Source organism: Xyrauchen texanus, chromosome 31, assembly GCF_025860055.1.
Source record: "Xyrauchen texanus isolate HMW12.3.18 chromosome 31, RBS_HiC_50CHRs, whole genome shotgun sequence".
NCBI lineage: Eukaryota > Metazoa > Chordata > Actinopteri > Cypriniformes > Catostomidae > Xyrauchen > Xyrauchen texanus.
In genome coordinates this window covers 31,986,212-32,130,390 of record NC_068306.1, presented here as the reverse complement: position 1 = coordinate 32,130,390, position 144,179 = coordinate 31,986,212, and positions in this window count along the sequence as shown.

The following is a 144,179-nucleotide window of genomic DNA, read 5'->3' as shown; positions in this document are numbered from 1 at the left end:
TGTACAGTAAAAATATCTAAACATTTAGAAAAAAAATGTGATAAGTAAATACAGTATAAGCTTGTTTTTCATTTGAATTAAGATTATTTTTCTTACTCCACTGGCAAATTTGTTTTTCTAAGTAAATAAATAAAATATTGTTTAAGGAAAATTATTATTTATTGATTTTATAGATTTTTTTGCAGTGAAAGGTCTGCATATATGCCCCACCTTTTGTGACCTGACATCTTCTTGCTCTGGAGCCCCTCAGTCAGCTTACATGATGTGACAGACCCTCAAACGGGCTTCCTCTGTGCTGCTACAAACCTTATTGTGTGAGTGTACATGCAGTGTCAGTGTATGTTGTGTCACGGTCATCTCACTCGCAGTGTCTAATGAACCATGACCTCTGAACAAGTGCAAAGGACTTTCAGAGCACAACATAAAAGCCCATGAAGAACCACATCATTATATTTGATGATAAACACAATTGAATATTACTCTCAAAAGGGAGATTTACAGTGCACTCCGTTAATGATAGTCATTTACTTCTAAGGGAATATCCTATTAATCTCTAACAGCTAGAGATCCAGAACGCACAAAGGCAGAAATTGCAGTTGCATGTTATTCATATAATCTTTAGTTTTATAAAGCAATTATAAAAAAGAATGTGGCACCCATTGTTTAGTGACTTGTCAGGAAAATACATGAAACTGAAAAAGTCATGGAACTTTCTATAAAACTATACAGTTTTTGGCAACACTTTACATTGATGTTACCTTTGTTGATGGTTGAAAAAGTGGTTCATTAATGACTAATAAATCATTTAAAAATGAATTATAAATCATTGATATGCAGTTACTGTTTAACAATGTGAATAAGAAGGGAAATTTCCTGTAATACTTGCCAAATAGTAGCGTTTTATCGTGAGTGAGCGTTTTATCGTATTGTAGAGCGGAGGAGGGCGGGGCCGGGGTGGAACAATGCACAGGGATAAAGGCAGCCGGTGACGATGGTTCGAGAGAGAAAGAGAATTACAGGCAGCTGCTCTGTGTGTTTATGTTCATGTGTTTTTCGTTTATTTTTTTCATTAAACTATTTTTTATATTGCCAAGCTGGTTCTCACATCCTCCTTTCCATTGAACTGCTTTCCATTGGTGCCGAAACCCGGGAAAGAGGAGGGATGCCCGTCATGGAGTCCTCGACACTGCCGTCCATCCAGGGGAGCGCCGCTGCCATCCACCGGGGGATGGGGTAGCCCGACCGCCCGGACGTGGGGAATGGCCGCCAACTGTGACTTGTCCTCCACCTCCCAGACTGAGATGAGTAACTGCACCGCAACAAGGACCACAAAGTAGGGGGAATTGGGCATTCCAAATTGGGAAAAAAATTTATAATAAATAAATAAACGCTTAATAAATACACATTTATACTTATATTATTTAAACACATAAAGTCTGTTTATTTATGATTTATGTCACAATGCAACAAAAATAGATTATTATAGTTAGATTAAAAGGAGGGATTATGTCATTTTGCTACAGTCAGCATTGTGTTTATAAAGCATTGTGTTTCAAAATTACGGTTTTACCAAGTCTTATTATCTACAGTCCTCTGCAAAAAACACTGTTCAGGTCATCATGATCATGCGCACCATATTTCACATCATAAAGCTTGATGACTATTAAACCATACTAAACTTTATGTACATTTGGTTGAATAAGTGTTATGAAGCATTCATAACATATGTGAGGTAAAATGGCTAAAGTATTGCATAAAAGTTTACATTTTTATTCATGTTATTATAACCACTTATAAGTTATTAATATTGCATTTGTAAATGGCGTATTAGCCATTAATAAACACCTTTATAAACCCTCAACAAAGGGGATGCTTATATAAAGTGTTACCGTTTTTCTGGTTATGCTCAGCTTTGAAGTATTTTATTAGCTTTTTTCATGGGTTCTGATTTTTTTTTAGGTGGAAAGCCAGATTGTAAAGAAAAATAACAGAACACATCTCCTCAAAAAGCTGCACGATTTGAGGTATCATTTACACCCATAGTTTACACCCACGATGTGGGACAAAGTTTAATACCTCAGGTTAGAGGTTTATTAAATTGCCTAACCCAAATAATAGTGATGCTCTCCTTAGTAAACTCCACTAATTAAATGTTATTTGTTCTTCTAAAAGTGCCTACAGTTTAATAAATCAGTTTGTTTATTTGTGCAAAACCGATTTGATAGTCCACTTATGCACCATGTGCTATTAAAACCATGACTGTGGCAGTGGCCATGTGCAACATGTCTAACACAATATGACAAGCCACATTCCCTGCTTTTATTATACAAGCATGACTGCAAGATGAAATTGTGCATGCATGTGTCAACACATGCACACCATCATATAATGAATGCATCAAAGATATTGCAAACATCCACCGAGCCAAGCACCCTCTTTCTCTCATATGCAACACATACCTATTCCATCAGGCAATTGTCATAATTTGGCAGTTTCGGGGGCTTTGCAAATCAATGGCAGCTATATCCTAGTGGCCAAGGGCATCAAACATTTGCCTCGAATCTAATCATACAACACCCTGTCTCATTTGTGAAATGTCAATATGATATCTGGCACAATGGCAAATGACAGACAGGCATTGACTACAGTGTACATCCGACTTTATTTTTCAATTTGGCAAGAGTGATGGAAAGTGTGGCAACAGAGTCCACCTAAGGTGAGAGGTTAAAGTGGAAAATGTTATTCTGATCACAAAGTGTCAGCAGAGAAGCACTCACACACTGGTTTATTTTTAGAAGATGTCCTTGTTTGAATGCTATGATCGAAAAACACAGTCACCCTTAGGATATTACAGATGCATTTTCCCCTCTCTTTTGTTGTTGGTTTTGTTGAACTTTTGTCACCCCATCTGAAAAGCCAATGAATTAATTACAGGCAATGTTCCAAAACCTAGTGAGCTGCCTTGCTGTCTACTGCAAGACTGATTTATACTTCTGCTTCAAACCCACAGTGTAGCCTGATGTGCATCTCTCCAAAAAAGTAACTATGCATCAAGTCGATGCAGACCACAACTGCTATTATTTTTAAGATTTGTGACCAGATATGCTCCACTAGGATGAGTAAAATGATACCCTACACTTTCACCAAGATTATTTTAAGATCTATGCATCATATCACATTGTATTTGGACTCATTTTAATCTGGAACAACTGTTGTTTATATATTTTGTTTCATAAAGTTACAAGCGGAAATGCAACAAAAGCCAGATCTGTTTACAACTTATTAAAGTTGTAATCTGCCTGAGAGTGGACGAATGGCTGCCGGCCGCGAGGGTAGAAGGGGCTCCTAGCCGACCACCTGGAGCGGTCAGGGCTGCTGCCAGGGATGGGGGGCGACCCCTACCAGCCGCTAAATATGGCGGGGTCGTGATGACTATATATATATAAAAAACATTTAAATATTGATCTGTTTCTCACCCACACCTATCATATCGCTTCAGAAGTTATTGATTTAATCACCAGAGTATTTTTATGTTGCCTTTATTTTGGATTTTGGAGCTTCAAAATTCACTTGCATTGTATAGACAGAGCTGAGATATTCTTCTAAATACATTCATTTGTGTTCTGCAAAAGAAAGAAAGTCGTACAAATCTGGAATGGCATGGAGGGTGAGTATATGATGAGAGAGTTTTCATATTTGTGTGAACTATCCTGTAACTCTGTAACAATGTGATACTCTGATAAGCATTAAAAAAAAAACATTGCACACAGAGATTGGGAAGTAATTTTGTTTTCCTGACAAAACAATTTTATCCATAAATGTACAGTATTGAATGAATTATAAAATGTATTTCTTATTTGCATTTCACTTTGTCTTGCTGCCTTAGAAGTTCAGTACAGTCAAAATGGAAAAAATCGCAACACTTTTATTTATCCACAAAAAGAGGGATTGTCAGCCAAGATATCCAATGTTTTATTTTATTTGTTCATCAGTACAAAAATGTGCAAATAAGGTGCTTTGTGCATATTAAAAAAGATGCAAATGTTTCGGTCCCACAGGACATTCTACTGTGTTTGTCATTCTCAATCTACATACAATGTACACACTTATACACTCCAATTATCCAACACACGTGTAATCAGTTATATACTGCATATTAGGGATGTTAATGATTGATCGAAAGTTGCTTAATTGTTGTTAATAATTTGATCGATTAAGCTTAGCGATCCTCGATTATTTAATATCAGGATAAATGTGTTCTGAAATCAAGCCAGCAAACGTTGATAAGGATGTCTATACAGTCACCCACTGCTAGAGGGCGCTTGCGGGCTGCATGTCATTATTTTCCGGTTCACAAAAGAAGACACGCAGATGCAAAATGAAGCGGGATATGAAGTAGTTACAGGTCTTGACCGCATAATGGTTCCATATCACTTCGCCAGATTATTTCAGTTATTTCAAAGAGTCCTACAGGCTACCACAACATAAACAAAGACATTGGTTAAGTACTTCATATAAGAATTACAAACAATGTCTATAACATACTAAATGTATTTCAATAATGATTGAAAAGCATCCTTGGGCCCCCAAAATGGTGACACTTGCTGCTGCTGAGAAGTGCATAAATTTAGAGCTGCAACAAAAAGGTAATCCCAGAAGCGAACTCTCTCAGTTTCTAAGTCTCTTAATCACTCATAAACACACACACACATACACATACGCGCACTCACACGCCTGCACGCACAACCTGGTCACTCCAGTATGTGCTCCCGTAAAGCTGCGCAAGCCTTGCAATCCTCTGTTGCTGTTTTTTGATAATTCAACAGTCCATCGCCAGTTATTCCTCACTTAAAGTAAATGACAACAAGCACTGTTGATCTCCTTGTTTCATCCCAAACTACAATTACGTCAGCGATCACAGGGAAAGCACGAAGGTACATTCAGCTGACATCTCACCATCGTCACCTTAGAAACATTATGTTAAGTACTATGTTTACGCACAGTGTAATGGTTTGACTTAATTTAAAATCTAATTTAAATAAATCCACAGGTCCGAAATATCCTTCTATCCACAACTTGAAGTTTTAATGAACATGCATAAGTGATATATCTTGTTTACAAGTTATTTTTAACAGTAGACTAGTTCATTAACAGTAATTAAACAATTCACAAATTCATACTAAAAACAGCCAAAATGTATTAAAATACACTGAAAAATGGCAATACTTGCATTCCTTAAGTGTATTAATGTAAATTATAATTAAACAATAGGCTACATGCACATATTATTTGTTGATTATTTTAAACCATGCACATTTTGTTTGAATGCCATTTTTGCAATCAAGTGCTTAAGAGATTTGGTTGTCAGACTTTGGTGGAGTGTGGGTTGTAGAATAATGGTAAGTATTTGTAATTACATCAGATATGCTATACAATTGTGATCAGTATATTCTCTGAGTGGAACACAAACTGAAATGATTTGTGTACATGGGCAATTTGGGCAACCGCATTGGTAACAATAACCTCATGCCGTGAGTGTGGAATAGTTATCATTTCTCCATTGAGTTTATATATGTTTATATGTTAAACCATTTGAACTCAAATTGCATGTAAACTTATTACATTCACAGTATCATGTTACTGACATTGCTTTCAAAACAGACCATTTCAATTTATTTTCAGAAGGATAAATTGCCTCAAATTATCTACTGAGAACCATAAACTCCAGTCATTGGCAAAGAAGAAAAACATAACATGAATATATAAGAGGGGACCATTCTTTTATGCCCTGTCTGAGGTTGGTGGTGGCAGAGCCATATAAAGAGAGAGTTGCGACAACTCCATTGACTCCAATGGAACGTTTTTTTTACAGCAATGGCGGCTCGTGGAGCCTCTCAGTAGTTCCCGGAAGTAGCAGCAAACACCGTAGAGATGCATCAGAACAAACCGTTTGCGACGCACTTTTAAAAGGTGAGACGTTTAAAGAATAATATTATCTTATTCTGTATATTATCAGTACATCTAAATAAAAATAACTCAGTAAATTAAAACCTTATAGTTGAGTATTACTCATTAAATTAGGAGATAAGGGATGTTATCGGATAACTAACAGATTAAGCAAGGACTGGAGCTGGATAAAGTTAGTAACTGAACACCCTATTAATTGTAAAATCTTTGCAAATACCTCACACATTTTTTTGTTGTTGTAATTTTTATTTATATTTAGATTGCTCCTGCTGACTTGAGCCAACCATTTTTTTCTCCTCTCCATGTCAGTGGGGAAGCCATACATTCGCACACCTTTCTCTGAGCTGATTGGAGCATCCCCATGCAGCACAGCAAACCATGGTGAAGACTATGCAACGACAACATGAAAGAAAGGACACATACAAAATGCTTGGCATGCTATTTAATTTATTAGAAATGTATTCATGAATTGCTGTAAATAGTAATTGCATTTATTTGAATAAAAATACAAAAAAAGTAATATCGTAATATATTATTACAATTTAAAATAACTGTTTTCTATTTTAATGTATTTTAAAATGTAATTTACTCCTGTGATGCCAAGCTGAATTTTCAGCCTCATTACTTTGAACGGCAGTTTATATACGAGTATGCTTAAGTTGTTTTAAAGCTGAATATATTGTGTATATGAGTAAGTATTGTAAGAATTATACATTAGATATATAATATTTATAATACATAAATAATTATATTACTATATATAGAATTGTAAGAATTGTAAACAATAAGCTTCATTTCACAAAATTTTACATTTACGTAACTGCTGCTAATAGTTAATAGTTCATTGACCCATTGTGCGGTGCTGAGCTGGAAATCACCTGTCACCAGCCTGTCTCTGTACTATCTGAAAAGTCATAAATATGACATTAGTTACCATGAGATTAGTGAAAACAATGAACATGAGGTAACATAAAAAGGCAACAGAAACCCTAGCCTGAAATAAGTTGAGGCAAATAACGGTAAGCTGAACACTAATCCTCAAATATTAGCTGATTTGATCTTTAAAAAACAACATCGCTGTAACAACATACTCATGCTACATACATATGTCGGTGTGTTACATAAATATATAAAATAAATGCATTTATTGACTACTAATTACCAGAAATCGCAGTTCTGTCACTCTACTCTAACAGTTTGGAATGACCGCAAAAGCACTTCCTGGAACTATCTGAAGTCTACGTGAATGACGTGACGATCAAGCATTTAGAACTTCCGTTGTCGCAACTCTCTATTTATATGGCTCTGGGTGGAGGTAAAGCCTTGTGCAAATATTCCATTTGGCTTGGGAATTTACTGGAAGATTTCACAGAAGCCAGACCAAGGTTATTATCGTAAACTAAAATGAATACTAAATGTTAAACTGTAAATGTAAACTGAGATAAAAAAAAAAAAATCAACATAATTTGAAAAAATTATATTAAACTAAAATAAAATGTTATGACTAAACATATTTAGTTTTCATTTTTGTTGCTATAGGTTTTTAAAACTTGAAAGCCACTATCACCTTACCATGAAGATGCCATAGATGGCGATAGCACAAAGAGATAGAAAACCAGGGTGACCAGAAGAAGTCAGTTCCGGTTTTACGAGGTGTGTCCTGATGTCCCGTCATTTCTCTAAAAAAATATAATAATGTCCCGGTTTCAGCTGTTGGAAATGGCCCTTTTTCAGGACACAGTATTTTCAAGATCATTTTGTATAAATCCAAATAACTTTACAGATCTTTATTTTTAAGGGTTTAAGGAATGTTTTCCGTGCTTGTTCAATGAACCATAAACAATTAATGAACATGCACATGTGGAACGGCATTAAGAAACTAACAGCGTAGAGATGGTAGACAATTAAGGTCACAGTTATAAAAACTTAGGACACTAAAGAGACCTTTCCACTGACTCTGAAAAACAACAAAAGAAAGATGCCCTGCTCATTTAGGCATGCTGCATGTTGCCATGAGTACGGCAGATGTGGCCAGGGCAATAAATTACAATGTCCATACTGTGAGACGCCTAAGACAGTGTTACAGGGGGACAGGATGGACTGCTGATTGTCCTCGCAGTGGCAGACCATGTGTAACAACACCTGCACTGGATCGGTACATCCGAATATCACACCTGTGGGACAGGTACAGGATGGCATCAACAACTGCCCGAGTTACACCAGGAGAAAGGCCGGACTGAGGGCCTGTAGGCCTGTTGTAAGGCAGGTCCTTACCAAACATCACTGGCAACAACATCACCTATGTGCACAAACCCACCTTTGCTGGACCAGACAGGACTGGGAAAAAGTTATCTTCACTGACAAGTCACGGTTTTGTCTCACCAGGGGTGATGGTCGGACTTGTGTTTATTGTCGAAGGAATGAGCATTACACGAGGCCTGTACTCTGGAGCAGGATTGATTTGGAGGTGGAGGGTCCATCATGGTCTGGGGTGGTGTGTCACAGCATCATCGGGCTGAGCTTGTTGTCATTGCAGGCAATCTCAATGCTGTGCGTTACAAGGAAGACATCCTCCTCCCTCATGGGGTACCCTTCCTGCAGGCTCATCCTGACATGACCCTCCAGCACGACAATGCCACCAGCCATACTGCTCGTTCTGTGCGTGATTTCCTGCAGGACAGCGAAGAGCCCAGATCTCAATCCCATTGAGTACATCTGGGACCTGTTGGGTCAGAGGGTGAGGGCTAGGGCCATTCCTCCCAGAAATGTCTGGGAACTTGCAAGTGTCTTGGTGGAAGATTAGGGTAACATCTCACAGCAAGAACTGGCAAATCGGGTGTGGTCCATGAGGAGGAGATGCACTGCAGTACTTTTATTCTAAATAGTAATAAAGAAAATATTAAGAGTAGAGTCAAGCAACAGAATGGGAAAAATAATATGCCAAATACAAAACTGAACCCTGGTCATACAGACACTGGCACATCGATGTTACGCTCAACACCACTGGAGTGACACTCAGAATAGATTATTGGGGTTAGATCTGAAAGCAAATAGTCACTCTGAAAAATAACCAATGTCACCAAGCTTTGGGGCAACATTGGTTAATAGCAAATATTAACAACTAATAAAATACTATGACAGATAATTAGCCGCGTCTCTGCATTAGGGGCTAAGCCCTGCCAGAGGTGGCGCTGTTGCATGGTATCATCACTAATTTATTTTAAGAAATAATATAATTTCCACTTCTTAAACTTGTTTTATGTCCTTGTTTATTCAACAGAGATCTGGAAAATGTCATCCGCATGTGCAATGAGCCTTTAATGATGGCCTGAGTGGCTTGTTTGCCTTTGTCCCTGAGCCAATCAAAAGCTTTGATCATATACATGTCAAGCTGTTGACATGATCCTCGGAAGTTACCTCTCTTGAGTGCAGACCTGCATAGTGAACTTCATTAATAAGTTTTAAAATATAATTTTATTCTATTTTGTTGCTGGTTGAATTAGTTAAATAAGCACCACTTATAATTTCAATGAATTGCATGCCATTGCTTTCAGGAGTTATGTTGTTGATGCAATTATTTATATTACTTTCAGAGTCTGTTCATTTTGATTAGTTTTGTTATGATGTAAATGTGAGAAAATACTCACAGCCTTTGAAGATTTGCCCATTTATTGTTTTCTTTCACTGTCACTTGAGCTTTTTGACAAGGATGTGTATGTTTTAGTGGTGTTATTAGGGTTAAAGATTAAATGATTAGGGATGTTTGTGTGTGGTGTTATGTTCAGGTTGCGCTAGAATAAATTTTTTTATCTGTCACTCTCTGTCAAATTTCTGTCATGACCTGTTTTTATTCTTCATACTTGTTTTCATTTTAAAAGTACTAGAGGTTAATTCAGGGGTGTGGCATCCATTATATTGGAATATTTATGGGAGTAGGCTTATATGATCGATGTTTTAACTCAACATGCTTATGTGTGGTGAAACCAAGGAGTTCTAGAGAACGTTCTAGGGTGAAGGTGCTTCCTGTCAATCAACTGCTGCTCTAAAACTATGTTTTTAAATGTTGCCGGTGAAAGCGCATACATACATGCTTAAGTTTACAGACAATTTTCATAGTCCCTAATTTGAACATAAAATGTGCAGATGTCATCGTGAATGCTGAATGCTGCAGTAAAGTTTTTATCATGCGTCATCATTCCAACGTTTACCCAGAAAATTAATGTTGTTTGATATTCTTACTCCTCTTTCTCTTTATGGAGGTTGACAAAACAAGCTTAACTTGACCTTACCGCCTCCAACTTTATTGTCGTTATGATGAGAGCAATAGCTCTGGGGTATGTAACCTCAGTTCCCTCCCTCGGGGAACTGAGGTTACATACGTAACCAAACGTTCCCCTTCTGTCGCTCTCTCCACGTTGTGTCGGAGAAGCGACACTAGGGGACCCATTCCAATCTTACCATGTGCTGAACCGTGTACGTGAACTGCAGATACAGAGGCGGGCAGGGATTCATCCAGTGCCACGCATCGTCTGTACCCAGCTGCACGTACCCTTCCCCAATGCCCCATATGAACATCGGGATCCTTCTAGTTACCCTGAGAGGGGAACAAGGCGATGTTTGCCAACATGGGAATGGGCCAGCCTGGCTGGGCCTCTTTTCTCTCCATGTTTCTCACATAGAGCAATCACGGCCGGGGCCCTTACACGCATATAGGGAAGGGGGTCTTACCCAGACCCTGCAGAGACCACACCTGCCCTTTTTCTTGGGGAGGAAAAGTGGTAGACACGTCACACGGCCGTCTTAGGGCTCGTGTGGAAAGTATGGTGCGGTGGTAGATCCAGTCTCGAAAGGGGGGAGTTGCTGCAGCACGGCGACCGGGGCAGCTGTAACTGTCTAAGGGAGACACGGGGGTCCGCTCGTAAGGGGACAGAACCATGGAAATACACACAGGGGGAGTCCGAGCAGGAGGCCTTACCTGTGGAGCACCTATACCAGTACAGGGTTGCCATCAGGGTACCCGCGAGTGGCTTGGGTCGGCGAAGTTCCTCCGCTGAACCGCGGACCCGGAGGGCTGGGAGGAATCGACCAGGGTCCCGACTCGGAGTGGGGCGTCCTGGGAAAAAGGCGCACTACTTAACCTTGATGTCAGGAAAAGGGCGCTGGGTGCAAGCGATCCACCCGGCCGGTCAGTCTACGTGTTACCGAGTTCTACGGGCTCGGACCTAACAAAAAACGAGACGCAACTGACTCAACGCGGAGGTTGTAAAACCTCGCAAAGGTATTGGGTGTTGCCCAACCCGCGGCTCTACAGATGTCTGCTAGGGAGGTGCCCTTGGCCAGTGCCCACGAGGACGCAACACCTCTTGCTGAGTGAGCTTGGACCCGCAAGGGTAGGGGCACGGCCTTTCTGCCATCCCCCAAAGCAGACAAAGAGCTGCTCAGAGCGTCTGGTGCTCTGTGTGTGGTCCAGGTAAATGCGCAGGGTGCACACTGGACATAGCAACGAAAGGGCTGGGTCTGCCTCCTCCCGGGGCAGCGCTTGCAGGTTCACTACCTGATCTCGGAATGGTGTGGTAGGAACCTTGGGCACATAGCCCGGTCGCGGTCTTAGGATCACAGACGATCTGCCGGACCGAACTCCAGGCAAGTGTCGCTGACAGAGAACACTTGCAGGTCCCCGACCCTCTTGATAGAGGCGAAGCGATCAGCAGGGCCGTCTTCAGAGAGAGGGCCCTGAGTCCAATTGATTCAAGCTGCTCGAAGGGGGGTCTCTGGAGTCCTGCCAAGACTACCGAGAGATCCCAGGAGGGAACTAGGCCTGGCCGGGAGGGATTCAACCTCCGGCGCCTCTCAGGAACCTGAGGATCAGGTCGTGCTTACCCAAAGACTTGCCGCCTACAGGATCGTGGTGGGTGGCAATGGCGCAACATACACCTTGAGGGTGGATGGGGACAGCCTCCTGTCCAGCCTCTCCTGTAGGAACAGGAGCACTGACCTAATTAGCGATCTCTGGGGGTCTTCAGTTCGGGAAGAACACCAATCTGCGTAACAAGCGCCACTTTAGGGCGTAAAGGTGCCTGGTAGAGGGGCTCTGGCTTGGTTAATTGTATTCACAACGGTCGCCGGTAAGCCGGCTAGCTCTTCCGCGATCCCTCCAGGGACCAGACGTGGAGGTTCCAGAGGTCTGGGCGCGGGTGCCAGAGCATTCCCCGTCCCTGAGAGAGGAGGTCCTTTCTCAGGGGAATTCGCCAGGGAGGAGCTGTCATGAGAAGTCTGAGTTCCGAGAACCAAGTCCGAGTGGGCCAGTAGGGGGCCACTAACGTGACTCGCTCCTCGTCCTCCCTGACCTTGCACAGCACCGGTGCAAGAAGGCTCACTGGGGAAATGCGTACTTGCGCAGCCCCGAGGGCCAGCTGTGTGCCAGCCGCCTGTCCCAAGGGGAGCCTCTGTTAGGGCGTACCAGAGCGGGCAGTGGGAGGTTTCCTGGGAGGCAAACAGGTCTACCTGGGCCTTGCCAAACCGCTCCCAAATCAGCTGGACCGACTGGGGTGAAGCCTCCACTCCCGCCGGGCAGGCGTTGTCATGATAGCCCGTCCGCCACGACGCTGAGCTTGCCGGGATGTGAGTGGCACGCAGTGACCTGAGTCGCTGCTGGCTCCATAGGAGGAGACGGCGGGCGAAGTTGTGACATGTGGCGGAGCGTGCACGCCTTGGCGATTTATGTACGCCACCACCGTGGTGCTGTCCGATCTCACGAGGAAGTGTTTGTCCCGAACTAACGGGAGGAACTTCCTGAGAGCGAGAAGGACGGTCAGCAACTCCAGGCAGTTGATGTGCCAACGCAGCGGGGCCCCTTTCCAATGGCCTGCTGCTGCGTGCCCGCTGCACACGGCACCCACCCGGACCGGGAGGCGTCGGTTGTGACCAGAACGCGTCGGGACACCTGCTGCAGGGGCACTCCTGCCCGTAAAAAGCAGAGGTCTGTCCAGGGTCGGAGTGTTTTGAGGCAGGCGGGGGTGATCCTTACCCGATGCGTGTCGTGGTGCCATGCTTGTCTCGGGACTCGAGTCTGGAGCCAGTGCTGGAGTGGTCTCATATGCATCAACCCCAGCGGCGCGACCGCCGCGGAGGATGCCATATGCCCCAGGAGCCTCTGGAAATGTTTTAGAGGGACCACTGTGCCTGGCTTGAAGGAAGCGAGGCAATCCAGCACCGACTGAGCACGGGTTCAGCACTGAGCTCGGGTTGGAGTCTAACTCCAACCCGAGAAAAGAGATGTTCTGAACCGGAGTGAGCTTGCTCTTTTCCCAGTTGACCTGAAGCCCCAAGCAGCTGAGGTGCCGGAGCACCTGGTCTCTGTGTGTGCATAGTAACTCTCGGGAGTGTGCTAGGATAAGCCAGTCGACGAGGTAGTTGAGAATGCGGATGCTGGCTACTTGTAGCGGGGCAAGAGCCGCCTCTGCGACCTTCGTGAAGACGCGAGGGGACAGAGACAGGCCGTAGGGGAGGACTTTGTACTGAAACGCCTGGCCGTCGAACGCGAACCGTAAGAAGGGTTGGTGTCATGGCACAATTGAGACGTGGAAGTACGCGTCCTTCAGGTCTACCAATGCGAACCAATCTAGATGCTGAACGCCAGCCAGAATATTTCTCTGCGTGAGCATTTTGAACGGGAGTTTTAACAAGGCCCGATTGAAAACTCGCAGGTCCAGGATTGATCGTAAGCCGCCGCCTTTCTTGGGTACGATGAAGTAAGGGCTGTAGAAACCCTTCCTCATTTCGGTTGGAGGGACGGGCTCTACCGCGCCCTTGGCTAAGAGGGTCGCGATTTCCTTGCGCAGGGAACTGGCATGCTCGCCGTGTACTGCGGAAAGCGGACGCTCCTGAAGGGGGCGGAGCCGGGCAAACTGAATTGTGTAACCGAAGTCGAATGGTCCGTGCAGCCAGCGTGATGCGCTGGGAAGCTTAAAACCACGCTTCCCAGCTCTGCGCTTAGGGGCACCAAAGGGACGCAGTATTTTGGACGTACCGGGCGGGCCTCGCAGCGGGCGGAACAGGTAATGCAGCGTCGGGTGGCTTCTTTGTGGCCTGAGGCTGGGGTGCTGAGAATAGACTCAAAGCACTTACCTTGCTCACACGCACCCGCAGGGGCGGGTTCGTGACTGAGGAGGAGGTCTGCTGGCGCCCTCTGGACTCGCCTGAACCGACCGGCCGGGGGCAGTCGTAGGCAGGCGGAAGGCGGGATCGCCGCGTCCGGTGTACCGGGACTGTCGTAATCTGAAAGCAGATTGCCGTGAGAACGGCATTTGCGGGCCAGGTGACCCAGAGGCAAAGGAAATAGCTCTTTTATTGAGAATGTGGGTACCACAGCCTTCGTCGCTCTCAGGGCAAGGTCGGTCGCTGAGAGCAGTTCCTGCAGCACATCAGGATCAGGTCCACCCCCGTGCATGTTTCTGAGTGTTTTGGCCTGGTGGACTTTCAGGAGGGCCATCGCATGCAGGGCGGAGGCAGCGCGTCCAGCCGCACTGTAGGCCTCGCGTTGAGTGAGGATGTTGTCCTACAGGGCTTGGATGGGAGTACGGGGCGGCCACACCAGGAGGTATGGCTACCGGGGCATAGATGGTACGCAACTGCCCTATCGACCTGGGGAATCGCCCCGTATCCGTGGCGCTCTCCGCCGTCGAGGGTGGTGAGAGTGGAGCGGGTGGCACCTAGATGGGCGGAGAGCGGGGCTCTCCACGTAGATGTCAGCTCGTCATGCACCTCCGGGAAAAACGGGACCGGGGGGATGCGAGGCCGCAAACAGCGCGCTGCCCCCAGGAAGCAGTCATCCAACCGTGAAGGCTGTGGGGAGGATGGAGGTTTCCAATCCAACCCCACGCCACGGCGGCCCGGAAAGCATTTCAGACATTTGAGCTGCCGGCCTCAGCCTGGGCCTGCTGGCCCGGCGGCAGTCCAGGGGAGTCCTCGGCATCAGACATCACACTCTCCGATGCAGCGGCGAGCTCATCTGCTTCGGGCTCGGAGGATAGACAGCCGGGCCGTGAGGCGAGCCGTTATCGCCATGAAGCGTAGACGGGACCAGCGAGCGTGTCGGGAACGGGAGGTTCGCGGGGGCTACCCGGCGAAACCGCACCCGCTGCCGCCTCAAATCGCCTCCAGCGCCAACCGCATAGTCCTCAATCCCGTGGGAAGAAGGAGCAATGCGGGTTCAGCTGGGGTGGCTTGCTCTCTTTGAAAGCAAGCTGCGATCACTAACGTGGTCATGGTCATGTTCTCGCAGTGAGAACATGAGCCATCCGCAAACCGCCTCGGTGTGATCGCGGCCCAAACACACGAGACAGCGCCTGTGGCCGCCTGAAGCGGAGAGCACTCTACCGCATCCAGGAACAACACAGGGGCGGAAGGGCATCTTGAAAAGACGCGCCCTGAAAAGGACGTTCAACGCCGCTGTGTTTTGCTCTTTTAGAGAAATTCACTCTTTTAAGGGAAATAACTCTTTTAATACACAGTATGTGTGTGTGTCTGCACTGTCGAAGCGCTCAGGGGCAACAATGCACGCTGTGCAATGAGAAGAGAAAGCCGCTGTTGTGCGCCGTCAAAATCCAACAGCATGCAGATCGTCAGAGGAAACAGGAACGTTTTAATGGCGTGTAACTTGCAGCAAACGGCAGACGGACCATCGGCTCCGAAGAAATTTTCTGACTAAACTTCTGTATTTGCCCCGCTTAAATACCCGTATGCGGGGGCGGGGTATGCAAATACTGACTGCCAACTCTCATTGGCCCTTTTCAATAGGTCAGAGGTGAATATCGGCGCTCAAGAGAGACCCCTAGTGTCGCTTCTCCGACACAACGTGGAGAGAGCGACAGAAGGGGAAGTAATATTAATCATATCTTATTTAATTATTTGTAGCCCAAAGTATTTTCCAAATAAGTGTTATATGTGAAAATATGAGAATTCTATTGTTTTCAACTGTACAAGTCATAAAATGCTTTGATTTATATATGCATGTGTTAAATGCATAGAATGCATTAAGTGATTTAAGCCAGTAATTGAATTTATGAAATGATGTGAATGATATAGGTATGTATTAAGGTGATATATGCTGAAGCATATGGGTTGCTAAAGGCTCATTTATATTTGCTTTTGACATTAGCCTCTACCGTATTTCATTTCCATATTTCAGTTTTTGTATTTCACTACTCTATTTCATATATATACACTACCGGTCAAATGTTTTGAAACACTCATTCTTTATTCAATTTTTTTTCTTTTTTTCACATTTTAGAATAATAGTAAAGTCATCAAAACTATGGAATAACATAAATGGAACTATGAGAATTATGTTGTGACTAAACAAAATCCATAATAAATCAAAACTGTGTTATATTTTAGCATCATCAAAGCAGTCACCCTTTACCTAGAATTTGCAGTCATGTACTCTTGAAATTTTCTCAACCAACTTCTTGAGGTATCACCCTGGGATGCTTCTTAAACAGCATTGAAGGAGTTCCCATCTAAGTTGGGCACTTATTGGCTGCTTTCCTTTATTATTTGGACCATGTCATCATTTAAAAAAAAAAAAATGTTATTATTATATTTTAGTTTTGTAATGAAATAAATTAATATGGTGGCACAATTATATTTTTGTCTACAAAACTAATTTAAAACATTTAAGCATATGCCTTTAGATCAAAAGATTTTTAAGATCATGAGAAACATTTCAGTCAAGTGTTTCAAAACTTTTGACCGGTAATGGGTATGTGTGTATATATATATACATATACACACACATGGTTCATCAACCACTGTTTTTTTTCCTTCTCTTTTTTCAACCAGAGGTCAGAATAAATCCCCAAAAATATATTTTTGTATCCTATGTTGGTTGCAATAGCTACAATAGCTCATCTGCAAAACTGAGCAAATGTTAAACAAAGAAAGAATACATGAGGTGATTTGTTTCCCGATTACATGTCAAAGTACCTATCAGATTGCACCAAGGGAGCTATTGGCTTAACATGTCACATGCGAGTAAGCTGATTGGCTAACAGATAAAAAGTTTAAAGAACCTATCAGCATGCAGCATCTAGAGTTTCATGAATGATTTTTACTTCCGTTATTTGAAAAAATATCTGATTATTTATTGAACATTGGCTTTTCAATCAATGTACTTTTTTCCCATCTGGAAGCCTGCCTAAAGATGATTGGTTGAGCTCTCAGATTGGCTGGACTATATAATTGAAACAGTAATGCACATGATTGACAGTGTGAAAAGCAGCGTATGACTGCATACTGTATGAAATGCACAACTACTGAACAGAGTGTATACAAATGCAGTTATTTTCAATTTGCCATAACACATTTATTTTGGCTTTCAGAATCCTCTCCTTTTTTGATTGTTGCAAACAGGTCTGAGTTTGGACAATTATTTGTTTTTTCACTGCTTGAATAGTAGTTTGAGAAAAAGCTTTTCGGAGCCAAAATATAAAATTGTCTGTGCTTTCCCACTCTTGAACAGCACCAGTCACCACTGCCTTTCAAATATCATGACCCATCTCAACCATATGATCTTTGCCTTTTCTCATATTGGACCGCAAACCTGCTCATTGATGGGTTAAGAAATGACCTGTTGACAGCCTTTGTTGTGTTTTGAGTACTGCATGTTTACTTTGCTTGGGCAACCCATGGGTCTGATGACAGGACATTTACATCATGGTTGGCATGGTATTTACATCAATTCTTAGGACTAAATGAGGCAGGCAGCTACACTTGCACTCATTAAGTGCAATGCCAATTTCACTCAAGTCCTTTGAATCCAAACTAGGAAAGCTAGTGTGATCTCCACATTGGCTAATTTCTTTTTAAAGATTAATTGTCTTTATTGTACTGGACATTTTGAATTTAATTAATTTCAGAGTAAATGCATATACAAGCTTATTAACCTTATGACACAAACGTTTTATCAGGAAAATTGAGAGTGATTACAATCTGACTGAATGATCTCTTGTTCTATATAAAAAAGCCCAGCGCTTTATCACATATTTGCAATCAAGTTTCCATATAATAATGTGACAGGTTTCTGAATGCTGTGAAAATTCATGATCTCTGATTTAGTGCCATCTTTTTATAGGCTACAGAGAAATAAACATGTATATGAAAACTAGGTGGAAAAGAGCCTATTAAAAGGACTATATTAGTTCTGGATAAAAAATGGTGATTCTTTGTTAGCATGGATTTTATAGCATTTCTAAATAACATGGATGAGCTACATATAGTGCTTTGTGTGGTCAAGAGACAGACATGGAGGAAAATAAAATCACAAATGAGATATAGTTATCTCCAATAAAATGTATCAATGTATTATCCTAGACAGCAATTAGGTTAAATGGTAAATGGTCTGCACTTATATAACGCCTTTTTTAACCTTAGAGGTTACCAAAGCACTTTACACTGTGTCCCATTCACCCATTCACACTCACATTCACACACCAATGGCGGCAGAGCTAGCCTGCCACAAGCCTGCCATAGGGAGCAACTTGGGGTTCAGTGTCTTGCCGAAGGACATTTCTCTAGGACGGAACGTGGCACAGTGTATAGAGGCATCTGAAGTCGCACGCTCCATATTCAGGCAGATTCACATATTGCAGTTGTCCGCTGTGCTTTCAAAACTCTCACTGAAAAGGAATTGTGACATTGCGAATCCTGAAATTGCAGTCAGCTTTTTGAGGAAGGTTTAATGTGAGTTGTGCTTCGGCACTGCTATTCATCAGAGTTTTTCACCAGCAGAGCCAGAGCCATTACGTGCTATATTCATGTTTATATTGTGTTATTCATTTAAACATTTATAAATGAGACATTATTTGCTTTAAGGAAGGTAAATGTAAAAATGAATGTGATTATTTAGGTGTTTATCCACTACAGATTAATGTTTATATTGTAATACACATATCAATTCAAGAGGTGAAACTTGTCAAATGGCTGATATGAGCCCAATGGAAGACCTTTAATCATTTTATAGTACAGCCTACAGACTCAGTGGACAATGCAAGTGAACTGTAACACTATAATAGTAGGCCTGTGTGCTACAATCACTAAGACTAATACACAACCACAACATGAGGATTCAAAAAAAAAAAAAAAATGGTAATGAAACATATTTTATTCAACTTGAAAATAATATGCAATATATCAATTACAATAATAAAGAGTCTCTTTAATCATTTATTTGGAAGTACATTAAAGTTGTACAGTAAAGAGAAGGTTACAGTACTGTACTATGATAGATTTTTCTGGCTGGAGCGGTAGAGCACGACTGCTGATCTCTCTCGCACACACACACACACACATACAGCATGCAGAGAGGAGCAGGCGAGCAAGACAGAGAGAGAAAGAGAGAGAGAGAGAAAGTGTAAAAAAAGTACTTAGAAAAAGTAAATGCTCTGCTTCTCTCAGCCAGAATAATCACATAAGGACATGTGAAAACTGATGCGCAGAACATATGTGTACTAGTCAGAACTGTAGAGAGCACATATTATGATGACAAAACAAAATCCTGGAAATTTTTAGCCAATTTTGATATCCTGGCCGGATGCTTTTTTTAAGGGCCTAAAAAGTGGACATATCCAGGAAAAAGAGGATGTATGGTCACCTTATAGCCAATTTAAGCTGCCACAACCCAACCATAAAAACATACCCAAGCATTATAGCAAGTAAAAAACTTCACCAAACAGTTAACAGGTAAACATCCATTAGGAGACGGATGTCCTGCCACTGCTCTCCTGAACTGTGACTCATTAAACCACCATATAGCTTCCCCAAGTGACACTTACACAACACTGCTGGTCTTACTTTCTGAGCTTATGGACATGAAATAAATAAGCATGGATGAATGACTTATAGGAATATTCTGGTTCAATACAAGTTAATCTCAATCGACAGCATTTGTGGCATAATATTTGTTACTTCAAAAATACATTTTGAACTTTTCAATAAACTTTTCTGTGTTGCAGTGAGACATTTACAATGTCAGTGAACGGGACACATTTTTTAACTTTAAAATACGTAAAAAAAAATGTACTTGGTTGCCATGATGATGTAATGCCAACAAACCCTAAAATGACTGTAAAAATGACAAATTAAACAACTTTACAGCTCAAATAATACATGAGTTTTAACAGAAGCATTAATGAGAGTGCTTTTATAAAATTCTGAGCTTCACATTTCTGCCTTTAAACATCCAAAAATTGGTCCCATTCACTTCCATTGTAAGTGCCTCACTGGAACCTTGATTTTTGCTTTTATTAAAGAAAACGAAGGACAATTAATCAACATTCTGCCACAAATACTGTTGATTGAGCTTAACTTCTATTGAACCCGGAATATTCATTTAAGCCTGTGATACCGACAGCTTTAAATAAAAATCATTATTGTATGCTTACAGTAGTGAATTGGTGTAAGACAAGGACAAGACTTGAATAGCTGCAATGGTAGGAAAATTCCTTATTACGGTCTGGGAACACGATTAAATGCATTTTAACATGTTATTATTTTTATATAATTAATAACACTGAATTAACACATTAAATTAACAGCCCTAGTATAGCGAAAAATGCCACCTCAGAAATTCCAAATGCCTTCATGTATTTCATCCTAGCGCTGAATTTTGGGGCTTTTCCACTGTGGATAGTACCTGGTACCTGATACTTTTTTTAGTACCACCTCGGTCGAGATTCCAAGCGAGCCGAGTCAATACTAAATGTGACTTCAAAATCCTGCAGATCACTGATTGGTCAGGGAGAATCGTCACTACCAGCGTCACTGGATTTGTGACACGCGACATCAACCCGCTAGTTAGCAAAAGTTAGCAATAGCAATAACAGTATCATTTGTTCAAGCGACTTTCGAATTGTGAAAAAAGAAATGGCTGTGCACAAAACCACACCGTGGTCAATAATCGAGGTGCAGACGGTCCACTTGTTAGCATTGAGCGAAACGAAAGTCTCTCAGGAAATGTCTCAGCTGTTGGCCGAACACGGCTACCACCGGACCTACCAGCAGTGTAGGGAAAAGGTAAAAAAAAAAAATTAAAAGTGACTACAGAACCATCAAGGAAAATTGGAAGTGGTTCGACCAAATGGATGCTATCTTAACCAGAAATGGGAAGGAGAGTGCCCTGGATGGTACATTTTATTATGTTAACTCTATACTCTGCTTGAAAGCTTCACTTTATTTAGTTGACCAGCTACTGGAAGTTTGCTTCTAAAACAACCAGGACAATTTAACTGTTACACCTGTGTAAAATCACCATGCAACAACTGCTTTATGCAGCACAATGATTTAGTTGCTAAAAGCTAGCGGTCGTGTTATTGTTTTTGTCAGTTTGTGTCGTGTTTAAGATGATATCATGTCAGTAGAGGCGGCGCAACTATCACGATCAGATTAATAAAAAATCTGAGATTTCTATATAGATACAAAAAATTGTCATCAAATGAAAAAGCTACCTCTGAGCAAAACCTCTCAAGCAGTGCAATATTTTTTATTTAGATGTGCTCACATTCGCTGATAAATGGTGGTTCACAGAAAACCATGCGATTTTCATCTCTATTATGTCCAATGACATATTGGTTTTGAAGAATTCAAAATATCAGTGACTGATAGCATGGTAATGAATGTGGAAGAGAAGATATATAGAGAGACTAGATAACATTCACTGACATCAGCTCATCCATCTTCTATTTATGACAGTGAGCCAAGAGCTGTGGAGCTGGGCTATTGCAAATGTCAGAAAGTAAAACATAACTCCATGTTTAATCCATTTCACAGACAATCACTTGAGCTCTTCAGCTAGTATGGGGTTATGAGCAACATACTCCATAGTACTGGAGGCATGATAACCATTGTGTTTTATAAATAACCTGGCATATGTAGCTCCAGCTGTACAGTCATCTCATGTGGCTGCCACTGCATGCTTTCATTTTTTGTTTCTTTTCTTATTTGACCTTGATCTTATTAACTTTGTGAAAGTAAATAAAATGAGCAGATGACTATAAATCACTAGAACATGATTGATAATACATAATACTACTTCACAGATCCAGCGACATCCCACTTTATAATGAATATGAATGATCCAATTGTATCACATTGTCTGCAAATAAGAACAATTACGATACTTTTTCTTGAGGTTCAGTATTAGATTATGCAGGTTTGTTTTTAAGGTATCCTTTTTGTTAAGCAGGTGTTCCCATAGGGAAAAATGTACACATTAGATCTCTTTAATATCTACATTGTTTCACCAATACAGCCAGCATTGGGTAGTAACAGACTGCATGTGTCACGGTTTTTAAATCCTATGTCTCTTCCTTGTCTCGTGCTTTGTTTATTACTTGTGTGTGTGTGTGTGTGTGTGTGTGTGTGTGTGTGTGTGTGTGTGTGTGTGTGTGTGTGTGTGTGTGTGTGTGGGCGTGACGACTCGTTACCGTGATCAGCGCTCAACCGCAATCACTCCTCTTCTCCAGCTGTTACTCATTTCAATTCCCTTTAAATACTCACCACTTTCTCATCTCCTTGTCAGATCGTTTGTTTGTGATGTCCGGTTGTGTTCATCCCTCTGAGTTCCAGTCCAGTTCCCTCGTTGTCCCTGTTTCCCGGATTCGTCGTGTTTGTTCAGCACTCTTCATCACTCTTCTCACCCCATTCATCTGACCATTGGAGCCCCTGTGTTACTAAACCTTCACCCCGGACTTTTCCCCAATCTTCACATTTTGACTGTCAATAAACTTATTGTCACTTGCAACTTGCTTCCTAGCTTCATTTGTGACAGCATGTAGTCTGGATTATGTAATTAAATTACTAAAATGTAATACTTGTAATACCTGTAATAAGATTACATAAAAAAAAATGTAGACACTCTTCTGTAAAAATGCAAACAAACTTTTCAGAGGTGCCGTCACATACCAAAATGATCATACAGCAAATCACGATGTTGCTTCCGATTGTTACAGTACCCTGACATCAGCCCCATTCCCATACAAAAAAATGTAGAGTTCTTGCAAACTAGAGTATGTGCCCTTACATTTAAAAATGTCACGCTTCAGCCAATGGGGGCAGTGCTTTGGATTTCAGTAAGCACAGACTGAGCTTAGCGCAAGAAATGTTAAACTGTTTCCAAATTCACTGTGGTTATCAGTCTGCACATTTTCAGTTTGCATATGCAACTTTCCACTTTTGCAGCATGCAAAATAATTTTGTCAATTTCAGAACTGGATAAAAGTCCAATAGTCCAATCCCTATTCCTTATTTCCTAAATAACAACAGTTATTGGTTGCCATTGTCTTCCATCTTGGGTAACATACAGCCGTGGCCAAGTATTGGCAGTGACATAAATTTGCAAAGTTTGCTGCTTCAGTATATGCCTGCACGTCTTTCTTTAGAGGTAACCATTGCCAACAAGAACACAATGATTGGAAGCACTTCTTCCCTCCGTTTATATCAATCAGTCTTCTCTTATAATCCAAATAGAATGATAGAGTGATTTCACCTGACTCGTTCACACTTTCCCAATTTGCTGCTGATATGATTAGTGAAATGATGTTAGTTGGTCTTTTTGTGCTAGGGCCAACAGTGAAATTTGGGTTTTTGTGATATAGTTCATTTTTTGGCCCATGAAATTAATTGCTTTTTGCAATTATTTAAAATGCATCTGATCACTCTGCACAATAACCTAGAAACAATGTGAATCAACACCACAACAACTGAAGCAAAAAACTTTGCGAAACACAAAATTGATGTCACTGCCAATACTTTTGGCCATGGCTGTAGTTTTTTTTTGACAGTTAAAGCACCTTTGTTTACTCAACGACTGACAAATAGCAAGTTGCTACTTGATTTTATATTCATTACAGTTTAATGAAAGGACATTTAAAATGAATGATTAAAATTTCTGCAAAATAATGCTATACAAGTAATAAAAAATTAATCATATTACTAAATTACTTTAAAAGTGTATTCTAAACGATTACGTAACTGATTTCAGTTTTGGTAATGTAACTGTGGAGCGGAGGGGGGCGGGGCCGGGTCGGAATATTGCGCGCCCGGTCCCCAATCGGCCCGCGGACGACGGCCGTTCATCGCGTCCGGGCGGTCGGGCTACTCTCCGTCACCCGGCAGATGGTAGCGGCGCTCCCCTGGGTGGATGGTAGTGTCGAGGACTCTGCGACGGGCATCCCTCCTCCTTCCCGAGTTTCGGCACCAATGTAACACAGTTAACGATGGGCAAGGAGGAGGCGAGAACCGGCTTGTCAACATAAATCATAATTTAATGCAAACTTAAACCAAAAGCACAAACATAAACACACACATGACGGACATGCCCGTAATTCTCTCTCTCTCGAACCATCGTCACCGGCCGCCTTTATCCCTTGCGCGCCTCATCAGGCCGATTGGGGACGGGGCGCGCAATAATCCGACCTGGACCCAGACGTAATTACTTGAAACTTTGAGTAGGTCTCACATTTCTCCTTTTGAGTTTAAGAAGTGATCTCAACAATATACTGTGCTCAGATTTACCAAGACAAAAATCTGAGATTTTGATATGTAATATTTCTCCTCAAAATATTCTATGCTATCCACAATAAATGTATAGCTCTTATTGTATGTCAACAATTGCCTAATTTCTGTCTATTTCTAATACATTTTAGAGGAAACATCTGATTCTTCAATGAAAGTAATTGAGTACTTCATTAAATCTCCTGAGCCTTGAAAAAGCAATCTCTGAGCACAACAATTTAACTTTCCTCATTGTAATGGAACTCTATATGTCTCCTCATTCAACATTCAGTAAAACAAATTTCAGTCAGATTAAAGTAGCACTGAACAACTGACATAGGCTGTGTTTCCCCATTATAGCATTGCAACTTAAGCTTTAACGATCATCAAGTGACGTCATTCATTTTTTTACCATTGAGTAGATCGCTCGTTATAAAGTTGAACTTAAGTGCTTAATTATGGGAGCTGTCTAGTCCAAAGGTGCTGATCACTTTGGCCAATATGTTCAGAGTTTGTCTTATCAAAATGAAAATAATGTGGAAATACTGACAAACATGGAAGTTGTTTGTAACCTTGTTGTAAATTACAGAATTTAATTATAGAAATAATGATGGCTTTAGTAACACGAGTTTCAGATGTATTGATGCTTAATCATAGGGATTAATGAAAGTGATGCAATAAATGCATGGAAAGTGAATGCATGCGATGTGAATCATAGAATCAAGTTTTTTGGCTGGAAACTGAACAAATGCACACAGAACAGGATTAAAATGGCAGGCATCAGTACTGAACTACTCATAGACCTACAGTATCTAAATATTAATAGATAATTTAGTTAGAGTTGAAGGCTCTGTGTACTTGTATAGCCTTGCTGCCATTAAGCATCATGGAATTTGTTACTGCCTTGTAAAAAGACTATAGGCGAGCCATATTGTACAAGCCATTGGAGAAAGGAAGAAGAGGAGGAGGAAGAGAGAGAGAGAATCTCTCATTGCACAATCTCACTCTGATCTCTTCTAAACATATTTTATTGATTGATTAGGCATATTTACTTAAGTTTTAAACTGCATGTTCACATTAGATTACTCATGTCTTCTTAAATAATCTGTTTAATAAGAACATATGGTCTTTCTATTGCCGTTACAATTATGCTTATCAAAGAAGTTTAATACAACATTATACTCATTAATGTTTAATACATTAAGTAAGTTAATACAACATTATACCGGGCCACGTCATCAGAGCGTGCGCGAATCAACTGGCTGGTGTTTTTACGGACATTTTCAATCTGTCCCTCTCCCTGTCTGTAGTCCCCACATGCTTCAAAACATCAACCATTGTGCCTGTACCGAAGCAAGCTATAATCACATGCTTAAATGACTGGCGTCCTGTTGCTCTGACCCCCATCATCAGCAAATGCTTCGAGAGGTTAATCAGAGATCACATCTGCTCTGTTCTGCCCCCCTCTTTGGACCCATTGCAGTTTGCCTACCGCAACAACCGCTCCACTGATGATGCCATTGCATCTACAATACACACTGCTCTCTCCCACCTGGAAAAAAGGAACACATATGTGAGAATGCTGTTTGTAGACTACAGCTCAGCATTCAACACCATAGTGCCCTCCAAGCTTGATGAGAAACTCCGGGCTCTGGGCTTAAACAGCTCGCTGTGCAGCTGGATCCTGGATTTCCTGTCAGGCAGACGTCAGGTGGTTAGAATGGGCAGCAACACCTCCTCATCACTGACCCTCAACACTGGAGCCCCGCAGGGCTGTGTTCTCAGCCCACTCCTGTATTCCCTGTACACACATGACTGTGTGGCAACACATAGCTCCAATGCCATCATTAAGTTTGCTGACGATACGACGGTGGTAGGTCTGATCACTGACAATGATGAAAGAGCCTACAGAGAGGAGGTGCACACTCTGACACGCTGGTGTCAGGAGCACAACCTCTCCCTCAACGCCAGTAAAACCAAGGAGCTTGTTGTGGACTTCAGGAAGAAAGACGGAGAACACAGCCCCATCACCATCAATGGAGCACCGGTGGAGAGAGTCAGCAGCTTCAAGTTCCTCGGTGTCCACATTACTGAGGAACTCACATGGTCCATCCACACTGAGGCCGTTGTGAAGAAGGCTCACCAGCGCCTCTTCTTCCTGAGACGGCTGAGGAAGTTTGGAATGAACCACCACATCCTCACACGGTTCTACACCAGCACTGTAGAGAGCATCCTGACTGGCTGCATCACCGCCTGGTACGGCAATAGCACCGCAGCACAACTGCAAAGCCCTGCAAAGGGTGGTGCGAACTGCCAGGAACATCATCGGAGGTGAGCTTCCCTCCCTCCAGGACATATACACCAGGCGGTGTGTGAAAAAGCTCGGAGGATCATCAGAGACTCCAGTCACCCAAGTCATGGGCTGTTCTCACTGCTACCATCAGGCAGGCGGTATCGCAGCATCAGGACCCGCACCAGCCGACTACATGATAGCTTTTTCCCCAAGCAATCAGACTGTTGAACTCTTGATCTATCAGGATCAATAATTAGCACTGCACTTTATTCAGCTATAATCTCACACTGGACTGTCAACATATTCTCCTCAATACAACTGCTATATATATATATATATATATACACATATATACTTCATATACTCCCACTTATTGTATTGTATTGTATATTCTGTTCTATATTCTGCATTGTATATAATTATTGTGTTGTGTAAGTATGTGTACATCTGATTTGTAAATTGTTTTGTGTAAGTATGTGTACATTTGATATGTAAATTGTTTTGTGTAAGTATGTTGTTTATTGTAATTGGTATATGTCTCGTCACTGTCATGACTGCTATGTTGCTCGGAACTGCACACAAGAATTTCACCTACTGTTGCACTTGTGTACATGGTAGTGTGACAATAAAGTGATTTGATTTGATTTGATTTTGATTTGATACTCTATTACGTGTTTTGTAAATTCAGACCTATCACATTGCATGTGCAGAGTGCAGAGTCTGCCATTTCATTACGATTTTTTCAACACATTTTTATCCTCTGAAATATCTTACAATGGCTTTCCAATAATCAAATTATATTAATACAGTTTATTCAATTGCCCATTGTCTTTGATAAACTTCAAAGGTTCAAAGGTCTCGTTAATTAACACAAGTTTTATGAACTACTTAGATAATGATGATTTTGGGAAACGCCTTAGAGGTTAACTTAGCCAGCCATGACCTATTTTCAGAATGCTAGTAACTATGGTGTGCTTATCAGGATCAAGTCACCCACAATAGAAGTGTTCTGTGGCATGTATTTTAACTTTAAAAGACATAAAGCGTACTTGTACTGCATATGCATGTAGTAACAGACGTTAATCTGCTATTAAAGCTGCATTTTCGTTTTTTTTTTGGCATCTACTTGGCAAATATCGCTGTTAAAGTAGCCAGTCAGTCTGGGAAAAAGGCACAACAGTCATTTTTCCCTCTTTTCACATCAGCACTATTGCCGACCATGGTGAAGTGTTGTGACTAACTTTTGTTGACAGTTAATCAATAGGGGACAGTGTCTTTGATGTATTAGGAATGGCTATATGCACACGTGTCTAAAAAAGAATAAAGAAAGTCTCACTGTAGACACCATGAAAAATGACAAAGTTGTCAACATGTGGCAAAAGGATATATGGAACTAGTGAGTCCCACTAATACAGGTATAGTGGAGTGCAATGAGTGTACAGTATGTTTACCAGCTGTGGTACATTTGCATTGTAATCAAATAAAATAGCTGTCTGGTCAAAGGCCACCGTACCATACAACACAATTAATGATTGTTTGTTTTTTTAAAGCAAATTTAGTAATAAAGCATACTCTTCTAGAAATATGATCATAATATATATAAAAAATGTGTACCTCCCATTCATCACTATAGTGATTATTTTTTATTCTCTTCACTGTAATACAGTAACTTTTTACAGTATTACATCATACCTAAAGGCAGCACAACAAATACTACCATGTTGTATACATACTTTACAACTTAAATAATACATCACAAGCCATTTTGAACTTTCATTGCATGCAGGATATGAATTATAGATATCTACAATTGAATTTTCACTAGTTAAAATGCTAAGTCTTGTTATAAAAATTATGTAATTACTTGCAGAAATACATAGTTCAGGCATGACAGCTCTCTGAAAAATGTAGCATGTTAATGAATGACATATTGTTATGTATACCCTGTCTTGTCTCACTGTTGCCCTTTGTTTGTCATTTTTGTCACTTTTGTAGTTCCTTAGTTTTCACTTTTGTCACCCTTATAGCTCCATAGTCGTCTTGTTAGCCCTCGTGTTCGCTGTTCATTGTTTTCACCTGCCCTCGTTAGTTTCCCATTGGTTTCTGTTTATCACCTTGTCATCTTGTTTGAGTTCTGTTTGTTCATTGGCTCCCGTTTTCCCATGTCCATGTATTTTAAACCGGTTGTTTTCACTCCCCTCTGTCAATCGTTGAATGTTGTCATGCCTGGTATGTGTTCCTGCCCGAATTCTCAGTTTTATTTCATTGTGTTTAGTTTCCTGTTTTCCTATTGTGGTTGTTTCTTTTGTGTTTATTCGTTTGTTTATTTAATAAAGTAAGTTGCATTTAGATCCACTCTCCTCGTCTGCCTTTCCTTGCTTCCATTCGTAACAGAACGATTGACCGCAAATGGATCTAGCAGCTTACTGCAAGGAGCCTGTGCCCACGCCTTCCACGGTCAGCGAGCCTGTGCCCACGCCTTCCACGGTCAGTGAGCCGGTGCCCACGCCTTCCACGGTCAGTGAGCCGGTGCCCACGCCTTCCACGGTCAGCGAGCCAGCGCCTGTAGCCTCTACCGTCCCAGAGCCAGCGCCTGTAGCCTCTACCGTCCCAGAGCCTTCCTGGGCTCCGCCACGGCCCCGCCGTCCGCGGCTCATCCTCCTACGGCGTCAGCCTCTCGAGGCCCCCGAGCCTTCTAGGGCTCCTCTTCCAGAGTTTCCCAGGGCTCCTCCTCTTTAGCCTCCCGAGCCTTCCAGGGCTCCGCCTCTCAAGTATCTCGTCTCTCGAGCCTTCTAGGGCTCCTCCTCCCGAGCTTCCCAGAGCTCCGCCTCTCGAGCTTCCCAGAGCTCTGCCTTCCGAGCTTCCCAGAGCTCCGTCTCCCGAGCTTCCCAGAGCTCCGCCTCTCGAGCTTTCCAGAGTTCCGCCTTCTGAGCTTCCTAGAGCTCCGCCTCCCGAGCTTTCCAGAGCTCTGCCTCCCGAGCTTTCCAGAGCTCCGCCTCCCGAGCTTTCCAGAGCTCCTCCTCCTGAGCCTCCCAGGGCTCCGCCTCTCAGGTCCCTCGAGTCTTCCAGGGCTCCTCCTCCCGAGCCTTCCAGGGCTCCGCCCCTCAAGCCTCTCGAGCCTTCCAGGGCTCCGCCTCTCGAGTCTCTCAAGCCTCCCAGGGCTCCGCCTCTCAAGCCTCTCAAGCCTTCCAGGGCTCCGCCTCTCGAGCCTTCCAGGGCTCCGCCTCTGGAGCCTTCCAGGGCTCCGCCTCTCAAGCCTCTCGAGCCTTCCAGGACTCCGCCCCTCAAGCCTCTCGAGCCTTCCAGGGCTCCGCCTCTCGAGTCTCTCAAGCCTCCCAGGGCTCCGCCTCTCAAGCCTCTCGAGCCTTCCAGGGCTCCGCCTCCCGAGCCTCCTACGGCTCTTCTCCCCGAACCTCTTACGGCTCTGCTCCCAGAGACTCTAAAGCCTCATATGGCGCCACCTTCCTCGGATCCGCCTCCTGAGCCTTCCTCGTCTCCACCTCCAGAGCCTTCCAGGCCTCCGCCTTTAAAGCCTCCTATGGCACCATCTCCCTCGGATCCGCCTCCAGAGCCTTCCAGGCCTCCGCCTTTAAAGCCTCCTACTGCGTCACCTCCCTCGGCTCTGCCTCCTGAGCATCCCACGGCTCCGCCTCCTGAGCCCCCGGAACCTTCCTCGGCTCTGCCTCCTGAGCCTTCCTCGGCTCCGCCTCCTGAGCCTCCCTCTGCTCTGCCTCTTGAGCCTCCCACGGCTCCGCCCCCTGATCCTCCAGAGCTTTCCATGGTTCCGCCTCCCTCGGCTCCACCTCCTGAGCCTCCAGAGCTTTCCATGGTTCTGCCTCCCTTGGCTCCGCCTCCAGAGCCTCCCTCAGCTTCGTCTCCAGAGCCCCTCTCCGCTCCGCCTCCAGGACCTGTCCCTGTCCTGAGGCTGCCTCCCAGGCCTCCAGGACCGGCCCCTGTCCTTCGACTGCCTCCGAGGCCCCCCAAACCTGTCCTTGCCCTGTGGCCAGCTCCCAGGTCCCCTGAACCGGTCCCTGTCCTGTGGCCACCTCCCAGGCCCCCTGACCCAATCCCCTCTGTACCCCCCTTGGACTGCCGGTCTGCCCTTTGTGCCCCCTTGGACTTCCTGCCTGCCCTCTGTGCCCCCTTGGACTTCCTGCCTGCCCTCTGTGCCCCCTTGGACTGCCTTCTTGCTCTCGTGCCCCCCCTGGTCTGCCCGTCTGCTCCTGGTGCCTTCTTTTATTTGTTTCTTTTTTAGGATCGTCTGGAATCCGATCCTTTGAGGGGGGCTCTGTTATGTATACCTTGTCTTGTCTCACTGTTGCCCTTTGTTTGTCATTTTTGTCACTTTTGTTGTTCCTTTGTTTTCACTTTTGTCACCCTTATAGCTCCATAGTCGTCTTGTTAGCCCTCGTGTTCGCTGTTCATTGTTTTCACCTGCCCTCGTTAGTTTCCCATTGGTTTCTGTTTATCACCTTGTCATCTTGTTTGAGTTCTGTTTGTTTATTGGCTCCCGTTTTCCCATGTCCATGTATTTTAACCCGGTTGTTTTCACTCCCCTCTGTCAATCGTTGAATGTTGCGAATGAAGCGATCTATCTACAGGAGTCTGCAGTTGTATGTAAGTGTGTTTATTTCATTGTTTTTAACGTTGTTATAGTGGTATTCATTGCTAGATCAGGTGCTGTTTGTTTACTGTCTTGAACGCGGGTCGCTTAGACGTGTGTTTGGTGTGTGTGCGCGCTATATTTGTGTTGACTTGTCCCATAGTATTCGCTGATAGAATTGTTAGACTTGTTTAAACTTGTCACGTAGGATTCATTGCTAGATTTGCTTAGACTTCGGGTTGGTTATCCTGTGTGTGTGTAAAACTATCGTCGTTTTAGTGTCTGCAAACAGTGCTTCACTGGTTTCAGAGTATTATTTATTGCTAAGTGCAGCATAATTTATTTGCGCTGTACAGAAGTTGCGTTTGTTCCCGCGCAACCCTGAGATTCGGTTTCGGGTGACCACGTGACTAGCTTTGTTGTGATAAGTAGCATTAAGGCGTGGCTGCTTTTTTCCACTGAACGGCTCATAAAAGTGGTTATTTATTGGACTTAATGCTGACACGGAAGCGGCAGCGGAAGTGGTGGCCCTTGTGTGAAGCCCTCCTTGTGTGAAGACCTACTTGGGTAAAGACCAGCGAGTCTACCTGTGCGAGTCCACTGAGCAAGGACACTGACAAGGCTCCACTCACCAAAGCACTTAAGTATTTTTCTATTCTATCTCTTTTATTATTTTACTTATACATACATACTATCATGTCTAGTTCACTAATAACACATGCCTTCAAGCACATCCCTGTTATCTGTTGTAGACCGTTCACAAGATACAGATGCAAGACAAAACACAACCCACACAACCTACGGCCGCTTTGCACTTCAACACCTGCTCCACTCTCGTTCTCAGTGGGACTCTGGAAATGCCAGTCTGCTGTGAACAAAACTGCCTTCATTCCAGCTTTCGCCACGCAGTCTACCCTCAGCATCCTGGCACTGACAGAGACATGGATACGTCCTGAGGATACAGCAACACCTGCTGCTCTCTCTAACAACTTCTCCTTCTCCCACACCCCTCGACATACTGGTAGGGGTGGGGGAACAGGTTTGCTCATTCATAATAACTGGACTTTTTCACCACATGCTTCACTATGTAACAATACATCTTTTGAATTCCATGCCATTACTACAATGCAACCCACAAAATTACATGTTGTTTTCATCTATTGCCCCCCCAGGTCAGCTGACAAGCTTTCTTGAGGAATTGGATGTCCTGCTGTCCTCCTTGCCTGAGGATGGCAGGCCACTTGTGGTTCTTGGTGATTTCAGCATACACCAGGACAAACCCCAGGCCATCGAACTGAATACTCTTCTGGCCTCATTTGACTTGGAAAGACTACACACCACAGCAACTCACAGGTCGGGCAACCAGCTGGACCTCATTTTTACACGTAACTGTACCACCTCTAATATTCTTGTTACACCTTTACATGTCTCTGATCACTACTTTGTTCAATTCAACATGATTCTCCCATCCATTGTAAAACCGACTCCACCTTTGGTTTCCTTTCGCCGTAACCTCCGTTCCCTCTCACCCTCTCGCCTTTCCACTGATGTCTCTGCCTCTCTTCAGACAATAAATGTATTTTCAAAGCTTGATGTGAACACTGCCACAGACACACTTAGCTCTACTTTAACAACCTGTCTAGACAACATCTGTCCTCTCTCCTCTAGACCAGCACGGACTACACCACCCAGCCCCTGGCTGTCTGACATCCTTCATGAACATCAGACTGATCTCAGGGCAGCTGAGAGGAGATGGCGGAAATCTAAAGATCCAGCTGATCTAGGTAAATATCAGCTTCTGCTCGCAACTTTTTCAAATAACGTTAAAACTGCAAAAACTTTATATTACCAGACCAAGATCAACAGCACCACAGACACTCGTAGCTTGTTTAGAACATTTAACACACTTCTCTGCCCTCCCCCTCCACCACCTGACACATCACTGACAGCAGATATATTCGCCACATTTTTTACTGATAAGGTTACAGCCATCAGCAATACATTCACAGCACCACACCCTGTCAAACACCTGGCTCCTGTATGCAACCCTTCTTTCCCTATGTTCTCTCCTTTAACTGACACTGAGGTCTCTAAACTCATCCTCTCCAACCACCCCACAACCTGTTCCCTTGACCCCATTCCATCACATCTTCTCAAGGCCATCTCTCCGTCCATCCTACCGGCACTTACACACATAATTAACACATCCCTTCTTGCAGGCACTTTTCCCACTACATTTAAGCAGGCTCGAGTAACCCCACTGCTGAAAAAACCTGCACTTAACCCCACACAGATAGAACACTACAGACCAGTCTCTCTCATCCCATTCATGGCAAAAACACTTGAAAGGGCAGTTTTCAATCAGATCTCCGCCTATCTCTCACAGAACAAGCTGCTGGATGACAATCAGTCGGGCTTCAAAAGTGGACACTCCACTGAGACTGCCCTGCTGTCTGTCATCGAGTCGCTGAGACAGGCGAGAGCTGAATCGAGATCATCCATTCTGATTTTGCTGGACCTTTCTGCTGCCTTTGACACAGTCAACCATCAGATCCTACTCTCCACCCTCTCTAAACTGGGTGTCACTGGAACTGTGCTTGACTGGTTCAACTCTTATCTCTCAGAAAGGTCCTTTGAGGTAGCATGGAGAGGGGAAGTATCCAAGCCACACAAGTTACTTACTGGGGTACCTCAGGGATCAGTGCTTGGGCCACTTCTCTTCTCCATATACACAACATCACTGGGACCCATCATCCAGTCACATGGTTTCTCTTACCACTGCTACGCTGATGACACGCAACTCTACTTGTCTTTCCAGCCCAACGACACCACCGTGACCGTTCGAATCGCTGCCTGTCTGGCAGACATCTCGGCCTGGATGAAGGAACACCACCTTCAACTCAACCCTGCCAAGACCGAACTCCTTGTCTTTCCAGCCAACCCGGCTGTTAAACACAACATCACCGTGCAGCTGGGTCCAACTACAGTTTCGCCTTCCAAAACGGTCAGAAATCTAGGGGTAACCATTGATGATGAGCTAAATTTCACAGACCACATTTCAAAAACTGCAAGATCTTGTAGATTTACACTCTACAATATCAGGAAGATAAGACCCTTCCTCTCTGAACATGCCACACAACTGCTCGTTCAGTCCCTTGTCATAACTAGACTGGACTACTGTAACGCTCTCATTGCAGGCCTTCCTGCATGTGCTATTAGACCTCTCCAAATGATCCAGAATGCAGCAGCACGTCTGGTCTTTAATGAACCTAAGAGAGCACATGTTACACCACTCTTTGTCTCTCTCCACTGGCTGCCGGTTCATGCACGTTTTAAATTCAAGGCCCTGATGCTGGCATCTAAAACAGTCACTGGGTCTGCTCCAGCATACCTAAAAACATTTATACAGAGCTACGTTCCCACCAGAAGCCTGCGGTCGGCTAAGGAACGTCGCCTTGTCGTACCAAAACAAAGAGGCACCAAAACACTTTCCCGGACTTTCAGTTTCATCATACCACGGTGGTGGAATGACCTTCCCAACTCAATCCGGGAAGCTAACTCACTCTCTATCTTCAAAAAGCGGCTAAAAACACATCTTTTCCAAAAGCACTTAACCGGTCACTAAAAAAAAATAAAAAAATATATATATATATATATATATATATATATATATATATATTTTACATTTCTTGTTGCACTTAAATCTGTTTTGTATACTATTATGATGATAGTGAAACTTTGTAATATGGCACTTTTTGTACCACTGTCTCCCTAAGATGATTCGCTGATGTTCTTCCTCTTTTGTAAGTCGTTTTGGATAAAAGCGTCTGCCAAATGAATAAATGTAAATGTAAATGTTGTCATGCCTGGTATGTGTTCCCTGCCCGAATTCTCAGTTTTATTTAATTGTGTTTAGTTTCCTGTTTTCCCATTGTGGTTGTTTCTTTTGTGTTTATTCGTTTGTTTATTTAATAAAGTAAGTTTCATTTAGATCCACTCTGCTCATCTGCCTTCGCTGCCTCCATTCGTAACACATATAAGTTATTGGTTTTAGCAGACTTGATCTAGTACAGATACTGGCTACTGCTAGAACACATATTTGAGTTTAGCATGAGAACTTGCTGCTGCACAATTAGACAAAACACAAGACATTTAAAATGACATGCTGCTGCACAACTGGACATAAATACAATACAATGTACAATACAATGTAGCAGATCTAGACTTGGGCAGTAGGGGAGTTGGAGGGTTTCAGAGACAACTCTCCTAAAGCACTGCAATGAAACCTAAACCTAACTGAGCAAATTTGGTGGACGTGCTTAATTATTGTGAAAATAATGTAACAATGCAAACAAATCATACTGGTCTTAAAACAAAATTGTTTTCATAATTCCTTCCTTTTGATTTTGTTGTGAAATATGACTGTAAAGCAGTTCAATGGAAAGGAGGAGGCGAGAACCAGCTTGTCAATATAAATAATATTTTATTGATAAACTTAAACAAAAGACAAACACACACACAAAGGACATGTCTTTAAACTATCTCTCTCTCCTGCACCATCCTCCGCAGTCGGCCTTTATCCGTCTCGGATGCTTGATTAGCCTGATAAGGGACCGGGTGTGTAAAATCACGACCTGGCCCCGCCCTCCGCCCTGCCACAATGACCCACACATGTTCTTGTGAGGTTTTGTAAAGTTCACCCAAAACTGTCATCCAACAGTTGTGTGTGTGTATGTGTACAGGTTTCACTTTAGTTGTGAGTGCCAAATTTTTTAAATGTCCTCACTAGTGAGGACGTTGTAGGTGGACCTCACTAGTAAAAAAGACCCATAAATCAGCCAAATCATGTTTGTCTTTAAAGCTACTGATGTGCACAGGCTTCTGTGAGGGTTAGGTTAAGGGGTAGGGAATAGAAAATATGAGACAGAAGATATGAGTCTATGAGATGTCCTCACTTATATAGTGAATAAAACCTGTGTGTGTGTGTGTGTGTGTGTGTGTGTGTGTGTGTGTGTGTGTGCACTATACAGACTAAATTATATTTTTCATCCCAGTTGTATAACAGGACCAACATACATACCCACATGAATGAACAAAGAGACAAAAATGTGGTACATTTACTGATATCAGAGATGCCAACTTCACAAAGAAACAGCATTGCTGGAGGACAAACTATTTTGTCCCTAATGTCCTTGCAAAAGGGTTATGAACAAAGACCTGGTAACAAAATACAAGGCAGATAAAGCAAAAAGAGCCCAAGGTCCCTCTATCATGCTGATAAACAGAATAGTACAACATGAGAACAAAATATGATTTATGATTCAATGTCAGGCTTGTAATTTAAGTTCAACCTCAGAGAGCCGCAAGATCAGCAGTTGAAAACCTTCTAGAGAATGATAAAAAAAAAAAAAAGAGGAATCCTAATAAATAAGAGGTTTTCAATTTTAAAAAGTTGTTCCTGAATATCTGCCCATAAGTGAATTTGCTTAAAGGACACCTATTATGCCCCTTTTTACAAGATGTTATATAAGTCTCAGGTGTCCCCAGAATGTGTCTGTAAAGTTTCCGCTCAAAAATACCTCATGGATTATTTATTATACCATGTTATAAATGCCTCTTTTTGGGCAGAATCAAAAACACTCTGATTTCATGTGTGTCTCTTTAAATACAAATGTGCTGCTGCTCTCTGCCCCCTTTCTGGAAGAGGGCTGTGCCTTTACAGCTCTATATATATATATATATATATATATATATATATATATATATATATATATATCTGGTCTCCGTGAATACAATCAGAGACGATGGTAACTTTAGCTGCATTAGCCTTGGAATCAGCTACCAAGCATATTCGGAAGGGCGATTTGCAAACATTCACATAATATAAAGTGTGATACTTAAATCTTATATCTGGAACATGAACAGTTGGTACTGATCCATGCTTGAGAATCACATTTTTTGAAAATCCTGCTTTATATTGACACTTATTCACAAAGCAGTCAGTGTAAAATTATTTGCACAAACATACACACATTTTTTTTTAATGTTTTGGGGCACATTTCCTTCAAAAACAAAACTTGTCCACTGCGTCTTCAGTGGCTCTGATGCTGGGAGTACATGAAGACTCTTATGTTCACATTTACAGCCAACAACAGAACACTTATGATGCTTACGAAGCTGAGACATTATTCTTCTCACTGTATCTGCTCCAGCATGGAAAAAAATGGCAGACCGTGTGAAGATCACTCAGGGGAGGATCTATGATAATACGGTGGAACCAGTCACCAGTCGTGGGCAAGGCCTGCTCTAACGTTGACACAAAATGTGTCACTTTTGATTGGGGCTTTCTGCTCATTATTTAAGAATTCTTTGATGCTGACTTCAAAACTTTCATTCCACCTTTTTCCTACTCATTATTATGTTGGATGAATGTTAAGAAACCAATATATTGCAGAGGGACACAACACTTTAGAGTTCAAACTGAGAGAATCGTGCTATTACCTTGCATTACACGTGATGATTGAATTGAAGTATTATAAATACTTTGGTACTTTTTAGGTTATTTCTTTGATTTAAAAACAGTTTATTACTTATAGGTATTTTTTTATTAGAGTTAAAGTGAAGTTTCCACATCACCAAACTGCAAAAAACTAATGAATGTTTTCATACATGTTTCCCAAAACTCCCCCACAATGGCCATTGTTCGGACTAACAAATATCCCATCACAAACAAATAGTCAAACACACACTATTGGTTAAATCAATTTTGCTGTGGCAGGCTGGACGGGATGCTTAAACAAACACAGCAGTGGTTTGAAATCACCACTGAGCCACATTGTTTACAGTTTTCAGCAAAATCAACCAACAAATTATTAACTTACTGTGGTCAACTGGATATTAAAGGGTTAGTTCACCCAAAAATGAAACTTATCCCATAATTTTCTCACCCTCAAGCCTAGGTGTATATGATTTTCTTCTTTCAGCGAAACACAGTCAGAGTTATATAAAAAAATATCCAGGCTGTTCCAAGCTATATCATGGGAGTATATGGTACCTTAGATTTTGAAGCCCAAAAAAGCGCATCCAGATTGTGTTTGGCTATAAGAAGAAAGTCATATACAGCCGTGGCCAAAAGTGTTGGCAGTGACATAAATGTTGTGTTTTGCAAAGTTTGCTGCTTCAGTATTTGTAGATAATTTTTTCACATGTTTCTATGGTATACTGGAAAACAATGACAAGCTTTTATTAAGTTTGAAAGGCTTTTATTGGCAAAAACATTAAATATATGCAAAGAGTCAATATTTACAGTGTTGACCGTTGTTCTTCATAACCTCTGCAATTCGCTCTGGGATGCTGGATATCAGCTTCTGGGCCAAATCCTGAATGATGGCGATCCATTCTTGCCTTATTAGTGCTCGGAGTTGATCACAATTTGTGGTCTTCTGCTTGTCCACTTGCCTTTTGAGGATAGACCACAGGTTTTTAATGGGATTAAGATCCGGGGAGTTCCCTGGCCAAGGATCCAAAATTTCAATGTAATGATCTCAGAGCCATTTCATTATCACTCTTGCCTTGTGACATGGTGCTCCATCATGCTGGAAAATGCACGGATCATCACCAAATTGCTCCTGGATCGTTGGGAGAAGTTGCTCTTGCATGACGCTTTGATACCATTCTTTATTAATGGCAGTGTTTTTGGGCAAAACTGTGAGAGAGCCCACTCCCTTGGATGAAAAGTAACCCCATACATGGACTCCGGACTATCGATTTTCCAGATGTCCTAGAGAGTCGGAAGGGGGCTTCATCAGAGAAAATAACTTTCCACTGTCTTCTGCTGTCCAATCCTTGTATTTCCTGCAGAATTTCAGTCTGTCCTTGATATTTTGCCCTTCTTGACAACCAGGCCATTGTCCAAAAGTCTTCGCCTCACTGTGTGTGCAGATGCACTCACACCAACCTGCTGCCAATATTGAGCAAGCTCTGCAATGTTGGTGACACAATTTCGTAGCTGACTCCTCAAGAGGAGACGGTCCTGGTGCTTGCTGGACACTCTGGTATGTCCTGAAGACTTCTTCACTGCAATTGAACCTTTCTCCTTGAAGTTCTTGATGATCCAGTAAATGGTTCTTTCAGGTGCAATATATTTTGCAGCAATTTCCTTGCATGTGAGTCCATTTTGATGCAAAGCGATGATGGCTGCCAGTCTTTCTTTAGTGGTAAACATTGCTAACAAGAACACAATGATTGGAAGCACTTCTTCCCTCCTTTTATAGCAATCAGTCTGCTCTTATAATCCAATCAGAAGGATTTCACCTGGCTAGTACTCATTCTTACTAATGTTCAACAAGCTTGAGTACATTGAAAACCAGAACAGGAGAACAAACATTTTAATTGATGGCATTGCTGATGAGAAAGGAGAGAATTGGTGTGAATCAGAGAAAAAGGTGCGAGATATGTTTTCAAAAAACTTGGGCTTAGATGGAATAAATATGGACATTGAGCGTGCCCAGAGACTTGCTCAGTTTCAAGAGAGGGGAAGGCCAAGGAAAATTGTTGTCAAACTTCTTCGCATTAAAGATAGAGAGCTGATTCTTTCTTCTGCCAAGAAATTAAAGGGCACTAAGATTTACATTAATGAAGATTTCTCTGAAGCTGTGCAGTTGAGGAGGAAAGAGCTGTGGCTGAAGGTGAAAGCTGCTAGAGAGAGAGGTGATAAAGCGAGTTTGAAGTATGATAAACTGATTATCACCCCAAGGGATGGACAAAGTCAGTTATTGTCTTAATGAGCTTTAAATCTCAATTTTATATATGTTTGTGTATATGCATGTGTGTCTGTGTGCAGGACTTATATGTATGTAGCCTACTTGATGTAGTTATAATAACTTAGGGTACAAGATATTTAACTAGATTATAATATAGGACTTATTTACTTTTAATTAAGATGACTAGAATAAATAAATTACCTAAAGGTTTAATCCTTGCACATATTAATATATGTAGTCTAAGGAACAAAATTCAAGATTTGTCTTTATTTTTGCAACTGAACAAAATAGACATACTTCTGATTTCTGAAACTCATCTGGATCACTTCATAGACAATTCAGATGTTGATATAGGGGGGTTTTCAATTTATAGAAATGATCGAAACAGTTTTGGAGGAGGTGTGGCCATTTATATACGGGATCATTTTCTTGTTAAACTGAGACATGACTTAATGGTTGATGATGTTGAAGTGTTATGGTTACAGGTATCTTCCTCATTTAAAACCTATTATTCTTGGTTGTTGTTATAGGCCACCTAGTGCCAGGATAGAGTATGTAAATGGTTTATGTAATATGCTAGATAAAGTGACTGAGGAAAACAGAGAGCTATACTGGTTGGGTGATCTAAATATCGATTGGCTGTCTGATATTTGTCCTTTAAAGAGCAAGCTTAAAACCATGACAGACACCTGTGGTTTATCTCAATTAATGGATCAACCAACAAGAATTTCTAGTAACAATACAGGATTTTTAACATCAAAATGTATTGATCATATTTACACTAATAATCCTGATATGTGCTCAGTACCCATTTCTGTAACAGTTGGCTTTAGTGATCACAACTCTATTGCTATCTCCAGGAGAACTAAGTTACCTAGAGCCTGTCCTAAAATTATTATGAAAAGATCTTATAGGGTATTTAATGAGGAGAGTTTTCTAAATGAATTGGAGAATATTAAATGGAATTTGATAAGTGACATTGATGATGTTGATGCATCCCTTAATTTATTTATGGATTGTTTTATGAGAGTTGTTAACGATCATGCCCCATTAAAGAAATTTACAGTTAAAGCCAAAAGTGCTGCTTGGGTTGATACTGAGTTAAGGAGCTTAATGGCTCAAAGGGAAGAGGCTAAAAGGTTGCGGTTATTTCTGACTCTCTTAAGGACAGAAAATTTTATTGTATTCTAAGGAATCAGGTGACCAAGGTGAACAGAGTGAAAAAGAATGAATATTTTAAGAAGAGAATTGACAATAGCGGTACAGAGAGTAAGAGAATGTGGAATGTACTCAATGAAATCATGGGGAAAAAATCGACTTGTACTTCTTTTGTTGAATTGAATGGAGTTTATTTGACTAAGCCAATACAGATTGCAAATTATTTTAATGATTATTTTGTTAATAAAGTTTCTAACTTTAGAGAGTCAATGAAATACACTGTTGATTCCAACTCAAATGAGCTAATTGAAAGGTGTATTATGAAAGATAAACTGTGTAGTTTTGAATTTCATCAGGTGAATGTTGTGCAGGTGGAAATGTTGTTGAGATCTTTGACTGTTGGTGGGTCTGCGGGTACAGACACCTTGGATAGTCGGCTGTTGAAGTTATCAGCTGGACATATTCTAAACCAATCTGTCACATTTTTAACAGATGTTTGATTAGTGGTGTGTGTCCAAAACTTTGGAAGGAGGGTAAGATAATTCCTTTACCCAAAGACACAAAATCAACTTTCTGTGGTCCAAATAGTAGGCCTATTAGCATCTTGCCTATTCTAAGTAAATTATTGGAAAAGATTGTATTTGAGCAAGTGCAAGATTACTTTTCTAACAATGATTTGACTACTATGTTTCAGCATGCTTATAGGTATGGTTGTTCCACCTGCACTGCAATGACACAAATGTCGGATAGCTTGCTAAAATCAATTGATAACTCAATGCTAGTGGGTACACTACTACTAGACTTCAGTGATGCCTTCGATGTGATTGACCATGAAATTTTGATTTCTAAACTTATTAGTTATGGTTTTACTTTCTCAGCAATCAAGTGGTTTAAGAGCTATTTGTCGGAGAGGTCGCAAAGAGTTTATTTTAATGGTGCATTATCTAGTAGCAAGTCCCTGGATTGTGGTGTTCCTCAAGGAAGTTGCCTAGGAGCTTTGTTATTTTCAATTTTTACAAATGATATGCCGTATATACTCAGTAAGGCTACATTGACTATGTTTGCTGATGATTCTACTCTTTATTATGCAGCCCCTACATGTTCAGAGCTTAATCAGGTTCTGTCTTGCGAGATTAGCAAATTGTATAATTGGATCAAAACAAATAACTAGTTCTAAATATTTCAAAAACTGTGAGTATAATATTCGGTTCTAAGTATAGATTATCTGATAATCCTAAAATTAATATACAAGTAAATGGTCAAAATGTACAGCAAGTAAAAAAGGTGAAGCTTCTGGGACTTTGGCTCGATTCCACATTGTCATGGTCTGATCACATCAACAAAGTTGTTGCAAAAATGGGTAGAGCTGTTGCAGTAGTGCGTAAATGTGCACAGTTTTTAAAATTACAGTTGTTTAGTTGTGTTGTCTGTACATTGGTTTTGTGTCATTTGGATTACTGTTCTGTGTATGGTCTGCTGCATCAAGCAGTCATTTAAAAAAATTACAAGTGGCGCAAAATAAGGCTGCAAGACTGGTTCTTGGTTGTTCTTCGAGAACTAGTGTTGCAGAGATGCATGAACGTCTTGCTTGGCTGGTGGTCAAGAATAGACTATCTGTTAATATGTTAGTATATTTTCATAGAATTATTAACACTCGGATTCCTAAATTTCTTTATGATAATATAATTTATTGTTCAGATATGCATTCACATTACACAAGAGGGGTGAATAGTCGACAGATTTCTTTACCCCTACCTAAATCTGACTCTAAAAAGAGGACTGTGTTTTATAGGTCAATTGTATTTTGGAACAATCTTCCTGTTGTGATTCGTGAAATCAAGGGAAAAACTGGTTTTAAAAAAAGACTAAGACTGTATTGGTTTTCAACATCATAATATCGTCAGGATTGGTTGAGTGAGGTTGCATTATGTGCTATATTATTCTTTATTATTTTCATTTTTTTTGTTGTTTTTTTTGTTTTTATTTTTCGTTTTTGTGTATTTATATATGATATTTTTGTGAGTAATTGTGATTGTAATTATTGGCTTTTGGATGTATTGTTTGGACCCCAGGAAGACTAGCTGTCGTCTCGGCGTCAGCTAATGGGGATCCTTTTAATAAACAAAAATAAAAAATAAAAAAAATAAACTCATAATTACCAATAAGTAATATACAAATGCATTATAAATCATTTATATGCATTTTTTAGCAAAATAATTAGGGCAAAATTCATCCAATACTTGTAAAAATGTGAGCATTTTAACTTACATGTTATAAATGTTTAATAAATACTTATTTTAATAATATATATATATAAAATGCCCCAATTCATGCTTTATTTCTCAAAACAGTAAAAGTACATTATTATAGTGAGATTGCAAGGAGTGATTATGTCATTTTGTCAATACCCACTTTGTATTTATATTCATTACTATAGTTTCTTGACTGAATTGTGTTATAACTTTCCTTGGCAAAGTTACCTAAAGACCTCTGCAAAAACACTTTTCATGTCTTCATAAAGAATGAAGACCATTAAACCATACTGAACTTTATGTACATATACTCCTTAATAAATGCTTTACTTATGTCTACTTCACATTTACCCTAGCCAGCCGGCTCTCCCGTCTATCCTGCTCTCAAATGTTTGCTCCCTGGACAACAAACTGGACTATATCCGACTCCAGCAGGCTACGCAGCGTGAGTTTAGAGATTGCTGCGTCTTTGTTTTCACGGAGACGTGGCTCAGCGACAGAGTTCCGGATGCCGCCATTCAGCTAGATGGGCTCTAGGTGCAAGTCTCTAGTTACTGTTCATCGCTGTTGGAGCTTGTGACTGTTAGATGCAGACCTTTTTATCTACCACAGGAATTCACCACTGTTTACATAACCAGAGTTTACATTCCCCCCAGCGCTAACGCTAAGAAAGCGCTCTGTGAACTGGTGGAGTGGTGGCTAAAGCACAGGGCTATTAATCAGAAGGTCGCTGGTTCGAATCCCACGGCCACCACCATTGTGTCCTTGAGCAAGGCACTTAACTCCAGGTTGCTCCGGGGGGATTGTCCCTGTAATAATTGCACTGTAAGTCGCTTTGGATAAAAGCGTCTGCAAAATGCATAAATGTAAATGTATGGGGCTATGAGCGAACTGCAGAACGCTCACCCCGACGGACTGTTTATTGTCACCGGAGATTTCAACCATGCGAATCTCAAGACAGTGCTCCCTAAATTCCATCAGTATGTGGACTTTGCAACGACAGGGGCGAACGCGCTTGATCTTGTTTACACAAACATCCCAGGCGCGTACCGGGCGGCGCCCCGCCCCCACCTCGGCTACTCAAACCACATCTCTGTTATGTTAATTCCAGCATACAGACCGCTCGTCAGACGCACAAAACCGCTTCAGAAGCAGGTGAAAACCTGGCCAGCAGGAGCCATCTCTGCTCTTCAGGACTGTTTTGAGTGTACTGACTGGCACATTTTCAGGGACGCTGCAACATATGGCAATTCTACCAACTTGGAGGAATACACAGCATCAGTGACCAGCTACATCAGCAAGTGCATTGATGATGTCACTTTCTCCAAGACCATCTCCACACGCTCCAACCAGAAGCCGTGGATGACTGCGGAGGTGCGCACGCTGCTGAGGTCCCGAGACTAAGCCTTCAGAGCAGGCGATAAGGCAGCCCTAAGAACAGCTAGGGCCAAACTGTCACGGGCAATCAGAGAGGCAAAGCGTGCACACGCCCAGAGAATCCACAGTCACTTCCAGGACAGCGGTGACATGTGGCGCATGTGGCAGGGCATCCAGGCCATCACCAACTACAGGACAACATCAGTTGCCTGTGACAAAGATGCCTCCTTTCCAGATGCGCTGACGACTTCTACGCTCGGTTTGAAGTGCAAAACAACGTGGTGGCGAGGAAGACCACCCCTCCTCCCAACGACCAGGTGCTCTGTCTTACCACGGCAGATGTGAGGAAAACTCTACATAGAGTCAACCCACGGAAGGCTGCTGGACCAGACAACATTCCTGGCAGAGTGCTCAGAGGATGTGCAGACCAGCTAGCAGATGTTCTTACCGACATCTTCAACATCTCTCTGAGCAGCGCCTTCATTCCAACGTGCTTCAAGGCCACCACCATCATCCCCATGCCAAAGTACTCTTCAGATTCCTGCCACAACGACTACCGTCCCGTCGCACTTACACCCATCATCATGAAGTGCTTCGAAAGGCTCGTCATGAGGCACATTAAGACCCAGCTGCCCCCCTCACTAGACCCACTACAGTTTGCGTATCGTCCAAACCGTTCAACGGACGATGCCATCGCCACAACCCTCCATCTGGCCCTCACCCACCTAGACAATAAGGACTCATACGTTCGAATGCTGTTCATAGATTTTAGCTCAGCATTCAACACAATCATTCCCCAGCACCTGATTGGAAAGCTGAACCTGCTGGGCCTGGACACCTCCCTCTGCAACTGGATCCTGGACTTCCTGACTGGGAGACCTCAGTCAGTCCGGATCGGGAACAGCATCTCCACCACCACCACACTGAGCACTGGGGCCCCCCAGGGCTGTGTGCTCAGTCCACTGCTGTTCACTCTGCTGACTCACGACTGTGCAGCAATGCACAGCTCGAACCACATCGTCAAGTTCGCAGATGACACGACCGTGGTGGGTCTCATCAGCAAGAACAACGAGTCAGCATACAGAGAGGAGGTGCAGCGGCTGACGAACTGGTGTAGAGCCAACAACCTGTCCCTGAATGTCGACAAAACAAAAGAGATGGTTGTTGACTTTAGGAGAGCAAAGGTGAACACACTCCGCTGAACATCGACGGCTCCTCTGTGGAGATCGTCAAGAGCACCAAATTCCTTGGTGTTCACCTGGCGGAGAACCTCACCTGGTCCCTCAACACCAGCTCTATCACCAAGAAAGCCCAGCAGCGTCTCTACTTTCTTCGAAGGCTGAGGAAAGCACATCTCCCACCCCCCATCCTCACTATATTCTATAGAGGGACTATTGAGAGCATCCTGAGCAGCTGCATCACTGCCTGGTTAGGGACTTGCACCGTTTCGGACCGCAAAGCCCTGCAGAGGATAGTGAGGACAGCTGAGAAGATCATTGGGGTCTCTCTTCCCTCCATCAAAGACATTTACAAAAAACACTGTATCCGCAAAGCAACCAGCATTGTGGAGGACCCCACACACCCCTCACACAAACTCTTTACCCTCCTGCCGTCTGGCAAGAGGTACCGAAGCATTCGGGCCCTCACGGCCAGACTGTGTAACAGCTTCTTCCCCCAAGCCATCAGGCTCCTCAATACTCAGAGACTGGTTTGACACACACACATACACACACACACACACACACACACACACACACACACACACACACACACACACACACACACACACACACACGTGTCCTGAGTTGCACTTTAATTACTGTCACTTTATAACTGTCTGCTACCTCAATAACTGTACACTATCTCATAGAACACTATCTCATAGTATGTTATGTTTACGTTTTTAGAAACTGTCATCTTTTTGCACTACTGAGTACTGGTTGGCGCTGCACTGTGTCTATTGTCCTGTTCATTGTCAGTAATTTGTTGTACTGTCCCGTACTTTGCACATGTTTGCACCTGCACTTTATATAGGTATATATATAGGTATTTTATATAGGTATTTTATTTCGTTGTGTTGTCTCATGTGGTCCTATGTTGGTCCTTTGTTGTTTTTATGTAGCACCATGGTCCTGGAGGAACATTGTCTCGTTTTTCTGTGTACTGTACTAACTGTATATGGTTGAAATGACAATAAAAACCACTTGACTTGACATTATGGTATATTTTCATAGGTTTCATAGTGTACGAGTGTTTTTAAGCTTTTTAACAAGTGTGGTAAAATTGCTCACTATTTCCATTAAAGTCACACTTTTATGCATATTGTTATAACTGCATATTAATGATTAATAATGCATTTGTAAATAACTTATTAGTAATTAATGAACCCTTGTATTAACCCTTAACAAAGGGAACATTAATGTAAAGTGTTGCCAAGAAAATAATAATGGGTTGGAATGACATAGTGAATAAATTTTTGGTTGAACAATTCCTTTAAGCAACTGTATATCCTGTATTACAGAAATATGACATATAAATTCAACTTTGAAAAAGTTCTTGCCATCCACCTTTTCAAAGTTCTGATTCGGGATGTAAGGTTTTTACCACTAGCAAACATTCCTTTGTATTGCTTTTTCACTGTTTATGGTATACAACTTTTTCATTGCTATCCTCAAAGAACATAAGACATTTTTCATCACGCCTGTACAAACATGTAGCTTGACAAACCAACATAACCTACAGAGGTGGAAATGCAATCCTGTAACCAGGTTACGCTTATGCATAACAAATGTATCAGCAGGATATGAATACATTTACCCTCCGACTATAGTTTGCATCTTATCCTAAGGGTATAGAGAATGTGTTACTGTGTATAGGAATTTAAACTGCTCTGTGAAAAACATACAAAACAACAGAAATGAAATTTTAAACAATTACATTTATATTTTACATTATTGCTTCGAGCTAGCTATGCTTATAAATAGAAATGTCCACATGGTATACCTCTGCATTCTCTGTTTACAGCTTTTCCTTTCCTTAAAGAGCTGGAAAGGGACATTGCTTGTATTTCAAGTCACATCCTACACCCTACTGCAGGGTAAAAGTGGAAATTTGATATGGGGATGAACATGGCTCTCATGGTGGGATTCTATTCAATCCTCCAGGTTTTCTGTTCTTCTCACCATCTAATATCCCATACAAATTATTTCATTAGTCTTGTTGTGTGCATGTGAGCTTGTGCATGTAAATTCTGTTCTATTTGTCCTGCCTCTGTGTAACAATGCATGAAAAAACAAACGCATCAATCAGTAATGTCACTACATCTGCATTGAAGCTTACGTGCAAAAGTTTTGTCAATATAATGTGATCAAGAACAAACTTAAAGCTAAATTGTGGGATTTTTTTCAATATTAAAATATTTTCTCATATCCCAGTTTAATTTGTAAACCAATTTATTGTGCAACCTGAATCCAATTTGCCATAGCTTCATTGTTGCAAATTGATTTTCACCTGGCTCACTGTACGAATCGTGGCAATTTCCATGGTAAAATAAACACAAGATATGCTACAACAACAATTACTTTTATTCCCTTTCACACAAATCATGAGTAAAAGCATAAATTCTCAGTTCATAAACACATCATTTTAATGTAATGTTTGCTTTACATTACCAACTGTATTTACAAGCTTATTCAAGTGCAATCAAATTTAATGGTAACTCAATGTCAGGGTGTGTGCAGGCAGCTGAAGACGAGGACATGAGGATTTCCAAAATAACTGATTTATTATCCAAATAGATTTCTACAAACACAAAGGAATACCCACGATGGGGAAACAAACATAAAACTAGAAAACACAGGAACAAGGAACTCGGGCAGGGAACACAGACCAGGAACTTCAGGGAAAACACAACCATACACGGACGACGACCAACAAACACTGAGGGAAAACACAGGGCTTAAAAGAACTGGGACTAATGGGATAATTAACTGAACACAGGTGAAGAAACTGAACACAAACGAGGAGCGGGAAAACTAACAGGACTGAACCAAACTCACAAAAGACGGGGGGGAAAACAAGATCTCAAAAACACATGAACTCGTGACAGTACCTCCCCCCTCCCCGAAGGCGCGTCCTCGCGCCGTATAACATCCAAAGGGGTGGGAGGGTGGGCATCCTGGACTCCAGGACGGTCCAGGTGGAGCAGGCTGGTCAGGGGACCAGGGCGGAGCAGGCTGTGGGCGTGACCAGGGCGGAGCTGGCAACCGGGCAAGGACAGGTTTGGGGAACCTGGGAGGAGGCCACTGGACAGGGACTGGGTCAGGGGGCCTGGGAAGAGGCCACAGGACAGGGACCGGGTCAGGAGGCCTGGGAGGAGGCCACAGGACAGGGACCGGGTCAGGAGGCCTGGGAGGAGGCCACAAGACGGGGACCAGGTCAGGAGGCCTGGGAGGAGGCCACAGGATGGGGACCGGGTCAGGAGGCCTGGGAGGAGGCCACAGGACGGGGACCGGGTCAGGAGGCCTGGGAGGAGGCCACAGGACGGGGACCGGGTCAGGAGGCCTGGGAGGAGGCCACAGGACGGGGACCGGGTCAGGAGGCCTGGGAGGAGGCCACAGGGACCGGGGACCGGGTCAGGAGGCCTGGGAGGAGGCCACAGGACGGGGACCGGGTCAGGAGGCCTGGGAGGAGGCCACAGGACGGGGACCGGGTCAGGAGGCCTGGGAGAAGGCCACAGGACGGGGACCGGGTCAGGAGGCCTGGGAGAAGGCCACAGGACGGGGACTGGGTCAGGAGGCCTGGGAGGAGGCCACAGGACGGGAACAGGGTCAGGTGGCCTGGGAGGAGGCCACAGGACAGGGACCGGGTCAGGTGGCCTGGGAGGAGGCCACAGGACTGGAACAGGGTCGGGAGGCCTGGGAGGAGGCCACAGGACAGGGACTGGGTCAGGAGGCCTGGGAGGAGGCCACTGGACGGGAACAGGGTCAGAAGGCCTGGGAGGAGGCCACAGGTCAGGGACAGGGTCAGGACCCCTGGGAGGAGGCCCTAGAGGTGGTGACCTGGAAGGCTCTGGCGGCGGAGCCGTAGGAGGCTCTGGAGGCGGAGCCGTAAGAGGCTCGGGAGGCGGAGCCGTAAGAGGCTCGGGAGGCGGAGCCGTAAGAGGCTCGGGAGGCGGAGCCGTAAGAGGCTCGGGAGGCTCTGAGGGCGGAGCCGTAGGAGGCTCAGCTGAGGGAGGCTCTGGAGGCTCAGAGGCCTCAGGGGGCAGAGCCGTGGGAGGCTCAGGAGGCAGAGCCGAGCGAGGAGGAACCATGGAAAGCTCGGGAGGCGATGGCTTAGGAGGCTCAGAAGGTGGAGCTGAGGGAGCCACTGGAGGCGGAGCCGTAGGAGGCTCAGGAGGCGGAGCCATGGAAGGCTCGTGAGGCTTGAGGGGCGGAGCTCTGGGAGGCTCGAGAGGCTCTGGAAGCAGAGCCCTGGAAGGCTCGAGAGGCTTGAGGGGCGGAGCTCTGGGAGGCCCGAGAGACTTGAGGGGCAGAGCTCTGGGAGGCTCGAGAGGCGAGGCTCTGGAAAGCTTGGAAGGCGGAGCTCTGGAAATCTCGGAAGGCGGAGCTCTGGAAAGCTCGGAAGGCGGAGCTCTGGAAAGCTTGGAAGGCGGAGCTCTGGAAAGCTCGGAAGGCGGAGCTCTGGAAAGCTCGGGAGGCTCGGAGGGCAGAGCTCTAGGAGGCTCGGAAGGTGGAGCTCTGGAAAGCTCGGAGGACGGAGCTCTGGAAAGCTCAGGAAGCTCGGAAGGCGGAGCTCTAGGAGGCTCGGAAGGCGGAGCTCTGGAAAGCTCAGGAAGCTTGGAAGGCGGAGCTCTGGAAGGCTCAGGAAGCTCGGAAGGCGGAGCTCTGGAAGGCTCAGGAAGCTCGGAAGGCGGAGCTCTGGAAGGCTCAGGAGGCGGAGCTCTGGAAAGCTCGGGAGGCGGAGCTCTGGAAATCTTGGGGGGTACGGACTCTTGGACGGTCACGGCCACTGGCGCTGGCTCTTGGACGGTCATGGCCACTGGCGCTGGCTCCTGGACGGTCACGGCCACTGGCGCTGGCTCCTGGACGGTCACGGCCACTGGCGCTGGCTCCTGGACGGTCACGGCCACTGGCGCTGGCTCTTGGACGGTCACGGCTACTGGCGCTGGCTCTTGGACGGTCACGGCTACTGGCACTGGCTCAGGGACGGTCGAGGCTACAGGCACTGGCTCAGGGACGGTCGAGGCTACAGGCACTGGCTCAGGGACGGTCGAGGCTACTGGCGCTGGCTCTTGGACGGTCGAGGCTTCAGGTGCTGGCTCTTGGACGGTCAAGGCTTCAGGCGCTTGCTTGAAAACGGCTCTGGCTGAACTGGCCTTGGAACTGGGCTAGGTCACCTAATAACCTCCCCTGCGACCTCCACGGTTCCCACGGAACACAGCTAGGCGGGTTCCAATGAAGGCTTTCCTCCAGCTCTCCATCTTTTCTTTGGGTTGGTCGTTCTGTCAGGGTGTGTGCAGGCAGCTGAAGACAAGGACATGAGGATTTCCAAAATAACTGATTTATTAACCAAATAGATTTCTACAAACACAAAGGAATACCCACGATGGGGAAACAAACATAAAACTAGAAAACACAGGAACAAGGAACTCGGGCAGGGAACACAGACCAGGAACTTCAGGGAAAACACAACCATACACGGACGACGACCAACAAACACTGAGGGAAAACACAGGGCTTAAAAGAACTGGGACTAATGGGATAATTAACTGAACACAGGTGAAGAAACTGAACACAAACGAGGAGCGGAAAAACTAACAGGACTGAACCAAACTCACAAAAGACGGGGGGGAAAACAAGATCTCAAAAACACATGAACTCGTGACACTCAACTGATAGAGCGTTGCACTTGTTATGTAAAGGACTTGGGAATGAGTCCTGAAGAGTGATTTGAATATATCATATAAGTGGCACAATAAGATGTGGTTGTTTGGGTTTAAGGTTTAGGGTAGGTAGGTAAGTAGGTAGTTAGTTTGGGGAATGTTTGGGAAACTGTTTGAAAACAGTCAATATTTATTTATTTTATTCTGTTTGGTGAAACCAGTGGTGCAGAAATTACATGCTTCACATTTAAACGCATTTAGTGGTTCAGCGCCTCATTAATGAAACATGAGAATAATTAATTTCTATGTAAACTGTTTGTAAAGCCATTCTTTTGAAAATTCGTGTACATTTTATGAAATTAGAATTTGTTGAATTCTGTGATAATTTTATATGTCTTTGATTACTTGTATAGATTTAAGCCTTAAGATTTAAACTCAACCATAAATATCAGATATTCTTAGCATATCATAGCCATACAACACTCAGACAAACTGCCATACATCACTCTGTCATTTACAGCTTTTAGTTGCAAACTGGTTAGTGACAGTCGTTACGAGTCATTACGGAAGCCCTGAACCGCACTGTGAAGAAACACAATTCACTAGGTAAAAATAAAAAAGAATTCTCTCCCAAATTAAAATTTCTCTCCAAAAAAAGATCTCTTTTTATCTCTTTAATTTTGCTTGCTAGCTAACAATTAGCATGTGGTACCAGCCAAGTTGTAATAATTCAAATGAGTGCAGCCACGCAATATAATATATAATAATAATAATATATATTATATTTTAATATAATATAATTAACCAAATTTAGAAAAGTTGTATGAATCCTGACGATTTCTTTGTGAGAGTGAGTTGGAAATTACAAAGCCTGCATAGAGTTTGCAAAGTAAATTGTTAAATCTTAATAATCGTATATGTAAGAACTGAAATGGAAAGGTTTAAATAAAGTTAGATTGTACGTGAGATATCGTGATCATAGGAAAACAGGGAGAGTGAGAACAGGAGAGTTAGTGGGAGAGGGAAAAATGCACAAGTAATTGGGTGGAATGAGGTGGAGTGAATGTTACAGAAATGTCGAAATAAACCCTGTTCTGATCACAGAAGTCTTGATCTGACTCCTCTGTTCAGTGGCCATAACATACAAGAGAAATAGCCAAGAACCCATGCATAATACTCGGTCAGCACAGATTCATCCAGACCCACAAACCCGAGTATTACATATAATAATGTGGGTTGATTTTGAATATATGCTACCAAGATGTTGTGCCCATTAAAACACTTCCAGATCACATTCTCATTTTCCATATAGTGTTCCAGCAGGATGTGGTGAAACATAGCAAAAGCAAATAAGCAAAGATGCAGCAATCACAGGAATCAGAGGCAGATATTTAATTACTAATAATATACAGGTGGTGAGTCAAGTGGATAGCAAAACCCCATTCATCACTTGGGGGAAAATTCTCGTCACAATTATTTTAATACAAACTTGAAATATCCAGAAGAGCAGTTCCCTGTCTGTTACTCACTCGATGTTGTGTCGATCAGTTGACACTAGGGGTCGCTCCTACGGAGCCCAGATATCTCTGATCTTGAGAAAAGGCCAATGGAAATTGCTGTGTGGAATTTGCATGCCACTCCCCAGGACATACGGTATAAAAGGACATGTCCTCACTGCGAGGACATTACCATGGCTACGTTGCGGTCGCGGCTCGCCCTCATAAGAGTGCAAGCCACCCCAGCGGCTCCCCGACTTGGTCCTTCTACCTACGGGTATGAGTCAGGGTCGGTTAGCACTGGGGGTGATATGTGGACCTCAGTGGGAGCCTCTCCACCGGGTATTCCCCCACAGCGGTCACAAGGAGCCAGGTAAGTGCTTCGATGTCTCTAGACTCAGCAACCCAGGCTCTGCCCGTCGCGAGGCCCTGCCAGGGCCAGGTCCCCAGGCACGTCGTGGTTATGACAGATGCCTCCCAACAGGGCTGGGGTGGCGTATGCAATGGGCACTCAGTCGCCGGCCCTTGGACTGGCCCGCGACTGCGTTGGCACATCAACTGCCTCGAGTTGTTTGCGGTACTACTTGCCCTGAGGAGGCCATTGCCGTTGATCTGGGGCAAGCACGTGTTGCTCCGGATGGACAACACAGCTACGGTAGCGTATATCAAACGCCAAGGTGGCCTATGCTCTCGCCATATGTCACAACTCGCCCGACGTCTCCTCCTTTGGAGTCAGCACCGGCTCAAGTCGCTGTGAGCCACTCATATCCCGGGCCACATCAACAGCACCGCGGACGCGCTGTCGCGGCAGGTTACGCCCAGGGGAGAGTGGAGGCTCCACCCTCAGGCGGTCCAGCTGATCTGGAGTCGATTCTGCCAAGCACAGTTAGACCTGTTCGCTTCCCCAGAATACTCCCATTGCCCACTATGGTACTCTCTGACAGAGGCTCCCCTCGCAAGTATGCGTTTCCCCCAGTAAGCCTACTTGCACAGACATTGTGCAAAGTCAGGGAAGACGGGGAGCAGGTCCTCTTAGTGGCCCCTTATTGGCCCTCCCGGATTTGGTTCTCGGACCTCACACTCCTTGCGACAGCCCCCCCCCCCCCGGCGAATTCCCCTGAGGAAGGACCTTCTTTCTCAGGGAAGGGGCACCATCAGGCACCTGCGACTGGACCTATGGAATCTCCATGTCTGGCCCTTGGACGGGACGCAGAAGACTTAGGTGGCCTACCACCCGCGGTGGTATACACAATCACTCAGGTGAGGGCCCCCTCAACGAGGCACCTTTAAGGCCTGTTTGCTCAGTGGTGTTCTTCCTGAGGTGAAGACCCCAGAGATGCACAGTTGGATCAGTGCTTTCCTTTCTGCAGGAAAAGTTGGAGGGACGGCTGTCCCCCTCCACTTTGAAAGTGTGTTTAGCCGCCATATCGGCACATCACGATGCAGTGGACAGTAAGTATTTAGGGAAGCACGATTTGATCATCAGGTTCCTGAGAGGCGCAAGGAGGTTAAACCCCCCCCCCCAGGTCGCGCCTCGTTCCCTCGTGGGACATCTCCGTGGTCCTTCGGGGCCTTCGGAGAGCTAATCGAGCCCCATAAGTCAGCAGATCTAAAGGCGCTCTCTCTGAAGACCGCCCCCCTGACGGCGCTCACCTCCATCAAGAGGGTAGGGGACCTGCAGGCGTTCTCTGTCAGTGAACTGTGCCTAGATTTCGGTCCGGCTTACTCTCACGTCATCCAGGAGAAGGCAGACCCAGCCTTGGCTTTGCTGTGTCCGGTGCGCGCTCTTCGCATCTACTTGGATCGCATGCAGAGCTTAATAAGCTCCGAGCAGCTCTTTGTCTGCTTCGGTGGACAGCGTACGGGAAGCACTGTCTTCAAACATAGGATTGCCCACTGGGCCGTCGATGCCATCACTATGGCATACCATGCCCTGCATGTGCCGCCCCCTGCTGGCCTACGAGCCCATTCAACCAGGGGTGTTACGGCTTCTTTGGCGTTGTCCCATGGCGCCTCTCTAGCAGACATATGTAGAGCTGCGGGCTGGGCAACACCTAACACCTTTACAAAGTTTTATAACCTCAGGGTTGAGCCAGTTTCGTCCCGTGAGTTATCAGGTGACACAAACAGGTAAGTTCGGGTCAGCTGGCCAGGTGTAACGCTTGTGCATAGCGCCTTTCCCCTCCTTTGAGGCAAAGACGTGCGCTCTTTCTCCAGTTGCGTTTGCAAGAAGTGTGAACCAGGAACGTTCTTCCTCCCTAGCCTCCCCAGTATGGGCGTCACCCAGGCCCCCGTACTGAGGTAAGTGCTCCACATGCGTAGGCCACCCCGTGTGATGTATATTCCACAAAATGGTTTCCCTGCCGGTAAACCACGTCTTCCTTGGGCAGAGGGGCCTCTGTCCTTGGTCGCCATATTTGTAGTAACTCCTGCCCCCTTGGGTAGGACCTACCTACTACTATCTACTCTACACGATGTGCTTCCACTCATAACCGGTAAGACCGTGTGTTGTATTCCAGCTCGGCTCCTCAGTGTGATACCTGATGTGTGTTTGCAGCGTCACTCCTTTTATACCCGTCTGTCCGAGGGAGTGGCATGCAAATTCCACACGCCAATTTCCATTGGCCTTTTCTCAAGATCAGAGATGTCTGGGCTTCGCAGGAGTGACCCCTAGTGTCAACTCATCGACACAACATCTTGTTCCTTCCATCAGGGAACGGAGGTTACATCAGTAACCGAGATGGTTTATTGACAATTTTTTTAAATATCTTAGTGATCTGCACGGCAAAGTCATAAGAATGAAGGAACGTACTCACATAATGCTCCCAGAACTGTGTGATGCGCTGTCTCAGACACGAGAAGTTCTCTAGAACAGTGGTTCTAGTGGTTCAACTAGTTTTGCTTTGGGACCCTGGACATCAAGTGCAAAAGTACAAAACCTGAATTTAATGGATCCTGCATGCATGGGTCACATTTTCTTTTAATTTGCATAGTTTTGTTCACGGTTTTCAAGTATAAATGTGACATTATTTTTGTTGTTAATGTCAAAAACAAAAGTTCTCTTCCCCCTTTTAAAAGTTGATGAGCATATTTATTTATATGAGCTCATTGTATTTATTATCCAGTTTATTTCCTAATATTAAACATCAGAACATAGGCTATTACACAGGAGGAAAACTTTATTCATAATTGGTCCACCAGTTCTCTTCCCCCTTTTAAAAGTTGATGAGCATATTTATTTATATGAGCTCATTGTATTTATTATCCAGTTTATTTCCTAATATTAAACATCAGAACATAGGCTATTACACAGGAGGAAAACTTTATTCATAATTGGTCCACCAGTTTTGGAGGCCCTAAAACCCTTACTTGAACTTAGATATACAGTGCAATGACATTTGAGCACAGGTTAATGTTACTACTGTAAAATCATGAAACATTTTTATAAGGGTAATGATGTGTAATTTTAAAAGAAAAACAACTTTATTTTGATGAGAGAAAGTGATAAGAGACAGGAGATACCATGTGCCAGTTTCAGTATGTTTGTCAACAAATCATGCTAATAATTATAATAATAATTATAATAATAACAGTTAGTAAACTTTTAAAAACAACAATAAAAATGGTTTAATACATTAACTACGTATATGGTCCTTTTCAAACAAATATAACAATATGCTGGTATAAGTGTTAGCTTAGATTACTATTATAATAGTATATTGTATATAATACAATTATATAGTAATCTAACTATATAATTGTATTATATGTAAGGCCATTGGCAACTGCTTAATTCCTTGTTAAGTTCGAGCCCCATTCTCTGTTCTGTGTGCTCGAAAGTCTTTGTTGTGCTATAAATAAAGTTTCCCTATTTTCTAATTTGAGTGTTTTGTGTGGTAATCTAAATTCTCTATCTCCTGTAGACACTGACCTTGAAAAAAAAAATAGAAGAAATGAAATTTCTCTTTTTACCCTTTTTGTACTGTCAACAAACATTGGCTGGGTTTCTTGATTACATCGCAACTTAAGCTTTAACGATCATCTTAACTGACGTTGTTCGTTTTTTTTACCATTGAGTAGATCGCTCGTTATAAAGTTGATCTTAAGTGCTTAATTATGGGAGCTGTCTGGTTCAAAGGTGCTGATCACTTTGGCCAATATATTCAGAGTTTGTCTTATCAACATGAAAATAATGTGGAAATACTGACAAACATGGAAGTTGTTTGTAACCTTTTAGAGGCGCTGAAACTTGTTAACCATTACAGAATTTAATTAAAGAAATAATGGCTTTAATAAGACGTAATTATGTTCAATTATAGAGATTAATGAAAGTGACAAAATAAATGCATGTAAAATGAACGAATTCAACATGGTGATTCATAAACAACTGCCATGTAGCCTAAAGTTTATTGGCTGGAAACAAATGCACACAGAACAGGATTAAAATGGCATCAGTACTGAACTACTCATAGACCTACAGTATGTAAATATTAATAGATAATTTAGTTAGAGTTCAAGGCTCTGTGTACTTGTAGCCTTTAAACTGCAATTACGCAACTTGCAATTTGTTACTGCCTTGTAAAAAATACTATAGACCAGCCGATTTGAACCAGCCACTGGAGGAAGGAAGATAAGGAGGAGGATGAAGAAGATGAGTGAGAGAATCTCTCATTGCACACTCTCACACTAATCTTGTAACGTTTTGTGCCCAAGGATTGGAAGAGAGGAGACACAGGAGTAGAATCTTGGAGTCTTTTAACTATACAAACTGGAGTGGAAACAAACGCTGGAGTGGAAACAAACAATAACTCTTAACATCAAACATTACTTTTCAAACATTACCTTTCAAGGACTAACAAACTATGAACAAAACTAGAGGGTATATATACACATGGAAACTTAATAAGGGAATGGCATACAGGTGGGGATAGCATTAGGGCAGTAGATACTAGGAAACGTAGTACAGGAGAAAACTTCAAAATAAAAGTCCTTGAACACTATGGAGACAAACTGTGACAAATCTCCTTTGTTAACCTTATTTTAATGATAAGTTTAAGTTTTAAACTGCAGGGTCACATAACTCACATATGTCTTTTAAATAATCTGTTCAATAAGAACATATCATTTCTATTGCCATTACAATTATGCTTATCAAAGAAGGCCAATACAATTATTCTGTATTGTTTGTCACGTAAATTTAGACCCATCACGTCACATTTGCAGACTGCGGAGACTAACTATTGATTTCATAGCAATTTTTCAACACTTTTTTTGATCCTCTGAAATAGTTTACAATGGCTTTCCAATAATCAAAATATATAAAAAAAATGTATTAAAAGTCTCATTGTCTTTGATAAAAAGTGAAAGGTGAGAGAAAGATACATTAAAGTGGCACTTAATTGACTTCAAAGCTGGTCTTGTTCATTTCCAAACTATTTTATGAAATGTGCCTTGGAAATTATGTACTACTTAGCTGCAACTAACGTTCTACTTAGTGCTATGGGAAAACCAGCCATATAACCAAGGATAGGTTAATAACTGAGAGGCCCATGGGCCAGTACACCATGGAGGCCCCCCATGACGTGTCACGTGACTACGTTCACTTTTATGCGCTACAGGACGATTGCCAGATTTGGCTGAATTTTTCAAATTGACAGAAGAAAAGTTTGGAACAATGTCTTACATGGCAAGTGATATGTACTTTTTAATTATGAACCGATTCAAAATCATGCGTTATTAACAGTGGTGGACGAAGTACACATACCATGTACTTGAGTTAAAGTAAAGATACTCAAGGTAAAATATTCCTCAAGTAAAAGTAGAAGTGCTGCCTTTAAACATTCACTTGAGTAAAAGTACAGAAGTATTTGCCTTCAAATGTACTTAAGTATCCAAGTACTATGATTTTTTTATGGCCATAATGTCCTATTATAATTTGTCACAAGACTCTTGCTTAACTCAGTCTACATGAAGACTAATGTTACTCAATGTATTAATAAAATGACATTAATTAGTCAGATGTGTGTATATATATATATATATATATATATATATATATTTGAATTGAATACATTTTTTGTGTGTTTAATTTTGGAGGAAGGGGACTGTTCCCATAAGGTATAATACATTTACAGTATTTACTGTATATATTTTTCTCAGTGTCTATGGTCATAATTATTAACATCCTAATGTTATGATACATTCCCATAAACCTGCACAACTCCATTAAATATATATATATATATATATATACACACACACACACGCACTACACATACATAGAATATATATATATATATATATATATATATATATATATATATATATATATATATATATATATATATATTCTATGTAATGGGAGCAGCCAATTTCCCTCAAAATTAAACACAAAAACGTATTAATGCAGTGTTTCTGCTACTCCCCAGAAAAAAAATGCTATTATATGCAAGTCATTTTAGTGTCAACATAATAAGCAATGTACATTATGCGTCAATATCTACCGATAATTGCTGCAATAATAGCTGCTGCTCTCTGCCCCGCTTAAAATCATTGGCAACGCAATTTGTTTGGAACTATTGAGAGCTACACGAATCATGTGACCGCGCGACGGCGAGATCACTGTCGCAACCGTCTATGTTCGCAACTCTCATATTTAACGGCTCTGGGGTGCGTTTCCCATACAGCGACGTAACTTGCTGCTCCACTACCGTAGTACGATGCACTGTTGAAGAAATCAACTTGCTAGTCACGACTGTTTCCCGAAACCGTATTGTTGCAAATTGGTTGTTCAACCATGTTGGTTAATGATTTCACACATGCGGTGGAGTAAAAACTACTTTTAATGAATCTGTTTGTGATCGAATTAATACTAGATGTTTTGCTATAAGTTACGGACATGTCATCTGAGGACTATCTCATATTTTTCTCAGTTATTTGCTTTATTTCCAGATTCAATCATATGCTCGTTCTTACGCACTAGAGCACGTTCACACATGCGCACTCTTCAAAAACGGTGCTTTAAATCTATTGACAAACTAAAAGACATAAAGGACATTTGTATGTCTTCTAAATAAAAGATACTGATTGTACTGAATATCATCTTGCTTATTTGGCTCAAGATAATAATTTATTAAGCCCACATGTTATAATAACAAGAAACTCTGCTTCTAACCACAGGTCGAGAGCTGTCGTTCCAACCACACAACTCTGCGATGCTGTTTGCGAATGTTCATTGGAACGATGGTTTCGGGAAACACCGACTCGTTGAACTATGATGATAACGACGCAACTTGCGACCATAGTTGGCTAACGATGCTTTTGGGAAACGCACCCCTGGTTCGCGCTTAGTAGATGCCGCCAAGGCAAGTTCAAAACAAAGCGCGTGCGCTGTACTGTGATTGGTGGCTCGTTTGACCAGTTACGTTTTTATCCACTCATAAATAAAAAGGAACGACTGATTTTGAAAATGTAGTAGAGTAAAAAGTACGATATTTGACTTTGAAAAGTAGTGGAGTTAAAGTAAAAGTCTCCCCAAATTTAAATACTTCAGTAAAGTACAGATACACAAAAAAGCTACTTAAGTACAGTAACAAATTACATTTACTTCGTTACTGTCCACCACTGGTTATTAATAGGGATGTGCATGGTATTCAAATACCAAAATCTCTTTTCGGTTATTCTGCACGTGTTTAGAGGTCTTCAACACGATATGAGTCCTTGAGACACCTGTGTTCTGTTTCACTATTTGTTCCGCTGCATCAAGCTTTTTCAGTGCTGGTGTCACAAATCGATAAACAGTGAGCCAATGTTTTTTCCCCATTTTGCTCTGGTGTGCGGACAATAATTACACAAGTAAATGCTGAATCATTTAAAAATCAAAGCACCCTGAAGAAGTCTTATAATCTGTAGCATTAGCTGCCTCATGAAAAGTGAACCTCCCTGGACAGAATTACGCATTTTCCATTTATTAAGAATAGGCCTACTATGTTGCAGGCAGTGATAGAGATCATTTTTGTTTGACTTGAATGTGATTTTAGCATTTGAAGATCTATGTATTGTGCTATTTAGGCTCATAGCTCACTGTGCACTTTATTCCCTGCTATCTGAGATTGTGTTTGACGCATGCATGGCAAAAAACTTTCTTTATTCCCGAGTCTCGACAAATAACAGAATAACCGTTCATGAACACTCGTGGTTAGCTAAATATTACAAACGGTTACCGTGCACATATTTAGTGTATTAAGGCACCTTTCTCTTTATCATTAAAAATTAAATGCATGCAGAACTTAAACATTGTATAGTCCTCTATACTGTTGCACGAATTCCGTCGCTTATATGAATTTAAACCGTCAGCTTTGTTTACAGCCAGGGTAAAACTGCACCTTATCTTTGTGATTGGATTAAAAGCGTTTTGTGAATCAAAGGCTGCTCTCTGTAGTCTAGTCAGTGTAATTTATTGATTTAGAGCTCAGGGTCCTTTAGGTTTAGAGCCCCCTGGACAACGGCCCAAACAGCCTGGTGGTGGTTAATCTGTCCTTGCATATATAACAGTTCCCTTTTAAACAATCTAGGTATAGTACACTGAAAAAAACAGCCTACAGATTTTACACCCCATAAATGAGTGAGCAATTTGCTTTCTTTTTCTCAAACTTTCTTTGAGTACATTTTCTCAATTTTAGCATGCAATATATAGGTTAAGTATATCAGGCAAAGTCTTGCTTCAACTTAGATATTTAGTGCAATTTACCTTTGTACAATAGGCAAAATTACATTTTAAATATTGGGTAAAATTACATTGAAAAATAAGTATTTTTTTACCAGTTTTTTTTTTTTTACACTACACATAACTAAATCTATTTCAAGTAATCACAAGAAACACAAAAGTTATTTTTTATAATATTTACTGTCCAACATGTGTACAAATGGGTTGACTAACCAAACATCTTTCACAGATAATCATCTTTAAATGTTTTAATGCACAATAAAAAAGAATCACATCTGATCTGGCATCCAGTTCTTTAAAAGCACTGTACATCAGGGCATCAGCGCTATGCTGCTCGGTTGAGAGACCAGTGGTTGTCCAGTTCGGCTCTCACGCTGTGGCCGGCGGATGCACTGCACAGTTTAATCCAGAATTTCCCGATGGCTAGTAGTCCATCCTTGTATCCCAGTCCAACAATGGCAGAACAATGATTCCTTCATTGTTGATATGAAACACATACCTGTGTCTCAGTGAGATGCTGGCAACTTTCCATGATTTTTTAACAACATGAGTAGAATCCATGGAAAAACAGAAATATTTTCAGATTCAGAAATCCATAACATGGTAAACATGCATGAAAATAGTCATGTCTTTAGTATCAAAACAGAAATGCTCTTTTCTACTTAAGGCCAAAACATACTTCACACAAGTATGCAAATGCAGACATGAGCGCTTGGCCAATGCGTGGTCCCGTTGTACATACATTACATGAACTCTTTCTTTGCTCTGGCGGTTACAAACCTCAGACCACAAGAGGGCAATAGATTTTTTAGGTGTGACCACGAAACAGCTGCTATGTCTGAAACCAGGAAAATGCTGCCTTTGTAGGCTGTATACGGTGGCAAGATGAAAATAAGGTGCTTTTCATACTGTTTGGTGACCAGTTCCTTAAGAGTTCCATTCATAAAAAAACCCCCAAAAAAAACAGCTATCAGTAAAGCCACGTTTTAAGATGCAGCCTGGAGGTGGGAGATGAGTTGATAGTTGAGGAGTGGGGAGAGACATGGAGAAAAAAACAAGTTCATTTGAATGGACTAGGGACAGAAAGTTTTTCAAAAAGCTTCAACTTAAATTGCTGCACATGTCTGCCATGACAGTTGTTGATTGAAAGAAGAAAATCCGCTGTAGTGCCCTTTGCAGCAACACAGAGAATGCAGCACATGCGTTGTGTTATGAAGTGACACATTTCACAATGCAATGATGCGTGAAATCGAGCTGCGTAGCAAGATGAGTCTGCGTTCACGTACTTGTGTAGAGTATGTTTGGGCCTTTAACCACGACACAAAAGCATCTTGTCTGTCGATATTGCTGGGTTCGCTCGCTTTGAATTCCAAAAGGCAGCAAAACCTGTAGCATTAGAAATACTCAACTCAAAATGTGCACCGCAAGATAATGTAAAGCTTGGTCACAATTTAATGATAAAACAACAAATATAATGTTACTTTATCGCATTGTCTTAGCTGATTTCGTAGGTGAAAATGTTTTCACAAATATGTGTCTATTGCAGGGGTGGTCGAGCACCCATCCGGAGAGAGAAAGCGGTAAGGGTGCTTGCACGTGAGCTAAATTATGTCTAACACCTGTCTCTGATTCCAGTGAGCATGGGGAGAGCAGCATATAAACGGCCACGCCACCGCCAGACGGGGAGAGAGAACGACACGAGTGACCAGTGACTGGTGTGTCTTATTGAGGGTTTTATGTTATTGTGAAGCTGAAGACTCAGAGTAGTATATGTTGACAAAGTTTGTGTTGCACTGATCTGATTAAACTGAGAAAACCACCAAGAAGTGTACTCACAGAGTGTTAAAGGCAGAGAAACAAAGAGCCTTACTTAACTGCATCACTACTCTCCTCCCTTCTATCTCCAAGCTTGAACGTGTTACATTGTCTATCAAGTTCCTGAATTAATTTGCATCAAAAATGTGTGAATGTTGTTACATTTATTCATAGATTGTTGAATCTGCATTTGCAAATCATCACATGTGTGTGGATCACTTTGGATTTGTGTGTGGCTATTTTTGAGATCTTCAAGCCAGGTTGCCATTCACAAATAGTGTTTTTTTTAGCCAATAACATTGAGCTTTTAATCCACCAATCATAAAACATCATGCTGATCTGACTTGAGAAGCATAACATTATGTTGTTTTGCACAATGTGCCTGCATTAGTGCACAGAGAGGGACATTTTCAGTGTTTCAGCATTGTAGCTGACCACCACGCTCCATGAGTAAGTAATCAGACTTTCTACATCTCTTGACATTTTATAACTCATGATATATTATGAGGTTTGCTTTTAATTAGTGTGGCATTTTGCAGAGCTACAAAGCTAATGCTAATGACCGGTAGCCACACTTTCTGAAGAGAAGCCAGCTACCTTTAAATCTAAGAAAGGCATATTTGAGCTCTAGTGTTTGTAGGAAAGGGTAGTTATCACAGGTACCACAAGAGTTTGGAAAACTGGGAATCATTTGTCATTGTCATGGTTTAATAAAAGTAAAAATGTAATTGGTTTCATTAAAACAACCAAAGTTTTAGTTATGAAAAAAAAAACATTTCTGTCACAATATATGGATTGAATTAACATTATTTTAGCCATAATTAAATCCAAGATTGAAAAATAAAAAAACACTCTTACCAACCTTAATGAACTTGGGCTACCTCTGAGAGTCTCTTGAGCAACATTGTTTAGGAGGTTGGCTGACAACAATATGTCAGTAAGAGCATTGTATAGCACCTGTTCTGATGATGAGCTGGCAACAGTTGAAGAACTCTGTACCAGATGCTGGATAACGGATGGGCCGAGGGGCTGTCCTGACACCAGCCACAAAATGTCTGCATGCCATTCTTTGTATCACAATTGTAATGTGTATTCACATTGGGGTAATGATTGCAAAGTACATTCTGGGTATAGTTGGTAAAAATCTCTAATTTTCAGATACAACAAATACACACTACTGCTATTTGCAATGGCCTTCTGACTCAACACCCTGAGATGCTATGAACTCAGTGTGCTCTCAGGGAAAATGTGTGTCATGTTTGTGATCAATTTATTTCAAGGCACTTTCAATGTTTCAAGGGATGTCATGTTTTATTAGGTACAACATTATAATATTTGGGGGAATAGATAATTATTTGTGAATGGTAAGATTTTTATAGATTTTCATGATATTAAGGTTCCCCACCTCCGAAATCTCAATTTAACCCTGTGTTAAAAAATAAATAAATATTAAATGCAATCTACTACCAACTGTAAATGTTCACACTCTATACAAATCCTTCCAGATGAATAAATGGTTTTATTGTTGTTTACACAGATGCCAGTAGGCTGCTCATTTTAATAATTATTTTAGCGACTCCGTATTAGGCTACAGTAAGCAAATATGCACAATTTATTTTATCAGCATAACAGCAAATTAAATACTATGTAGCAAGCGCTCTTTAATAACGAATACAAATAAAAATAAATAAACCTAATAAAAAAGACCTGCATACGCTGTTAAAAGTGGCCCTGCACCTACAGTAAATGTCTTATGTCATGCAGTTGATTTAAAGTTTTGGAAATTCAAATAAAATCCAGTGGAGAGTGTCTTGCACTATTGAGTGCTAAGTAGTTATTCCATTTTTTTGAAGAGGAATGTAGTGGCATAAAAGGTTGCCAGATTACATTCAGTAAGACATAAGGTGAAATGTTTCCAATTTCTGCAAGTATAAATATCTGAATGGGGTGTTGCATATATTATCTGGCAACCCTGAGCATATTAAAAGCTTGTGGATGCTGATAGGTCCCAAAGCCAGATAATATAATATGATAATCTAATAAAAAATCATTCATGATAAATCGACCTGTGGGCAGTAGTGCTTCGAATGAATGCTTTAGACTACAGTCCTAATCATGGTCTCTTTTAAAAGAAGACACTTAGGAGTTTTTTGATGAAGTGAAAGCAAGCAGCAATATAACAGAAATTATACAACATTATAGAAGCTTAAGTTTATTTGAAAGAAAATATACTGCATTTAACTTGTACAAAACTTAAATAAAACAGTGGCAGTGTCTGTTCTAAATAAGCTATTTCAAAGTACTAAATAAACATCAATGGCTGACATGAACAGCCGTTAACTTGTGAATCTTACCTTTATATTGCTCTTTTTTTTTTTTCCTGCTTCTTTGTGCTGCTTCCTGCCTTGTCCACCTGATAATTTGGTTAATTTTTCACTCATTTCGTCCACATATGATAAGGATCTGATTTTAATATAATTGCGTAGCGCTAGTGCTCAATATATGGGTAGAGGGGCACACAGTGGTCACGAGAGGACGCACTTCTGGAAAGAAAACCTCTCATGCAGTGCCTATGTCACGGGCCGGCCTTGATCAAAGGAAATGTACTGCTTCTATTTGAAGAAATATTTTACTGTTAATTATGAAGTAAATCTACCTAAAATTATTAGGTTAACTGGATATCTTATTTCCTTGGGAAAAAAAACAATGTACAGGAATAGTAATTAACATCTCCCAAATATTTAGTGTAGCCTAAGTCTTGGATTCGGCTATTTGTGTGGATTATTATTATTATTGCACTATTGCTGTGCTTCTTGAAATCACTTCTGAAATGTAGGTCTATATATAACTAACAAACTTTTTTTTTTAAATAGATTTTCAGACATCAAAATATTATGAAAATATTTTTGTAAGTAAAGTTAATATTATTGGAAGATATTTATTGGTATCTGAAGAGAAATTATGCCATGCAATTCTTATTTAATTTATGATGTCCATTTTATGCAACAGTGGTTTAATAATGCGTGCATTATGTTTTTTTTTTTTATTATTATTGTTAACACTCTTCATTGATACAAATAGTGCCTGTCAATTGCATGTCATTGTCACTATATTTGTCAAAAGGCATAATTACACTTTTTAATGTTTTTTTTTTCCTTCGTGTTTAAAAGAACAAAATCGCCACTTCGCCACTCTGATTCTTGTATTACTAAAATCCTTGTGGTTTAGAGCATGCAGACAAAACACTGGTTCGCAGGTTTATTCGTACTGGGTCATGGACAGCAGGGAAAGAACATGTTGTGCTTCCCCATTGAAATATTTTCAGCAGCTGACCACATGAAATTTCGCACTGCCGATGCCAATTTAATGATAATCTAACAAACGCAAAAGGCTTCACTACAACACTATATTTTCACAGTGCAATGAAAGCTTGTTTTTCACGCAAGTGTACGAACAACTGCAACAATGATCTACTCTAATGTACTATATCTCTGGAATGGATTCTAGTGAGAATTTTCTAGTTTAAATCGCTATGGAGGAAGTCAAACCTCTCAAACAGGCAGCCCAGCATTATAAACAGCAATGAGATTGGATAGAGCAACACTGTGTTATGCGGCAAAATAAAGTTGTTTTTCTTTTAAAATTACACATCATCACCCTTACAAAAATGTTTCATGATTTTACAGTAGTAACATTAACCTGTGCTCAAATGTCATTGCACTGTATATCTAAATTCAAGTAAGGGTTTTAGGGCCTCCAAAACTGGTGGACAAATTATGAATAAAGTTTTCCTCCTGTGTAATAGCCTATGTTCTGATGTTTAATATTAGGAAATAAACTGGATAATAAATACAATGAGCTCATATAAATAAATATGCTCATCAACTTTTAAAAGGGGGAAGAGAACTTTTGTTTTTGACATTAACAACAAAAATAATGTCACATTTATACTTGAAAACCATGAACAAAACTATGCAAATTAAAAGAAAATGTGACCCATGCATGCAGGATCCATTAAATTCAGGTTTTGTACTTGATGTCACTTGATGTCCAGTGTGAAATCTGGGTCCCAAAGCAAAACCAGTTGAACCACTAGAACCACTGATTTAGAGAACTTCTCGTGTCTGGGTCAGCGCATCACACAGTTCTGGGAGCATTATGTGTGTGCGTTCCTTTGATTCTTATGTCTTGCCGTGTAAATCTCTAAGATATTTTTCAAATGTGCCAATAAACCTTCTCTTCTGGACATTTCAAGTTTGTATTCAATTATTTGTGTTGAGAATTTTCACCTTGGCAATGACGTAAGAGGTTTTCGCCATCCAATTGTCTCACCACCTGTAGATTATTAGTAATTAAATCTCCTCCTCTATATCCCTGTGATTGCTGCATCTTTGCTTATGGTGATGTTCCTTTTGGGTTGTTGCATTTTAAATCAACAACTTCTTTAAAGGGATGTTTGACCACATCCTGCTGGAACACAATATGGAAAATGAAAATATGAGCTGGAAGTGTTTTAATGGTTACACCATCCTGGTAGCATATATCCAAAACCAACCCACATAATTATATGATTCTTAAAATCTAACAATTTGCTTTGCAAACTCTTTGCAGGCTTTGGATTTTCACCTGAATTTCATTATCTCATATTTTAGATAAAGTTCCAATGTAAATAAGACTGCACAACTTTACTTTTGTTGTATGCATTCTTTTTTTCGTCCAAAAACTATAACATTACTTACAACAAGATTAACATTACCAGTTGTACACACATCACAACAAAAGGACAGGCATTGCCTATGTAGCAATAATTAAGAGATGCAAAGTTCTCAGTGCTTCCCCTCATTTAACAGACGAAGGGACAATCAGATGATGATTGAACACGAAGCGTGCACCATTTCCTCAAGCAGCTCTGCATCTTCCTTTAACCCGACACAGTTCTGTGGTTGAAGCTGATGAGTAGCTCCAAAGAGTTCATTGATTTGGGCAACTCTAACATGAGTCATCCCTTTAAACACAGCACTGAAAACAGAGCGAGAGGTTTCGCAACAGTCAAAGATATCTATCTGGCGCATGTTTACATGGGCCAACAAATTAAAAAAGCACAATATCAATAGCAGCATAGATATTCCCGGTTATCAAAAAAACAGAAAGAACCCGTTGTCACACTTCACAATGGATGCCATATGAAACATAGTACCCTGATGTATATTCAATCAATTGTGGGTTCTCACATATTAGTAGACTCTCAAACATTATATACTATAGTTTTCATTCTTTGATTAAGATTTGCAAAACATTCCTTTTGTATTTTACAACAATAATAATAAACAGATCAAGTACCACAGGTGTCATCTATCACCTTATGCATAAGAGTTCATGCTTACTGATAGTGGTACCTGGTGTCCGAGGCTGGTACCGCATGCTAATTTTTAGCTAGCAAGCAAATAAATAATTTCTCATGTGTTGCATCTTGATGAGAAATTTATTTATTTTATTTTTTTTTTTAGGACAAAAACACCCAATTCCTTTTTTTTCATCAAGTGAACATTTGTTTTTACAGTGCGGTTCAGGGCTTCTGTAAGTCATTACTGAGGTCTCTATGTTTGCATCAGGTGGATCTTCTCGTAAATCAATGTCTTCCATCCTGATTCAATGGAGAGACACATGTGACTCACGCCAGGGCAGCTACTCAAGAAACTGGTTCAGCATTAACAAGGGCTATTCCGCTGTACTCTGTTTGTCTACCCTGACACTGATCTGAAATGTCAGGTCTCAATTACATAAGCAATGAGGGACAGTGTGGAAAAAGCAGCCCGCTTTTAATGTTTAAGGATTGTTATCCAATGTTTGTGACGCATCAAGAGCTTAGATCTGCCTGTTTACTGACTCGAATTCTAACAGGTGCACATGGTCCTCTGCTAAAATTACATTGAGGTCAATGATAAGTTTTTAATTATAGAGTTTGCTAGAGAGAATGGTGCTGTATTTGTACCTTAAATAGAAGGACAATTACAGTTGAAGTCAGCAGTTTACATACACTTAGGTTGAAGTCATTAAAACACATTTTATAACCACTCCACAGATTTCATATTAGCAAACTATAGTTGTTAAGTTCATGACATGAGAATTTTTTCCATCAAAGTTTTACTGACAGATTGTTTCACTTTTAATTTACTATATCACAATTCCAATGGGTCAGAAGTTTACATACACTAAGTTACCTGTGCCTTTAAGCAGCTTGGAAAATTCCAAAACCTGATGACAAGCCTAATTTAGAATAAAATAAATATAAATGTATTTTTATATTATCAAGCCACTTCTCGCCGCCTCCTTGCCCATCTTAACTCCTTTACATTGGTGCCGAAACCCGAGAGGGAGGAGGGAAGCCTGTCGTAGAGTCCTCCACTGACGTCCACCCAGGGGAGTGTCGCAGCCATCCGCCGGGGGACGGAGTATACCGACTGCGGTGAATGGCCGCCGTCTGTGAGACGAGGAGGGACTAGATTCCCTGACCACCTTGAGCAATGGAGCCACTGCCAGGGGCAGAGGAGTGCCCTGTTAGCTTCCAGAAAACACATAGGGGTCAAGGGAAGACCGCCATCCACTATATCATAAACTATATTTTCAAGCTGGTTCTCACCTCCTCCTTGCCCATGTTAACCACTTTACAGGTGCGAAAAGTGCAAATCAATCCCAGAAAAACAGCGAAGGATGAAGATGCTGGAGGAAACAGGTAGACAAGTGTCTATATCCACAGTAAAACTAATCCTATATCAACATAACCTCAAATGATGCTCAGCAAGGAAGAAGCCACTGCTCGAAAACTGCCAAAATAAAGCCAGACTACAGTTTGCAAGTGCACATGCAGAGAAAAATCTTACTTTTGGGTTCATAATGACTATCGTTATGTTTGAAGGAAAAAGAGTGAGGCTTGCAAGCCGAAAAACACCATCCCAACCATTAAGCATGGGGGTGGCAACATCATGTTGTGGAGGTGCTTTGCTGTAGCTGACTGGTGCACTTCACAAAATAGATGGCATCATGAGGAAGGAAAATTATGTGTATATATTGAAGCAACATCTCAAAACATCAGCCAGGAAGTTAAAGCTCTGTTGCAAATGGGTCTTCCAAATGGACAATGACCCCAAGCATAGCTTCACAGTTGTAGCAAAATGGCAGGACAACAAAGTCAAGGTTTTGGAGTGACCATCACAAAGCCCTGACCTCTATTTGATAGAAAACTTGTGTTTGATTGAACACTAGTTCTGTCTGGAGGAATGGGACAAAATTCCAAATTCTATTGAGAAGCTTGTGAAAGGCTACCCAAAATGTTTGACCCAAGTTAAACAATTTAAAGGCAATGCTACCAAATACTAACAAATTGTATGCAAACTTTTGACCCACTGGGAATGTGATAAAAGAAATAAAAGATATTCTCTATATTGCCTCCAAATAGAAATAAATTATTCTCTGTACTATTATTCTGACATTTCATATTCTAAAAAATATAGTGATCCTAACTGACCAAAAACAGGGAATGTTTTCTACGATTAAATGTCAGGAATTGTGAAAAAAAAATATAGTTTAAATATATTTGGCTAAGGTGTATGTAAAATTCTGACTTCAACTGTAACTGTACATGATTATTTAATGATATCAGTGTAGTATTTTACTTTCAATACACTTTTAGAGTAAAAAATGTGTCATGTTTTATCCCAAAATAAAAAGAAATATATATATGTGTGTGTGTGTGTGTGTGTGTGTGTGTATAAATTAAATTGTCAAAACTATGTTAAGCATATTTTTTTTGTGTGTGAAAATTCATGAACAATAATACCTTTTGGTTAAATAATTGTTGCTGTGCATGAACTAGTTCAAAACATATTTTTAAAATTGTGTGCCAGGTGCAGTCAGTTTTAAGAGTCATGAATTTCTTGATTTTCATGCAGAATGAACTAGATGAAGTTGTGAGAACATGGAACACCCACCAAATAAAACTACAACCAGGCCAGTGAATGCCCGGAGTTAGCCCAATTATTATGTTCTATATGCCAGAATTTCGTGGTGCTGGAGAATCAAATGTTATGGTTACTGTCGTAACCTCCGTTCCCTGATGGAGGGAACGAGACGTTGTGTTGATGTAATGACACTAGGGGTCCCTATAGAAAAATGGCACAACAGCTGAACTGCTGCGTACGTAATAGCAGGAGCATCAGTCTTCACATAACCTCCCCCAATGCCCCAAAAGACGTCATGTAGTTGCCCACATCCCTGAGCCGCACATGGAAGAGGTGCGGTGGTAGGTCCCGCCACGAAAGGGGGGAAATTCTACAAACACAGCGACCGGGGGCAGAGAGTGCTCTGTCCAAGGGAGATGCGGGTTCACCAACAGGGAGACCGTACCACGGAATATACCTCACAGGGGTTACCGGAGTAATTGTCACATGTGGAGCACCTATCCCAGTACAGGGCATATTAGACCCCGTAGTGGGGCTGGCTGCGAACTCCACCGATTTCGCGAACCATAGGGCTAGGGAGGAAGGACATCCAGGGTGCACGACTGGGGAACTCAGCTGGGGGTAAAAGCTCATGTTTTCACCTCAGGGGAGGGGAAAGGCGCTATACGCAAGCAATACAGCCGGCCAGCTGTTCCGTATTACCGATCTCTACCTGTTCCTACCTGAAAAAACACGGGACAAAAGCAGCTCAACCCAGAGATTGTAAAATCTCGCAAAGGTATTGGTTGTTGCTCTGCAGATATCTGCTAGAGAGGTGCCAGTGCCCATGAGGCCAGGGCAGAGGTGACCTGTCCAGCACCACTGTAGGCTTTGGTCACCAGCGATGACGTAGTCTTACAGGCTCTGTACCAGATCCAACTAGGTGGCGGAGTTTTGCGGGCACAGGTGCATCGCAACCGCCTTATCCAACTGAGGGACCTCCGTGTACCTGTGGACCGCCCTGCTATTGAGTGTAGTGAGAGCAGACGAACCCGGAAGTCGGTTTCGGGCAGCGAAAGGTGCCCTCCATGACCTTGTCAGTTCGTCTTGCACCTCTGGGACGAAAATGGGGGGGTGGCCATGAGCGGTGCCCCAAGCCCGGGAACCAATCATCAAGCCATGATCGCTCCAAGGAGGGTGGAGTGTTCCAGTCCAACCCTATGCTAGTACATATCCGGTCTTTTCGCTCAAAGTGCTGGTGTATTAGTTGAATACTTTGGGTAATCTGATTGAAAAATATAGTTATTTGTCATTTACTGTATCTAATTTATAATGGTTGTCGAATGCGACTGATTCAATTACAAATTTCCTTACATAATAGTGTAGAATAAGGACAGTTTAATTGAATTCCTAGCTCACACATACTGTTCCTACATATAATGGTGGAGAATTGCGGCACTTTAATCCGTACCGTGTACATTTATACAACCAAAGTTCCAACAGGTATTATATTATAAATGTGGTTTATGAGGACATTTCTAGTGTCCCCATAATTAAAATTGATACTATACATACTAAATGACATACTAAATTATTTTTTTGTGAAAATGTAAAAATGCAGAAAGTTTTTTGCGTGGGTTAGGGGATAGATTCTATAGTTTGTACAGTATAAAAATAATTCTGTCTATGGAAAGTCCTAATAATGATGCTGCACCAATGTGTGTGTGTGTGTGTGTGTGTGTGTGTCTGTGTGTTCCGATGAAAAGCGAGGATCTTGTGTGTGTGTGTGTGTGTGTGTGTGTGTGTGTTCCGATGAAAAGCGAGGATCTTGTGTGTGTGTGTGAGATTTTTAATAATGATTTTCTGAGTTTAGAAATATGTCCAACTACACAATGTCCATGGCACATTTGTTACAGTTGAAGTCAGCACGGATCTCTGGGAAATGGTCATAGGAGTCTGAGAGTTCTAGGACCATCTGACATGTATGTCCAATCGGCCTTCTATCCAGACAAATTTATAAATTTGTCTGGATGGTGAACTCCACCTTAATAGCCTCTGCCACAACCAAATTAGAACTGGTACAGAATCTCAGAAATATTCTTGGCTTCGTCAATTTCAGTGATGTACCTCTTTAGGTGGTTGGCAACCTTGATTTTCTGTAATTCCTGGTGGGAATTTCAACAGTCCTGTCAATTTATTTTGGTGTAGGCTTCAGGTCTTATTAATGTTCAAGTTCCCCTCAATTTACAGGGATCAGCGCTTGTGTGACCTCCATCCAACAGTCTGTGAACAACTTTGGTTTCTGTATGAGTTCCTTGTGAGCAATCTCATTATCTATTCCTGGTAGAGAGGAAGCAGTGACCCTCCTCCCACACTCATAGGTTTTCAGGATGTCCAAAAGGTCATCCATGTCAACAGAAGAAAAGTCATCCTATGCTTGATTGAGAACATCTCGCTCCTGGCGGCTCACAAACTGTAGGAATTTTGCCCTCAGGTCTGTATTTACAACCCCAAACAGCATCTCCTCAAGAAATGGTGGAGCAAGCTTGTTGGGCATGTATTTGCAATCTTTTTTTAATAGGACTTGCCCTATGGCTTTCCATTTGTTAGTGCTGAAGTCATGCCTGAGGAAAGGCACTTTAAGACTTTTTCCGACAGTACAGTGTTGTAACGTAGTCAATGGAAAGGAGGAGGCGAGTCCCGGCTTGACAATATAAATAATAATTTAATTATGAACTGAAGCAAAAGACAACAACACACACATGACAGACATGTCCATAAACGATCTCTCTCTCCCGCACTATCCTCCGCAGTCAGCCTTTATCCCTCTCGGTGGCTTAATTAGCCTGATAAGGGACCGGGTGTGTAGAATCACGACGAAAAACGCTACTGTACATATCTAGAAGAACACCTTGCCCACTTCTTACTTGCACTACCCCAGAGTTGTCAAGGTGTGGGTGACAATCTCATGGTCTGAAAATCTGAAATATTGTATGGTTAAATTCCTATTGGTCAAAGCATTAAGAGTAATTTCAGATAACTCACAGGGCTCAGAGGTCATGGTGTCACTTAAATAATCTCCATCAATATGTTGTTGTGGACCAAAAGTTATCTCAGGGTCACTGACAACACTGATCAGCATGCTTGCAAGATGGTCTTATGAGGAATGTATGCTAATGTGTTCTACAGAAAAGAAAAGGACATCAGGAAGGTTGTCCTGAGGTTCATCTATTTCTCGTAGATGTTCAAATTCAAAATCAGTCTCTTCCCCCACATTGATTTGCTCTGAGCTGCTTTGTAACTTCATTGTCATTGTGAACCTGTCCAATTTCAATATTTTGTGTTAATGATTCTTCCATCAGGATAATGACTTCTCTGTCAATGAAAAGGGACTAGCATGAAAACACCTCTGTTACGTAATGCGTAATCCTGGCTCCCTGAGTGGGAATGAGACACTGCGTAATCACACTGCGTAATCACACAAATTTTGCAATGTAATAACTTTGTTGAAATAAAACCCATATAACTATAAGACCATGACTTTTCTTAAATGTGTGTATATTTTATTCTAACATTGTAATTTTTCTAAAAATTACAAAGCACAAAATAGTTATGAGTATTTCTACCTTGAATGGCCATAACAGTCATTTTGACAGTAAGCATTTCAGCGTTTGCTACTTTTTCCCGCCGTTGAAGATGCGCATCACTGTTGCCTAGCAACTATTTTTTTGAGTTGTTTTTATATGCTATTGCCAAGCTAAAATTTGAAATGTCAGCAAGAAAGAGATTGACTGCCACAGAGGTTTTAGCCTTGCTTCAGAGCCTTGACGATGCTGAGTATGATGGAGGAGCAGGTTCAGATTTCAGATAGTGATGTCTCTTGGTCTCTTGTCTGTTCATCTGACACTGACTCTCAGAGTGATTCAGAGATATGCTGTATCGTTAAAAAAAAAGCTGGTTGAACACCGCCAATTCAACAACTGCTGTCATTCCATCTGTTCCAGGTATGTTAGGCTGAGGAAGACTATAGTCTTATCAATAAAAGCATACTTCAATGTTATGACGAAATAGCCTCTGTTATTATTATTATTTTTACCTTGTTATTATTATGCTAGTGTTATAGTATAGGCTAATGCATAAAGGCTAATATTACCCCATATAAGATCTGATAAAACGTCAAGCTAATTAGCTATTTATTACATGCTAAATAGGCTATAATTGTTTGGCGACAGTGTAAAATCCAGAATCATCAACTGTGCCTGCTGTGCCAACCACAAGACCACTGGGTGAAGAAGCTGTCTCGCTAAATCCACCTTCAGCAGAGAGGCATGAAACGGTGGAAGATGGTACTGTGTGGACTTTTATACAGTGGGGTGAAAATAGAGGAAGGCTACAAAGTCAAAATGACATGACAGAAGATGCAGGCCCCACAGCGCACGCAAAGTGCAACATTGAAGATGCTCTCATCGCTTTTTTTCTGTTTGGTTGATGATGGCATTTTGAGGCATATCAGGGACTGCACCATTGCTGAGGCACACTGAGTCAAGGAGAACAGCCCATGGAATATGACAGTCGATGAGCTAAAAGCCTTCATTGCTCTCGTCTACATTCGTGGCGCGCAAGGTGGAAAAAGCTTGGGCTTTGCAAGCTTTTGGTCACACAACTGGGGCTAAGCATTTTTCAAGGAGACCATGTCCCGAAACAGATTCCAGGAAATCATGCGATTCCTGTGTTTTGATAAAAAGGAGACCAGACGCACACACCTGCAAGAGAACAAGTTTGCCCTAGTGACTGAGGTTTGGGAGAAATTTGTCCAAAACAGCATTGCTTGCTACAAACCCGGTGCTGACATAACTGTTAATGAGCAGCTCTTCCCAACATAAGCAAGGTGCAGTTTTATCCAGTATATAGCAAGCAAACCTGATAAATTTGGTATAAAGTTCTGGCTCGCTGCTGACGTCGATACTAAATATATGGTGAATAGTGCGCCATATCCAGGTCAGCAACTTTAAGACAGTGTGGTGCAGAAAATGGTTGAGCCTTACCTGGGGAAGGGGAGGAACATCACCACTACAACTTTTTTTTCTTCCCTCGAACTGGCCAAGACACTAAATTCCAACAAAACCAGCCTCATTGGCACAGTGAATAAGAGCAGACAGGAGCTCCCCATATGCGTAAAGGAGCAAAGGGTGCTGTTCACCATGGAGGTGCTGAGAAGTGACAATACAATGCTCACAGTTTATCAGTGCAAAAGCAGGAAAAACTTCTGCATTCTCAGCATTGTCCACACAGCTGTTGCCATCACAAGTGGCCAAAAGGCTAAACCAGAGACAGTCACACACTACAACAAAACCAAGTTCGGAGTAGATGTGCTAGATCAAATGGCGACAAAATACTCAGTGAAAGCTCCCACACGTAGATGGCCAGTAGCTGTGTTTTATAATATCCCTGCTTCAATCCTGTTCAAGAAATGCACAAATTAGAGAATGTCACATAGGAACTTCATAATGCGACTGGCAAATGAACTTTGCTCCAGCCATATAAGAGCAAAAGCCACACAGCTGATGGTGAAAGGATGTGGTTAAGTGACTGTTGCCAAGGGCTCAAACGGAGCACCCAAGAGCACCTCTAAGACAACAGATAAATCCCATCAGAGAACGCAGACAGGATGAAAAGGTCTAAGCCTGCGTACACCACACATAAAACGAGAGACAAGAGAATGTCTATCGACAGAGACCACATTGATAAGCACATGCTCAGCCGCTATAGCGGCAACACAGACTAAGCTTTGCAGGGGCAACCCTGGCCCCAAAACACTCTTTCAACAAATCCAGCAATATCCCGACATGGCAGTGAACTGGATTATAACCTTGCACCTTACACAAAAAAGCAAAAATACGCCACTTGAACATATAAAGCTTCCTAGTTGATGAAGCTCTAATATTCAGCAGGGGATGACCCATCATTCAAAAGAGTGCCCTGTCAAGGGGCCATACCCATAACTTCCATAAGTCTGTCCGAGGGTGCCAAATGCTGCTCCGAGCCTGAGACAACATGTCTGTTCTGACTGAAATCTCCCAGGGAACTTCCTCCAGGAGAGAGACCAGAGTCGAAAACCATACTTGAGATGGACAATATTGCGCAATCATGAGCTCCAAAAACCTGTGAATGTTTCTTGCAGGGAAAGTGGAAACTGGAGACAGATGCTTTTGCCTTGTCAACAGGACACTCTTGTCTAGGTTAACACACAGCCCTAGATTGTTCATATGGCTATGAATGACATCCCGTTGTTGGGCATCTAAAGTCTCCGAGTGGGTAAGCACCAAACAATTGTCAAGATAATTCAAAACGCAGATGCCCTGAAGCCTCAACTGTGTCAAAGCTACATCCATGCATTTTTTGAAAGTGCATGGTGCCAGTGCAAGTCCAAATGGAAGGAATTAAAACTGATACACTTTGCGCCCGAAAGCAAATCTGAGAAAGCACCTGTGCTTTGGCGCAATTAGAATATGGAAATAAGCGTCTTTCAAATCGAATTTCACAAACCAGTCCCCCGGCTGCACTTTTGACATTATTTGCTTCTGCGTCAGCATCCTGAATTGACATTTCTTCAGTGGAAATCAAACGTCTCAAATCCAGAATGGGACACAAGCTGCAGTCTTTTTTTGGGACCAGAAACTAACAACTGTAAAAGACACATTCTCTCTAAGAAGGGGGAGTCTCCTCTATAGCCCCTTTTTCTAAGAGACAATGAAATCCTGAATAAAAAAAAAACAGGGTTTCTCGGTTTTGAAATGTCTATTGGAACAACCCCACTTAACACCGGCTGAGTTCGCCAGAATTTAATTACAAAACCATGTTTTATCGTTAGAAGTACCCAGTTTGAAATGCATCTGACAGATGGCCAGATAGAGGGATTAATGCATGGCTCTAGACTGCACCATGACATAGAACCACTAGGTGGCACACTTGGCTTACTTTTGATGACTGCAAAAGTAAGCCTTCAGAGGGAAGCGGAGGGAAGCCTTCACTCCTACAATACTGTGGCTGGTTGAAGGGAATTTGATAATGTTTTTTTCCTTTATTGTATTTAGTCATAAAAGATGAGTGCCCTGAAATGTATCTATAGCAGGGATGCTGACAGAATAAACTTTTTCCGTGGTATTTTGAATGTGGCGAACCAGTTTCTCAAATAAAAATTCCCCCAAAGGCCCCAGCATTCTTTATGGGGAGATAATGTGTGTTGATTATATTCACATTGTGTGCTTGATGAACATCGAATTCTGTTATGCATGTCTCGAGACCCTTGGTCATGGAGACAGTGGCTGAATTCAGAATGCGTTTTTTTTTTAGCTGCTGGGGGAAACTTAACTATTTTCTGGCTGTTGGGTATTTGATATGTGAACAATGGAAACTCAAGCTGATGCTGTCCGAAGGGCAAATGGGAACGACATGGATATGTTTGTAGGGTCTGGTTTTGTTCATTGAACGGGGCTCACCCTTCGTTTCATGGTAAGTCCGTCAGGCTCTCTTCTGGAGTCCAACATCCAAATGTCTACGCGGATGTGCCCGTGATGGCAGAAAGGAATGAGGACACTGATTCTTCTGATGGGGTGCATAACTTAGGTCCAGCACCTAATGCTGCTCTCTGCTGGGATGTTGCGAAGACACCGAATGTGTCTTCACAACACATGTGAAGAGACCGCGGCAGTTATTTCACAATGGAGAATTTTCCCATCACTGACCGGACTGTATCACCTAACAGTCCGGATTTGGACACAGGGGCGTTTATTAGAAAGGCTTTGTCCTTGTCACGAATATTGTGAGTTTAACCACATATGCCATTCTACTGCCACGATGTCCGTTATATTCTGACCAACAACACAAGCAATATGTTTGGTAGCTCTTAGTGCCAAATCAGAAGTTCAGCGCAATTCCATGTTGGCCTCAGCATCCAGTCCAGCTCCCTAATCTAAAACCCTCATAAAATGGGCCTGGTAGCCTCAACAAGGACGATGCAACTCGATTTCCATGTGGTCGCCATAGAAGGAGAGAAAGGGGCAGCCAGTGTCTCTTCCATCGTGGGGACCAAAGTATTTCTGTGGTCAGAAGCTCGACACACATTCGAAAATTCTGAGGTCAATTGATTCATGATCCTGGCTGAGTAAGGTTGATGCCAAGACTTTGAAATCTCACGATGGAGATCCGGGGAAAAATAGAGCAGCCTATGAAGCTTAGCTGTTTGTCATCCAAGATTGATTTAGGATCCTCCGACTGCGCTTCATCTGGCCAATCCAGGTGCAATATTCCACTGCACATGTAATATCCTCCAGCAATTCCATATAAATAACTGAAGGTTAGGAAATCGGACCGCTAGGAGCCAAGGCTTCGGTCTGGCCACTGGTGAGGTCTTCGGAATCTGACGACGCCATAGACATGATGTCCTCATCCTGAAAGGAAAGGAAACTGCTGTGCCAGCATCAGGGCTAGGACACAAATGCCCACATGTAAACTTCACGGGAGAACTTCGAGCCATGTAGTTTACCACTGCTACTCAGTTCCCATTTGCTCTGCATCCGCTTCAGCCTCTCAGTAGTCAAACGGCTGCGTTGCACTGACAGACACACAGTCTGCACCAGCACGCTGCTTGACTGAATTTCCGAAGGAGCAATTCAGTCTTTCACGGAGCAACATGACGTTCATTAATTCGCACTGTGGACAATCCAAACCCTACAAAGTGGCCTCCGCGTGGCGAAACCCCAGACAGGCAACACACATGTCGTGGGAATCTTCACCGATGATGAACCACGTGCACGGATCCAAGACATTTTTAAATTCCATCCTTTGTTGCCACTCAAAAGGGAGAATAAAAATGATCCTCGCTTCGACGTGAGTCATTGGTACAACACATGCCAGACAAGATTGTGCACTGAAGAATAGAAGCCTGTGACCATAGCGGCCTCGCTTAAGTGCCACCAGCCAATAAATTGGCATGATTGTCCAAGGGCAATCAGACCACGTGACACTCAGGGTGTGTCCCAATGTGATTACGCAGCTCGAGTTCCTACGAAATGGAACTTTTGGCACAATAGAATTATATTGTTTCATAACAGCTGAAATGTTATTAAAAGTGAGAATCAAATGGAAATTCTTGTTACTCAAAATAGATAACAGTTTGCTTACAGGGATATTCAGAAAACATGTTTCTACCTTATATCTATACTTATGATGCTTATGGAAAATGGCCCTATATTCTAAAATGATTAGTACAATTGTTTCAGAATTAAGGGCCATTTTCCATAAGCATCATAAGTACAAGTAGCAATTGAAAATGGCCGTAGATCTACGAGTTATCTGGAGTAATCGTAGAGTGCTTAAGAGCATCATAATGAAAGGAGTTTCCAGAAGCACTACGTTGAACATTAGTAGCACTTAATCTCTATGGTGCATTTCTCAAAAGCATTGTTATTTAAGTAGTTCAGTTCAGAGCTTTGAACATATCTTAAGTCCATTAAGTGCTTAATATACATTTAAACACTGATAACATCACGCTGATTTTAATAAATTTAGACACTGTTTAATAAAGTTTTAAATCTCTTTGCTTTATCAATAGTCTTGGTGATTTACAAAACTGGTTACTAAACCAATAAGTGAACAAATTTGATCATTATACGAATACTGTATTACCAGGGTTATTCTATTGAAATACATTTCTCTTTTGAATGAATTCAAAAATGCGAGTCACAAGTTAATACAGAGAAATATAATATGATTGAGTTAATCCACTCTACTAAAAATCAACCAAGCTAAATGTGATATTTATTGATTGATATAATAGGATTTTATGGTGTTTGATAGAACTTTAATCTATAGAAGTTGCAAAATTTTTTTATTCCCTTTCAAGTCGGTCACTTCAACGTTTCATCGGAAATGATAATGGGGTCACCATTGAGAGCCCAATGTCACTCTGACACAATACCATCATGCCAATTCCATGCCATTCCAATTCCAATTATTGTGTGTTGTTGTTGTCTAAACGAGCACAATAGTGCATTCATCTTTTTAAAGACGAAAGTCCGCAAATGTCCGCCATCTAGAAAAAAGTCCGCCATCTAGACCTGTGCTCGGTGGTTCCGTAGATGGCGATGTTATGTCTTGCAAGCGTCCGAGGGTGAAGTTCAGTCCCGCAACTGGGGATTCAGCCACATGCCACTCGTTAGAGGCAGATGAGCAGTTTCTTGAATCCAGTGCTGAGTGACCGTGCATTCACAAGTTCCGTGATAACCCCAGTTTTGCATGGTTGTCACCATGTGAACCGGAGCACTAACGTCAATGAGATCTAAACATGGGGTGGTACCGACTGCTTCACAGCATTTGGTTCCCCTGAGTTGCACCTGGAGCTCTTCAGAGGCGGAGCGCATGCCTAATTTGCATGCGCTCGCTTTTCTGAAACTGCAGCCCTCGCGACGCCTGACCATGCCAAGCTCTCATCTAGCCGGTAGACTGGTTAAGTCTTATGCAGCTTAGTGGCTGACTCGTTTGGTCTTGCATCCCGTAGCAGCTTTTGCCGACCTTTCATGCAGACTCTCTGAATAGATGTGCAGGTATAGTCCGATCCCGGTGCTTTCATGGTTACGCACCACATTTGCACTGCATAATGCCGTAGTTCTTATCTCTGAGCAATGTGTCTCTGACTAAGATGTGCGATGGTGAGAAACCCAGCTTTCTCTCATGTATGACTCATGCTTCCCCCGTTATTTCACTGGGGACGAGCCGATATTATAATACTTTCATGCATTGTTTAATACCGTGGTCACATCAGCCGCAGCTATGCCGCTGGGCCTCCTTAATATGAGATCCCTCCAACACTGGTTATATGCAGTGTGGCGCACGGTCGCTGGCATGTCTGGTAAAGCAACATTGCATTTTAACTTTGTAAGCAGCAGCAGCAGCAATCAATATCCGCGCCCACTCGGGCATTACGCAATAACGTGGCATGCATTCATGGTGGGTTCTAAATACGATCTTGTGTAGTTATTCGCAATAGAGATCGTTCATGCGTGCCATGCACAGAGAGGTTTATTCAGCCATTATTTTCTCATTCATAATGCTGAATAATGCAGACATATGGCCCATTTTAAATGTGTCATTTAATGGGTTTGCATTCAAATGATCACACAGAAACAAGCTCTCTCTCATTCGCATGCTCTTAACTTTGCATTCTTTCTTGTATGGATTTTTCCCTTGTCAGAGGCCTTTCTTTGGAATTTTTCTTGGAGGGGATTTCTTATTTGTGCAAAGTCTTCCCTTTAAGGTTGTCTCTGGCGCCTCACACATTCACAAGATGTGGCACTCGTGCCCTCCATGAGTTTCGCTTGCATTTTTAAACTACCTGGTCAGCTGGCTATTCTAGCACAGCTTCACATTCAGCTCTGTGATTACAGGGACTTAATACTCATAATAGCAGTTGGACAGACTCACACCAGTCTGGCCTTTTTGAATGCAATGTTACATTTTAATGTTCGGCCCATGGATGAGAAGCTGCGTGAGATGGACGTCCAGCCTCTCGCGTCAGGGGATTCTCCAGGGCGAATGGAGACGTCATCCCCAATCTGTTCGCATGATATGGGAGATTTTTGGCAAAGCAGAGGTGGACCTATTTGCCTCTCAGTAGACCACCCACTGTGCTCTATGATACTCTCTGTCATAGGTGCTGTTGGGGACTGATGCCCTGGACCACGAGATCATCTCTCCTAGGCGAAGGGCACAATCTGGCACCCATGCCCAGAATTGTGGAATCTGCATGTTTGGAACGGCATTTGCAGGCCAGGTGACCCACACACAAAGGAAATTGCTCTTTTATTGAGAATGTGTACCACAGCCCTGGAGAATGGAATTGAAATAAATTAAAATAAAGATTCTCCTCCTGGCCCTCCACCAGGGGACAGAGTGGTCTGCTTACCAGCTCCGGAGCGAACATCTCGGTCTCTGGGTCGATCGTCTCAGGAGCGCCTGGGAGCCTTCTGGGTCCTCGAGGGGGTCCGTGAGACAGGGGGCGTACGCTTCCTGTGGGGTGCTCGACGCAGGGGCCGAGAGCTGGGCCCAAGTTGAGGCGGAGCAGCATTTTTCTTAGCCGCAGGAGGATGCCCTCGGCGAGCAGACGGGGCTTAGCCTGTGGCGTCAGGGTTGCTGCGGGACAGGATATGTGAAATGGCCTCCGTCTGCTTCTTCACCGCAGAGAACTGCTGGGCGAAGTCCTCTGCGGTGTCGCCGAAGAGGCCGAACTGGGAGACCGTCGCGGAAGCGTGTCTTGTCTGTCTCGCACATCTCGACCAAGTTCAGCCACAGATGACTTTGCTGAACCTCGAGAGTGGCCATTGCCTGCCCGAGTGACTGCGCTGTGGCCTTCAAGGCCCTGAGGGCGAGGTCGGTCACTGAGAGCAGTTCCTGCAGCATGTCGGGATCAGGACTACCCTCATGCAGATCTTTAAGTGCCTTGGCCTGGGGGACTTGCAGGAGGGCCATGGCATGCAGCGCGGAAGCGACCTGTCCGGTGGCGCTGCAGGCTTTGGCGGTCAATGATGACGACGTCCTACAGGCCTTGGAGGGGAGCACAGGGCAACCCCGCCAGGTGGTGGCATTCTCGGGCATAGTTGGATTGCAACTGCCTTATCCACCTGGGGAATCGGCGTGTACCTGTGGGCCGCTCCGCCGCCGAGGATAGTGAGAGCGGATGAGCGAGGGGCTATGTGACGAGCAGAGAGGGGTGCTCTCCATGCAGTCATCAGCTCATCATGCACCTCCGGGGAAAAAAGGGACCGGGAGGGCGTGGCTGTGAGCAGTGCAGACCCCAGGAACCACACAACCAGCCGCGATGGCTGTGGGGAGGATGGAGGGTTCCAGTCCAGCCCCACGCTGGCGGCGGCCCAGGCAAGCATGTCGGGCATCTCAGCCTGGGCATGTTGGCCTGAAGGTGGCAGCCCAGACGAGTCATCCGTGTCAGATGCCGGACCGCTCTCCGATGCAGTGGTGAGCTCATCCAGCTCGCGGGGCTCAAGAGGATAGTCAGGTTGGCTGTGAGGCGAGCCGCTGTTGCCTCGAGCCGGGACGGAAGTCAACGAGCGTGCCGGGGGACGGGAGGTTCGCGGGGATGTACCCAGCGAAACCGTGGCCCGTCGTCCTCAATCCCGTGGGAAGGAGCAGCGACGCGGGGGGGGGCTGGAGTTGAAGGAAAGCCACGACCGCAACGTTGCCATGGTCATGTTCTCGCAGTGAGAACATGAACCATCCACAAACGCTGCCTCGGTGTGATCGCAGCCCAGACACACGAGACAGCGCCTGTGGTCGTCTGAAGTGGAGAGCACTCTACCACATCCAGGAACTACACAGGGGCGGAAGGGCATCTTTATAAAGACGCGTCCTGAAAAGGACGTTCAATGCCACTGATTACTGCTCTTTTAAGAGGAAAATACTCTTTTAGAGAAAATCACTCTTTTATAACTCTTAAGTTTGCCCTGTCGAAGCGCCGAGTGGCAAACTGCACTGCTGTGCAGAGAAGGAGAAAGCCGCTGATGTGCGCCGTAGATCCAACAGCAGATCAACCAGAGGTAAGATATACAGGTGTGTGACTCGCAGCTCGCTGCATACACGACCATCGGCTCCGAAGAAAATTTCTGAATGAAACGGACGCATTTCCCCGCCTTTATACCCGTATGTCCCATACCTGTCAAGTTTTGGATTTGAAAGTAAGGGGAGTTTTCCGGCGCCCACCGCGAGCAGTCCCACCACCCCAACCAAGCTCCAGTATCCCTTACATTTTAAGATGGGTGGTATAGCCTAAATGAAAACACAAAAGGGTATATATGAAGAGCATTTATTTAAAGGCTTATTTGCATATTTTCTGTTCATTTAACATTGCTTGTCTTTACATTTTATTTTCATTTCACACATTCTTTTCATTTCATATTGCTTTTCTTTTACAGTTTTTCTTTTCATTTCACATAACTTTTCTTTACTCTTTTAGTGACTTATTGTACAAATTTGTTGCAGACTTTGCATTCTTTAAGACCGTTTTGGAAGGAGTGTATTTGTGGGCTGGGCCAGAGTGGTTAATTTTACATGAGAGTAGAGCGCAAACAGTTCTGTAGTCTAACGTCATCCTATTCTCTATAACAATCTTTCGTACCATGCTAAACACCCTTTCTGAACTTGCATTGCTATGGGGAATGCATAGTAAAGCCTTCATAAGTTTTGGCAGCTCACTGAACCTCATGTCCTTTCTTACCAGGCCCCAGAATCTGTCGATTCGGTCTTCTTGGGGGAGTTGCTTACTATCTGTCACCTGATAGTCTGTGAATTCCTCTCTCATCTTATCCTCTTTCAGCCTCAACTGAGGGAACAGGGCCCCTAGCCTTTCCACTGTAAAGTAAAACAAGTGTTTGGCTGAACATTGCAGATCTAAACAAGTATCAAGTATACTGTGCTAATTATTTGTTTGGTTATCAATGGGGAACTGTCCCCAGAGGATGTTGTTATGATGCGATGTAAAGCCCTTTGAGACAAATTGTTTGTAAAAATGGGCTATACAAATAAAATTGCCTTGCCTTACCTAACATCAATAGGCTTTATGCACAGCTGCACTACTTCCTGAACTTAAGCCAGCTCCTTTATTTCCTGTCTTACATTATTGGACAAACTGATTAATCCAGGTGTGTCTGACCATTGCTAGGGTGGTTGCTAGTGTAAGTAGTGGAGCTGGGCATAAAGCCTATTGGAAACTGTTTCTATTATCTACCTGTCCCTGGAGTTATGTTAAGACGAGCTGCAGGGTCCAGCACTTTCAGGTCCCTCAGGAGTGGATGGTCGAGGACAGGGGCGAAAATTTCATCAAAATGTTGGGGGGGGACAATAAACATAACAATTCTCAAGAGCAATTTTTGAAGGGGACACCAAGGTTTTTTTTGTTGTTGCCCCGTTTGCATTTGTATTATTTTATTTCTTAAACAATTATTTTAAGAATATATCATTATATTATTTACATTACAAATATTTTAATAATATTTTAGGGGGGGACAACCCTCAGATGGGGGGGTCCTGACCCCCCCGCGATTTCCGCCTATGGTCGAGGGGAAAGGAGAACATCTTCTTAAGAACTGCCTCATAGAAGCTTCTCACAGTTCTACAACAGCAAAAAAAAAATAATGCATTAGTGGTAATATTTGTAGGCACACTACAGCCTATACTCTCATACTGTCAAAAGATGATATCATAATATAACTACTGGGTAATATACTCACTGAAAGATTTTCTTCTCGGCTGACACAGGGAGCTCAGCGCTTCTCATGAATTTCTTTGCGTCTGCTCCGATAAAGAGATCTTCACCAGCCAACTGATGTCCATCTCCATACTCCACCTCCCTGAGAGGTACACCCATGATTGCTCTGGCTGGTATGAGGTAGCCCAGGATCCTCTTCATCAGCCTGCACATCTCTTCAAGTCTGTGAATTTGTACTCCCTCTGACTGCAGATAATATCAATGGTCACAACAAAATAACAGTGAAATAAGAATGCTACAATAAGCACAAACATTTAATTATATACTATTATTGACTCATTCATTCAATATCATTGACACCCACCTGGAAGGCAATGTTAAATTCAGATAAAGGCTTAAGGGCAGCACTCAGGAACAGGAAGTAGGTCTTCACGATTGGATCATGCAGATGGCTTGCCAGATCACGTACTTTAACACTCCTCTCCACCTCTTCATGACTGTTAAAGTAGGCCTACAGTACATAGAGATACAGGGTGGCAATACATGGTTAAAATGAAAATATAGCATAGTAAACTGTGTAGATATCTGCTGAGTGGAGTTACCATCCTACCTGTAGTGCATTCCACTGGTTCAGCACCCTCTGGATGCAGGTTAACAGACTCAGCCATCTGGTGCTGCAGTACCTGAGGAGCTTCAGGTGGGCTGAATCTGTGAAGTCTACAAACTCTTTGTAGACTTCACATCTTTTTGCACTGAGAGATAGAAAATTACTCTGTTAGTGGTTGGAATTGTGAGTGAGTGAGTGAGTGGTGTGTGTGTGTGTGTGTGTGTGTGTGTGTGTGTGTGTGTGTGTGTGTGTGTGTGTGTGTGTGTGTGTGTGTGTGTGTGTAAAGAATAATGAACTGCAGGCCTACTAGGCTACCTTGTTCATGAGTTAGCCACATGCAATGTTATTACATTGTAACATACACACAACATTAGGCAAGAGAAATAGCAGGCCTATATGTATGCATTTACCTTTTATCAAAGTATTTACCTTTTATCAAAGTGGGTGTATATCCCCACCAGGATGTCTTCCACTGGTACCTGGGCTGCTCTGATTCCACAGCCAGTGGCCAGCTGTACCAGGTGGCAGATGCAGCCAAGGTCCTGGACGTGGGGCTGGCTGGTCTTCATGACCGAGTTATGGCCGCCTTTCATAACACTCGCATTATAAGAGTTAAAGGCAATCAGGTTATCCCATGGGATGCCTCTTTCTATTGGAAACAGGAAAAAAATTCCACAAAATGTCTCAGACAAAATGTAAGGTTGTAATTAAATGCAATCTACTAAACATGTCAACAACACAGTGCAGTTCCCCTACCTTAATGCTTCACTAAGCTTTTCATACAGATTTTCTGCATTTCCTACATTGCATATAGACATCTCCAGGAATCTTGTAGTGACCTGCAGAGTGGCCTCATCGTAGAGTCTAGTCAGGATGACAAATTCTTTGTCTGTTTTTCTGTTGTTCGATTCGTCGCACATCAGTGAAAAGGGCTGAGATCGGCATGTTTTGGCCAACTCGTCCTCTAGTTCTGCTGCTATGGCACCTGTTGAGTGTCCAGTAATTAGCTAGTAAGTTAGCCTACAACATGCATGCCATGGGTTAGAGCTCAAATGTTAGAATATTCAAACACATTTCAAAGCTATTTTATACCGTTTTAGCAAATGTACAGTAGCCCAGCAGTAAGAAAGATAGGTAGCTATATGGCTAGCTAACTTACCTTTGATGATTTGAGTAGCCTTAGTTTTTCCCATTGAGTATTTTCGTGCAATAGCAGAGTCTGGAAACATGTCAGCTACATGAAGTCGTCATGGAAGGAGAAAGGAATGTTGTTTTTGGCACACCGCATTGCCATTTTTACCTCTGCACGTGTGACCTGGTCTGCCTCGGTGGCATTTCTCGTCACGAATGCTGACATCGCCTGGGCATGTTTTTGTGCCTCTAGTCCACGCTTGTGCTTGGCGGATTTCTCGTGCTGACATACATCATTCCTTCCCCCGTGTGAGATGCTAAAGTTGCAGTTAAAAAAAAAACTTACAAAACACGTGACTGTCCCCCACCCTGCTCCTCTTCAGAAAAGTAAATTTGCTCACTTCGACACAACGTCGAAGTGAGCGACAGACGGGGAACGGGTGTTTAGGAAAGTACAGTGGTAGTTTTTGATGCCATTTAGTGTTTTGGGAGAAAATAACATTTAGTTACCCAGAGTGGCCTTAAGCCCCATTGCTTCATGCTTGTTTTTGCATGCAACTTGTTAGGACAGATCAATAAATAGCTTCAAAGTACACAGTCTTAAGATACTCTTCACATTTAATTCTGACAGAAAACTAACATTTACAACTGTGGTATAATATGATTTATTTATTGTTTTATTCACGATAAAGCACAGCTATGACATCTTCATCAAGCTACTATTTGTATCACTGTGCAACATAGGTGAAAGTTATCTCTGTTGCATAGCAACGTTCGGTCACTGTTTTGTTACATCTTCTAACAGAAGGATAACATATAATGATTTCAATCTAAAAAATAGAAAAAAAAGATACATTTTTATAAAAATGTGTGTCCTTAATATTTGTATTATATGATAACCATTTTATAAAAGCTATGACACCTATTCAAGGCATCTATTCAAAGTATACAAAAAATGGCTCCTCTTCATAGGTTGCCCAATAAACCATTTAATCAACCATATAGGGTTCGTTCAGCTTTATAATAGTGAAATTCAAGCACTTTTCCATTTTCAAGATACTTAAATCATCTTCATCAAGTACCTGGAAGTTTTAAATATTATGCAATTCTAAATGTTACTTCACCAAAATGAACGATATAAAACGATACAATAAACATCCTCTGTGGTTTCAAACATTGCATCATCTATAAAAATTAAAGATTGAAGAATTAATTTATACCCACATTCAAGAATCCTTAAAATGATTACAACCAAAGTTTTGAATTAACACATAGATATGGTTTCCCGATAATGTTGCAACTTAAGCTTTTACGATAATCTTAACTAATGTTGCTCATTATTTTAAGATGGAGTAACACCTGTTTCCCAAACCAGCTTTTTTCCCCTTTAAAGCCTAAAGTTTTGTTTATATGGCTGGAAACTGAACAGAAGAGCACAGAACAGGATTAAAATGACTGGCATTAGTATTGAACTATAGACCTATCTAAATGTTAATAGATAATCTGGTTACAGTTCTAGGCATTGTACACTTGTAGCCTTACTGCCATTATGCAGCATTCAATTTGTGACTGCCATGCAAACAGACTATAGGATATTTCGATCCAGCCATTGGAGGAAAGAAGATGTACTGCTTGGGTAACAATTTTTTTGGGAATCATGTCATAGAGATTAAGTACTACCAACATTCAATTTAGAGTACTGGTGACTGTTACTCATGTATTTCTATGTTGAAAATGAAAATATAAAATTTGGCTATTTTTTATAGAAAGTTTGAGTGTGTCTGTTATTTGTTTGTAGGCCCTACGATCTACGTATATTACAATCTACTTAGACTTTTGATGCTTTTGGGAAACAAGGCCCTGTGCCATATCACAGTTTTTATTTGGATTAACTGTACAGCCCTAAACTTATGCATATGTTTAGCATATGTCTCTGCCTTAGGCCTACTATTCATGTGATTTTACAAAGTAAATTCAAGTTTTAACTAAATCTTTATCTTAGTTTATAGGCTACCTTCAGAATGGCCTTTGAGGACTGATATGTGCAAACATCAATTGATATATTTTTTGTTATTGTTGCATACTTAGACATGCATTCCTTGTTATTCCTCCGGCATTTCATGCTCTCCTCAGCATAGCCATATTTTAAGTTTCCTCTTCCAGTCAGCTGTCAGTGAAACAGCATCACGGCATGTTGATGGAAGCAGGAAATGCAGGTAAATTTCTTGTACGCCTGTGAGACGTGTAGTACTTTTGTGTGCACACAACATCAAAGCAAGTTGAGAGCGGTGCACGTGCACTCACGAGACACCACAAATGTATAATGCCTGTATAATAGTAATTTATTTCAAATTCAAATTAATTTGAATCTATTATAACTCTCAACCGTAGGAAAAATAAAGCTTTTTCAAGGGACATAAATCAACAATTTAAGCATATTTCAAACCTTGAAGGCCTTACTGTGAAAATCAAGCATATTCCAAACTTTCAAGACTGCATGAACCCTGTATAGATCATACACTGATCAAAGTAGAGAATCAATGGCAATCAATGGCAACAAATGGAAATGGTCATTCTAAATTAAAGCATATTCAACGTGAAAAAAAATAATTGGATCAAAATACCATACCTTATTCCATAAGCGTTATCGCTTCCTCAGAGACCCCTCGATTTCTCAGGAAACTGAAAATATTGAGAACATATGTATTGATCACCATCATGGGGCTGCAAAGTAGCGAACATAAGCACTGCTCTTTACTAGGATAACCTTAAATAATTGGATAGTTGGAAAGAAATGTGAATGCAACTTTGGACAGAATCTTTTTGCTTTCTGTGTTTAATTTTACCAAACACTGACTTGTGATGGATTTTCATATTGTTATATATAGGCCTATTTATTATGTATTTGCATATGCAAATATATACTTATTATAATAAAGAAAACACTTGACTTGGCTAAACAAATGTACGGTGCCAAGACAGTGGCATAGGAAGACACCAATGCACCTTATTTATTTACATTTACATTTATGCATTTGGCAGACGCTTTTATCCAAAACGACTTACAGAGCCCTTATCACAAGGACAGTCCCCCCGGAGCAACCTGGAGATAAGTGCCTTGCTCAAGGACACAGTGGTGGTGGCTGTGGCGATTGAACCGACAACCTTCTGCTTAACAGTTATGTGCTTTAGCGTACTACGCCACCACCACTCCGGTATTTGTAATAAATACTACAACAAAGGAATAACTTCAGCACCGACCCAGAATGTTTGTTTACTTTATGTGTGAGAGCTCATGTTTTAGTTTTTTTTTGTCAAACACTCATATTCAGCACCAGGAAAAGAAGTAAAAGAAAAAATAGAAGAATATTAGACTATAAAAAAATTGCTTAACAGTCCAGCACCGATCAGACAGTTGGCAAGCATTGACTGTGGATTAATTCCTGCAATTTATCTCCATGCATTAATTTAACATTGCAAGTTCCTCATGGGTGCTCAAGCTTCTGAGCATCCATGGGCTCGGCACCTATGCCAGTTAGTGTAGAGTGAATCTATTTACATAAATGCGTGACTCTCTGATAGTGAGGCGCCGATCAGTTTGGACACAGCTGGTCCATGCTGCACTAAGTAAACATTCCTTTCAAGCAAGCACACAAAGAAGAATACCAGTCAGCGTAGAGTGAATCCATTTACATGCATGCGTGACTCACTGATAGTGAGGCACCGATCAGTTTGGACACAGCTAGTCAGGTTAAGTAAAGGTTCCTTTCATACAATCACAAAAAGAAGAATGTGAAAGTTAAAGTGGAGTTGACTGAGCAGGAAGGATAATTTATAGTAAAAAAAACTTAAATAGCCATTTGTTTCTCACCCGCACCTATCATATCATTTCTGAAGACATGGATTAAACAACGGGAGTCTTATAGATTACTTTTATGGTGACTTATATGATTTTTGGAGTTTCAAAATTTCGGCACCCATTCACTTGGGAACAAAAGATCTGAGATACTATTCAAAAATCTTAATTTGAGTTCAGCAGATGAAAGAAAGTCATACACATCTGGAATGGCATAAGGGTGAGTAAATGATGAGAGCATTTTTATTTTTGGGTGAACTATTTAAGTGATTTTATGTTAACACACATGTTCAGTGAGATTCACCCCAGTAGTTGTACACTATGCATGTATTGTATAGACTATTACGATGTAGTACAGTAGGTAGATATTCAATAAAAAAAAAAAAACATAAAAAAATAAATAAAAATCATCCCTGCATTATGGAAATTTAAGTGTGTCTGATAGGTGTTACACTGAAAAAGCTATAGACCTTATTCAACGTAGCGCTATCTTTGAATTAAAATGGGGTTGTGAGGTATAGACTTACTGTCACTTCAATGGAATGCACTCTATAAAGCGCCTATAGATCTATCTGATTTTCCACAAGTCATGTTGTGTGGAGGTTTTTTGCCTACTGAATGTTCTTTTGAAAGATATTTTTTACATTGTTTTGTCCGTAGAAGGAACCAAAAACACTTTTAACTGCAGTAAAGCCTATTGAAGAGATGTCTATCCCTCACATCCTCGTAGTCAAAAATAGCACTGCTGTGAATAAGGTCAATTGACGTTCATATTTGAACACATATTTGAGAAGCATGAGTGCTTAATCATTAATAACTTGTTCGCCTCGTACAGCAGCAAGTCCATATGAAAAGCTTCTCTTCTCTCAAAGCAGACATTGATATGATGTTTATGCATGTGTCTGTCTGAAAGCTTTGTACAATGACTACATACTAAAACTTTGATCAAAGGAAATCATACAATTGACAGTAAAAGGACTTGTTCGGTTTGTCTGAATAATAATATTCATTATATTTTATAGAAATGCCGTTTTTTAGCTTTTGTTTTTATTTATTTTTATTTATTATTCTTATCTTTATTTATTATTCTTCTTATCTTTTTTATATATATGTTTTGATTTATGTATTGTTGCATGTTATGTCTGTGCCTTCTGAATGGACTAAGAGTCTGTAAACAAAGGTTGATGAATAAAAAAAATTATTCACATGAGCGAAGGAATGAAAAGAGCTGAATAATGGAGAGGGAAAGTGTGAGGGGCAGTCTGGCCTGGATGAGTGACATTATGATGTTGTGTGACCTGAGAGGGCAAAATCCATGTCTATATTTAGCTGTCTGTGATGCTGCCTGGTGAGAACACTGCCAGGGCCACAAGCAAAGCCAAACGGTTATTTGCTGGTTTGAGGACCTCAAATGTTATATAATTCTATTTTTTTGCTCTCTGCACGTGACCAAACACTTGCCTCGAGCTGTGCCTATATCCACAGAGCAGAGAGAAGCTTGACCTGTGCCTGTTTCTTATTAGCTAAATGAAGATGTGAATTGGGATTATGATTTGGCCAATGCATTTGTATTCCAGCTTTCCTACTGGCAAACAAAAAACAGCTTAAACCAGCCAAAACTTGTTTGATGATGGTCTATCTGGTCTCTCAGCCTGGCCAAGCTGGTCTTTAGCTTTTCTACAGGTGGTGTCCCATCCTGACTAAGCCTGAATTTAGGTGGTCTAACTGCTCTCTCAGTTTGGTCAACCTGATCTAGCTGGTCTACACGCCAGGCCAAGCTGGTCTTCACACCTAGTCTAGATTATCTTCCAGTCTTGCCGAACTGGTGTTCAGCTGGTCTAACTGATCCACCATTCTAGCCAAGCTGGCCTTCACCTGGTCTCGCTGGGCTTCTAGACTTGCCAAACTGAAGTTCAGCTGGTCTAACTGGTCTACCAGCCTGGCCAAGCTTGTCTTCACCTAGATTAGCCAAATTGGTCTGCATTTTATCTAGCTGGTCTCCCACCTTGACTGCTCTCCTAGTCTGGCCAACCTGGTCTAGCTGGTCTACAAGCCTGGCCAAGTTGGTCTTCTGTTGGTATAGTTGATCTTCAAGCCAGGCGAAACTGGTCTTAACCTGGTTTAGCTGATCTCCCAGACTTGCCAAACTGGTGTTCAGGTGGTCTAACTGGTCTCCTAGCCTGGCCAAGCTGGTTTTTGCCGGGTCTAGCTGGACTCCCAGTCTGACAAACCTTTTCTAGCTGGTCTCTCAGCCTAGTCAATGTGGTCTCCACCTAGATGATCTGTTTCAGACTTGCCAAGCTGGTGTTCAGCTTGTCTTACTTGTCTCCAGGCCAAGCCAAGCTGGTCTTCACAAATGCCCAAAAACGCTCTAAAAACAGCAAACCAGAACAGTCTTTTTTCTTAAGGGTTGACAAAGGTATAATTTTTTTCCCCCATATTTTCCTTTTTGTTGGAGAGTGGGCAGTAATTTAAAGTCCTCATCAACAGACAAAATTACGGAATTAAGAGACATCTCTCCTACGTTCGCACAACAAATTGACTGATCAAACAGATGCTTTGTACTTGATTAGGAGACATGAAGCTGAACAGAAGATGATTGGCACTGCGGTTTTCATAACATAGCAAAGGCTTTTGTTGTTTGGCATGAGTCTAAAATAATATTTTCAGCAGAATAAGATCCAGTGTGGCAGACACTGGATTAAATTAGGGATAAATGACTCAATGGGCGGTGTGATACATAATTAGATTTAGGCAGATTTATTTAAGAAGTATATTCATGCTTGGGTTTTGCGTCCATTAACAAATATACTTAAGAAAAAACTGAGACTTTTTAAATTACAAAGGAGACCTATTCATTGAAGCACACATACTGTTTATCATTGGCCTCTAATGTTTGATTCTATGAAGCCTATAGTTTGATGCCAGTGGATGATTTAAAAAATAAAAAAATAAATGTATAAAACTGTAAGAAAAAAACTAAGTATTTTTAGAGTATTTACAGTAAAATATAATTTAAAATATATATATATTATTTATTTAAAAGAAAATACATGTATAAAAAATTATGAGTTTTCCATATAATTAATGGTTAAAATGTATATTATTTTTAACAAGAGAGTACATTATTGTTAAAATTACAGAAAAAAAACCCCAGCAATTTGGCATTCCTAGGATTTCCTGTGTGACCCATTACATTTCATTATATTTTATGGGAATATTTATGTTTATTTTTATTTTTAATATCAGTTATGTACTTTGGGGTGTTCTGTGTTAAATTTGATGTAGTTTAGATCATGTTTAATTTCACATGTGTTACCCTGATGATGTTTAGTGTTTGTGTTTTTAGTTTCAGAAGGCTAATATATTAAGTTTATCATTTAATATAAACGACGGTACTGCACTGTAAAATATAACCTCCATTTCCTGATGGAGGAATGAGACGTTGTGTCGATGTAGTGACACTAGTGGTCGCTCTTGGGAGCCCCAAACCCCTCTGTCTTGGGGCTTTGACGGGATGTATCCGGCTGAACCTGGAGATGTGTGCTCTTAATCCCCAATGGGGCGGGCACTTTGTCCTGTGTCTGGTTTGCCAATGCAATGGCATTTATGGTCCAGTGGGCAAGCCTCTGTTTGGAGACAGCGTTCCCTTTCTGCTGTCCACTAAAGCAGACAAAGAGCTGCTCAGAGCATCTAGAGCTCTGGGTGCGATCCAAATAGATGCGCAAAACACACATTGGACACAGCAACTATACGGCTGGGTTTGCCTCCTCCCAGGGCAGCTTCACTTGCAGGCTCATCACCTGATCCCTAAAAGGGGTCGTGGGAACCTTGGGCACATAGCCCGGTCGGGGTCTCAATACTACGTGAGAAGTCCAGGCAGGTGTTGCTGCCAGAGAATGCCTGCAGGTCCCAAACCTTCTTGATGGATATCATGAGCGTAGTCAGTAGGGCAGTCTTCACTGAGACCTCCTTTATCTCAACTGACTCTAAGGGCTCAAACGGGGCTCTCCGTAGGCCCAGGAGGCCACGGAGAGACTCTAGGAGGGAAAGAGGTGTAGCCAAGGAGGATTCAGCCTCTTAGCGCCCTTCAGGAACCTGATAATCAGGTCGTGCTTCCCCAAACAGCCACCCCTCCATCCTCTCCTGCAGGAAGGAAGGGACTGACCTGACTGCACATCTCTGGGGGTCTTCGCATCGGTAAGAACACCAACTTGCGAACAATAGCTGCCTTGTAGAGGGAGCCCTGGCCTGAGAGACTACGTCTACCTCTGCCTGTGGTAGGCCACTTAGATCTTCCGCATCCCAACCAACCAACATATACTTGCCCTGGATCAATGCCAAAAGCCTCTGCAGGGCGAGCAGTACTGCCAACAACATGAAGCAGTTGATATGCCAACACAGTCACGGTCCTGTCCAGGAGCCTTCGGCTGTATCACCATTGCGGTACCCCAGCCTAGCTTGGAGGTCTCTGTCATAACCACAATGACCCTGGACACTTTCTGTAAGGGAACCACAGCCCTTAAAAATGCAAGGTCTTTCCAAGGACTGAAGAAGTGGAGGCAGATCGGTGTGATGGCCACGCGATGTGTGCCACGGTGCCATGGCCTTCTCATGACTCGAGCCTGAAGCCAGTGCTGGAGCAGTCTCATATGCATCAACCTGAGCGCGCGACCACCACAGAGGACGTCATATGCCCCTGGAGCCTCTGAAACTGACTTTAGGCTGTTCATCACTGACTGCGCGTACTCGATCATGAGGCACACTATCATGGAGACGGAGTCTAACTCCATCCTGAGAAAGGAGATGCTCTGAACCAGGAAGAGCATCTTTTCTCTTTTCTCAACTGACCCGAAGCCATAACAGGCTGAGGTTCTCGAGCACTAGGTCCCTGTGCGCACACAACAAATCTCGAGAGTGAGCTAGAATCAGCCAGATCTAGAATTGCCAAGGTATTTGCGGATGCGAACGGCCACTTCCCTTAATGGGGCAAGGGCTGCCTCTGCGACTTTCATGAAAACGCGAGACGACAGGGACCGACAGAAGGGGTGGACCTTGTACTGATGCGCCCGGCCCTCATAGGCAAATCGTAGGAAGGGTCTGTCAAGGTAGAACTGAGAGGTGGAAGTATGCATCATTCAGGTCTAATGCCACAAAAAAACAATCTTGATGCCAGACGCACACCAAAATGCGTTTCCATGTCAGCATATTGAATGGGAGTCTGTGCAAGGCCCAGATTATGTCTTGCAGGTCTAAGATTGGCCCGATGAAGAGCTGTACAACCCTTTCCTCATCTCAGCTTGAGGGACAAGCTCTGTCACGTCCTTCTGCAGAAGGACCACGTTCTCTGCATTCAGGGTGGTGGCATTCTTGCCCTTCACCGAGGTGAAGCGGACACTGCTGAACCGGGGCGGGTGCCTGGTGAACAAAATCGCGTAGCTGAGTCGGATGGTCCTGGCCAGCCATCGCGACAGGTCGGAGAGCGCTAGCTGTGCCTCCTAGCTCCGGACACTAAGGGGACAATCATGTCTGACGTACCTGGGGGTGGGGCCTCGTGGCGGTGGGAGCAGGAGATGCCACGTCCAGGAGCCTTACTTCGTCCCGAGCTCGTGGCTGCGCTGAGGGGAACCTCGAAGCATTTACCTTGCTCTGTGTACCCGGCATAGGGCAGGTCAGCAACGGGGAAGGAGGGGCCCTCTGACCATCCTCGTAGCTCGTCACAACAGCATACGCTTCTTAGTGAGGTGAATGGACCGGAAGTGGAATTCAGCTCTCTGGAATCAACATGATCTACTCCGAAGAAAGAATCTGAATGAGTGGTTGCGAGCCAGCTCCTTTTATACCCGTATGTCCAGGGGAGTGGCATGAAAATTCCACTTGCCAATTCATATTGGCCTTTTCTCAAAGATCAGAGGTGTTTGGGGCTCCCAAGTGCGACCCCAAGTGTCACTACATCGACACAACGTTGAGTGAGTGACAGATAGGGAACAACAGTTTTAAACAAAAATGTACAGGTTGTTCTGTAAAGTTGTTTACATTTTTACTGTATTTTTAAAATAATTATTCTGGCAACCACAGCTGCCAGATTGTTTTTTTTTTTACAACAAGCAATAAAATCACTTCACTTTAAAAAAGTGGATATTTGCAGTTGTTAGTAAATTTGCTGTCAAAGGAGCCCTTTCTACCTAACCTGACCTTTTAAAATTATTTTCATCAGTGTAACTCAATATAGTGTGGTTGATTTAGTCATATATGTATAGTATATGACTTTCAATCAATCAAAACATTTTTAATCAAAATAAATTACAAATAATTACAATATATTGTTTATTTCCATATTACTAAAACTTAAGAAATAATAAGTGCTTATCGTAGAACGCTTCAATGTGCACATGTCAGACGGATGTCTCACTTTGGTTGCATCGCGTGATTAACTGAGCATTCTTAGGTCGCTGTGTCAATTTAAACAGCTTGAAACATAGGAAAGCACATATCTATATCCCTACATCGTTTCGTCTAGTTGTGTTTGAACGCAAGAACACATTCTCATCTTGTACTTTCGCAAGTACAGTTTGTTACTGGGAACATGAAGGGTAAACTTGCCAAGTCACATAATGATGTTATTTATAGATGGATACAATTCATGTTTTAAAAGATCACAGTTTGTGAAGTAGCATGACTGAAGAATGGATTGGATTTTTTGATCAGTATATTCATTATGTTCAGTCAATCTTAGGATGGATCATGACCTTCTAAATCTCCAACCAGTGTATTAGGAATTAACATAAGATGTTGCACCGCATTACATCATATAATAATGTTATATTGAAGATAATGAAATGATGTCTGGCTTAATTTTAGGAAAGGAATTGAAATGGTCGATCCTAAAAGCACAGTAAATTGATCTGTAACAACTGTGGTCATGGTGTAAGGTGCACTATTAGCTCAGCTGAGGATGGACACACAAAACCAGAGACCTCTTCCTATTTTTGTTGTACTGTGGCTGTCTCATTTCACTCTCTTGTTCCATATGTTGTGAATCAGTAGCTATATCATGACCACAATTTCAAGCACTAGCAAGGGTGTTGCTCCTCTTAAAATTGGGCACTGATAAAATAATCTGCAATGTATCTCTGAGGTTGCACATTAAAATGTAAAGTTGCTTGTTCTAAACATCACAGCAGGGGCAGTTCTAGGTTCAGCGAATATTCAGGGCTTAGCCCAGATATTCGTGTATACATATAGGGCCATCCTTTGATGAAATATTGGAATACAATGCATTTCATAATAAAAGTTTAAATGTTCCTTCTGTTGGGTAGAATTTATTGAGTAAGTCTTCAATTAGTATTGAAAGTGAAACTAAAATGTCCCACTAACATTTGGCTCAGATTCATTTATGCCAAAAAATCAAAAGTTGCAAGCTATTAACAATATGTACTTTAAAAATGTGATTTAAAAAAGATTACAATAATTTGTCCCTTTTGGCATTCCATACTTCAATGCACATTGTCTACCATTGGCCGTTTAATTGTATATTTAGAGTATATTATAGAATTTTCATCTATAATCTCCAAAATTGGTACATACATAGTTCTCATCAAGCCAGACACCATTCATGATTACAGTCATTAGCTCCACTCACCAGGAAGTCTTGGTGCAAAGTCTTGGATTATTTGAAAATTGCATACTATAAGATAGCCCACCTTTTTCTTTTTTTTTTACATTGGCAGTGCAGGATGTGAACAGGTAACGTTCTCGTTACACGTGACTGCGCTAATATTATTCCCATGCAGAAAACAGGATAGCAAAAATGGATGCGATTGAAGATAGATTTAATTCAGTTTATTTTACACATTCTCAGACTTCCTTAAAGTCTATGATCTTAAATAGTGCTTTTGACTCAAAGACACTGGGTTGTATTTGGCTGTATTTTGGAAGACACAAGTCTCTGGAAGACTGCTTGGATGAAGGAAAGAAAAATGGAGTGTGCATCTGACAGCTGTGCGCAAGGTAGCACTATAATTAACATGAAAACATATGATGAACATTGCCGCAATGTCACCTATGGCCGAGACCGTCTATGACTAGAGAGAAGTAAAATACATAGTTTGACAAGTTTTAAAGTTAGCGACTGGTAAGTACGTGATTCAGAGGTAAAATGAACCTCAGATAGCTTACTGCAGCTGCTGTTTTCATAGATCACATGCACATTATCACATATTTATTACATATTTAGGGTGATGCTAGTTTCATAATTTTAGGAGGGATGATATGAAAAACAGGGTCTATCAATACCTAAGCTTCAAATTCTAAATGTATATAGTAGTTTGTTTCAACTGGATTGCAAAACTTCTAAATGTTAATATTGTTTACTTGATTATAGAAACAAACTCTTGCTGATTGTGTAAACTACAGGAATACTGATATTAATCAAATATGGCATTGTGTATGTTGCTCACAATCCTTAAGACTACACTAAAAATGTCTATCTGCCGAATGCTGAAAAAATATGTTAGTGAACATTGGTGACTAGTAAGTAAAATGTATTTATATAGCACTTTTCCCAGATAAACATCACAAAGTGCGTCACAGTAAAATGTAATATAAGAAAAATTTAACTAGGTGGTAACTTGAACGTTCTGATTTGATCGAAGGTGGTACTTGGGCTAAAAAGTTTGAGAAGCCCTGTCTTGGGGAATTTATGTGACTGTTGCCATATTTAAACGGCATTATGCCAAGATATTGAAGATGCTAAATTATGAACAGATTTTTTTATATATCGAATGGTGTTGCCATGGCGAGGCAATAAATGAATGGCAAAAATTGGGAAACAGGAAGTGTCTTATATCTTCTGCATGCATTGTGTGATTTAGATAAAAATGTTGTTGTATGTTTGGTCTTGGGGGCTTATCACATAGATGTGGCTTTTGTGGGTCCCGGTAATAGCGCCACCAACTGGAAGCAGGAAGTGTGGCACTTACAACAGACTTTGGAATAGTCCTCTTAATTTTACCCATATCGTTTCAAAATTGTTTAGAATAATGTTAGGACACCGCTGATGTAAAATTGTGAAGGGATTTTTGAAGTTATGGCAATATATAATTGTACATGATGTTGTAGTGTATTCAGGTGTATTTGATATGTTTAATAACACTTATGACATGAATGTGGCTATGGTGGGTCACATTCATGGAGCCTCAAGCTGGCAACAATAGATGTTCAAGGGTATTCCAAAACATGCCTTAATTACAAATGTATTTAAATTGCCACACACATCAAAGTTGTTAACCTTATTAAAGTTATTATGTCTGAGTAGAAGTTAAGACATGGTGCCTTACTTGTTTACTCAGCCGAATGCATGTGTCAATCATGTATTGTTTTCTGAAAGCCACCAGGTGGAAAATGTACCCATGATGCTTGGGCCACTCGTCGCTGCTTGAAGCCGTATTATTGATTATTCTGGTATTTTAAATTAGTTTAGAATATAGCAGGTTATAAACAGGCTAAAAAAAAATTAAAAAAAATATATATATTTGCTAGCTTTGTCAAAGGTGGCGAGGTTCATTGCATTCTTTCTAAAATAAAAGAGTTTTGCAAATGTCCTGGCTCGTGACTTAAAGTTTGCACATTTCCTGGGCACATCTGTATATTTTACTCTTTGTTTTCAGGGTTTTATATCTTAATATTTGGTACTTGCTGTATCTGGATAGAGCACCTCAACAAAGTTTCCAAATCTCATCAAGACTGGCATTTTGTCCTTTCACACACAGCCACAATCACAAGTCACGGGCACTCTTTTTACACGAGCACACATATGCAAAAGTGCTGGAAAGCACCTACCAACAAGATACTGTGTGGGTACTGAATTGAGTCTGTATTTGGTATTACCATAAAATGTAAAAAGACTGGTATCATTAAGTTATATTTATATTACTTAATATAAAAATCTATTCATATTTAGCATCGGATTGATTCCACAGCAATGGTACTTTTTACATCACTACAAGATGATAAAAAACATTCACGGGGGATTTCACTAAGAATCAATTGCCCCATTAAATGCGCTATTTATTTGCTCATGCTGTCTGTGCTGGTTTATTCACTGAAGGAATTTTCAGGCAACACCACAACTGTTATAAAGACACCTGAATCATCTCTATAACATGTCAAAAATATACTTGACTACACCACGCATCTGAACCAGGTGTGGGTGGGGCTTAAACCAGAAGGGCGTCAAAACTAAATTAAACCCCATTTTGAAGTGTTACTCTTACATTCATATTTTCTATTAATAAAATATGCCTTATATATGCCTTTTCATAATAATTATATATATATATATATATAATTAATGTTACACTTGACAAGCTCTAGACGCTCACAATTTACAGAGAGTCGAGACCACACCCATCCGATCTGAAATCACACCGTGTGCATTTTCATAAGGTTTACACTTTAGAAATATTGGCAGCACAGATTCATATATTGGTTGTAATTTTGGATATGTTTATTTAAAATGTCGCTTTATCCTTTTGCTTTTTGTATAATCAGTCATAAAAATATTTTAATATTATTTCGGATTAATCTATTATTCACTTTGAAATCATTATACGTGCCTTTCTGAATAAGGAATTCAGCTTCGGGCACATCCCTAGTAAGCGAGTGCAGTCTGATAGGGCACTTGTCAGCAAGTTCATGAGGGTACATGAGTGATAAAAGTGCGCATTTGGGACAGACTTCAAGACTTCAATCAGATAATGGCATTTTATTTTTATCATATGCATGCAATTTCACAAATTATTGTTTGAAAAGTCATAAGATTGATAGATAAAGGAACACACTTTGAGCTAACTCTTGGATATTTATTTGTATTACATAACTCCAAGCAACACAGTGACAATAAAGCTTTAGACATTTTAATCATAACCCTCTGAAAAATCAAAAGTGCACATATAACTTCTCCAAGAAAAACTATTCAGTAGCTGAATAGGACTAATTCCACATTGCTGAAAAACTGAATTAAGCAAAGTTTTGAACCAGTTATGCACAGACTAAAATGTGACAATATATACACAAGAAAAGCAATTGATCCGTAACTGACAATTGGTAAAAAAAATAAAATAAATAAATAAATAGATTATTTAAATTGTTATTCCACGATTGGCATTGCATCGCCCGCCATGTTTTTTTCTCCAGCTCAGAAACTCCAGGCCACTGTGACTGGACAAGAGGATCAGCAGTGGGGACTGCTGGGCAGTAGTCCGCTGTGGAGCCCACACTGATACAGGCTCAGCCAAATGGCACACTGAGGGTGCAAAGTTGGACTTCGCAGGAATGTGCAAATGAAGAGTGCCATTTGGGACAGGGCCTATGCTCTTCTTAATCATTTCATCCTGCCTGTGCATTTCTGTTGCCCTGATCAATAGAAAATTTACACAAGTATCTCTTTTAAATAAAATTAGCTTTATGGCCTGCTTAACTGTGATTGCATTTAAGATGGCGGATTGTTAGTAAATAAGATGCAGATTTTTGCACTGTAATACCACATGTAAAAAGGGCTTAAAATGTTCACTCTGTAACTTTTTGTTTGTGTCATTTTTGGACTTACAGTGACACCTAGTGGTGTGGATGCAGCAACATTCAAAATTAATAGTTTTCTGTTATAGATGCCATTGTATTCACAGTCTGTCATGATTAATTGTGTGAAAGTGTCCAATAACAGGTAACCGAACTGCGATCAGTATTCAGCTGGTCATGTGATTCTAAAAATGGCAGCCCCCATGAGGGCGTATGAAAGTAAATTAGTAGCAAAAATCGAGAGCTTGCATATTTGGATTTGAGAACTTGTACAATAAATATTTGTACTCTTTAATTGAAACTTGCACTTATAGCATCAATTTAAAAACTTATAAAATAAAAGTTTGAAGTTGAATGTTGCAATATGCACTCACAAACAATAGTTCCCCGTCTGTCGCTCACTTCGACATTGTGTCGAAGAAGCGACACTAGGGGTCTTTCGAGCGCCGAATATGCCTCTGATCTATGAAAAAAGGCCAATGAGAATAAGGCAGACAGTATTTGCATACCCCGCCCCCGGACATATGGTTATAAAAGCGGAGAAATACGTAGAGTTCATTTAGAAATTTTCTTCGCAGCTGATGGTCATGTATGCAGTCAGCTGCGAGTTACACACCCGTTCCTGTTCCTCTGACACTTGCCTGCTGTTGGATCTACGGCGTACTTCAGTGGCTTTCTCCTTCTCTGCACGGCAATGCAATTTGCCCCTGGGTGCTTCAACAGCACAAAACTAAAAGAGTTTATTTAAAAGTGATTTTCTCTGAAAGAGTATTTTCCTCTAAAAGAGCAAATACACCTCTGCCGTTGAACGTCCTTTTCAGGATGCGTCTTTATAAAGATGCCCTTCCGCCCCTGTGTATTTCCTGGATGAGGTAGAGTGCTCTCCGCTTCAGACTGCCACAGGTGTTGTCTCGTGTGTCTGGGTTGCAATCACACAGAGGCAGCATTTGTGGATGGTTCATGTTCTCACTGCGAGAGCATGACCCTGGCAACGTTGCAGTCGTGGCTCACTTTCAATAGAAAGCATGCCACTCCAGCCGCCCCCCCCCCCCGCATTGGTCCTTCCCACGGAATTGAGGACGATGCAGCTGGCGATGGAGGTGATCTGGGGACGGCAGCGGGTGCAGCTCCGCCGGGTACGCCCCCTCGGACCACCTGTCCCCCGGCACCCTTGTTGACTCCCGTCCGTGCTCGAGGCAACAGCGGCTTGCCTTACAGCCAGCCTGCCTATCCTCTAGAGCTCGAGGTGGATGAGCTCGCCAGTGCATTGGAGAGCATGGCGTCTGACGCTGATAACTCCCCTGGGCTGCCGCCTTCGGGCCAGCACTCCCAGGCTGAGGCTGATGCGCAGATGTCCGATATGCTTGCCTGGAACCCTCCGTCCTCCCCACAGCCATCGCGGTTGGATGACCGGTTCCTGGGGGCTTCGAGCCGCACCCAGACCTCTGGAGCCTCCACGTCTGGCCCCTGGACGGTACGCGGAAGATCTAGCTGGTCTACCACCTGCTGTCGTAGACACGATCAGCCAAGCCAGAGCTCCCTCTACCAGGCAACTTTACGCCCTGAAGTGGCGCTTGTTCATGAATTGGTGTTCTTCCCGGGCTGAAGACCCACAGATGTGCGCAGTTAAGTCAGTGCTCTTATTCCTGCAGGAGAGGTTGGAGGGGAGGCTGTCCCCTTCCACCTTGAAGGTGTATGTTGCCGCTATCGCGGCCCACTACGACACAGTAGACGGCAAGTCTTTGGGCAAGCACAACTTACTCATCAGGTTCCTAAGAGGCGCCCCGGAGGTTAAATCCATCCCGGCCAAGCCTGTTCCCCTCCTGGGATCTCTCAGTGGTCCTCACGGGCCTTCAGAGACCCCCCTTCGAGCCGCTAGAATCTCAGGGCCCTCTCTCTAAAGACTGCCCTGCTGATCGCTCTCGCCTCCCTCAAAAGGGTCGGGGACCTGCAAGCGTTCTCTGTCAGTGACACCTGCCTGGAGTTCGGTCCGGCGCGTGATCCTAAGACCAGGCTATGTGCCAAAGGCTACCACGCCCTTCAGAGACCAGGTAGTGAACCCCAGGAGGAGGCAGACCCAGCCCCTTCGTTGCTGTGTCCAGTATGTGCTTTGCGTACCTACTTGGACTGCATGCAGAGCTTTAGACGTTCTGAGCAGCTCTTTGTCTGCTTTGGTGTAGAGCAGAAAGGGAACGCCGTCTCCAAACAGAGGCTGTCCCACTGGTTGGTGGACGCCATTTCATTGGCCTATCACACTAAAGCCGTGCCCCCACATCCACACATGCACTTATTTATTTAATAAAATTGCAGAATTTGCCATCATATAATCGCACAGGCTGACATCGCGATTGCGATATAATTAATCGTGCAGCACTAGTGTCAAATTATTGTACTCAAGTCTGCACACCAGAGCAAAGGGGAAAAATACACTGTCTTCCCATTTATCAAGCGTTGACACTTTGCAACGTTAAAAACAACCAGGAATCATGAAACCCAATGCAGGTGTTTTGAGATGTGTTTTTAAAAAATATTTTTAACTTTACTCATTGATCCCACAATGGTATTTTATTGCACTTTTTTAAAAAAAAAGATAATACAATTTTAATTTTGAATAGAATTTAAGCGTTATGAGATTAAAGTCGTAATGTTTGAGATTAAAATTGTAGCATTATGATATAAAATTTCATATGACAGTAAAGTCAAAATTATTACAATAAAGTAGAGTTATTTTGAAATTATAGTCAGAATATTTTGAGAATAAAGTAAAATTATTAAAAAAAATGTTGCTTTGTGAGAATAAAGTAGTATATTAGGGGAAAGTAGTATATCTAGAGGAAAAAAAACTGCAGAGCCTGCAGCTTAATGCAAGAGATGGATATAGAGGATGTAGTTAAATAATAGGCCTAATTTAGTTTAGAAATCATAGGCCTTCTGGTTCATCAGCACAGTTATCTGACACTGCAACAGTTACGTAGGAAATTTATTCAGAAGAAGGAACCAGACAGATTCACACAGTCTCACTTGGAATTGTTGTTGGGTTTTCCTTTCTAAACAATACTGTATCTTAGGGAATGTTATCACATCTTGATATGGATTTATATAATTCACAGCAGTTCCAATAATTTTTTGCTTCACTTGTGTGAGCCTATATCAGGCAACCATATGTTAAAAACTCATGTAATAATTTTGAGGAAGGACCCAAGATGCAGTATGGCAATGAAAGAGGTTTAATTGAAAAAACATTCAAAGCAAAATACAAATTGCATCTCTCACAAGGGAGAATAAGACAGCAATAAAACTGAAAACAAACTGAATGGGGATAACTGGAAATGACAGGAACATAAAGAAATGACAAACAACATGAGACAAAGGAGAGAATATATAGAGGAAAGGGAGAGGGGATAAAGGTGCTGCCAATAATCATGAGCAGTGCGAACCAGCGCTGCCATGGCAACACTGATTGCACCGTTGAGCAGCACCTGTGAGAAACATGAGGGAGAGATGGAAACAACAGCACATGGGACAACCTGAGAGATGGGCCGAGGAAACTGTCACAATCCTGCCAAAGCAAGAATAAAACAATACCAAAGAGGCAGGATCATGACAGTACTTCACAATATATAATAACAAAAAATATTTTTTTATTCTAATCGGACACTCTACTCAATTCGTGATAAAGTTCATGTCCTTAAAAATACAGTACTGGGTATTAACACGTGTTCTACATATTGATGTAAATATTTGTAAATGGGACAAATTAGCTAGCTAAACTGAGGATACACTTGTAACGGTGGCAGCCCATCAACTTTCAGAAATAAAACTATTTCCTCTATTTTATTTATTCGTTCGGGTGCCAGACAGGCCTTTAATCCTGTCAATAAATAAACTCCAGATAGCTTGTTAAAAACCACCAGTCACATATGAAGGACTTGAAAAGAGGGTGAATCAAATGATCTTTTATTTTAGTGTCAAATTAACTTAAATCACACCTTTATGGGGATCAAGACAAAGAGAAAAACATAAAAAACAACTTAAATATGAAGGCTGCAATGGTGTTTCCTCCAAGTTTTGGCTTACTTTCATATATTTTGACTCGGTCACAAAAGTTAATAAAACTCCAAAAAAGAAAAAAGATTAACTTCGTCAGAGTAAAGCCATTAACTAATTTTAACTTTTATACATTTTACACGCTAAAGATAAACAAGAAAAAAATCAAGATTGCGTGTTTAGTATGGGTGGCGTGTGTGTTTGTATGAGATGCGAGGTGTGTGCATGCAATGTGGGCACGTCAAGCTCGTACCTGGTAATGCTGGTTTTCAGTTGGAGTCTCAGGAGCTTAGTTTGCAGCACGGACCAGGAGAACAGTTAGTGAGGCATAATCCAAGGCACACAGCTCTACCGGCAAACGAGTTTGCGTCTTTGCTTCACAGCTCCACACTCTAACACACCGACACAGCGTCCAAACCCAGGAAAGCATAAGCCATACAATCTGATCACTGCGCTCTTCCATTCACACTTCTCTTCCAAGCAGACTCATGTTTCGCACCGCAGAACGCAACTTCTCCCAACTTTCTCTAACAGACAGCGCACTTCTCAGTAGCAACGTCTTTTCTCACGTCACGAGTTCACTTCCGATTCCTTCGACTTGACTATATCACTCCTTAAATAGATAGTCAAAAATTATCTTTAATTGGTCAACAGCGTGACAAAATAGAGTGGCTAGCGGATTCCGTTCTGCCACACACTGATACCACTTTTTCTCTTCCGATCCGATTCCGATATCATAAATCTCAGAATTGGCCGATCTCAATCAGATACCAGTGTTGTTTTTTTGCATAATCAGTTTAGAATATATTAATATTATTGTGTGGAACTAATCTGGAATGCTCTTTAATATGTAAAGAAACACAACCCTCTAACTACACATTATTTCAATATAAATGTATAGCTTATTAAGATTTTTTTTTAATTTTTTTTAACTAATATACTGGATAATGTAGCAGCAAAATTAACAGTAATTCCAGTATAAGTGTCGAAAAGAGCCAACTTGTATCTGGATTTATTTATTTTTTATTTAGCTGTAACGTATCTTGAGGTGGCCAGCCCAGTCCTGTCTCATATGTGGAGCATTCTTTGCATTATGCCACTATAACAAATATACTGTATTTGTAACAGGTGATGTTCTTGTGACAGGTGCAGTTTATTGAGAGATGGAGACCAGCTCATCTCGTATATGATGCTGCGAGTGACACAAATACACTGATTGTTACTTATTTGCATGAAAAGCATCTAAATAATCCAGTTGTCATTAAGACAAAAATATGCATGCAAAATAGGCCTACAGTTTAATAACTTTTAAAATGTATTTATGGCCAGGACATTTTCTCAGTTCACTCTTGAGTTGACAGATGTGGCACAAAGTTAGTTCTGGACCCTGCCTGTACCTACCAGTTTGAGAATACATTTTATTGTTCGACCACTAAACCCAGCACCTAAATGACAACAACTATTGGATCTGGTGTCTGAGTCTTACAGAGCACATGCTCTCTTTACACAAAACACTGATAGGATAAGGAGTAAAAAAATCACTGAGCATGTATTGTTTTCCTTCAGGCAGAGCTTGATGGATTTATAAAGAGGGACGGTATGAGCAATAATATAATATAATTGGGCACTTCACAATCCGTCACCATTCCAGAATCTGCAGCATTAAAAAAAAAATCAGATGACATAATGTTGAAAACTCAAAGCCTCCTACAATAAGCCTATGTACCGTAAGTAGCATTTAAAAAAATAGCACTGGAACACAAGGCTAAATGTATGAACTTTTTCAGCAGAGCACCTGTTTAAGACGTTAAAAATAAATTATAAAATGCATTGGAATATATTGTTAAAGTGAACCAAGCACCCCTACATGTATAAAGTGCTAGTTCTCTATTAAAATGGTTTAGGGTTACTGTTTTTGGTAGTGATTAATGTTTAGTTAAATGTTCAATTATGTGTGCTTATTGTGTTTTATTACATGTTGCACCTACTAACACACTCGCATAAAGAAATGTCAAAGACAATTCTGCATTTACTCATTGCTTTATCACTGAGAAATTGTTAGTGATGTCAACTCCCATTGACTCTTGAATGTCTCATTACAAAATGTAACTTGATGATTTGATGTATCTTTTCAAATGAGATGCGACCGCCTTTAATGAGAGGAATTTCATTAAAGGCGCGAGATTTTCTGCGATTAAAACCTTCCATTTCACCTGTTCCTCACATGGAACTACCGTATGGCTTATTAAGGCTTAAAATGAAACATGGATCATTAAGAATATTTTTATAGCTTTTTTTTTTTTTGGTAATTTAAAAAAAAAAATACACTTGCTCTTGTACATCAACAGTAACAAAAACAAAACTGGGCCATTTAAGCGGTGAAACTACAGCAGACCAAATTGTTGTTAATAAAAGAGTTTCTTGAATAAAAAAAAATCTGTCCTTATACATTCTTCCTTTTTATGTTTGTCCCTTCCCTCAACCCCATACATTTTCACAGGCATCCAAGAACCAATCACAGTCCTTCTAACAAAAAGACGTGAATTTAAAATTAACAGGAAAAAAAAGTTGCAATATTGTTGAGAATTGGTTAAGTTTGGGTGTAGGAGTGGGGTTAATTGCTCATAAATATCTATATAATAATGTAATGTAACAAAAATTATTGTGATAAAATGTACCTGCCAGGTTCATGTTTTACATTTTTTGAAAGTGTTTAGGTTTAATGTTGGACTGTTTCAGTGAGATTGCCTTTTCTTCACAGCGGCTATATTTGTGACCATCAGCTAGAGAAAGCAATGCCGTTAAATGGAAAAACACCCATGAAATTATCTCAAGAAAAACATATAAAAATTGTGTTTGATCCATACCAAGTCCCAGGAAAAGTGTTTAAAGTCAGCACAAATATTTCCAAATTTGACTTATGCAGAGATTTAAATGTTTTATCCACTATTGATCTCCATCTGCCAGCAAGTCATATGTCTGACCAATGAGTACACATACCTACTGGTACATCCTGTAAACATCTCTCATTCAGAAGTTACAAATGTTTTTGTGCCGTTTTCTGCTCTGAATTAGCCACAATATTTCAAAACGTCTGTGGTGATCCCGTCTGTAATAATGAAAGACCTGCTTTTCACTCCTGAAGAATACACAGAAATCAACTGTGGCATATTATATGTTTACATTATAGTCTGGTGGTGTGAATAAAGCAATCTGGTCTCATAGAATGAACGTTACTCTATATACATTTTTGCAAACTGACATTTACATGCCACTTTCTATGTTTCACTGCAGTTTCCTGGTGAAATGAACACTAGAGGTGCTACGTGTTTTAATCATTGTCACACAAATCACAAGTACAATTGCTGATTAAGACTATATAAACAGTTATTTTCAAACATGGTGGCGTGGTCATACAGTGACGTCACATGAAACAGGTCAATATAGCCAGTTTGCTAATAGCACCCAATTATACTGGCTCTGGTCATGGTGCAATATAACCCGACTGTTCCCTATTTTGTTTTGATAATCCCTTTATTTATTAATATATTTATTTATTTAGCTATCTAGTCTGCTAGCTAGATTTGTTTTGTACCATAAATAGTCTGCCAACTTCAGCTTTAATAGCTATTTTCAATGATATCATTTAGTAATGGAATTACAGTCAGGTCAGGTTTAAACTTCTTTTGCACTCTCATTCTGTCTCTCATTGACTCTTCCACCAAAAATAGCATGTCATTAAATAAAAAAATAAATAAAATGGTTGTTCTGAAGTCTCTGTTCTACTTGCTTGATTTTGCATTTGTATGCAAATAATCTATTCTCTCTTTCCAATGACCACACTGGTGCTATGGGTTTGCATGTTGTTATTGTTGTAGGTAACTGCCATTCAGAGTTTCAGCGACAGCCAGTGTTCGGTGGCTGTTGAGCAACTTCAGCAAGCATTTTCCAACCCAGACTTCTTGGGTCCAAATCAAAGGTCAGTCCTGACATCATATCCTACAATCTTACTCAAAGCACTGGCCGAAGTGACCATGAAAATTCCTAAATGGAAACATCGCTAAACAGGATATGGTCCCACAAATAATCATCCAACCATTGACTCCTGTTAGAGGCAAGCAGAGGGATTGTGTCGGCTAACCCTGCCTTTCTCTCTTTCTTTCTCTCTCTCTCTCTTCTGTTTCTAAAACACACACTCTAGCAGTTCTCTCAACTGCACTTTCCATCACTTGCAGGCATGCTAAACACTATATGGACTCCCCACGTCCCCTTTTCTCGCTAGCATCAGCCATGCAGGTCTTTAAGGCTTCAAACACAGAGTAATAAAAAGTTCTGCCATAAGCACTTTGAGCTCATATATATATATATATATATATATATATATATATATATATATATATATATATATATATATACTATGACTTCCTACATCCATTGATGAATGGCTGGAAGCTTTTTAACAACATTACGTGTGAACTTTAAAATGGTTGTTAATTTTCCGATAACACTCAAATAGATTAAACGTAATTTTTTTTCTCTCTCTCTTTTATGGCACAGGCACACACACCACATTACAAATGTACATTCAATAGCTTTTTATATTTTATTACAGTTGCTGTGTTGTACAGTTGTACTATACAAATTCCATTCCATTTTTGTAATACCTTAACTGACACGATGTTTGTATCCATTAACCATTCGGTTACTCAAAGTCATCCACTTAGAATAATGAATGACTAATTTTAAATTGTAACCAGGTTACTTCACTGATTACTTAATAAAAAATATATATACCCTAGTGAAAAAAAGTATACGTTATTGTATTTTAAATATATATATTTTTTTAAATTGTATATTGCAAATATACTAACCAAAATTGTACTATCTTTGAATATATTTAAAGTATATTAGCATCATGCTTTCACCAATTTTCACAATGCAACTTTTAACACACTTTAAAGTAATTGTACTTTAGTATATTATCAAAAAATATATTTTAGATAAATATACTTGAAGTGAAAAAAATGTAAAAGTGTGTTTTTAAAAATTACATAATTAGTTACGGGCGCTAGTGTTCCACCAGTAGAAAACACCTGCTGAGCAAAGCGCTAAAAAAGACGACAGAAAATAAATTGGCGACAGCTACACCTTGTAATAAACATGTAAGCAGACAAACCTAGAAGAAAGAAGATGAGGAGAAAAATAAAGGAAGATTTAGCTCCTCATAAGGGGTCTTTTAACTATGACCTCGTGCCTCATGTCTGTCATTGGAGGGATCTACAGTTGGTACATTTTGTTATGTTTTACAATTATAAAACCATGTGAGATTTAAATAAACACTCTGTTATTGAAGTTTTTATATGTTATTTATTGTAATGGCCTTGAAAACAAGTGCATTCAGCATTGGGTAAAAAAAGTCAGCCTTACTTAAACATATTAGTATGTTTACTTGAATTTAACCAAAATGTTGTGTTTTTGAAAATTGTAATTGTTGCTGACATTTTCGAACATATAGCTCCCATAACTAACTAACTAACTACTCAAAATGTTCAATACGTGCTATTAGGCATGCGGGAAAATGGCGTCCGATTGTTGGACGACTGATCGAATTGGAAGTGCGGTTGAGCACGACTGCTCCGTGAATGGATCAGAGGTAGGTGGCTGGAATAATATGGATTATGATGGAGAAGATGAAGAAAGGGAAGAAAGTAGGGGACGGATGAGTGACAAAAGAACCAAAGGGAATAAAAGAGTCAGGAATGAGAAAGATAATGATACAGAAAGTGAAGTAGAGGGGCAAGGTATGGTTCAAAAAGAAAGAGAGGAAAAGTATGTAGTCATAATAAGATTTAATGAAAAGAATCAGGGGAGTATGAAGAAAGTTAGCCCACTAGTGCTAACATCAACTCTGGCAAACAAGATAGGGGATATCGAATATGCAAAGGTGCTAAATGATGGCAATTTATTGGTGAGATGTGCTGATGCAGTGCAAATGGAAAAAGCGCTAAAAGTTAAAGAGATAGGAAAATGCAAGGTGGAAAATACGGGAAGGGTAGGAACTCGGATGGGAGGTGGAAACATAGGAGTGATAACAGGGGTGCCAATAAGTATTAGCATGGAAGAATTAAAAAGGAATATTAAAGGAGGGAAAGTACTTAATGTACAAAGATTGAAATCAGCAAAGGAAGGAGTGATGAGAGATAGTGAATCGGTGTCAGTAGAATTTGAAGGAGAACATGTTCCAAAGAAAGTATTCTTGGGTTTTATGAGTTATCCAGTCAGGATGTTTGTACCAAAGCCGATGAGGTGCTTTAACTGCCAGAGATTTGGGCACACAGCAAAGAATTGTAATAGGCAGAGAAGGTGTGCTAGATGTGGAGGAGACCATGAATATGGGAAGTGTGGTACAGGGATTCCACCAAAATGTTGCAGTTGTGGAGGTGCCCACAATGTGGCATATGGAGGGTGTGAAATTATGAGACGGGAGACTAATATTCAAAAGATAATAGTGGAGAAAAGGATATCCTATGCTGAAGCTGTAAGAGTGTCAAAAGAGAGGGTAGATGTAATGAGAGAGCCAGAAGTTGTGGAAGAACAAGTACAATATCAAAGAACCAATGAAAGAATGTATGTGGGAAAAAGAGATCTAGTTACATTCATAGCAGGGGTGATTAATAGCACTGCAGAAGTTAAATCAAAAAATGAAAAAATCCAGTTGATAGTTAAAGCTGCAGTTAATCATTTAGGACTGGTAGGACTGACGTGGGAAGAAGTAAGAGAGAACCTTACTATTCAGTCAAGTCAAGAAGCGTCATGGGTTGGTTAATCATTTTAATGGTAATTCTTTTACAATGGAATGCTAGAAGCTTAATGGCGAATGGTCAAGAATTTAAGCATTTCATAAATGAATTGGAAGAGAAACCAGATGTGATGTGTATACAGGAAACTTGGCTGAAACCAAGTCTTGATTTTGTAATTCATGGATACACTGTGATTAGGAAAGATAGGATTGATGGAGGAGGAGGTGGGTGTGCAACATTTATAAAGCTTGGATTGACTTATAGGTTAATAGAAATGGGAGATGAGCAGGAATATATAGCGGTGGAGGTGTGGGAAAGAGGGGAGGGGATAAGTGTTATTAACTACTATAACCCATGTAAAAGGTTGATGATTGATAATTTATTAAGTATTCAAGGTCAGGATAGACAAAAAGTAATTTGGTGTGCAGACTTTAATGCTCATAGCCCTGTGTGGGGGAGGACAAACAGATGCAAATGGTAAGATAATTGAAGAATTGATGGATGAAAGAGAATTGGTCAGTCTGAATGATGGAAGGGGAACTAGGGTAAATTTAGTAACAGGAATGGAATCTGCATTAGACTTAACATTAGTGTCTAACACTTTGGCTGGAAATACTAGATGGGAGGTATGGCAAACAACTACACTGGGTAGTGATCACTACCCAGTTTTATGCAGAGTAGGTGGGAGGGAAGAAATAAGGGTAGAAGAAAGGATCCCAAAGTGGATATTTGGGAAAGCAGACTGGGATCAATTCAAGAGGATGAGTGAAGAAATAATGACTAGGATTGAAACAGCAGGAAGTATAGACGAGATAAGTAACCAAGTTACGTCAGCAATCATAATGGCAGCGGTAGAAGCTATTCCTAAGGGGAAAAACAGAGGTAATCGGAAATTGGTGCCTTGGTGGAATGAAGAGTGTCAAAAGGCAGTGAGGAAAAGAAATAAAGCGTTTAAACTAGTAAAGAGGGATCACAATATGCAGTCATTAATTCAGTATAAAAAAGCACAGGCAGAAGTGAGAAGAACTATTCGGCAGGCAAAGAGGGCAAGTTGGAGTAAATTTTGTGATGAAATTGGAAGGTCAACACCGGTGTGTAAGGTATGGTCTATGATAAAGAGGATGGGTGGAGATAGGAGACAGTGGGAGTACCCAGTGTTGACATTAGAGGAGGAGATAGGTGTCACCAATCTGGAAAAGGCAGAAATAATGGCAAAGTCGTTTACAAAAATACACAGTTCAGAAAATTTATCAGAAGAAGAGAGAAGGAGAATGTCAGTAACTGTAAATCAAAATATGCATGCGTTAAATAGGAAGGACTGGTAGTGTCATTGATGAGCCTTTTTCTCTGGCGGAATTGGTTAGAGCGATTAAAAGAGCAAAGCCTACTTCTCCAGGAAAGGATCAGGTGTGTTATGTAATGTTAAAGCATCTTGGTGAAAGATCACTATTTAAGTTACTGGAACTTTTTAACAAGATATGGAAGGAGGAAAACTGCCAGTTGCATGGAAAGAAGCAGTAGTGATTCCAATTAGGAAACCTGGCAAAGATCCAAGTAAACCCATAAGTTATAGACCAATTGCCTTAACATCTAACTTGTGTAAGATAATGGAGAGGATGATAACAGAGAGATTGTCGTATGAAATGGAGAAAAGAGGATTACTGGTAAGTTATCAGAGTGGTTTTAGGAAGGGAAGGAACACAATGGATTCAGTAGTGAGATTAGAGACTGAAATAAGAAGGGCACAAGCAATTAAAGAGACTGTAGTTGCAGTATTCTTTGATATTGAAAAGGCTTATGATATGTTGTGGAAGGAGGGGCTATTAATCAAGTTAGATAAAATAGGTATAGGTGGGAATTTGTTTAACTGGATAAAAGATTTTCTGTTTGGTAGGAAAATTCAAGTGAGAATAGGGGCAGAAGTGTCAAGTCAATATGAGGTTGGGAATGGGACTCCTCAAGGAAGTGTGATAAGTCCTTTGTTATTTATTATAATGATAAATGATGTCTTTGCAAATGTTTCAGAAGACATTGGAACATCATTGTTTGCAGATGATGGGGCTATGTGGAAAAGAGGAAGGAATATAGAGTACACAATTAGGAAGGTACAGAAAGCAATTGATAAAGTGGTAGAATGGGCTTATGACTGGGGATTTAGGTTCTCAATAGAAAAGACTCAGACAGTCTTTTTTACCAGGAAAAGAATTCAGGAAGAAGTTAAGCTAATGATGTATGGGAGAGAGTTGGAGAGGGTAAGTTCCATTAAGTTTTTGGGAGTGATTTTAGATGCAAGGTTGACGTTTGCAGAACATATAAAGAAAATGGAAGACAAGTGCAAAAAAGTAATTAATGTGATGAGATGTTTGACAGGAAGAGAGTGGGGAGCCAGTCGGTCATCAGCTTAAGAGTATATATGTGGCTCTGATAAGATCAGTGTTGGATTATGGTAGTATAGTGGTTGGGTCTGCAGCTAAGTCTCTTTTAATGAGGCTGGAGGTTATTCAGAATGAGGCTTTAAGAATCTGCTGTGGTGCTTTTAAAACGTCTTCAGTACCTGCCATACTAGTGGAAATGGGAGAACTGCCACTGGAATTAAGAAGGAATCAATTGATGGCAAATTACTGGGCTGGATTGCAGGGCCATAATGACTCGCATCCCACGAAAGCAGTATTGCAGGATTGCTGGGAAAATGGAAGAAAGTTAAAGGAAAACTTTGGTCGGATTGGAAATAATGTAGCAAAAGAGTTAGAAGTATTTAATCTTAGAATAAGCCCTACTGGTAGTTTTTCCAGAGATTGCCACTTGGAAGATGACATGGCCTGAAGTAGACTGGTATGTGCTTGAGGAAAAAAGGAAGGGAAAGGAAGAAGTTAATCTGAAAAGTATATTTAATATCAGAGTAGGTGGAAACTATAATGAATTTATGCAGATTTATCACGGATGGTGCAAAAAACCAGAGACGGAAGAAACAGGGTTTGGGGTGGCAATTCCAGGGAAAGAAGTAGAAATGAGTATAAAAACATCTAATAATTTAGGGGTATATTCTGTAGAGATGTTGGCAATTTTAAGTGCTTTGCAATGGGTGGAAAAGGTAAGACAGGAAAAGGTTTTAATATGCTCTGATTCTTTATCAGTCTTGGCAAGTTTAAGGTCATTCCATTCAAAAGCTCGGCAAGATATCCTGTATGAAGTACTTCAATTAAACACAAGATTAAGTCATATGGGATGTCAGGTTAAATTTATGTGGGTTCCAGCACATGTTGGTATTACAGGTAATGAGATGGCAGATAGGCTGGCTAAAAGGGCGCTAACAAAAGGGAATGTAGAAATGCAGGTTAATATAAGTAAAGCAGAGGTTAAAAGCATAATTTGGGAGAAAATAAATAAAAGGTGGCAAGAGAGGAGGGATAGAGAGAAGAAAGGGAGGCACTTATATCAAATTCAGAGAAATGTAAAAGAGGATAGGGTGGGAAGTGGGAATAGGAGAGAAGAGGCTGTGATGACGAGGTTAAGGTTGGGACACTGTTCGCTGAACAAAACACTAAAGATGATAGGGAAGCACCAGACAGGGTTGTGTGAGGGATGTCAAGAAGAGGAGACAGTGGAGCACATAATTATGAGGTGTAGGAGATATGAAATGCAGAGGCAGGTGATGAAGAATAAGTTGAGGCAGATTGGGGTGCAAGAGATTACATTAAAAGGGTTATTAAGAGCAGTAAATGGGACACAGAATAGAATATTGATGACTTTTTTAAGGGAGGCAGGAGTTTTCAATAGGATTTAATTGATAAATAAAGTTTGTTGTTTGTGTGAGTGTTTATTTGAAGGGAATTAAGGTTATGTAAGTGTAGGAAAGAGAATGGACAATGATGTTTTGTAGTTATAGTATCTGATCCACACTCCGGAGCAGAGGGGGCGGTAATGCACCAAAAAGCTGGATGCCAACAGCCGTTAAATTGGAAAGAAGAAGAAGAAGAAGAAGAATTAGGCATGCGCATGCGCACAGGATGTTAATTTCCCCTCCCACACTCAGCACAGAAGCACATGGACGGAGGAATTGACGTTCTTCTTCGGTAAATGCAAGGTAATATATTTTGATTTAAACCTAATTTTTTGCTTTATTTGTTTAATACTCTTAATAATTGTTAGAGTTTTTTGTACTTTGTTGTTTTCATGCTGTTTTGTGTGAAGTATTGCACAAACACGTTATTCACTACGTGTTATTTGAAGGCATTTCTTTTAAAACTTGTCTTTGCCCGCTTCATATCTGTATGAATGATGTGTGGTGAACTCCAGTCAAGCCGGTTGCGGCGAAAATAATATGATTGCTTATTATGATTATTACGGTAGTCTGCAGTCACCAAAAAAATAAAAAGGGGGGTTTATTCTAAGGTACTTTTCAATTGAGTTTATCAGCTAGTCTTTAGAAGACCCCATCACAGCCACCTCTTCAAGTAGAGTATTATTATCATTATTAGTATTGTGTATCTTATTTAAATATAAATCAGCACAGAAACTTCAACAGGCTTTGTTTTTAATACCTGCTTCCATTTTAATCATTGTCCAACATTGTAAGTGGCCCACAATTTGAAGAAACATATGCATCTGATTTTGTTTCTTTTACTTTTGAGTGATGGATTAACTATTAATATTATTATTATTTGTAGAGTACCAGATGATGACCTGCAATGCAGTGGAAATGTAAGTTCTGCACTTATACATCTGAAAAGAGGGCACAACTTCTTAAGCACTATTGCATAAGTCATGGAACTTATTCTCGAATTGTTTCAATACCATGTCTCCATGAGTCCATGTCATTCTATGTATTAAAAGTAAATTTATCAAAAATCAATTTCCAACCAAAACTTGAGGAATGTATGGGCCATTGAGAAATCTATGGACAATTTGATTTGAGGGGAAACATAAGTTCTTCAAGAAAGAGATCCGTGATGCACAAAATTTTAAAAATGTCCCCCTAATGCTGGCTCACATGGATGCCATTTCTTTATTCAAGCCAAGAGTACAAAGGACAGAGTGTGTAGTTCACTTGTCACAGCCTTTCCTGACCAGTACTGCCCAGACTTAAGTACTGCCCAGACATGGTGGTTTCAGTTGGATGTTGTGGATGTTGCGGATTTAGAAACCACAGACTGCATGGTTGAGCATTTGCTCTCTTATGAGTTGTGCAGTTTGCATTCACTGTAAGTTGTTCAGCCTTCTCTAATAAATGACCCCTTCCCTTTGGCAGCTTATAATATCCTTTTTCTTTGTTTTGTAATTTTAGTATGCCATGTCGATGACACTTCACGTTATTGTACATGATAGTGACTTCTCGGAGAAGTGGCCAGCACTTTTCACAGAAAGCCAGGTTTTTTTCCTTTTTTCTATGAATTGTGTTTTTGAATGTAAATAACCACATATTTTTGCTTAGGTCTTCGCAGAATTCAATCGCATATCTTGGGAAAATCTGAGATCTGAGTTCTATGCAGCATTGGACATGCATTCTGCACGTTTGACTGAAACTTTTCGGAGGAAAAGGAGGAAATCATGGAAGAACACTTGATGAAATGATGCATCATGTTCACTCAAGGTATTCCTTTGTTATTATTGTCATCTTTAAATCATGATTTGGCTATGATTGTTACCCTCACGTCTACCTGTCTCTACTTTTTCGTAGTCATATGATGTAACATATGTTTGCACTGCAGTACTTCAGGTTCTTCCAATCCTCCTGGGAGATGACCGAGAGGAATTTTTCAGGATGAGCTTGTCTCACTTGTCATTGTTTAGAACTACACTTCCCAGAATCCACCTGCCATCATCACTGCCATTTTGTTCATTGTTTTCACCTGTGTCTCATTCAGTCATCACTCACTGTGTATTTAAGCCCTGCTTTTTGTTCACCCCTTGTCGTTCGTTGAATGTTGTTAGCCTGGTGTGTGTTCCCTGCCTGTGTTTTCTAGTTTTATGTTTATTTCCCCATTGAGGGTTTTCCTTTGTGTTTTTTCTTGCTTGTTTATTTAATAAAGTGTAACTGCATTTAGATCCGCATCTCCTCGTCTGCCTTGCTGCTCAATCGTGACAGAACGAACGACCCAATATGGATCTAGCAGCTTACCTGATGGAACTGACCCAGGCGGAGTTGACCATCCGCGAGTACTCCCACTTCTTTTGCTGTTGCCATCCACACCGGCTTCGACGGCACATCCCTGAAAAGCATCTACTAGCTTGGGCTACCAACGTACCAGCTGAGGGGATTGCCGAACTCCGGAGACCTCACATGGAGGGAATATGTGGATCTAGTCTTGGGAGTACTCGCTGCCGGGGAACCACCTCTCTCGATCCCGGTTTCCGCCACTGGGCTTTCCGTGCCTGCCACGGCCAACGAGCCAGCGTTGCCAGCTTCGTCCGCCCGGCGGAGGAGGAGAAGAGGAAAGGCTTCTGCTCCCCAGTCTCCGCCTGCCACGGTCAGTGAGCCAGAGCCCACGCCTTCCTCGGTCTGCGAGCCAGAGCCCTCGTCAGCTACGGTCAGCGAGCCAGAGCCAGAGCCTGCCCCGGTCTGCGAGCCAGAGCCCTCGTCAGCTACGGTCAGCGAGCCAGAGCCCTCGCCTGCCCCGGTCTGCGAGCCAGAGCCCTTGTCAGCTACGGTCAGCGAGCCAGAACCCTCACCTGCCCCGGTCTGCGAGCCAGAGCCCTCGTCAGCCACGGTCAGCGAACCCAAGCCAGCGCATACCACAGTCACCCAGCCAGAGCCTGTCGCCTCAGAGGTCAGTGAGCCAGTACCTGTCACCTCAGAGGTCAGTGAGCCAGTACCTGTCGCCTCAGAAGTCAGTGAGCCAGCGCATACCACAGTCAGTGAGCCAGTGCCTGTCGCCTCGACCGTCCCTGAGCCAGCGCCTGTCGCCTCGACCGTCCCTGAGCCAGCGCCTGTCGCCTCGACCGTCCCTGAGCCAGCGCCTGTCGCCTCGACCGTCCCTGAGCCAGCGCCTGTAGCCTCGACCGTCCCTGAGCCAGCGCCTGTAGCCTCGACCATTCCCGGGCTAATGCCAATAGCCTGGACTGACCAAAAGCCAGCGCCAATGGTCATGCCCGTCCTAGAGCCTGCGCCCCTCGAGCCTCCCGAGCTTCCCAGAGCTCCGCCCTCTGAGCTTCCCAGAGCTCCGCCTCCCGAGCTTTCCAGAGCTTTCCAGAGCTCCGCCTCCCGAGCTTTCCAGAGCTCCGCCTCCCGAGCTTTCCAGAGCTCCGCCTCCCGAGCTTTCCAGAGCTCCGCCTCCCGAGCTTCCTAGAGCTCCGCCTCCCGAGCCTCCCGAGCTTTCCAGAGCTCCACCTCCCGAGCTTTCCAGAGCTCCGCCTCGGAGCTTTCCAGAGCTCCGCCTCCCGAGCTTTCCAGGGCTCCGCCTCTCGAGCCTCCCAGGGCTCTGCCTCTCAAGCCTCCCAGGGCTCCGCCTCTCAAGCCTCTCGAGCCTCCCAGGGCTCCGCCTCTCGTCTTCCAGGGCTCCTCTTGAGCCTCCCAGGGCTCCGCCTCTCAAGTCTCCCGAGCCTCCCAGGGCTCCGCCTCTCAAGTCTCCCGAGCCTCCCAGGGCTCCTCTCGAACCTCCCAGTGCTCCGCCTCTCAAGCCTCTTGAGCCTTCCAGGGCTCCACCCCTCAAGTCTCTTGAGCCTCCCAGGGCTCCACCCCTCAAGTCTCTTGAGCCTCCCAGGGCTCCACCCCTCAAGTCTCTTGAGCCTCCCAGGGCTCCGCCTCTCAAGCCTTCCAGGGCTCCGCCTCTCAAGTCTCCCGAGCCACCCAGGGCTCCTCCTCCCAAGCCTCCTAGGGCTCCGCCTCCCAGGGCTCCATCTCTCAAGTCTCTCGAGTCTGCCAGGGATCCTCCTCCCGAGATTCCCAGGGCTCCGCCTCTCGAGCCTCCCTCTGCTCTGCCTCCTGAGCCTCCCACGGCTCTGCCCCCTGAGCCTCCCGAGCTTTCCATGGTTCCTCCTCCCTCGGCTCTGCCTCCTGAGCCTCCCACGGCTCCGCCCCCTGAGGCCTCTGAGCCTCCAGAGCCTCCCTCAGCTCCGCCTCCAGAGCCTCCCTCAGCTCCGCCTCCAGAGCCTCCCTCAGCTGAGCCTCCCGAGCCTCCTACGGCTCCGCCTCCCGAGCCTCCTACGGCTCCGCCTCCCGAGCCTCCTACGTCTCCGCCTCCCGAGCCTCCTGCGGCTCCGCCCCCTGAGCCTCCCAAGCTTTCCATGGTTCCTCCTCCCTCGGCTTTGCCTCCTGAGCCTCCCACGGCTCCGCCCCCTGAGGCCTCTGAGCCTCCAGAGCCTCCCTCAGCTCCGCCTCCAGAGCCTCCCTCAGCTGAGCCTCCCTCGGCTCCGCCTCCTGAGCCTCCTGCGGCTCCGCCTCCCGAGCCTCCTACAGCTTCACCGCCAGAGCCTTCCAGGTCACCGCCTTTGTGGCCTCCTCCCAGGCCTCCTGACCCTGTTCCCGTCCTGTGGCCTTCCCCCAGGCCTCCTGACCCGGTCCCTGTCCTGTGGCCTCCTCCCAGTGCCCGTCCTGTGGCCTCCTCCCAGGCCTCCTGACCCTGTTCCCGTCCTGTGGCCTCTTCCAAGGCCCCCTGACCCAGTCCCTGTCTTGTGGCCTCCTCCCAGGCCTCCTGACCCTGTTCCCGTCCTGTGGCCTCTTCCAAGGCCCCCTGACCCAGTCCCTGTCCTGTGGCCTCCTCCCAGACCTCCTGACCCAGTCCCTGTCCTGTGGCCTCCTCCCAGGCCTCCTGACCCAGTCCCTGTCCTGTGGCCTCCTCCCAGGCCTCCTGACCCTGTTCCCATCCTGTGGCCTCCTCCCAGGCCCCCTGACCCAGTCCCTGTCCTGTGGCCTCCTCCCAGGCCTCCTGACCCTGTTCCCGTCCTGTGGCCTCCTCCCAGGCCCCCAGACCCAGTCCCTGTCCTGTGGCCTCCTCCCAGGCCTCCTGACCCAGTCCTTGCCCGGTGGCCAGCTCCCAGACCACCTGAACCTGTCCTTGCCCTTTGTGCCCCGTTGAACTTCCTGCCTGCCATCTGTGCCCCCATGGACTTCCTGCCTGCCATCTGTGCCCCCTTGGACTTCCTGCCTGCCATCTGTGCCCCCTTGGACTTCCTGTCTACCCTTCGTTGCCCCCTGGACTGCCTGTCTGCCCGTCGTTGCCTCCCTTGGTCTGTCTGCCCACCACAAGCTCCCCCCCCAGTCAATGGACATTTTTTGTTTTATGTTGATCGTCTGGAATCCGATCCTTGAGGGGGGCTATTTTAGGAATTCCTTGTCTTGTTTCACTGTCTGCCTCCTTTGCATTCCTTAGTTTTCACTTTTGTCTTTTGGTTAGCCTTCGTGTTCACTTGTCATTGTTTAGAACTACACTTCCCAGAATCCACCTGCCATCTTCACTGCCATTTTGTTCATTGTTTTCACCTGTATCTCATTCAGTCATCACTCACTGTGTATTTAAGCCCTGCTTTTTGTTCACCCCTTGTCGTTCGTTGAATGTTGTTAGCCTGGTGTGTGTTCCCTGCCTGTGTTTTCTAGTTTTATGTTTATTTCCCCATTGAGGGTTTTCCTTTGTGTTTTTTCTTGCTTGTTTATTTAATAAAGTGTAACTGCATTTAGATCCGCATCTCCTCGTCTGCCTTGCTGCTCAATCGTGACAGTTATAGATTAGGTTATGAAAAAGTTCTGGGTGTACTTTTACGGTCGATACTGTATTTGTCTCTTGTGAAAAAATTCACATTTGTGACATTGGTGATTTAAATTCCTTAAATTGATGCAATAAAATATACTATAAATTCAATTCTGTGTTCTTAAAGGGATAGTTCACCCAAAAATGAAAATGATCCCATAATTTACTCACCCTCAAGCCATCCTAGGTGTATATGATTTTCTTCTTTGTTCACTACACGACGTCGGATCGTTGTACTATTCATATTACACAACTGTCTGTCTTGTCATATAAGTCGTACCATTTTCAAATTACACAAGGAATCGGTGACATGGGTGAACACATTACAAGACATTTCACTGTTGATGAATCCCCGACAGCTCTCCCTGGACTCCAAATTATGTTTCCCAACAGAGTAACAGCAAGAAGTGATACAAGATACGAAAACAAATGCATGATCTCATTTTATGCATTTCAGAATATGATGTGCATGTTTTTAATCGCCTAAAGGCATCATATATTTTATTGGTTAGGCCTACAATTTGAAAAAGTTCCTCATACTATTTGTTTACCTGATTGTCCAAAAGAATTGGCAATTTCTCTCCAACTGTTCTCTTTCTCCACCCGGTTGTGGTACAGTTCAGATGAAACATCAAATCTGGTGCTCCTGCCAATGTTCCACTAATTTTTCCTCCATTGCTTCAGTCCAAAATGACTTTCTCGTACATCAGGACTCACACTGAAACTTCCCGTGCCCCGTTTCTTGCTCTCTCATTGGCTGTAGGTCAATGCTGCAGTTTTATTCAGTCTATTCAGACATATTTCACATTGCGCGATTTGGAATTGCCGACTAGTCCAGATATTTAACATGAATATCTCGCTGACATCGGCGAAGCATCAGCGTTTCTCTCAGATCTCATCTTTGATAGTTCATACATTGCGATCGTCGCTCACGGGAGCGAGCTCTGATTTGCCTACGATTTCGGGCTTTTGTCAGCGATCATCAAAAAACTGTGGTGACTTAAAACACTTTTTTTACTTTTATTATTATTTATGTTTTTATACAATGTGCATATAAAAGGCTCTTAAGTTTTGTATTGTAATTTCATTGAAGAAACATGAATAGTGCAGTCATGTATAAATTAGCCTTCCCAATAAGAAATGTTGCCCATCAGCCACTGAGTTTTCAAAGTTAATAATTCAAAGAAAGATTCTTTGTTTTCCTTGCTGTACCAAAACAGTACCAAACCAAACCGCAGGGGCGTAGCAGTCATTTTAAAAGTGGGGTGTCAGTAGGTGGCTCGCACAGACCCAACTCTTACTGTGAAGTATTAATATATTACAGTATATATTAATATATTATATACACATATTTACTTTTAATATTTGTAGTATTTTAAAGATTCAAGTATTGCAAATTAGTTGCAAAATTTAGCTAAATTAGCAGCAAAAATAAAGGACATTTTGTGGAACATTTGCTTCTGTTTCACACACGACAATAAAAGACTGAACACAAGCTGGTCCTGAATAAATTATTTAATCAATTACAATAATGACAATTGTGCTTGTGTATTGTGGGAATTAATTGTATCCAAGTGGCTTGAGTGTTTTGAATACGTTCACCAAAAGTTTTTCAGATTAATTTAATGATTCAGTGACCATTTCTGAGGATTCCAGGAGGTGACAAATGAGTGTCTTGTGTGAAATGAGTTTGTCACTGAATCAACGATCAAAAGAACATTTTAATCCTTAAAATGCGTATGTCTACAGACCTACAAATAGACTAGTAGAGGTTTTATGCATTATAAGAACATCAAATCTATAATTTTCCTACAGTTTTTGAGCTGCAGAGCATAACTTTTATCAAAACACAACAATAATAATCTTATGAGTTGCAATAATGTCTGTACGTTTGCATGTATAAAAAGCGTATCTACATATCTATTCACTTCAGTGAAGTGCACAAGTGTTCTAAGAACACAGCAGATGTATCTTTTTTCCTACAGTTTGTCGACAGCACACCAACACAGAGGTAAAAAACAGGAGCTGATGTTAAAAATAGCTTAACTTATTTAATACAGATCTAGTAATCTGCTTAAATTGTCAAAAACAGCCCATCAAACTATTACCTCACAGACATAATGTTAAAAGCATAACTTAATGAAGACTCATGTGCTGATATAAACTCCACTTTCAATGTGTGCTTAAAAGGATTGTCTTTTTTTTCTTTCTGCAGTGCATTTCACGTAATGATGCCAATCAAGAACGATATGCCGATAAACAACTATCGTTTGTGTGTTCCTCATCTCTAAAAGATTAATTTAGATAAACAATGCTGATAAAAAAAACATGGATAAATGAGCATTGTTGAAAGCAACTTGGCAGAAATGAACAGAGATATCTGCTTGCTTCAAAGTTTATGTGTGATGTGCTGTCCTGTAGTATTTTGTTAGTGCATTATGTAGCCAAGTGGAGAATTTTCATGTAATTTAAGTCATCATAAATTGGATGTGACCCCTTTAAGAGCTTTGCGGCACACACTTTATGGCACTCTCTCTCATGTTACACGTGTGCTGTTAGGGACATGAGAACTTGTGTTGTGCAAGAGAGCTCCCAGTTTGTTCATCAGTTAAGAATTAATTAACGTGCTTAATTAAAATGACACAGTTATGATTGTTTTCATTTACATTACATTTATTCATTTGGAAGATGCTTTTATCCAAAAGTGACATACAGTGCACTTATTACAGGGACAATCACCCCTGAGTAACCTGGATTTAAGTGCATTGCTCAAGGACACAATGGTGGTGGCTGTGGGGATTGGACCAGCGACCTTCTGATTAACAGTTATGTGCTTTAGCCCACTATGCCACCACCACTCCTATGTTTTACTAGAAACTTTGAGACTGCTTTGAGGTCTGACTCTGCGAGACTGTAGTTTGAAGTAATCACTTTTCTTTGCATGATACATTGACTGCATTTATATAATAGCACATGTCGGCGTTAGCTAGCTAGCCAGCTTTATCAACAGCTGTTAGCAGGCCTGGACTCTGCAGAGAAATCAGCCCAGGATTTTACATGGCAACTGGCCCAAAACTTGTTGAACGGGGGCTTTGCAGTTATGTAATCTTACCTGTCCAATAAGAAAAAACGCCAGTTCAGGATCGGTTTTGATCACCAAAACTGAACAAAGGTCCCTCCAGAAATTAAATGCCCTGCCGATGTTCACTCTTTTTTTGCTCTACCACGATCATGTCGCTGCTTAGCCAGACAGGATCCAGTAGATAAATGTTGTTGTTTTTTTTTTTTTGGCTTATTCTGAGTTTGTGTAGGAGTCAATGGTGTGCTGGTAGCCGGAAGTTTGCTGGATTCCATCTCTAAGAGAGTGTTTCAAAACCTTTACCTTTTTTAACGACTAAAAAATTATAATTGTTTAAATAAAAAGTTTATTTATAGTTTGTTTATAAATGACTGAAGAAAAGTCTGTGTTCTGGGCTTTATGTCCATTTTCTATGGGGGAAAGGAATGAATCAATCTTTCTGCATTCTTAGCTCTAGCCTCCCACACTTGGAATGTCACTGGGGGTCCACTCTTTGCTGGTTCAGTGGCAGAGAAGACAGTGTGTAAAGGCTTGATAATGATCAGTGGGGGAGCAGACATAACGGGGTTGGCTTGGGCCTACTTGGACCTTTGCTTGTTACAGTCTTGAGACGTGGTGGGATCCCTGGTTGTTTGTGCCATGGCAGATGGTGTAGACAGTAGCAAGGTTCAGGTCCCTAGGCTTATGCAGCAGGTGTCTCGGCAGTGTCACCTGTCATCCTGAAGTCAGCTCGTTTGGGACAGGTATTTGTTTGTGGTTGCAGAAAGTGGGAGTTGTGTGGTATAAAGAAAGTTTCAGACTGACCTAGTACTGGTGGCAAGAGGGCCGCAGCGTGTTGGTCATCCTCAGTTCTGCACCCAGTCACCAGGCGTCTGAAGTCTGCAGTGATGATCTGCTCTGGCGGCGGTGCCGACTTGATCTTGCCCGAGTTGTGTTGGGCACGGAGTCGGATGTCTGTTCTTCTCAGTGCTCCTCAGGTGAGTTCTGTTCAAGGAGCTCTTTTGCTAGAGTCAGCAGTTCCTGTAACACAGAAGTAGGTGTGTACTACTCTCTCTGCAGCCTCCATTTCGCACCTGTGTTAAGGGTGTGGGTGAGGATGCTGTGGTAGATGGGTGTGGGACGTCCTGTGGGGTTTGCAGGTTGAGAGTGTTATTTTCCATGGCTTCTCCTAGCGTTTGGTCTGGTACCTGTGTCTGTTGCCATGGTTACAGTTCTGCCCTCTTCTGGTTAGGAGCTTTTTGTTGAAGGGTCTTGCATTGTGGCAATGCGGGGTGCCTCCTGGTGCCAGTGTTGAATTCTGGGTTTTGCAGTTTCGGAGGCCTTGTGTTTGTTAAATGTCTTCTGTGTCTGGTCACGCAATTGTTGAATAGGCATTTTGTGGGGGCAGGCCCTAATACCTAAATGGTGACTTACAATAGGATGGAGGTTTCGGGGGAAAAGGCTCTTGAAGCTGGTTTCCTCCTCCATCCCAGATTGGTTGCAATCTCCGAAGTAAGCTTGTCTGAGTCTGTGGTAATAGACATAGGGAGTTTCATTCTTGCCCTGTTTGGTGTCTAGGGCAGTGTTCAGTCTATTTTCAGACTCTGGGTCTGAGAATTCCTCAATGATGGATTGTTTCAGCTGCTGGTAGTCTGATTGGATGTTTCCTGGCTGCTGAGCCAGAAAGCATTGAAACTCTGGGCTGGAAGTGATCCAGAGCAGATAGAGTGTATCTGGGTGGTTCACACTGGCCAAAGACTGCAGGTGAAATTCAATATCTCGCAGGTAAGCGTGGACGTCGTTGTCTCCTGCGAGATCTAGTGAGAAGGTGAGGTGTTTCTAGCCATTTGGTTGAGGTCTTTGAGTGTCATTACACGTGTCATTTCAGGTTCTTTTTGTCTGAATTAATACCTTTCCTTCTGCGGTTGCAGAGGCTTTCAGGAATCTGGCTGGTGTAATGTTAAGCAGAGGGCTATGGCTCCTCCCCCCTTTGTGCCTGTGTGCAGGGCTGGGGGAGTTTGCACCACTGGTGTGAAGATCAGCAGGGTACCTTTTATTTGTGGGGTCCATTTGCAGTTGGTAGGACTGTTTCAGTTCTTTTTGGACCATGTTAAGATCCTTTTTGATGCTGCCGAATTGCTGAGTCACGGTTTGGACTTCAGGTCTGGCTGCACGCAGATGGAATTCTTACACATAGGCTGTTTTTAACAGTGTCCTTGTGTGAAACAGTTCTCTTTCCAACTCCTGTCTGGCTCTCGGTGTTCAGCAGCTGTCAGAGCCTCTTGAAGGCTGGTGGTCTCCTTCTGTTGCTCCACTCTGTCAGGGTCCTTGCATCTGTGCTGTGCTTTCTCTTGCTGTGTGGGGATTGGATCCCTGTGTATCTCTATGACTTGCAACTTTAGTTCATTTACATCCTATCCGAGGTCTGTGAGAGCGTGGACCAAGGAGAAGATGGTGCTGGTCAGTTCTTTGCGGCTCAGGCTGGGTGTCAGATGTCCACTTGTGTTGCCGTCTCGCTGTTCTTTTCTCTGCTGTTGCAGGTCATTCGCTGCTTTTGGCTGAAAGATGTCCATCACACTGCTCTGCTGGGTCTCCAGTGGGTCCTGGCGGGTAGCAGGGCTGGATGTTTGAGGCATGCTGGCACACTTGTGGGAACATGAGAGAGAAATGGCAAAGGCAAATGCAAGTTCGTACAGAGGTGGTAAGATATCTGTGTGAGGGGAACGGCTATGTGGGCCGTGTAAGGTGTGAATAGCTGATGTGGGGCATCTAGTAAGGCCGCATGCTAAAAATGTATGTTGGTGAACACAAATAAAAGGTTGGAGTATCTTGGTTGACGGGATGTAAGCGGGGGTCAGCTAATGACTGGGGCTACATGTGTGGCCAAACTATTACTCTAAACACTGATGGTTCTCACAGGTTTGGTCACTATGAGGGTAACAAATAAAACTAAACTGGAATAAAACAATAAGATGAAATCAGAAAGAGAAGGGGAGAAAGGAGGGTTTTCCATATTTAGTTTAGGCTAGGAGATATGGCTAAGCAGGAGTCACTGGTTTGAGTGATGCTGCAGTAGACTCATAAATCCTAGAGGGGCTGTTAGCTAAGCTAGCAGGGACTCACCCAACACCTCAAGGTCAATAATTAGAAACAATATGAAATGTTTCTTGTTCTCTCTGGAGTAGTTGCTAGAACTACTTTAATCCTATAACAAGAGGGAAGATGGTGATGGTAAAATAACTAAAATAAGGTAAAAATAAAATGACCTTACAGCTCTATGAATCTAAAAGGACAGGTAAATAAATTGATTTAATTACATTTAAAACTTAATTAAATTCAATTTAGCTGAATAGGGATATTCAGGCTAAAACAATTGTGAATAACTGAAATAAAACAAAATATGGGAGGAATAAAATAAAACAGTATAGTCTAACAAAACATGTTTCAGGGATAATGGATTCTGGCAGAAGGTACATGTTGGTGAATCTTCTCCTAATATTAAAAACTTGTGTGTCAACCTGGAGTGACCAATATGACAGAGGGTGTAAACAATCTGGTCCCAGCAATTTTAAAACAGAGAGGAACTTCTTTTGCCAACAATAGGGCTGATTTTATGGAGTTTGTTCATGATTCATTGATTCCACTCAGTTTACCATTTGTTTTTAATATATGAATTTATTATGGGTTTTAGGTCAGTGGGAGGTATTGGACACTTTTGGAAATCTGCTGATAAAGCCTCTTTTGAAGCAGTGTCTTCTTCCTCATTTCCTGGGATTCCACAGTGTCCAGGTACCCAGCAAAAGCAGATATTGAAATTTTGGGCCTCCAAATCCAGCAGTTTGCATAGAATATTTACAAGCATTGGGTGATAATATTTTAAAGATGACATTGCTTTAAGACAAGATTTTAAATCTGAAATTATCAGAAAGTTTCTCTGTTGCATAGTCTTTATGAAGTCCAGTGTAGCTTGCCTCTGCTGTAAAAATTGAGCTGTGATTGGGGATGGAAATTCCTTTTTTTATGGTTGATCACAAATGCAGATGATAAATGATCCTCAGAGTGTGATCCATCTATATATATTGGGATATGATATGGAAATATTTCTCTAATGAAAAGGAGTTGTTGTTGAAAGATATTTGGGTGGGTTTCAGATTTGTTTGTTTGTTTGTTTCTTGTTAAATCTAAGATTATTTTTTATTTATTTTTTTATTTCCAGTGGGGGATTTTACTAAAGTGTGTCTGTTCCAGTATGCTCAGATCTACTTTGAGATTTTGTAAATGTGGTTTTATCCGTAGACCAAAAGGTTGAAGAAATGGTTGAGAAAACAGGATGGTAGGCTGGGTTTTCTTTGTTGGTCTTCAGCTTTGTTGTATGCTGTAGGGCTAGTTTGAGGCATCTGTTCTCCAGAGAAAGTTAATTTGCTTCTACATGCAAACTTTGAAAAGCCAGATGTATGCCTTGATGATGTACTGTGTCCAAGAGTCAGATATATGATTTCCTGGCTGATCCATACACTATATTTCCATAATCCAGGTGTGATCAAATTAGTGCTCTGTAGAAATTTAAAAGAACTGAACTTTCTGCATCCCATTTTTTTTTTAGCAAAAACCTTTATAATGTTCAAGGCTTTAAGACATTTATCTTTTAAAATCTTTATGTGAGGGATAAAATTCAGTTTACTGTCAAGAGTTACTCCAAGGAATTTGGTTTCCTTAAGAACTCTGATGTGTTCACCATCCATGAATATCTCTGGGTCAAGATGGAGAGAGTGTAGCTGGCAAAAATGTATACAAAGACTTTTAGTCTTTGAAAACTTAAAACCATTTGATACTGACCAGGAATTTATTCTGGATCTTTTGTTCAATGTTATTCATGGATTTGCTTCTGTAGCAAATACCAATGTCATCAACATAAAAGACTGCACTGGATACCCGACCCGATGGCAATTGCATTGCTGTTGATTTTGATACTAAAATTGGTAACTGACAAAATGCTTCCTTGTGGTACTTCTTACTCTTGTTTATGAGGGTCAGATAGGGTATTACCTACTCTGACTTTAAAATGTCTGTTTGATAGAAAATTAGCAATAAAAATGGGTAAGTGTCCTCTAAAACAAAGTTGATATAAATCCTTTAAAATACAGAACTTCGTGGTGTCATAAGCTTTCTCCAAGTCAAAAAAGACAACCACTGCATGTTCTTTTCTGATGAAAGCTTCTCGTATGTAGCTTTCAAGGCTGATGAGGTGATCTACAGTACTTCTCCCTTTTCTGAAGCCACACTGAACTTTACTTATGAGATGTTGCGATTCCAGGATCCATACTAGATGTTCACTGTCCATTCTCTCATGGTTTTGCATAAGCAACTTGTCAGGGCTATTGGGCGGTAATTGTTGGGGTCATTATGATATTTTCCTGTTTTTGGGATAGGAATGATTATTGCTTCTTTCCAAGAGAGTGGAATGTTCCCTGATACCAAAATAGAGTTAAAAAGTTTTAAAATTAGAGACAGGATAATGTGAGGCAGATTTTTTTTAAGACTGATAGTGTATATCATCTGGTCCCACAGCCTGATCATGTGCTCTGTTTATAGCTTGTGTCAATTCTTCCATTGTGAACAATTGATTATAGGGTTCCTTATTATAAGATGAAAAATAGATACATTTTCTTCTCATCCTGTGCTTGAAAAACTTGGAAGGCAGTAAGGCAATTCTCAATGGAGCAGTTCTTTTCAACATTTTCTGCAATTTGCAATATCTTGTTTTGAAGTTAAAATAGACTCTTGATATTTGATGTGCAGAATTTGAGCTCCATCATTCCTGCCCTTCATCCTTTTAATCAGATTACAGACCTCTCTTGTTGAGGTACTTGATGTCAGACCAGATACAAATTGTCTCCAACTTTTCCTTTTAGCTTCATTTATTATTCTTCAAGCTTGTTCCCTACTTATTTTAACCTTAACAAGATTTTCATTTGTTGGCCTTCTGAAGAATAATCTTTCTGCTTTCTTCCATTCTTTTATAGCAGTCTTGCATTTATCATCAAACCATGGCATCTGTTTGCATTTTGCATTTGAGGATGTTTTTGGAATGGTCTCATTTGCTATGGAGAGGAGTGTGCTGTTGAACTGTTTAATAGTATCTGGATCATCTTCAGAGACTTCATTAAACATTTCATAGCAAAGAGTTTGAAAATTATACCAGTTTACTTTTTTAAACTGCCATCTTGGTATTCTTAGAGCTTCTTCTTTTCCTTTAAGGGTTAGTATTAATGAAAAGTGGTCACTACCACATAGGTCCTGCCATATTTTCCATGAAAGGTCTAAAAATAATTCGGGTTCACAAATTGTTAGGTCAATTGCAGAGTATGTTCCGTGCCTTGGGTGTAGGTAAGTGCTGGATCCATCATTTAGAAGACATAAGGAGGGATTTTCAAGGAATTCTTCAACCCTCTTCCCCTTGGTGTCACAATGGGTATTTCCCCATATAACTATATGAGTTTTGTGACTAGTCTCCCATGAGTATATATGGAGAAGGGAGTTGGGCTACTAGGCCATCCAGGTCTTTGTGTGTTACAGTAAGATTTGGAGGAATGTATATGGAACATATTGTAACGGTTCTCTGCAGGGACAAACACAATGCTGTTACCTGTAAATTACTGTTCACATTGATGTGTTTCTTTGTCAGAGTAGATTTATGATATATTAACAACTGAAATTAGGATTTCATCACTAAAATCAGGTTAAATTCTTATCGTACGATTTAAACATGCATTATAGCTTTGAAAAACGTTCTACGTTCGTAAGAAGGCACTTTCAAGCTATTGTACTATCTGATATGATCAGAAACTGGTATGCATTTATAAGATGTTAATAAAACTTATGGGACAAACACACAATATTGATTACCGGGTTGCTTACAAACAATGCATAAAACGATGCCGTTTTCTACAATGCACAAATCACAGCCATCACGTCTAGCTCGTAGCTCAACGTGGCGCTTATGATCTCAATGCATTCAAGTTGAATCTTAGTGCACAAATAAGCAATTTGCAGTATGGTATTATAACTCTAGTTCTTTTACAGAGCAATTTAACATATCGAATTACAGACAACTCACGTAATTGTTTTACGGAGTGGCGCTTATACTTTCAACTCGTTCGGAGCGAGATTAATCTATATTTACACGGCAGGTTAACTGCGGCAGTATCAATAACAACGTAAATTTTGTGTCAGTTTCTGGATACGCGACAGGGTCTTCACTGAAGTTAAACCAGATTTACTGCAAATCTTTAACAATCAAACATTTACACTCCCATTAAAAATTACACTCGGAAAATGATGCATATTACACGAGTTATTTTCACATTTGCTCAGCTAGCAGACACAAAAATGTGAACATCTACTTCATAGATTAAACCATAGACAGTCTAGTTGAATGCACTGGAACATCGCAATGTTATCAATCTAACTATTAAATAAGGCAAATTAGAAAGAGATAGAGGAACATCGCTCGTAATTTTCTTTAGATTCCATACCTGCAAACTCAGAAGGGCCGAAAAAGGTGACACATTTTATGCAAACCCCCCCCCCAGAAAATAAAGGGAAAAGACATTTTCTTCAGGTAAAACAACACAACATTTATTAACACCAATGAACATAAAACAAACTTAAAACTGGTCTAGTGGGGTGTGAAATAAAACATCATTTTTTTACTCTTTTGGCCTGGACAAGCCTTTCAAGGGCCCGTTTTCTCTGTTTTGCCATGTGCCTCTTTCGGGCCACACTTTCTTCCTCCACCACTTCTGCCCTATTTACAGCAGCACTAGTGGATGGCTGGCAGCCGAACTCCGTCCTCTTTTCGCTGACTTCAGCTGCTTTTGCTGCCGCTGGGCTTTGTCCCTGGTTCCAGCCGAAATGATGTTCCCACACAGCCTTCTATCTACTGGCTCAAATTTTGAATCATCTCGGCTGAACATGTCCACAGCACTCAGCTTTCTGCTCTGTAGAGTATATTTGACAGTCTGGATAGCGCTGAATGTGGTGATGTTCATGCTTGTACTTTTCTGGTCAATGATGTTGCCCATAATATTAAAAGAAGATTCAACTAATGGGCCATGGAATATTGACATTGCAGCTTTCACTGCTTGACACAGGCCTGGATATTTTCCAGTATCGTCGACACGGGCCCACCACCTCACAACATCATCTCCATCTTGGAAGCTGGGCAGGGACTGATCTACGTTGTACTGGAGAATTTCCTGGTGTGTGTCAACATCAGGCAGCAGGTGATCCATCATTGCAGTGAGTTTCCTCAGTTCAGACCCAGTTTGAGAGTGCCCTCTCAGTATTGGGTCTATGGCCGACAAACACTGGAGGGTCTTGCTCTGCAGTGGCAGCTTTTTTTGCAAGTATCTGGCACACGTGATGTATGCCCGTGAGACTTCCTCCAGGAATGGCTTCAGCAGCTGAAACAGCAACACTTACTATACTATTGTTATCATAATCATCAAACTCTGCAGAGGCTCCTAATCAATCATTAATCATTCTAATTGCAGTACACAATTTAAGTACTCACAGGGTGTTGTGGATGTGCCACTCTGAATTGATTAGCCTCCTGCCCCACATACAGCTCCCTCACAGGCAGCAGTTTGTTGTCCAATTCCATAGTAGCCAGAGTTTTGGGCATCGGCTTCAGGTGTTCAGATTTGACAAAGCAGGCAAGGAAGTTGGTAAAGACTTGAAGCTGTTTGTCATGCAGTTTATGAACAAGTGTCTGACTGCCCTATAAAGAAAATAACATTAACATACATTGAACATTGTGGTTCAATGTACAAAAACACACACAAGAAATGTATACCAATTTTAACTCAGGACTCCCAAAAGTTAAATACAAGGATTCACTTAGATCACCTCACTATGAAAAAGCATTATACACTGTGGTCAAAGAAAATGTCAGTAATTATTAGACATGGGATCACTATAATTTATTTTCTTGACCCAGGCCCCACAGAATCCTGTAACATTTTTATAATCATAATCTCATTTTCATAATTTGTGATATTTTTTTCTTATTTTGAAAAACCTGATGAGAAATGTAACATTCACCTGAGTAGAAATGGGAGCCATACGCAGAGGACTCAATGTTCAACTCACCTGGAACACCATGACATATTCTTTAAGGATAGGTAGCGCTCCTGTATAAACACTGAGGTGCAGCTCAGTTATGGTGGCTTCATGCCACACCTTCCTAACCACCCTCTTCTTCCGGTCTTTTCCCAGCTGCATCATTCCTGGAAAAATCAAAGGCTCTATTATAACAAAGCACTGAACAAAAAGCTAACACTCCTTTGGTTACCATAGTGCAGGTAGGCAATCACAGATCCAAGGAGAAATAACTGTGATGAGTTACCTTTTTTGCTGAGGTCCTCATGAAATGACCGAATCTTTGTCTGTGCCTTTTCGCTCACTTTGTACTTCGTAAAAAGCTGCCCTAAGGGGTCCTTGTAGAGGGCCTTGTCTTTCCTGTCCATAAAGCCGTAGTAAAGAACCTTGTAGGCAGGAAGCAGCCTCTGGGTGCTAATGGCAACATCATAAGCAGATAGCCAGCGATGCTGAATGAACCTTTTGGGAGCGGAACCAGGAAGGCTCATGAACTCACATATCTCCCTGAAGTACGCCAACTGAGAAAGAGAGCGATACATCAAATCAGTCTTTTTCCTCAAAGAGCTCAGGTAGCCTAAATATGTCAGTTAAGGATAAAACAATTTTAGAATCTAGATTACATCTAGAAAATGTCTCCCAACAGGTAAGTATATTGTAAAGATAAAAGGTTTAGTGTTGCAGTCAGTAGCATGAATCAAACTGAACTAAAAAATATCTCTATAATGGAAATTTAATATTATTAACTAACCTGGTCTGTAGCCCATTGATGATCTGCATGTAGGTCACCAAACAGCCGTTCAAGATGATTGCTGAAAGGAGCTGCAAACACCTTTGCAGCATTGTGGATATGGTGGAAACTATCACCGTCAACATCAAGTAGGCCTGGGCAGTAGTTCTGGCGGACTCTTGTTTCAAACCCCATTTTACTTCCTCGCATAACACCGCAGGAGTCCATCAGCATGCTTACAAGGTTCAACCATGGAATGTTGTTATCCTTAAAGAACTTAACTATCAAATTTTCTAGCTTGAGAGCGCTAACCTTGAAAACCTCTAAAGAGCCAAGGTGCTCCACATCAACCGTCTTCCTGTCTGGGTTGAAGTAGCTGACTAGGATGGAAAGCACTTTTTTACCACCATGGTTAGTACTCTCGTCGAGGTTGATGGAAAATGGATACTTCTGTGTATTTCTGAAGATCCTCTCTGAAAATGTAAATCCCAATCCATGCACCATTTTGTAAGCTGCTGCAGTGTGTGACAGCTTCAACCCACTCAGAGCTACTTTGTCTGCAGCCAGCGTTTGGGCCAGCTTCACCATCACTGGTGCAAATGTAAAAGGGAGGGAATGTTCAGCAGAGTAGCGAGAACCATCGCCTAGACCAAGAAAACATTATTAGATTTTTATAAGTAAAACTTTTGCAAATAGCCTGCCTTTTATTATAACCCTGTGACTGGGTTATTGAGTCTATTTCAACTCTAGTTCAATTGACTAAACACACCATGTACACTACATACAAATTGTCCTGGTAATGTAGCCTACTTCTATGTAGCCTGACAATAGCTTACTGGCAAATTTCAAGTAACATGTCAACAGTGAAATAGTAGTTATTATTTAGTGACACAGAAAACTACAAGCCTATTTAATGTATAATAATACACACCTCTGCATTAGCAACCCGCTGACATGTAGGTACAGGCACCCTAACTCGCGCTCTCATGGCTTCAGGCCCCGCCTTGGGAGCACTTTGACTTGAGACTGGAAGGACACTTACTGTAGTCATTACAGTGCACACTTTTTGACGGTGCACCTCTGTTTGGCAGTGTGCCGAAAGAGCATGAGAGCCCTTGTTGCTGTAGTTTATTTCTTTAGAGCAAAGGCTACATTTTGAATACCCCATTTGAAATTTTGAAATTTTTTTAAAATACTGTGACAGCGGGAAGCTGTGCTGAACTCCCTTCACCTCGGTCTTGACCTCAATCTTTAGCCAGGCCCAGCTCCATTTGCACCTCAGCCCTGAGTCAAGCTGTCTTATATAAATAGAATCCTCCTCTTTAAGCTCGCTCATTCTGGAAAACAATTGTCAATATATTATCTGCTGGGCCAGGGCTCCTTTTTCATGATCATAAACTTTTGTTAAGGCTAACTCCCACTGCATTAGTCAACGTTAAATTATCCGCCAGAGCAGGTGTTTCGATAACTCATTGACGTTAAACCAGACACCAATGGGTCTTGTTTCATTACGTGTTTTGTTTTCATTTCGCTCATCTCTTACGACAAGATATACATAAAAAATTAGATAACAATATTAATGCAGCAGCGTTAATTTTGACAGCAAATTTTTATTTCGTTTTAGTCATAGTCTTTTGACTAAAATGCCATTTAGTTTTAGTCATATTTTAGTCATCTGAATTGTTTTAGTTTTAGTTGACGAAATACAATAAGATTTTAGTCGACTAAATCTACAGTAGATTTAGTCGACTAAAATATAATGGGTTTAGTTAAATTGTAATGCATTAATTTAGAATTTCTCTAAAATTTCCAAACCCATATACTCCCGGAGAAAATCTATTAACCTGTTAATATGAATGATTTTAAAGTTTGAACATGCAATACAGATTTACTACTGTGACTTAAAAAATATCTTAAAATTAAATAAAACCACTTTTCCTAAAGTAGTGTTCTTTTCAATTAATGATATGCATTCTTTATAACTACTTGCATACATCATTCTTTATTCTTTCAAGCAGACATATTTATTTGTATGAATTAAATATAATTAATCATTATTAAAGCTATTAACGAGCAGTGAATGCTTTTATCTTTTTCTTTTGTTGCTTGATCAATATTAAGGACACAACCCGCATTAGGTTTATTATCCACTGTCACTTTAAGACACCGGATCATGTCCAATGATTTGCGGATCCTGATGCACATCCGATACACTCACAACTGTTTAAGACATAACCGACATATTTTACGTGAATACTCTCCAAAATGGACATTTAGACAATGTTGTGTGTATGTGTCCATTCAGACACGAAACAGAGCTCAATTCAGTACTCGCGCGCACGCTTCGCAGAAAGATGAGACATGCAGCGCATGCCAAACCGTGTCCCGCTGGGTAGATCAGCACGTTACAGTCGGTTACAGTACAAATGTGCGCATCTACCACAAACGCAGGACATCAGTTCTGACTGGATCGCTTCCCAAATCGTCATCTAACATTCCGTATAGTTTTTATTCGTTGAAGAAAATGTCAATAGATTTTCGTCATTCAAAACTAGTTTTTATTTAGTTATCATCTCGTTTTCGTCTGTGAAAAATGTCGTTGACGAAAATTATTCGTCAACGAAATTAAAACTATTAAATGTAACGTTAATGCAGTGGAGGAGATACCCTTGCCAAAATCCTTCACATTGAACTAACATTGTAGGCTAACACCACAATTCGCTGATCTTACGTTAGCTGACTATCTGACAAGCTTACATTATAAGCTTACATTATACGTTAACATTAAACATGAACAACAACGTTAGAGAAAACAATTATATTGTCGGCAGATAACAGCACTTACCTCAAAACTAATGTCAGTGTCCACTGAAGTAGCACCAGATAATTTCTCACAGCCTCTGCCTGGTAGTGGTAGCGTGAAAAGTTGAATTTATCCGCGGGAAAGCTGCAGCCAGGGGCTTTTCAGTGAAGACGCGCTGCCGTTATCTTGACTGTGATTGGCCAAATGACTCGCGTGATGCACCAAATAAGTTTTTTTATGAAGAAGACCGTTAATCGTCAAACTGATGTTTATGGGTAAAATTGTATGGTCATCTCTCCCCCCCCCGAAAAAAAACTCTTCGGATCTACACGATTCACGTGGATGACATTTTCCCATTCAAAACGGTGATTTTCGCCGAAAAGCGACTAGTTTGCTGGTATGAGATTCCTTTGTGGAGTGCCCCGGAACAGTCTCTTTAGGACTTCACGTGAAACTCTGTCACCATAGCAACCAACACCATTGATTTGTGATCTGGGTCAACACTAATGGAAACAGTTTCATCGATGCATATGAACATCAACGCGTTACACAAAGCACAAATAAACAGTAATCAGTTAAAGTGCCTGATTTGGTATGATAAATGTTCACTGCACAGGTTAAAATGTTGTGTACGTTACCATTGTTTGTAAGGAAACCGTATGTGTGAGCTAGGAATGAAATTAAACTTCTTATTTCTATATTACTATGTAAGGAAATTGATAATGGAATCAGTTGAGTTTGACAACCGTTATAATTTAGATAAATGACAAATAACTAGATTATTTGTCTGAATAAATTCTCCATCATTAAAATTGTAATACGTCTCGTTGCATCAGCTCACAATTTCTACTGTAGGGAATTAGCTTTAATAAGAGAATTAGGATTACATCGTATTAATTAATGGCTTATTGACAATAATATTACACATATAGGTATAACTTTGAAGCGAAATCTTTTAGAAACAGGGATGAGATTATTTATCAAAATATACCACAGTCGACATATCATTAAAAGGGAAGCATGAATAATGAATCAGAACTCATTATAATTAATTATGAACATTTGGATCGGTTAATAGAATTGTCACGTTCCCGTGTTGTCTTCCCCGTGTTTTCTGTTTCACATGTCACTTATCACGTTCCATGTCACGTTTTCCTTGTTGTCTGCCCTGTGTTTCACTGTCTGTGTATAAAACTACATTTCCCATGTTTCCCGGCCCTCATCACTGCCTGCACTGTGTTATTGTCCGCACCTGTTCCTGATTTTGTTATTACCGTGTCTGTCTATTTAAACCCAGTTGTTTTCCCTTTCCTTTGTCGTTCACTGTCGTTTCATGTCCGCTGCTCTCGTTCCCTGATGTTTACTCTTGGTCTTCTGATTCCCCTTGATGTTCGTGGATGTTTATTCGTGTTCGTTCTGTTTTCCCAACTTGTGTAACTCCTTTACGTGCTTCCGTGTTATAGTTTATGTTTTCCCATCATGGACTTTGCTTTTGTTCCTGTGTTTGTTTTGTGTATGCTCGTAAATAAAGCCGCGTGTGGATCCGAACCCCCCGTCTGCCTTCTCCTGATTTCCCACATCATTACAAGAATCAACTTGGGGTAGCTTAATTAATATTATAATCAATTTATCTGTTTGTCCAGTGAACACTCAGTATTGATCGTCTATCAATTCTCAGAAAGGATATTTTTCGTGGCCACACAAAAATAACTATTTCTTAGCATCGAGCTGAGATCGAATCATTAAATTTACATTGATTTACAAGCAGACCAGAATCAACTCACAAGAATGTACACAAAAGTTTATTTACCTAAAATACGAACACATATCTAATCTAAACAAAAATATACACACGAAACACTCATACATGGGAAAGGGAAAAGTGAAAATAAAATGAAACTGGAACAGAATAGGGGAAATGCAGTTATGTAATTTTGACCATCTGAGAGAACCATCAAGCTCTTAATTTAAAAGCACCTTTTGTTACAAAGGGGGTTTACCTCTTATACTAAACATAGGTTCAGTTAGCTACTGGTACGATACTTGCATTCAGCAACTTTATGGACTCAAAAAACATTTCCCCTTTTCCATGATTCCTTCCACATGTTTTACACTTCCACTCAAAGGTTTGCTCAGACTGGCTTAGTTTTGTGGCACGGTACTGTTCCCCTCTTTCATTATAAGGAGTTTTCCGCTTAGCACCAGCCACTTCACTGATCTGTGCACTGACGTTAGCAGCCTGTTCACTGACATGTGCTCGGACTTGTTCAGATTGCCTAACAAGCTCTTTGGCGTTACTGAGAGTCAAATCAGGCATTAATTGGAGCTTTTCTGATAACTTTCTGTCCAGAATCCCTATCACCAGCCTGTCACGGATATTCTCATCCATAGTGGCACCAAAGTCACATGTGTTCGCTAGCTCGTGGAGACTGCTGGCAGAGGAGATATTCCTCTGCCATTTTTCCCGGCTTTTGGACTCTCATGTGTAATCGTGCTCGCTCGTGGATGACATTAACTTTTGGTACAAAGTAGTTCTCGAGCTTACTGATTACCGTATCATAGTCCTCCCTTTCTTCATTTACGAATGTGAATGTTTGATACACTTGTTCCGCTTCCTTTCCCAATGAATAAAGCAATGTACAGACCTGCACCTCAGCCTCTTCTTTATCGAGCTTGGTAGCTATTCCGACTGCTCTATTTCTGAAACCATGCGATGTTCAAAGGACAGAACTATGTTTTGTTCAATGTCAATTTTGCACATTAATCATAGGTCTTTACAATCACAGAAGTGACTGATTAGGGTTTCAAAATAGCAATTTCTCTGAAAGGTGAGGACTTTGTATCCCTGAAAATATTATAAAACTAAAAATGTTCATGCATTTGTTTATTTTGTAGAATTTGATAATTTTCCACGGCACACCTGACAATCTATCATGGCAGCACAATGGTTGGGAAACACTGCTCTAAGATAACATTACATAGTGTTGCAGATGCGATTGAATAGCGGGAGAGAAGATACTGTCTGAGGCAAGGCTATCGGGAGTGTGCATAATCATCACATCCTTTGGATTTTCCAGGGAAAAGCGACCCACTCCCTTTGCATGAAAATCAGTCTATAGGCTTTAAGTCCGGGAAGGACAAATTATTTAAGATGCGTTCCAAGCCGTTCACACATTGGCAAAACAATTTTATGTTTGTTATGGATCATATTTGAAGGATGCATATGGATTGCATGTGTGGAGTTTGACCACATTTTGACACACATGTGATGACTGGGTAAATTTAGTATTAATCACATCTCATTTAATGATTTATAGCCCAGAGTGTTTTCCAGTTTAGTGAATAACTGTGATACGTATGTAGCACCCGTACAACCACTCCGTGAATTACTTACGTGAGAATGGAGGGTGCTTGGGTTCGATGTAGTTCAGGTGGATACCTGAAGGTGCACCTAATAAGTGTATGATGAGATGTAAAACTTTTAACAATAAAATATTTAAAAATAATGAGACCCAGAGATGGTTGTTATTTTAGAAAAAAAAATAGGGTAACACCCTTGTTTAATTGGATAACAAAACATGGCAAATAAAATATAAAAGCTTTTCCCCAAAACTCAATATTAACGAATATACAAAAT